A 134,167-nucleotide genomic window follows, 5' to 3' on the forward strand; every position below is an offset into this window, starting at 1 on the left:
AATAACATCCAGAGCAGGCAGTTTCTACTGAAGCAACTGTTGGATGAGAACTACTACAGATTGAAGATAAACAAACAGATATGCTCAAGGAGATTCAGTTGTAGCATCATACAACATTTTTTTTCCTGAAAGATATTTGCTACACACACTTATATATCTGATAAAGTATTCACATCCGGAATGTGTTAAAGAACACTCGAAAATCGCTAAGAAAAAACAGACATTCCAATTTAAACATGGGCAAAAAACTTGAACAGGCACTCCACAATATCCAAATAGTCAATACATATTGAAACACAAATTAAATATTAGTGTTATATAATATTGATATATTTAATATTATTTTATTTTCATATTAAAAACACAACTTCAAACCACAATGAGATGCCTCTGCAACTCTACCCTAATGGCTAAAACACTTAAAACAATTTGCTTCAAAAACTTTGTAGAGCAACTAGGTCTCTGATGTCCTGCTTGTAGAGATGCAGACTGGTGTTGCTACTATAGAAAACTGTTTGATAATATCCACTAAAACTGAACATAACTCAACAAGTTCACTCCTACCTAGCAAAAAATATATAAAGTTACCAAAAGAAATGTACAAGAATGCTTATAGTAGCATTATTTGTCACGGCCCTCAAAATGGAAAACAATACAAATGTCTATTATCAGTAGGATATATTAATAATTTGTGGTATATTCACATATTGATGCAATAGTATATAGCAATAAAAAGAGTGAACTGCTGCTATATGCAACAGGATGGATGAATCTCACAAACACAATATTGACTAAAAGAAGACAGAAACAACAGTGTAATTCTGTGATTCCGTTTGTTTAAATTTCAGAAATGGACAAAAGTCATAAAAATATTTACCTTTGGGGGGCTACTGGAATACTTTCTGTTCTTTATCTTGATCTGGGTGTTGGTCATGCAATTATATTCCCTTTGTAAAAGTTCATTGAATTGTACATCTGTGGTTTGTAAAGTTTTCTATGCTACAATTTAATTAAAATGCTTAGAAAAAATTCAACATCCATTTATAATAAAATCTTTTAGTAAATCAAGAATGAGAGAATATTGTCTTAAAATATTAAAAAGAATAACTATCTCAACCCAGTGTATATTATTATATACAATATTTAAACACTAGAAATGATCCCATTAATGTAAGAAAAAATACACCAGGGGGCTGCCACCCCACCATTAAAAATTATTCTGGAAATGTTAGTCAATGCCAGAAGGTTAAGAAAAATAGAGTACAAATATCAGGGTCGGTAAATTTTTATTGTTTGGAAAAATATGATTGTATACCTGGAAATCAAAGTGAAACATCTGGAAAACTAATTTGAAATTTTCTAATTAAGGTGGCTAGCTAACAGAAATAATATCTAAAAATCAATAGTTTGCCTGCAAACAAATTATAATTAAGATTACATAAAAATGGAAAAATCCCATTTACACTGCAACACAAAAATAAACACCAGTGAATAAATTAATAAGACATATGAAGAAAAATACAGTTGTTGAGAATCAAATGAAAGAAAAGGGACTTCCTTCTGGTTAAGAATGGTTAAGAATCCACCTGCCAATACAGGGGACACAGGTTCAAGCCCTGGTCCGGGACGATCCCACACGCTGCGGAACAACTAAGCCCGTGTGCCACAAATACTGAACCTGCACTCTAGAGCCCACAAGCCACAACTACTGAGCCCGCATGCCTAGAGCCCATGCTCCACAACAAGAGGAGCCACCTCAATGAGAAGCCCATGCACCGCAATGAATGGTAGCCCCCTCTCGCCGCAACTAGAGAAAGCCTGCGCACAGCAACGAAGACCCAACGCAGCCAAAAATTAATTAATTAATTAATTAAAAAAAAAACAAATGAAAGAAGAAAATTGGACAATAAAATTCAATATTGCAAAGTGTAAATTCATCTATATTTTCATGCGATCAACAAAAGCAACACAATTGGGGGGGGATCTGATAAAATAATTCACCATGTATATTTTTAAAAGTTAAGATGGGGCTTCCCTGGTGGCGCAGTGGTTGAGAGTCTGCCTGCCGATGCAGGGGACATGGGTTCGTGCCCCAGTTTGGGAAGATCCCACATGCCGCGAAGCGGCTGGGCCCATGAGCCATGGCCGCTGAGCCTACACGTCTGGAGCCTGTGCTCCGCAACGGGAGGGGCCACAACAGTGAGAGGCCCGCGTAACGCAAAAAAACAAAACAAAACAAAAACAAAAACAAAAAAAAAGTTAAGATGAGGTAAGAGCCAGGAAAATTCTGAGAAAAAAGAATATTAATGAAGGATTCTATACTCACTACTGTAGTAAAAGACTGAATAAAGAGTTGAGAAGCAAATATTTAGGTTAGTGGATTATCTAGTAAATAGTTTTGAGACAACAGCTAGATTTTCTTTTGCAGGAGTGGGAGTATTTTGGGGGAGAGCTAGATATCTAGTTCACTTATTTATTTATTTAAATTAAGACTTTATCTTTTAGAGCACTTTTAAGTTCACAGCAAAACTGAGGGGAAGGTACAGAGATTGCCGATATTCTCCCTGCCCCCCCCACATGCATAGCCTCCCCTATTTTTAACATCCTCCACCAGAGTGGTACATTGGTTACAACTGATGAACCTACAATTGACGAACCTACAATGAACCTACATCATTATCACCCAAGGTCCATAGATTACATTAGGGTTCACTCTTGATGTTGTACATTCTATAGGTTTGGACAAATGTATAGTGATATGTATCCATCACTATGGTATCATGCCCTAAAAAGTCATCTGTGCCCTACCTGCTCATCCTGCCCTATCCCTGAACCCCTGGAAACCTCTGATCTTTATTCTGTCTCCATAGTCTTGCTTTTCCCTGAGTGTCATACAGTAGGAATCACACAGTGTGCAGCCTTTTTAGGTTGGCTTCTCTCACTTAGACACGCATCTAAGGTTCTTGCAGGTCTTTTCATAGCTTGATGGCTCATTTGCTTTTAGTGCTGAATCATATTCCATTGTCTGGTTATGCCACAGGTTATTTATCTATTAAATTGCTAAAAGATGTCTTGGTTGCTTCCAAGTTTGGGCAGTTGTGAATAAAGCTGCTGTAAACATCCATGTGCAGGTTTTTGTGTGGACAAGGTTTCAACTCCTTTGGATAAATACCAAGGAGCACGATTACTGGTTCATGTGGTAAGAGTATGTTTAGTTTTGCAAGGAACCGCCCAACTCTCTTCCAGAGTGGCTGCACCATTTTGCATTCCCGCCAGCAATGGATGAGAGTTCCTATTGCTCCCCATCCGCACCATCATTTGGTGGTGTCAGTGTTCTGGTTTTGGCCATTCTGATAGGTGTGTAGTGGCATCTCATTGTGGTTTTCATTTGCATTTCTCTGATAACATATGATGTGAAGCATCTTTTCATATGCTTATTTGCCATCGGTATATCTTCTTTAGTGAGGTGTCTGTTAAGATCTTTGGCCCATTTTAAAATCAGGTTTTCTTTTTTTTTTTTTTTTTTTGCAGTACACGGGCCTCTCACTGTTGTGGCCTCTCCCGTTGTGGAGCACAGGCTCCGAATGCGCAGGCTCAGCAGCCATGGCTCACGGGCCTAGCCGCTTCATGGCATGTGGGATCTTCCCGGACAGGGGCACGAACCCGTGTCCCCTGCATCGGCAGGCAGACTCTCAACCACTGCGCCACCACAGAAGCCCCCTTGTTTTCTTATTGAATTTAAGAGTTCTCTGTATACTTTGGATAAGAGACCTTTATCATATGTGTTGTTTGCAAATACTTTCTCCCAGTCTGTGGCTTGTCTTATTCTCTTGGCATTGTGTTTCAGAAGTTTTTCATTTTAATGAAGCACAGTTTATCAATTGTTTCTTTCACGTATTATGCCTTTGTTGATGTATCTAAAAAGTCATCACCATACCCAAGATCATCAAGGTTTTCTCCTGTGTTATCTTCTAGGAGTTCTGTAGTTTTACGTTTTATGTAAATGGATCTGTGATCCATTTTGAATTAATTTTTGTGAATTAGTGAAAGGACTGTGTCTAGATTCTTTTTTTTTCTTTCGCATGTGGATGTCCACTTATTCTAGCACAATTTGTTGAAAAGACTATCTTTTCTCCATTATATTGCCTTTGCTACTTTGTCAAATATCAGTTAGCTGTATTTGTGTGAGTCTATTTCTGGGCTGTCTATTCTGTTGCACTGTTGAATTTGTCTGTTCTTTAATCAGCACCACACTGCCCTGATGGAGCTTTATAGCAAGTCATGGAGTCAGGTAGTATCAATCTTCCCACTGTGTTCTTCTTCAATATTGTTGGCTATTCTGGAACTTTTGCCTCTACATGTAAACTTTAGAATCAGTTTGTTGACATCCACAACTTGGTGAGATTTTGCTGGGGATTGCATTGAATCTATACATCAAAGTGGGAAGAACTGACATCTTGACAATATTGAGTCTTTCCAACCATTAACGTGGAACAATGTTTTTAGTTCTTCTTTGATCTTTGATTTTGTTCATCAGAGTTTTGTGGTTTTCCTCATAGAGATCTTGTGCATATTTTGTTAGATTTATACATAAGTATTTAATTTTTAGGAGTGCCCAGCTCAGGTTTAATGCCAAAATAAATGGCCAAGACTTAAACATACAAAAATGAACCAAAAGGACCTGCACGGAAGGGGAGATGCAGCACATCCAAAGGGAAGCTTCCAGAGTATGGGAGTGTGGAGTTCCAGAGTTTGGAGGAAGACACTGGAACTCACCAAAAAGATACCCCACATCCAGAGACAAAGGAGAAGCCACGATGAGATGGTAGGAGGGGCACAATCACAATAAAATCAAATCCCATAAGTGCTGAGTGGGTGACTCACAGACTGGAGAACACTTATACCACAGAAGTCCACCCACTGGAGTGAAGGTTCTGAGCCCCACATCAGGCTTCCCAACCTCAGGGTCTGGCAACGGGAGGAGGAATTCCCAGAGAATCAGACTTTGAAGGCTAGTGGGATTTGAATGAAGGACTGCAATAGGACTGGGGGAAACAGAGACTCCACTTGTGGAGGGCACACACAAAGTAGTGTGTGTGTCGGGACCCAGGGGGAAGGTGCAGTGACCCCATAGGAGACTGAACCAGACCTACCTGTTAGTGTTGGAGGGTCTCCTGCAGAGGCAGGGGGTGGCTGTGGCTCACCATGGGGACAAGGACACTGGCAGCAGAAGTTCTGGGAAGTACTCCTTGGCGTGAGCCCTCCCAGAGTCCGTCATTAGCCCCACCAAAGAGCCTGTAGGCTCCAGTGCTGGGTCACCTCAGGCCAGACAACCAACAGGGAGTGAACTCAGCCCCACCCATTAGTAGACAAGTGAATTAAAGTTTTACTGAGCTCTGCCCAGCAGAGCAACACACAGCTCTACTCACCACCAGTCCCTCCCGTCAGGAAGCTTGCACAAGCCTCTTAAATAGACTCATCCACCAGAGGGCAGATAGCAGAAGCAAAAAGAACTACAATCCTGCAGTCTGTGGAACAGAAACCACATTCAGAGAAAGATAGACAAAATGAAAATGCAGAGGACTATGTACCAGATAAACGAACAAGATAAAACACCAGAAAAACAACTAAATGAAGTAGAGATAGGCAACCTTCCAAAAAAAGAATTCAGAATAATGATGCTGAAGATGGTCCACGACCTCGGTTAAAGAAGGGAGGCAGAGATCAAAAAGATACAAGAAATGTTTAACAGGAAAACAAATACCATATGCAAACATATATATATGGAATCTAAAAAAAAAAATTGGTTCTAATGAACCTAGGGGCAGGAGAAGAATAAAGACACAGACATAGAGAATGGACTTGAGGACATGGGGAGGGGGAAGGGTAAGCTGGGGCAAAGTGAGAGACTAGCACTGACATATATACACTACCAAATGTAAAATAGATAGCTAGTGGGAAGCAGCCACATAGCACAGGGTACTTTGTGACCACCTAGACGGGTGGGATATGGAGGGTGGGAGGAAGGCACAAGAGGGAGGGGATATGGGGATATATGTATACGTATAGCTGATTCACTTTGTTATACAGCAGAAACTAACACAACATTATAAAGCAATTATACTCTAATAAAGATGTTTTTAAAAAAACTACATTTAAAATGTCAAAAAAAAGAAATGTTTAACAAAGACCTAGAAAAATTACAGAACAAACAAACAGATGAACAATACAATAAATAAAATGAAAAATACACTAGAAGGAATGAATAGCAGAGTAACTGAGATAGAACAATGGATAAATGACTGGGAAGACAGAATGGTGGAAATCACTGCCATGGAACAGAATAAAGAAAAAGGAATGAAAAGAAATGAAGACAGCTAAGAGACCTCTGGACAACATTAAACACACCAACATTCGCATTATAGGGGGCCCAGAAGGAGAAGAGAGAGAGAAAGGACCCGAAAAAAAAATTGAAGACATTATAGTTGAAAACTTCTCTAACATGGGAAAGGAAATAGCCATCCAAGTCCAGGAAGTGCAGAGTGCGCCAGGCAGAATAATGCCAAGGAGAAACACACTGAGACACATAGTAATCAAATTGACAAGAATTAAAGACACAGAAAAATTATTAAAAGCAACAAGGGAAAAACAACAAATAACATATAAAGGAACTCCCATATGGTTAATAGCTGATTTCTCAGCAGAAACTCTACAAGCCAGAAGGGAGTAGCACCATATATGTAAAGTGATGAAAGGGAAGAACCTAAAACCAAGATTACTCTACCCGGCAAGGATCTCATTCAGATTCGACAGAGAAATCAAAAGCTTTACAGACAAGCAAAAGCTAAGAGAATCAGTACCACCAAACCAGTTCTACAACAAATGCTAAAGGAAATTCTCTAAGTGGGAAACACAAGAGAAGAAAAAGACCTACAAAAAAACCCCCAAAACAATTAAGAAAAAGGTAATAGGATCATACATATCGACAATTACCTTAAATGTGAATGGATTAAACGCTCCAACCAAAAGACGAAGGCTCACTGAATGGATACAAAAACAAGACCCATATATATGCTGTTTACAAGAGAGCCACTTCAGACCTAAGGACACATACAGACTGAAAGTGAGGGGACGGAAAAAGATGTTCCGTGCAAATGGAAATCAAAGCTGGAGTAGCAATACTCGTATCAGATAAAATAGACTTTAAAATAATGTTACAAGAGACAAGGAAGGACACTACATAATGACCAAGGGATCAATCCAAGAAGAAGATATAACAATTATAAATATATATGCACTCAACATAGGAGGTCCTCAGTACATAAGGCAAATGCTAACAGCTATAACAGAAAATTAATAAGGAAACACAAGCTTTAAATGGCACAATAGGCCAGATAGATTTAATTGATATTTATAGGACACTCCATCCAAAAACAGCAGATTACACTTCCTTCTCAAGTGCACATGGAACATTCTCCAGGATAGATCACATAATGGGTCACAAATCAAGCCTCAGTAAGTTTAAGAAAATTTAAATCATATCAAGCATCTTGACCACCATGCTATGAAATTAGGAATCAATTACAGGGAAAAAAAAACATACAAAACACAAACACATGGAGGCTAAACAATGCGGTACTAAATAACCAAGAGATCATTGATGAAATCAAAGAGGAAATCAAAAAATACCTAGAGACAAATGACAATGAAAACACGATGATCCAAAACCTATGGGATGCAGCCAAAGCAGTTCCATGAGGGAAGTTTATAGCAATGCAACCCTACCTCAAGAAACAAGAAAAATCTGAAATAAACAATCAAAACTTACACCTAAAGGGACTAGAGAAAGAAGAGCAAACAAAACCCAAACTTAGTAGAAGGAAAAAAGTCATAAAGATCAGAGAAGAAATAAATGAAACAGAAACAAAGAAAACAATACCAAAGATCAATGAATTTAAAACTGGTTCGTTGAGAAGATAAACAAAATTGATAAACCTTTAGCGAGACTCATTAAGAAAGGGGGAGAGTAATGAAATCAATAAAATTAGAAATGAAAAAGGAGAAATTACAATGGACACCACAGAAATACAAAGCATCCTAAGAGACTACTACAAGCAACTCTATGCCAATAAAATGGACAACCTGGAAGAAATGGACAAATTCTTAGAAAGGCATAAGCTTCCAAGACTGAACCAGGAAGAAATAGAAACTATAAACAGACCAATCACAAGTAATGAAATTGAAACTGTGATGAAAAATCTTCCAACAAACAAAAGTCCAGGACCAGATGGCTTCACAGATGAATTCTATCCAACATTCAGAGAAGAGCTAACACCTATTCTTCTCAAACTCTTCCAAAAAAAATGCAGAGGGAGGAACAATCCCAAGCTTATTCTATGAGGCCACAATCACCCTGATACCAAAATCAGACAAAGATACTACAAAAAAAGGAAAATTAAAGACCAATATCACTGATGAATATAGATGCAAAATCTTCAACAGAATACTAGCAAACAGAATCCAACAACACATTAAAAGGATCATACACCATGATCAAGTGGGATTTATCCCAGGGATGCAAGGATTCTTCAATATATGCAAATCAATCAATGTGATACACCATATTAACAAATTGAAGAATAGAAACCATATGATCATCTCAATAGATGCAGAAAAAGCTTTTGACAAAATTCAACACCCATTTATGATAAAAACTCCAGAAAGTGGGCATAGACAGAACCTACCTCAACATAATAAAGGCCATATGACAAACCCACAGCCAACATCGTTCTCAATGGTGAAAAACTGAAAGCATTTCCTCTAAGATCAGGGACAAGACAAGGATTTCTACTCTTGCCATTCTTATTCAACATAGTTTTGGAATTCCTAGCCACGGCAATCAGATTAAAAAATAATAATAAAAGGAATCCAAATTGGAAAAGAAGAAGTAAAACTGTGACGGTTTGCAGATGACATGATACTATACATACATAATCCTAAAGTTGCCACCAGAAAACTACTAGAGCTAATCGATGAATTTGGTAAAATTTCAGGATACAAAATTATTGCACAGAAATCTCTTGCAATCCTATACACTAATGATGAAAGATCAGAATGAGAAATTAAGGAAACAATCCCATTCTCCATTGCAACAAAAAGAATAAAATACCTAGGACTAAACCTACCTAAGTAGGTAAAATACCTGTACTCAGAAATCTATAAGACACTGATGAAAGAAATCAAAGATGACACAAACAGATGGAGAGATATACCTTGTTTTTGGATTGGAAGAATCAATATTGTGAAAATGACTATACTACACAAAGCAATCTACAGTTTCAATGCAATCCCTATCAAATTACCAATGGCATTTTTTTTACAGAACTAGAACAAAAAATCTTAAAATTTGTATAGAGACACAAAAGACCCTGCGAAGCCAAAGCAGTCTTGAGGGAAAGAAAACAGAGCTGGAGGAATCAGACTCCAAGACTTCAGACTATACTATGAAGCTACAGTAATCAAGACAATATGGTACTGGCACAAAAACATAAATATAGATCAATGGAACAGGCAGAAAGCCCAGAGATAAACCCACACACCTATGGTCAACTAATCTATGACAAAGCAGACAAGGATACACAATGGAGAAAAGACAGTCTCTTCAATAAGTAGGGCTGGGAAAACTGGGCAGCTACATGTCAAAGAATGAAATTGGAACACCCCCTAATACCATACACAAACATAAACTCAAAATGGATTAAAGACCTAAATGTAAGGCGGGACACTGTAGAACTCTTACAGGAAAACATAGGAAGAACACTCTTTGACATAAATCACAGCAAGATCTTTTTTGACTCACCTCCTAGAGAAATGGAAATAAAAACAAAAATAAACAAATGGGACTACGAAGAGATCACTGAAGAAATCAAAGAGGAAATCGAAAACTACCTAGAAACAAATGACAATGAAAACACGATGACCCAAAACCTATGGGATGTAGCAAAAGCAGGTCCAAGAGGGAAGTTTATAGCAATACAATCCTACCTCAAGAAACAAGAAAAATCTCAAATAAACAACCTAACCTTGCACCTAAAGCAATTAGAGAAAGAAGAACATCAACAAAAAAAACCCCCAATGTTAGCAGAAGGAAAGAAATCATAAAGATTAGATCAGAAATAGATGAAAAAGAAATGAAGGAAATGATAACAAAGATCAATAAAACTAAAACCTGGTTCTTTGAGTAGATAAACAAAATTGACACACCATTAGCCAGACTCATCAAGAATAAAAGAGAGAAGACTCAAATCAATAGAATTAGAAATGAAAAAGGAAAGGTAACAACTGACGCTGCAGAAATATAAAGGATCATGAGATATTGCTACAAGCAACTATAGCCAATAAAATAGACAACCTGGAAGAAATGGACAAATTCTTAGAAAACCACAACCTTCCAAGACTTAACCAGGAAGAAATAGAAAATATAAACAGACCAGTCACAAGCACTGAAATTGAGACTGTGATTAAAAATCTTCCAACAAACAAAAGCCCAGGGCCAGATGGCTTCACAGGCGAACTCTATCAAACATTTAGAGAAGAGCTAACACCTATCCTTCTCAAAGTCTTCCAAAATATAGCAGAGGGAGGAATACTCCCAAACTCATTCTATGAGGCCACCATCACCCTGATACCAAAACCAGACAAAGATATCACAAAGAAAGAAAACTACAAGCCAATATCACTGATGAACATAGATGCAAAAATCCTCAACAAAATACTAGCAAACAGAATCCAACAGCACATTAAAAGAATCATACACCATGATCAAGTGGGGTTTATCCCAGAGGAATGCAAGGGTTCTTCAATATATGTAAATCAATCGATGTGATAAACCATATTAACAAACTGAAGGAGAAAAACCATATGATCTTCTCAATAGATTCAGAAAAAGCTTTTGACAAAATTCAACACCCATTTATGATAAAAACCCTCCAGAAAGTAGGCATAGAGGGAACTTACCTCAACATAATAAAGGCCATATATGACAAACACACTACCAACATCGTTCTCAGTGGTGAAAAACTGAAACCATTTCCACTAAGATCAGAACAAGTCAAGGTTGTCCACTCGCACCACTGTTATTAAAATAGTTTTGGAAGTTTTAGCCACAGCAATCAGAGAAGAAAGAGAAATAAAAGGAATCCAAATCGGAAAAGAAGAAGTAAAGCTGTCACTGTTTGCAGATGACATGATACTATACATAGAGAATTCCAAAGATGCTACCAGAAGACTACTAGAGCTAATCAATGAATTTGGTAAAGTAGCGAGATACAAAATTAATGCACAGAAATCTTTTGCACTCCTATACATTAATAATGAAAAATCTGAAAGAGAAATTAAGGAAGCACTCCCATTTACCATTGCAACAAAAAGAATAAAATACCTAGGAATAAACTTACCTAAGGAGGCAAAAGACCTGTATGCAGAAAACTATAAGACACTGATGAAAGAAATTAAAGATGATACAAACAGATGGAGAGATATACCATGTTCTTGGATTGGAAGAATAAACATTGTGAAAATGACTATACTACCTGAAGCAATCTACAGATTCAATGCAATCCCTATCAAACTACCAAGGGCATTTTTCACAGAACTACAATAAAAAAAATTTCACAATTTGTATGGAGACACAAAAGACACCAAATAGCCAAAGCAATCTTGAGAAAGAAAAACGGAGCTGGAGGAATCAGGCTCCCGGACTTCAGGCTATACTACGAAGCTACAGTAACCAAGAGAATATTGTACGGGCACAAAAACAGAAATATAGATCAATGGAACAGGATAGAAAGCCCAGAGATAAACCCACACACATATGGTCCCCTTATTTTTGATAGACAAGAATATACAATGGAGAAAAGACAGCCTCTTCAATAAGTGGTGCTGGGAAAACTGGACAGCTACATGTAAAAGAATGAAATTAGAACACTCCCTAACACCATACACAAAAACAAACTCCAAATGGATTAAAGACCTAAATGTAAGGCCAGACACTATCAAACTCTTAGAGGAAAACATAGGCAGAACACTCCATGACATAAATCACAGCAAGATCCTTTCTGACCCACCTCCTAGAGAAATGGAAATAAAAACAAAAATAAACAAATGGGACCTCATGAAACTGCAAAGCTTTTGCACAGCAAAGGAAACCATAAACAAGATGAAAAGACAACCCTCAGAATGGGAGAAAATATTTGCAAATGAAGCAACTGACAAAGGATTAATCTCCAAAATTTACAAGCAGCTCATGCAGCTCAATATCAAAAAAACAAACAACCCAATCCACAAATGGGCAGAAGACCTAAATAGACATTTCTCCAAAGAAGATATACAGACGGCCAACAAACACATGAAAGGATGCTCAACATCACTAATCATTAGAGAAATGCAAATCATAACTACAATGAGGTATCACCTCACACCAGTCAGAATGGCCACCATCAAAAAACCTACAAACAATAAATGCTGGAGAGGGTGTGGAGAAAAGGGAACTCTCCTACACTGTTGGTGGGAATGTAAATTGATACAGCCACTATGGAGAACAGTATGGAGGCTCCTCAAAAAACTACAAATAGAACTATCATACAACCCAGCAATCCCACTACTGGGCATATACCCTGAGAAAACCATAATTCAAAAAGAGTCATGTACCACAATGTTCACTGCAGCTCTATTTACAATAGCCAGGTCATGGAAGGAACGTAAATGCTCATCGACAGATAAATGGTTAAAGAAGATGTGGCACATATATACAATGCAATATTACTCAGCCATAGAAAGGAATGAAATTCAGTCATTTGTAGAGATGTGGATGGACCTAGAGACTGTCATACAGAGTGAATTAAGTCAGAAAGAGAAAAGCAAATATCGCATATTAACGAATATATGTGGAACCTAGAAAAATGGTACAGGTGAACCAGTTTGCAGGGCAGAAATAGAGACACAGATGTAGAGAACAAACGTATGGACACCGGTGGGGGAAAGCGGGGCGGGTGGTGGTGGTGGTGGTATGAATTGGGAGATTGGGATTGACATGTATACACTAATATGTATAAACTAGATAACTAATAAAAAAAAAAGAAAAAAGTGAACCAAAAATCTAATAGAAAATTGGGTGAATCTTTTTACAATCTAGGCGCTAACTATGTACCTAACAGGTACTATTGTTGTAAGTGCTCTTGTATATAATAACTAATTTAATCTCACAGCACTAGGAAGTAAGTATTATTATGATTCATATTAAAGATGAGGAAACTGAGGTTAAGTGTCTTGTCTAAGATTGTAGGGCTAGTAAGCAGAAGAGATAGAATTTGAACCTCAGCATTCTGGCTCTAGAGCTACACTGCTTCTGTGATGACCAAATACATGTAGTACCTCTTATACACCCTGTGTATATGCACATGTGATGTTTAAGTTCTGAATTTTAAAAATATAAGGGAAGTAAAAAATATACTAAAAACTGGGAAAATATTTGCAACCTGTATTATAGATAAGGTACTTTAGATTTAGAAGTTTTAGATTTGCAAAGAGCTCATACAAATCACTAACAAATGGAAGAAAGGAAGGAAGGAAGGAAGGGAGGAAGGAAGGAAGGAAGGAAGGAAGGAAGGGAAGGAGGGAGGGAGGAAGGAAGGGAGGGAGGAAGGAAGGGAGGGAGGGAAACCAGACAGACAGATATAAACAGGCAGTTCACTGAATAGAAATACCAAAGACCAATAAGCTTATGCACAATATCACTCATCTTTAAAAAGTATAATGTAAGACAACGCTGAGATATCATTTTTTATTTACCACATTGTCAAGTATTGAAAAGTTTAGTAATATTCAGTGTTTTGACCAATTGGAAGAAAACAGACACTCACACCCTACTGTTAGAAGTGTAAAAAGGTAAAACTTTAAAATGGTAATTTGTCAACATCCTTCAAAATGTTTAACGTACCTATCACTCGACACATTACTTCCACAGACATATAAGTGGCTGAAGACATATACACACAAGAAGTTTCACTGCATCAGTATTTATAACAGTGCTACTGAAACACGGTCTGCACAGCAGTGATAATCTACAGATGGCTTGTTATTGGTCTGCTGGGAGATCAGGGGCCAGGATGTAATTCAGCTACACTTCTAGGAGCACTGTGAGTTCAGGTGACAATCTTTTCTCATAGAAAGAATTTCTTGATTAAGAAAACAGTATATTGATTTGTATTTGGACGAAAGCTCCTTATCTCGATGTGAAACAGCACTTTGAATAGCACTAGTTTGTAATAACTAAAAATTGGAAATAACTCTTAAGTCCATAGGGGTATTTGTTGGATACATTTAATAACCTGAACCAAAATCCTATGCATTCGTTTAAAATAAGGAAAGCTACATGTAGTATATATGTATATATACTGGATATGTATACACACATAGGATGGAGTGTAAAAAATGTTGCAAAGCGGTAGGAATATAGTACCAAGTACAAGATGAAAAAGCACAAGGTTGTATGTACATAGAGTTTCTGGAAGCATACACAAGACGTTGTGAACCATGGTTATCTTTGGGATGTGGGATTGGGATCGTGGAGAGATAGGGCATGGGGCTTTTTATCTGTGTCCCTCTATACTGCTTCAATGTCTCTACAACTAGCACAAGCTACGTTTATAATGTTTAAAAACATGAATTAAAAATTTTTGTTTAGAAGTCATGAATCAGGCTCACTGCAGATCAGGTTTCCAGAAACTGGAAACTTGGGCTGAGATTTGTTTCAGAAGACTTACTGAGACAATCTTTACATGGGATGGATTTCCATGGAGTCATCTGTGTAAAGATGTAACAACACATCAGCTTGTTTTTCCAAACTCAGAGATCTGTTTTTCTCACCTTAAAAAAAAGTTCATTATGGCCAATGCACACACCAACCAAACCAAATTTTTAGTTCGTCTCTAGGATGGGTCTCAAAGCTAGGAAGCGGTGAAGTCAGGACTCTGTCCCTGCAGTGTGACAATCAATGACCTAATTCTGATCATAACTGTTATAAAGAAGCACAGGACCAAAAGACTCTGTACTCAAGAAGGCCCAAAGATGGTGGCACATAACAAGTCTTTTCAAAATCTAGGGGTTCACGGAAACCACAATTTATTCTGCCAAAAATTATGGGATATTAGGCCTTTCCGAGTCATCTGGAACTCATTAATAATCGTTAACGGTTGTACAGTACCACGCAGTTGGCAAAGCACTTTTCTATCCACTGTCTTACTTCATCCTCATAAGAGACCTTTGGAGTAGGTAAATTTCATAGATCAAATTTTATAGATGCAAACACTGGGTACAGAAGCCTTATGCTTATTCCCCAAAGTCACTCAGAAGTGAAGAGGCCAAGCCAGGCTGCGCGGGCCCAAGCTCTACCGCCACCCCGCACTGCCTTCCAAGGCGTGGTCGACCTAAGCGGCCCCAGACGCAAGAGTCTGCGCAGCTTGCTCTTATTTTCTGTGTTTATTTGCACGATGTGATGCCTTTGAGCTGGATGAGTTTAAACGCAGACCACGGCTGTTGCCACTGTTCGCTAAACATTGCTACTTGGAGCAGGCAGAGTACAGACAGCAGCTTGAGTTCTTAGTCATCTTGAACAGGATCAAGCAGGACAAAAAGAGGGGAAAGCAGTTCTTGCTGTTCGGAATGAAGGCATCGCACATGCTGCGTCTTCTACGGGCATGTCTGTTCTTCCCTACCTTTGTTCTACTTTAAGCTTTTCTCCAGGAGTTTCAGACTAATGACAATGAAATGATCTTTCTTGAAGTTCTAATTCTGACGCCAACTTTTACCATTTCACTGCAATCTTTCACATCAGACAGCTTTCCTTTCTCAAGGCTCTTTATTAAACTACCCACATCTCATATTCCATTTATATTTCTACTTTCTTGCACATAAACCCTATATAAGGGAATTAAAATTATGTGATAATACCTTCCATTTATTGGGCACCTATTAAATGCCAAGCACTGTGGTAGGCACTTTATATATTGTATATTATCTCTGAACCCTGCAGCAAAGTCTACAGGGTGTAGCTCATTACTCTCACTTTGCAGGTGAAGAAACTGAAGCTGAGAGCGACTGAGTCTGGACCCTACAGTAGTGAGTGGCAGAGCTGGGACGCAAACGTACATCTGTTTAGCCTCAAAGCCAAGGTTCTCTCCAGTGCACAGCACCCAGTAATAATGCGTATTGTATTAGCTACTGGAAGGTTTTTAATGAAAATGTTCATTCTAAAGTTATGTATTTTAACCGTTAGCATCATACTTTTCCTCGGCTCTTAAAGGGTGGGTTGGTGGTCTAAGGTGATGAAATTCAACCCTAATACAAATGCAGTGCCCCGATATCATATCCCTGACCAACCTAAGGAGAATTATGGCATATAATGGACCCTTGTGTTCTACTGCCCTCTCCACCTGGTCAGCTCTCAAAGGAAAACAAAATTCATATTATCATTGAGGTCTAGAAATTAACTTTTATTTTAAATCTGTCAAGAACTCCTGGCAGTTATTAAATTTATTAAAATGATTACATATGGCAAAACAAAGAATAGAGGTAATTCTATTTCTCTACAACATAAATTATGAGTTAGAGTCTCAGCAGCTGACTCAGCATTGTTGAAGATGCTTTTAAAGGATCAGGGGGACTTTGATTTCCAGAAAATGTGAAAGCAGCAAAAGAAAAAATAAAGTAAAAGTAATTGCAATTGGAGCTATTATGCCAGGATGTGCTAATTATCAAATCGCCTTGATGTGTTTATAGGCCAGACTCCAAGCTTTGGTATTTAAAGAAAATCATGTAAAGAGCTGTCCTATACTGGCTTGTCATCCATGGTTTATAACATAGAACAAATCTGTTGATTCTTTTTGAAAAGATGGTAAAAATGAATTATGACTAATTCAAATAAAAAAACAACCAGCATCCATTCATCTAACTGAAATATGTAAAAACAAAAACAATTTTATTAAAATATTTAATACCAGAATAACTTATAGTAGTATGAAAAAGAGTGAAGTACTTGTCCTTAGTTTTCACTGACATGATCACATTTTTGAAAAATTGTTTTAAAAAGATTCCAAAGTTTTATCATGGATCTGTAACTATTTAAGGATCTTGTAAACCAGAAGAACTCATACTTCATCTGATCATACAGTCATAACTTACATATCTTGCTTTGCACTTACTCTTACTGCAAACAGCAATTTAGAAATCAAAGTAAAAATATATATATGTACAAAATATCTTAATATCAAATTATTTTCATTACACTAAATAAACCCAATCCCCAAATGTTATGTTACATGAAAAAGTGTCCTACAATGTATATCAAGACTGATACTGTCCATATATCAACTAGAGCAGCCTCTGGTTTTAAAAGCATTTTGCAAAATAAAGAAAAATGTCACCACGTGGCTGCACTGTTGGCTGTCATTCACACTCACAAAAACGCTTTCCAGTTTCAAAAAAAATTTATAAAATAGGTTACATACTCAGAAAAAACATCCCACCATAAAAGAGACAAATCCTTTTTACTTCTCTGAGCACAAATATTCTGTTATATTTGGCATCCCTACTGTTTATTCAAATTTCAAGCCTCCCCAAGCTGATTAGAATATTAATGTTTGATTGAAAAAGACCTTTCTTGATATTGATTATTCTCACTCCATGATAGTCTAATTTAGAAACAAAATGTTCTTTCTTTTAATACATGATTTCACCTTAATGTCCTATTTGGCAAAAGTCAGAGACTGTTCAATGTTTTGTTTCCCATATGTTTTAAATTTAAAAATCAATTTTGTGTGTATATGTATATTCACATCGAGATACATTTCTTTTATTACCTTGTTCTCAATGCAATTTAAGTTGTCCATCAGCAACTGTAATTTGAAATGGACCAAATAAGAGGTTTTTAGCTATTCCATATGAAAAACAGTTTCCATTACAAAAAACACTGAACTCTAATGCAAACAGGATTATGTTTTTAAACCTAAACTATAGTTTTAGTTTTATACGGGAACATTTCGAGTTATTTAGATAATAAACTTTTTGAAAACTTCGGCAAAACTTGAGAAAAAGAAAATCCAAATCAATTCTGAAGAGCATTGTGGTGTTTTCCAGCAGTGCTTAAAAACTTCTTTTCTGATCACGTTCATTGCCATTTTTCTTGAATGTACACATTGTGTGATCCCCGAACCTTTTATTTTGGAAGTTTGTAACCAACCAGATATGCAGGCAAGATACGTGCATAAAATTCTCACTGTCCCTCTGCAAAGCACACTGAACAATTTTAAATACTTCAGAATTTTTTTTTTTAAAGGAACATTTCATTTGGGCTGAACAGATTTCCAAGTTTTAACATGTGAATTAGTGAATACATTTCAAGGGCTTTCAGCAATTATGGTTTGAGTCCTGGCGTGGGTAGGTCCATCTGGAATGGCACTCACAGTCTCATGAGCATTGTGGTGTTGTCATTTTGAGGCACAGCTGCTCTACTATGCCCACGTTGCAGCTTATTTTCGGGAAAGCAAGGCACTTACTGTAATAGCAATGCAGACATTTTATGCATACTTGGAGTAACATAAAATAAGTTAATATTTTTGATTAAAGTGAGGTCTTATAATTTATACGTCTTTTATAGAAGCAACTAAATGATATATTTAGGACGATTAAAAATAGGAAGAGGCTTGAAAAGGAGTCATCTTCACTGCTGCTCCAGCCCCTAGGATGAGGGTTTATGAAAAAACACTGATGTGAAGAACAGCCATCGATCTGAAAAGTGACAAACTCTTAAAACTGCTGAACCAGGGGCACTTTGACCGTCTTCACTTCTGCAATGTGGGACGACTTCTGGATAATGCAGCTGGTGGTCCCCTGCAGCTTGTCTTTTCCCTGTGCGAGATTTGTTAAGGCCATGGCTGCATTGATCTCCTTCCAGTACGTGTCGTCCTTGCTTGGTCCCTTTCTATTAGCTGCACTACATTTAAGCAGAACAGAAAGAAAATGATCAAACTCACTGCAGCGCACGTAGAGAAGACCACCACTGAAAAGCGCAAATGGGAAATAAAAACATACCGCTCACCTGTCACCCTTACTGGATCTATTTTCCAGAGTGTCTGTAAAGAAAAGCAAACATTTGATTACTTTTCTTTTCTGCTATCTTTTTGAATCGCAGGCCTTTCATCATTAATTACGAGGACTGAAAGTTCGTCAGGAAACATGTTGAAAATTGATTACACTTTTTTTTTTTTTTTACGAAGAAGATGTGAAAAAAAATCTCTTTGCAAAGAAGCAGGAATAAGATGAGAACAGGTAATAAAGAATAAAAAGTGGCTCTCATAAACATACAAACATCTGAGGTCAGTTTGTTCTGAGACACTGATTGGGCATTTTGGTGAGAAGGGCGATGGCACAGGGAAAGAGTGCTGACTGTTCGGGGGCAGGTTCTGGTCTCACCCCACTACTCGCCGGCCGTGTGCCTTTGGGCAGATTGTGGTGCTGCATGAGGTCTGGGGTACAGTCTCCTGAACTATAAAATAAAGGAGCTCCTAGATGATCTTCAGGGTGCCTGTGGCTCGGCAGTCTATGATTTCATGGAAATCAAACCTTCATCTCAGAGATAGGACTGGCAGGTAGTCAGTCCCCTCTGGCGAGTTAGCCGATGAATAACAGACCCAGTGCTGACAGCAACGCAGGACTCCTGGCGGATTGGAATAAGCAGGCACTGGTCTGTGAGCTCCACACGGACCCTTCATCCCGCAGGACATGAAAGCCAGGCTTGCTGCTTCACTCGGAGCACGAATGTCTATCAAAACCACACCTTATAAAGGAAGACGAAATGGGTTCTTGATCCGGATTAACCCTCTCTGGGGGAGCTCCTCTGGCCAAAAGAGCAAGGTATCAGGAACACAAAAATAGACATGCTGGAGGGAAAGATTCCAGAGGGTAAAGGGGGGCAGCGGCATGGCACGGGAGGTTAGAACACAGAGTGGGGCTGGAGCTCCCAGCAGCCTTAGAGATGCCAGAAATACAGCGGTTAAACCTCCGCCACCAGCACCACCACCACCAGCGACAAACACCATTGAGAACCTACAGAACGAAGCCCTGCACCCCACACAGGAAGCACGGGAACAGGGAGTTTGCTCACAGCGTCTCTGGGCTCCACGGCCTCTGGAAAGCTGGCTTTTCCTGCCCTCAGTTCCCTCCCTTTGTTCTCCTCCCCTAGCTCCCCGGCAGTGCTCAAAGCTAGTTTGCCGCGGTGCAGCCTCATCTCCAGCCCTGGGCTCCCAGAGAGTCGTGGAACTCGGAGAGACCTGGGGGGGAGATCAGGAACACGATCATGATATAGTCCCAGCAGGGCGACATTTCCCAGGGACGTGACCGTGTCGACAAGGCAGCTAAACCTTGATGCCCTCGATGGATGAAAAGAGTCAGGGAAAGCTGTTAACACATCCTGAGTCAGGCCAGGCAGTGTAGACCGGGAGACAGTAACGGTCACCGTGAGCTCTTTGCACAGCCTTTCACTCAGGGCCACCCTACCTACCCTGCCGAAAAAGAAGACAAGCAAACACAACAAAAGCGCGTAGTGAATAAACGGCAAGGTTGTCACGAAAAGTAAGTGAGATGAAGTGTGTCTGGCCCCAAATGGAACAATAAACGTTAGTCCCTTTGGTCTCCTTTCGTTTTAGGGTCTTTGGAAAAATAACTGGATTCCTGCGTAGTTGGTCCCCCTCTGGAGCCCTGCTAGCCTCTGGATCTTTCGGCCCCTACGAGGTAGGCCTGGATGGTTAGCTACACCTCTGCTGTTGATAATTTTGGAATTATAATATTGAAGAAAAAGAATGACAACTTTGGATTCACAGAACCCTCATAATCCTCGTTTACAGATCACGTCCTACATGTGGGCACAACTCCAAGCCCTTTGTGTCTTAGCTTATTCGGCATCAGTGTCTCTGCTGTCTGTCAAGTCTTTCTCTGTTTGGTGCTATTAACTGCAAATCTCTGCTCAATAATGACAGATACAAGGCACTACCAGAACAGAGAATAAGTCAGTGCCTTTGTTTAGGACAAGAAAAGCTAACAACATTGGACATTTTACAGAGAGGAAAAAAAACGAGTTAGGCCTTTGCTCAATTCTGCCCACAAATTGCAACAATTCTGTTGCCAAAGTGAAGCAATAGGTTATGGAGATATTTATCCAATGGAAAGACTTGGCAAAAGCAGAATAAGTTCCATGAAGGTTAAATAACATTAGGGAAATAACAAAACATAATTCAGAAAAGACCATGTAACTGATGCTCTGGCTTACGAACGAAGCTGTCTCGCATGTACACAGGGGACCAGCATCCGATTCCCCACCTGGATGGGCAACAGAGTGCAGACAACAGGAAGGAAGCCCGTGGCTGCCGACTCTGTAGGTGGAAGGAAGACATGTAGGTCCCTGGGAAGGTCCACGAGAGCTTGTTTAAGGTGAAGTGTGAACTAGGGTGTTCTGCATCCCTGCGGCCAGCCAGACGCCACAAGCACCAGCCCCCATGGCTGCCTGCCAGAATCCTGCCACCAAGAAACAAGTTTACTACGGCCAACCGTGAAATTATAAAACTCTGCTTACTCTTGGGGTGTATGTGTTTTACAGTTTGGTGCCTATGAAAATACCTTTGAAGTGTAAACACAGAGACCCCGATCCCCGTTTGGGTATTCTTAATTAGTTTCACGAATTTCAACAATGTCCTCGCAGCAAAGATGAATCCTGTAATTTATTTCTAAGGCAGAGAGGGCACTCAGTTCAATGTCATTTGGTATGGATTCAGGTTCCTTTCCCAGCAACAGAAGAAAAGGCTTCATAAAAAGGAATGAAGAGAAGACACACTTTGCTTCTCTATCAGTAGTAAATGTTCAAACAGCATGTAACGAAGTTCGATGTCAAAGATTTCAAACCAACAAGCAAAAGCTGACTGCTGGGGGGTCAAAAGCTGCTTTGGGGGCATCTCTGTGCCGAGGGTAGTTTTGGTGCAAAACTTCAGTTGGTGCTGGAAGGGCGTGCTTCTGCTGCTGCTGGCGAGCTGCCCACGTGGCCGGGGTTCCGTGCGTCCGAGAGCCACCTCCTGCAGAGCAGCGGTTCCCAGAAGCACCAGCAGAAGGGAGACAGCAGACAGGGGCCCTTGTACTCTGAAACATTTGTACTTTTGTAGGAAAGCAAAGGAGTATAAGCATCTGGCAATCTGGGGAGACTGTTTTCTATTCCTGATGCTGAGATGAAACCTGGGGAGACGCCCCAGCGGCTTCAGAGAATGGAGGTCGTTTGAGGGGGACTCAGACAATTTACAATCCGCTCATTCTATTAAATGTGGAATGTTCTTTTTCATGTGCTCTTTTCCTTTGAAGTATAAACTCACCGGCACTTATCTGGTTCAAGTATTTTGTGTCTCTTCGGCCAGTGGTCAGTATTTAAGCAGCGGTGAGTTTCTGGGCCACCACTCGACGCCACTTCAGCAGACAGGAGGTCTCTCACCAGCCCCCTCCAGAAGCGGCGCCCAGTAGCTCAAGAGAGGACGTGACAGGAGCAGGAAGGGGTCTGAGCAGACGCCCGCCCGCCGTCACTGCCCAGGCACAGACCCGGGTCCGAGGCCAGCTCAGCTGCCTCTCTCACTCTGCAAGTAGCTTGGCTCTGCCGGTCCCACGTCTGAGCTAAAATGCCTTTTTAGATCCCAAGGTTCCAAAAATCAGCTACGCTGTCAATTATCATAAAAGCAACTGGTTGGCAGGAACAACTTACTGAACCAGCCAAAAGAGCGTGTTTTAAGACCAAAAAAGAAAAGGAATGAAAAAAAGAGATGCGTCGTTAGGAAAATCTTGGATGCTGTAAAACCCAAACCATGTTGAAACTTAAAATGGGGCTATCCTCAGTTTGGACATGTGTTTCCTTATAAAGTTAAGTAGAGAAACAATTATAAAGAAAATTCAGTTCTACTGCAACTCGAGATGTGCAAGCACAAAGCCCTGTGGGCAAAGTGTCCATTCAAGTTTGAGAAATGCAGTTTAGAAATATTCATTCTGATATATATTCCTGAGGTAATAATTCTAGTCGTAAAAAGAGAAAAAAATATGGCCAAGTCTTTTGCACTGAGATTTTTTTTCAAATTTAATCAGTAAGTCCTGTTTTAAAATGCTCCACAAAATACTACTCACACCACTGAAAGGTAAATAAAATTAAGAATAAGAAAACCAGTATTTTTAATTACATAATCTAAAAATCATGTATTATATGTTTCCCTAAATTAAAATGGAAAGAGAGCTCCAGACGCTTGACAAATGTGCCTTCTCACACTTGATCGGTTTGGGAGCCGCTGCTGGAGACAGCAGATGTGGACAGCCAGGCTTTAGTGTTTCTGGTCTCAGGGGTCCCAAGAGACCCTGGAGCACGAGACCAGTTTCTGGAGCTATTTACATACTTGGAACAACTGAGATAAAGCACGAGACTCTGGTGACTCGGGTAGATATAAAGCCTCACTGAATATTCTGAAATACCGATCACTCCAGATTTGCAGGAACTCACACCAGACAGCATCGACCCCGTCTCTCTCTACTTCCCCACACACTGGATCTGGGCGGGGCTCACACACCCCTACAGACTGGTTCCACCGCGGCTGGACATTTCTTTACTTTTAAAAATAGCATTTGTTGTTGTTCTCTAATAAGAAAGGCATGCAGGTTCGCTGCAGAAAATCCAGGAAAAAGTGTAAAAGAGAAAATAGAGGGCACTGACGGATAACTCAAATTAATATTTGGATGTATTGACTCCCAAAGCAAGTTTATATACATTTTTTAAAAAGGAGTCATTTTGTACGTGTTTTATTTTAAGATTTTTTTGATGTGGACCATTTTTTTGTGTGTGTGTGGTACGCGGGCCTCTCACTGTGGTGGCCTCTCCCGTTGCGGAGCACAGGCTCCGGACGCGCAGGCTCAGTGGCCATGGCTCACGGGCCCAGCCGCTCCGCGGCATGTGGGATCTTCCTGGACCGGGGCACGAACCCGTGTCCCCTGCATCGGCAGGAGGACCCTCAACCACTGCGCCACCAGGGAAGCCCTTGATGTGGGCCATTTTTAAAGTCTTTATTGAATTTGTTACAATATTGCTTCTGTTTTATGTTTTGGTGTTTTTGGCCGCAAGGCCTGTGGGATCTTAGCTCCGCCACCAGGGATCGAACCCGCATCCCCTGCATTGCAAGGCCAAGTCTTAACCACTGGACCACCAGGGAAGTCTCTGTATGCGTTTTAGAACTTGCTTTTTCACTGAACTTCTACTTCTTCCTTACCCTTTTGTTAACAAACAAGATAATAATCTATCGTTTGGCTTCCCCTGATGTGGCAATGTTTTTTGTTTTGTTTTGTTTTTTTGTTTCTTGTATTTTCGCCTGTGAAAAAGAAACGGCTTGAAAGAATTCAAAATCCAGCTTCGCCCGGTTTAAACTTGAATTTTGAGAGTCTCGAATGTTACAAGAAGGGGTTATCTTTAAAACAACAATTACTAGCATTTCATCATTTAAGTAATCTCAGTTGATAAAGCCACCTTCAAAGACCATGGCAAGGCCTAATGCATTATTTACATAGAAAGCCCATTAAAAACCTATTAAACACCTTTTCTATACCTTTTGCTAGTATTCTAGACCATAGAGATACAAAAAAATGACTTTTTTTCCTCCTTATTATTTAATCTGTAACATCAAAAAATCAGTCCAAATCACAGAATAGGAAATCTAAAGCTCCGTTGAGCTCATCCTCAGACTTTAAATTAGAGAGACATTTTAATAGGTGTGATACCCCTAAAATCACTCTTGCATCACCAGGACTGAACTACTGCTAAGTAACTGCTAGACAGCTGTTGCTGCATTACTTTAGGGGAAATGTCTGTGGTTATCCTCTCTTTGGGGTAGTTAGAGCTTTTGAATAAGTAAAGATAAATCACCCCAAGTGATTTTGCTCAAAAAGGAGGGGAAAAAACCTACCCAACAACCTGTAACACTTGTCTGTTGATGATTAAACTGCTATTTCCAGTGCCATGGACTGAAGGTGAATTACACGTTAAAGCTTCAGCATGACAGGAAGAGACTGCACCAAAACTTGGTGAATATCAAGGCTATCGCTCATGGAAGGATTAGTGGAGCCTTTCAGAATAGTGAAAATTATAAAATGAAACCCGCCTCATCTTCATGGATGGAGCTGGTATTTCTTTTCCCTTTGCAATATACTAGTTAAATTATTTATCCTGAGGCCTTAAAGAATGAGTGGCTTCCAAAATTATTTCAGAGTTTAAAGAAAATCTTTTCCAAAAATTAAGCCAGTGTTTCCTCCAGCCATGACTTCCACCATCTGGAGAAAGATTCTTTTCCTTCCTGCCACCTCTCACGTGGGCTGGCCTCTCACTATAGCTAATAGTGCCCAGATGTCCTGGATCCGCAGGGTCCCCACCGTCAGCTGCCTTTCTGTCAATGCGTCCTCCTCTCGATCTCCTCCCAGAAAATAAAAAATTAGAAACCACACCCCTCTCTTCTGGACCAATAGTGAAGACTGGGGTAGCTGACACCTCAAAGCTTTCAGGATAGGTTATAGTTCCATTAACAACAGCAGAACGTCTTTATTGTTCCAGGAGCACCCATGACCGTGGCTAATCTAAGTGTCGATGGGCTCCCTATCATTTAGGGAGCTACATAGCTGTCCTACGGCTTTTCTGATTATGCGGAGGAAGAAAACTTGAGGCTGGTGGCTCCTTATTAGTTCCCAGCTGAACCTTTGTTCTGGTAAAACGCACAGTTATTCTGACCTCATCAGTCTGGACTGGAGGACTAAAGGCACAGGAGGTGGGATCTGTAATTTGAATGTAACTTTTCAAATAAGCGGAGTACCACCCAATTAGAATGTCTCAACTCCACTTTCCATCTTCTCCACTAAAGATATTAAAGGTCCTCAATGCTAAGTTACTCTGTGCTCCGACTTTCACACCTGGAAAGCAGGGCTAATCGCACTAGACTCAGGTTATGAGGATTTCATGTTTTCCAGAACACTTAGAAGAAAGCTTAAGCATGTATACCAAGAACTATATAAATCCTTGTAAACATTTCTAAAAATTAACCTCTCCTCTCACTGTATTTTTTACATCTAGAATATGGGGCTGAATGTTAGTTCATCAGAAAAAATAGTGTTGTTCAGAGATTTAATATGAAAACCATTATGTAAGGGTGAAATATTTTAACTCTGGCCAAAGCCCATGAGCGCAGATTAATGCATTAATTGTGCAGAATCTATCATCTTCAAAGACAAAATGGCTTTTCTGATGCTATTTTGTGCCAGAGTACATAACATGCCAAGACAAAGAACACTGGAGCCACATTAAAGAATATCTACTAACTTTAAGTGTCTAATGGATTTTGTTACTTCATTTTCTCAAGGGGAATATTGGAGATGTCACCCCAGATGTTTCATCCATGAAAGCTAGGTTTCTAGCCAAAGTCTCAGAAAATGACTTCCTAACTATACCCGAGTAACTTCCGTGTGTGCCCGTGCGCTGCAAGGGGCGTGAGTTGGTTATAAAAGTGTTCCCTTCCACATGCAAGTTGGGCTACTAGTTCTGAAAACAGGGTGGTCTTACTCTGATTCTCAGCTGAACTTTAATTTTGTCCCAATGTCCCAACACTGACATTCATCCTCTAAGTTCTGCAACAGCACAAGGGCTACATAATAGCTGCCACACCACAGTTCTAGGAGGTTAATGTTTAATAAATATGTAGCTGAATAGTGTTAGGTTACAACGTACTAATACGACTTTCTTCAGCAAAACAAGGCCTTTTAAATGGAAAAATGTGCATTTGCTATCATCTAGAAACTGGCTGGAACGTCTGGCTCCATCCATGTATTTTCAAGCTCTTCAGTATCTCTGAAAAATCATCAAAAAGTACTTTTGCTTTGATATATGAACTGAAGTGTATCTTTGAGTTGGCTCACATTATGGCCATGCTTTTCAAATTCCTTAAATTACCAGAAATGACACTTCAGACTAGGAGATCTTGCTGTTAAACCTGTCTGAATGCATTAACACCAGAAATGACACAACAAGAGAGGTGACGTTCGCCAACCCCTTGGATCTTCCAGAAGAGGTGCAAGTGACAGTTCTCTACTCACAGTTCGTCTGCTGTACTTATTAATAGAAAAGAAGCATATTTTAGACATAAGATGAACAGTATTACCAGTCTTTCTCCTACATTTCAGATACATTTTGATGCTCCTAATACACTTAAAATGTTAAAATTATACTTGGCATGTCAGTATTCTATGTTCACACATTTCTACATTTAAAGGTTCTGTGATTTTCTGCTTTTAATTTCAGAAACAGTCATTTAAAGTCTAAACTAGGGTGGGGAAGGACTTTCAAATGAAAATTGGGAAGATTTTTGTTGATGGTGTTGAAGGTGGGAGAAGCTGAAAAGCAGGGAGAGGCGTAAAGATGAGGAAGAAGGCCTTGCGGGCCTGGGCTGTGGCTATGGGTCCGAGTGTCCCTAGTCTAGAGGTCTTCTGATGACCCGATCTGACCAGAGAAGACCAGATAATCACTAGGAATCGACAGCCCAAACCATTCATTAAATTCCAGTGGCATATAGATCCTATTTCCCTGCTATCACCTAAATGTAGGCTACAAGAAATTTCTAGAAGAGAGTAGGGGATAAGTTGCTTTCATCTAACGAGTTGATCTATTTGGGGAGCAAACAAAAACATTTCATAGATCAAACCCACCTTTTTGTACAATAATTTCTCTAAGGCACAGGATGTATCTTAGGACCATAAGAAAATAGCTGCGGTTTCACTAGGAACAGGGCGTCGGGTGAGTCATTTATGTGCACCACATCTCAGGTTCACCTATAAACTGGGGATAAGAGTAACCCCTCCTTCCCGGGCTTGCAGTGAGGATTAAATGAGGTGCCCAGTGTAAAGCTTGTGGAACAGAGCCTGGTGCACGGGAAGGGCTTTGGCGTCACGACTCCCTGAGGGAAGTGAAGCTGTCAGTCGACCTTTACCCGCTGAGGGGGCCACCCCAGGTCCCTTGGGGGTTCCGAGGGTCCTATGGCTCAGTAGGATCCGTCGGGGCTGCGTTTAATGAACCAAGTTCCTGATTCTACCTTCGTATCAGTAGCAGATATAACATTTGTATTAGGAAAATGCCGTTCAGAAATGGGTGACTCTAGGTTCAAAATGCTTTTGTCTATTTTTGCTTAAACATGAATATAATACCACTTAAAATATGCCTTTTTTGGGGGGGGATAGTGTAATAAAAGTCTACTTGCATTACTTCCCCCAGGTATTACAGTTTTTGCTATGCTGTGATGTATATAGTTCAGGGAGAGTCATTACAAATACAAACTTGAGGATAAAGATAAAGGAAAATCTTGAGGACCCAAGATTTTCATTGTAATATATTACACAATACTTCAGAATAATCAAATCACCATCATTCTCTTCTAACTGGAACAGCTATGGTAATAACAGACTGTTATAAGATCTGTGTTTTCTGTTTTGAAAATAAACACGTAGGCCCAGCTCTATATTGCTGTCATGGTGGGGACTTTTATTTTGGGGAGTCTTATATTTTTTTAAATTTTCCTTTGGGAAATAGTAATCCAGATGGGGGTCATCAAAAAGTAATTATTCAACCTAATGTGGATTTTTTTTTTCTTCCTAGGGTAGGATAAAAAGCTTTTATAAACTCAAGTAAACTTAGTTTCTGCTGCCCTTAGAAGAATACTTTGTTCAGGCCTGCCTCAAAAAGAACAGAGCATGGTGTTATTATACATTGTGATGAGGTTTATAAACCGTTTTTGGTTATTTTTAATCTGTTATTTTTAAAGCAGCCCTGAGAGGTACCTGGAGCTATATGATCTCTAAAGAGGAACAGGGATAGGGGAACAGAACCACCATGCAAACAACGTGGTCACCCCCAGGACCAAAATCACTACAGTAGAGCTCAGTGGTCAGCATGCTGAACTGAGCAGTGACAGGGTCCTGTCTAGGCCTGCTGGTGGCTTTGCTTTTGAACAAGAGCAGAAATGGCAGAGCATCTGGGACCAAAGGGCTGAAGAGGATCAAAGTGCTAGTGACCATCACCTGGAAGCCACCCAGAGGCCCAGGGACAGGCTGAGAACTAGGGACGACCCTCGCCGTGTCTGCTGGAGGGTGAGCTGAGCCCCTTCTTCCTGCAGAGCACGTGGGTCCCTCCTGTGCTGGGACCACCACCCGCCACCGATGACCCAAATTAGACACATAGGCTCCACGCTACAGCCTTAAGCAATGCAATCTTCAGGAGGGGTGTCTCTATCACAAGATAGTAAAAATACAGTGCTTAAACGTGAAGCAAAGAAACTGTAAAGAAAGAGCGCAAACACTCTTAGGGTCTTAGATAAAAAGAAAAAATACCAGAGCCTGATGACTACCAGAAAGAAGCATGAGTACAGCACACAGAAAAGTTCTTGTAAAGCCATTTCATGGAAATTTAAATGCAGAGGAATGGCATGTTCACATGACTTAAATATATTTAAATGCCAAGCAGCTGCCATACGTAATGCCCTGTAAATGTCATAGCCTGTTTTAAAAGTAAATAAGACACCTCAAAAATAAAAGAGAAAACATATTTGTTTTAATCATTAAAAATGACTGATTTAGAGAAACGGACAATGAACCCAATATTATTTTTGGACTAAAAGCAATCCTCTGTAATTCCTGGTATCTTCTACCCTTTCACATACTTTCTGATGACTATAGAGAGAAATATATTTTAACAATCAGTTGTGTAAACTAATTTTAAAATAAACAAAAGAGAGACAGGGAAAAGCAGAAAGCTGTGGAAAAACAGAGAAAAGAATCAAAAATTACATTTGTAGGACCAACCAGATCCACTTAGTCACACTTTTGGGTTTGGTGATGGGATACACTATATATACTCACAAGCGATTTAAATATTAAATTCTCTCTAGAGAACCAGAACTAGGTGATGAATACGCACTGTGCAGAAGATCATAGTCATTGCTTTGAATCAAAGGACTACACAAAAGAGCCTGGCTCTCACACTCCAGGGTAAACAAACTACATACTTTCATCATGAAAGCACAAAAAATTGCCCCTTCTTTGGGTAATGACAGCCAGGAAAATCGTAATTCCTTGCAAGATTCCCAAGCTCTCGCAGGCATGTGGTTTCTCCCCTCCCTAGTGGTGACTCTCCACACTCAGAAGGGGAACGCAAAAGGGGCAGAACAGTTACTCACAAAAACTAAAGAACTAGGAAGGCTCCTGAAACTACAGATGTTCCACGGCGATGCTCACCGTATCCTCTGTTGTTTTAGAGGTCTGTCCTGTTAGACGCACACCCAGTTAAAGCCAGCAGGAGTGAGCCACTCATTACGCATACGGTTTGCACATGGGTCCAAAGCCAGGGGAGCTAAAAGCATCTATTGAACAAGGGAGGAGAAACCATCCTTCCCAGGCCACCACAATGGGAGCTGAACACAGGATGTTACAAACACGCAGGAAGAAGTGAGCCATTGTTCCATTCAGGCCTCGGGCGGCATTAATCACACAGCCCTCAGCACAAGATGGGAATAAGAGTTAGTCGGTCGGGCTTTTTAGGAAATATATTTCTCTTATTTTCCAAACTCTAAGTAACTGGATATATTATCCCACTGATTTTCAGCCTACTTCAGGAGACAAATACTGAATGATATCACTTATATGTGGAATCTACAAAATAAAACAAACAAATGTGTACAGCAAGACAGAAGCTGACTCACAGACAGAGAGAACAAACTAGTGGCTACCAGTGGGGAGAGGGAGGGGCAGGGGAAACTGCTGTGTATAAAATAGATGAGCAACAAGGGTCTATTGTACCGCTCAGGGGATGTGGCCATTATCTTGTAATAACTTTTAACGGAGTGCAATCTGTACAAATACTGATTCGCTATGCTGTGCACCTGAAACTAACATAAATACTGTAAATCAACTATACTTCAATTTTAAACACTGAATGATCTTCTTAGAAAAAATAATAAAATCATGAGATTAATTTTAAAAAATTAAAAAATAAGTTATTTTATTAGATAGCTTATTGGATAATAGATAATAGATTCTTACTTGGACAAAAGGATGCACAAAAATCCTTTCTTTCAAAGTGAAAGGCAAAGGAATCTGTATTTGTGCTGATTTATAGGACCCCCTGGAGAAGCATAAAGAAATGAAGGATGTGTAATGATGAAAATGCACTGAATTAATTATTCACGAGTAATCGTCATCATCATAAAAATAATTAGCAGGGCTAGGAAAAGCAGAAAGTGGGCCCAGAAATGAAAGAAAGATGATTATTTTTATACTGGAGGAAAAAAAGGAGGTAATGGGAGCTGTGCGGGGCAAGTGTTGAAAGCATCTGTCAAAAGGCTGCTTGAGAGATGGGATCCCAGTTTATGATTAATTGAAAAATTATTCAAATGGAAATTCCATGCTAATGTTAGCAGTCTTTAAGACAGAGAAAGAGAATAACCCAATTAGTTACTCAAATTCCTACAGCTGCTTTTCATGGGATTAGTGCCTTATTTTGGTTTATCTTGAATTGAGAAATTGAGTGCACCTGTTCACTGCTAATCAGTGTGAACTGGGAAGGGTGAAGTTCACTTAATCACACTTTCCCCCTCCCACAGTAACTTGCAATGGAAGAGAGCAGATCTGGAACCAGAGAGCTCGGGGTCTGAATCCCAGCACTGCTGCTTATTAGCATGTGGTCTGGGGAAAGTCGGTTAATATCTCTGCGTCTCATTTTTTTTCTCATCTGTAAAATAGACACAAAATACGGAACGATGAAGACTGTTGCAGAAATTAGTAATAATCACTGCAAACCACCAGGCAGCCAGGCATCCTCAATAAAGAGCAGCTATAATTATTCCACAATTGCAAACTTTGTAGTGGCAGCAAACTAGGAGACAATGTTGAAGATTTACCCTGAAATGGAACAGATAATGAATAACACAACAATTCAAAATAGTTTTTTCATTTCAATTGTCTCCCCTGGGTCACGGACAGGCATGTTATGTCTCTGACACTCTAGTGTGGAAAATTCTCCAAAGGGCAAGACTGCATATTATGGAGACTTCAGTTTTGCAACGGCTTGGAGAAGGTCACTTAAGTTGCTTAGTAGCCATAATACGCAAAACATCAGAATGGAGTCTTCGATGAGAGTAAGAATGAGCATACACCACGGCAAATTCCAGGATTAGGTCAGCAACTGGTCTTTTGCTGCTCATTTTTGGGGTTGGCGCACGTAGCTGTTCTTGGCCTGGCAGCTTGCATGTGTTATCCACGCAATCATATACGTATGCTAGCGTGTTTACTCTTAATTGCTCGGAGAAAGTTTTGAATTGTGAAGATCTTTACTCAAGATAGAATATGGCATTTGCATCTGGGGGAACAGCTTTGGAAATGCCCAGTTCTTAAAAGACAGGTCTCTAATCTTTGTTATTAAAAAAGCTCTATGAAGAGCTCACTGACTGATACAAATCCACAAAGAAAAAAATAACTACTTAAAACATACATTACCTAAAAGACCTTAATTGTATTACTGCTTTATCCTAAACAGCTGTACTTGGTATCCTTAAATTGGAGTAAGAATATATGGGTTATTTCAGTACTCCCAACATCTTACAAAGAGACCAACATTTATTAAAAAGTTCTTCCCACTGCACAGCAGAATGCGAGAGATACTCAATTTCCCTTGGAATTTTTGTGCCATCTTTGGATGCCTGGTGCTTTCATAGAGAATGGGTAACAACACTACAATGAAGCTGAACTTATCCAAGTAAAAACCAAATTTTTTTGAGTATCAAGTGGAAAATTACACTTTGTACACAGCATTTTACCCTCCCCCCCCTTTTGGGGGCATAATTAAGGTCCAGGTCAACTTATCACAATTCACAGTGGTGACAACAGTATTTATCAAGCATTTCGCAAGTCATAAATGTGCATTAATCTCATTTCCTTTTTGTGCACACTTATATCATTTTCCCCATTTTACAACCGAGACTCAGAAAAGCTGACTGACAGGTCCAAGGCTAAACTTAGTAAACAATAGGGCTAGTACTAGAAGCCCAATCTTTTAATCTTAAGTGCAATAGAATGGGCTCTTCTCCATGGTGTCTTCATTTACCGCTCTACAGGTTCATTGGTTGGTTCAGCAAACATTTACTGAATGCACTCTAAATGTCAGGCACTGTGACCTTAGAAATACAGTAAGTCCCCTACCTACAAAAAAGTTCTGTTCCGAGAGCACGTTTGTTAAGTCCAACGAAGTTAGCCTAGGTACCCAACTAACACAGGCAGCTCTACAGTACTGTGCTGTAATAGGTCTATAATACTTTTCACACAAATAACACATAAAAATCAAACAAATAAAACATTTTTTATCTTACAGTACAGTCCCTTGTAAAGGACAGTAGTCCAGTACAACAGCTGGCATGCAGGGGCTGGCATCGAGTGAACAGGACAGAAGACTTACCGACTGGAGGAGGGAGAGCAGGTGGGAGATGGTGGAGCTGAAGCAGATCGTCAGCAACAAGAGACGCCAGCTACATCGCCACCGCTACACCTTAGCAGTACCGGCTACATCGCCGCCGCTACACCTTAGCAGTACCGGCTACATCGCCGCCGCTACATCTTAGCAGTACCGGCTACATCTTAGCAGTACCGGCTACATCACCGCTGCTTTTACACTTGCTTCCAGCCAACCTGGGCTTGAAATAAAGATACTGCACTACTGTGGTCTACACAGTCCTGTAAGTGAATTACACAAAAGCACGACCACGTGCAGAGGATGCACGCACGTGACAACTAACTCACGTGACCGGACACATGAACACATGTTCGCATCTTTGAAAGCTCGCGACTTGAAGGTTCGTATGCAGGGGACATACTGTACGAATTACAGATGGGTCTCACCCCAAGCAACTCACTGAGTAAATGACAAGAGCTCCGTGTGACTAGTGCTCTGGGGGCCCTGAGTGGGGCTCTGAGTGAGATGGCACCCTCTGGGGCGGCAGAGAAGAGGCCATGGGCAAGTGCGTCCAGCAAGCACCCTCCTCCATTCACGCCTGCGCCCAGCCAGCGCCATCACCATCTGAGCACCAGGACACAGTAAAGACGGGAAAGCGACCGGCCAAGGTAAAGATGAGCAGCGGCCACTGAGGCAAAGGTGGGGAGCGGTGTTCCAGGTGAAGGGGCAGCTGTATGAAAGGGCAGGGCGATGCCGGCACCTGACCCCTGTGTCTAATCTTTCTGTGCAGCTGAAACGAATGAGGCGTGCGAAGGGGCTGGTGAGAGATCAGCAAAGGCCGGGTGCTGAGGGGTTCCTGGGTTTGTGTGCCAGGAGGAGGAAGGTGAACTCCATCCTGAAAGGATGTGTAACAGTGACATGATTGGACCTGGATTCAGAACGATCCCCCTTGCCTTAGTGTAAGGTGAGATCGCGGCAGGAACTCAGACAGGTGAGGAGTGGGGGTGGAGGACGCAGCAGTGGGGACGCTCGCTCGGGGGCAGCCTTGCTGAAGGGTAGGTGGGGTCTGGGAGCACGAGGCAGGAGCCTCTACTGCCTCTGGGGCTGCCTCCCCTGACTGGGTGGGTGGGGATTCTCTGAGTCCGGAAGGACGGAGGGAGAGCACGTTTCAGCTTGGAGGGCACGGGCCGTCGGGAGTCTGACGGTGACATGCTGAGAGTAGGAAGTGCTTTGAGGGCCTTCGAATGTGGACGCTGATGTGCTCAGGGATGCAGGACGCCGCCCTGAACAAGAAGAGGACGCAGCGTGGCCGCATTACGTAGCAACATATTTAGAAACATTGTGATATTATCTCCTCAAAGTAGTCATCGTAACATGGAAATCGATCGGCATATAGGTAAAAGAGGTATACAAATAAATAAATATGGATGGGTCTCACATGAATAATGTTTTAGCACATAGATCTAAATATCTTCCCATATGCTGGCTAATATTATCCAGCGTGTGATTAAAAAAAGTGTCAAATACCAAAGTCTTGAAAGATGAATTATTTTAAAAACTTTATTAGTCACACCCTTTATCCATACTGCATTTGCTCTCAGAAGGAAATGTACACCCGAAGGGTGAAAAGGAAAGAAATAGTTTCCTTAAGCGAAGGAACAGAGAGAGCAGAGAATGTAGCTGGCTCCCTGCCTGTCAGAGAACACTGAAAAGCTAGAAGTTTCAAGGCAAATCTCCACTAATCCACCTTTTACCAAAGTTCGCACTTAAAGTCCACCTTTTGACATGAAACATTTAATAGGAACTTTATTTTAACCACAAAGTGCCCTTAAAAAAATGTAACATCGGATTCCATACTAGGCTAAAAGAAGAACATATTAGGTAAGTGAAAAGAAACATGTATTTTTTTAAAAAAAAAAGAAAGAAGAAAAAAAGGACTTGTGAAAAGCATAACGCAGTTAATGAGGATTTCCACTGAAGACCGAACGTTAATGACAATGCAAAGTTTCTTTCCTATTGAGGACACATGCTTCTTAAAGAATGGGTAAGTCAGTAAAGTCCATTTTCTAGTGGCATATTTGGAGCCACAATTTTAATCTGTTGAAATGGCACAGAGACAAAAACCAAAATACAAATAAACAACAACAAAGAAACGTTTTCTTTTAGAAAGAAACTCCATTTAATTGGCTTCCACTCTCGCGGTTTAAATTCAGCTCCTTAAGGGGGAATAACTCCCTCAGGAAGGCAGCTTTTTGTTGGGTATGTGCATGATGTTCATTTGTCTTGCATCTAAAAATTAGAACATAACAAGCTTCTAATCATCACTTGTTAATTTGAAACAAAAAGAATTCTTCTTTTCCATTGAAAGCAGACTGTACTAAAAAAAAAAAAAAAGCAGCATTCTCCAAGGTCATATGCTGTTGGCAAAGCTCAAAAAACCCTTATAGTCCAACTTGCTTATGTTCAGCTGTGTTTACTTAGACTAAACTTGACAAAGCCTGCGTCTGATTATCCTGAGCAGTCATCTGCCCACAGATAAATAGATATTACACAAACTTCTGGAGGGAATGACATTTGGCCTCCATAATTTTGGAATAATTTACTACGTACCCTCAACTTAAAACACCAAAACGATCCGCAATATGTTTGGGGGATCGGAACATAAATATTTCATTTCACAGAGGGAGCAGTCTCCATGACCTTCATGGATTTTAGGTGATTTACTAACGAAGTGGGGAACTGCTCTGGGAGGTGTGGAGCTGTTCTGTAACAGGCAATTTCGAGGCAACATTTATTTCAGACTTTTCAATAACATCAAGATTTCAAGGCATTTCTGTAAACAAACTGTCACTTAGAGAAAAAACTTTCCATCAGTATTTCTGCATCAAGTCTCCAGAACAGAACATGCGTATAAAAATAAGAGTTAACTAAATTATTTCCAGAGACTATATGTTAGAGTAATGTTTACACTATTGGTAGAAAGCAAAAGCTTGGTGTTTTACCACTATTTCTTACACTGAATGCAAAATTTTGCTTTTGGAGTAAAATGTAAACCATCCCCATGGCAGAGTCTGTTCCCGATTACCTAAGAATTGATTCCGGCCCATCTTATTTACTTTGCTTGCTGTTATATTTACATAACAAAAGATAGACATACTTTCCTCTCCAAACTAAGGCTGTTTCAAAGGTGGAAGTACTCATTATATCCCCCAGCGATCAATCAATGAACCAATCAATCAACAGATCTTTACTGCATTTTGCTAACAGCTGGTAATACAGTAGTGAACAAGGAGGAGGTGCTTTCTGTCCTCTGAAGTTTGTCTACTGAGAAAAATGATACATTGAACACATACTGTCATTTTCTAGGTTGTTCATTTTACTTTATACAATTAGGAAGCATGCTCCCCCACTAAAACTAACACATTTTTCCCCTGACTCCTGTCTTATTATTGAATTAACCTAGGGATGGGGTCCTTCATTTGGAATCGGTGCGTGTGTTAAGGGAGCCTCAGATATGCTCAGCTCCCTCTAGCAGTTCTGGCTCTGTTTGTAATGGGGTTAGTTTCTGAGTGATTCATTTAATGCTCTCTACTTTGGCTTTTATTCTAATGTACTAAATTTGCTTTGATAAGCAGTTTGTGAAGTGAAATAATGTAAACGACAGCACTGCTGCTATTGGAGCAGCTGCCACTCACGCCTAATAAGCTAGGGTTTCCAAACTTCCCTGAAAGGACTGAATCCACTGATGGACCTTATGGCACATTCTCCCACTGTCTTCTCTCATGATGCGTTTGCTTTGTCGGTTCACAAAAGATGATTTTGCATATATAAATAAAGAAGGACTATGTTTGCAAATATGCATGCCTTTAAAGATCATCTAACAAATCCAGAACGTGTGCTGGAGACGGGAGTGTCTTTAGTATTTGTGAGAGAATACATTAAGGCCTCATTAGCTTTTAATGCAAAACTGCATCCACAATCATTCTAGAAAGGGCAGGTTCCTCAAATTCAACATGTAGTCAGAGAAGGGAATCCAGGAAAATGAGGGAGTACGAAGCTCTCTTCTGAAGCCCAGCCACGTGACAAAGCCAGAGGCATCTCCAAAGCCACAGATGTACCAGCAAACCAGGTGAAGAAGGCTGCTGCAGGTTGAAAAAGTAACTTTACCACCTTAATACCTAGGTCCTCTGAGAGCTGTCTAAAAGAGGAAGGTAAGTGGTGTTAGGAAACAAAAGGGACATTCAAATGACCACACATTTTACTTTTCAAGCATGGAGGGAAGGAGCAGTTGATACACTTCAAGGAACAAAAACCCTCTGAGGAAGGGAGCTACTTGTGGGTGGCTTCTTACAAAGGAAAAGTACATTTGCAAATCTTATCAGATTGGACCAAGACACAACTCTGCACAGAAACTAATACGGAAGCTCATTTTAAAAGGATACGAAACTCCTCCACATGCCAGTTACTGTACACGTGGGCAAGGCTATCGGGAGACCGTGTTACGTCTGACAAAGGAGCGCAGCCGCCAGTATCTCTGGACGCTGAGTTCATTCTCTAAAACGCAGACTTCCACACAGAAGCAACATTTATAGTTACGGATCACTGGCCGCAATCAGTTTGCAGAAGAGCTGCAGTTGAATCAAATTTATACGGCCCTCTCAATGTTAACCAAAGTAGACAAAAAAGTAAAGCTTTCACAACCAAAAATCTTGAAAAATCTCCTATATTTTTTGGTTTCATTTCTCCCAGAACTGAAACACCACAAAATAACACCACCTCAGTGCACTCACTCCAGCTCAGTCAGGAAGGGCTGAGGTACATAAACATTTTTTATTTCACTTTTTTACAAGACGGTGACCAACATTTTCTTAGCCTTCCAAAAAGCTTCAGGTTTGGAATACATTTTGGTTAAATGTCAGCAAAGGAATTTGCTCATCATTCAAACAGCACTATTTCTTTCCAACCTTGGAGTATATGTAGGAACTGTGTTGTGAATGGAATTACAAAACAGCTCAGAGCCACAAAGGGAAATCCAGTTCTACAATTCTCTAGCGTTCTGTAGGGAAGCATTCTGTACAGGAGAAAACAGGAATTACAAGGGACATTTATCCCCACAATTTATCAAGTGCTTTCACAATTATTATCAATAGCTGTGTGAGGTAGGGATTTTTTCTTTCCCTCATTTTATAGATACTGATATAAATCAGAAAAGTTAGATGATTTACCTGATGTTTCTTAGTTACTGGGAGAGAAGAAAATCTGAACCCAGACCTTTAAAGCCTAAAACCATAATCTGAAGGTACTATAACTGAAGCCCAAAAGCCAGCATCACAAGTAATGGGAAAACACTAGAAGTATTGCCAGGAAGGTCAGAAACAAGACAAGAATGTGTACCACCATTACTTGTGATATACAACTCAAGCAATAAGCCAGAGAAAAAATGCATGGCAAAAATTTCAGAAAGCAGGTAGAATCATTACTCTTTGAAAATAATATAATTGTATTACTGGAAAACACAAGAAAGTCAACTGAAAAAACTACCAAAAATGATAAACAAATTCATGGTGGTAGCAGAGTACAATATTAACATACAGAAAGGAATGGCTTTCTCATGTAAAAACAACAGTTAAAAGAAGTGATGGAAGAAAGGACCCCAATTAGGGTCTAGGACTAAACAAGAAATGTTCAAGGACCTATTTGGAACATTTTAAACATGATTAATGGCCACAAAAGGAGACACGAACAGACATACCAAGCTTCTGCAAAAGATGATTCTATATCTCAAAAAAAATCAAATTTTCTATAATTAATTCATAAATGTAACACAATCCCAATAAAAATAACAAAACTTTTTTTGAGGAGACAAGTTGATCCTAAAGTTAACAGTGGAAAACAAACAAGAAACAATAGCTAGAAAAACTATGAAAAAAGAAGACAGAGGAAGAATAAGCATAGCCAGATTTTAAACATATTCTAAAGCCTCAATAGTTAAAACACTGTGGGATTGTAGCAGGAGGAGAAACAAAAATCGAGACCAGCAAGATAACAGAGACTCAACTTAAAATGTAGTATTTCCAACCAGGAAAGGAGGAGAAAGACAAATCAATAAAAAGTGTTAGAATAACTGGGTAGCTCTATGGAAAAAAATAAAATTGGACATTTTCTTCACACTATATTATACCATTTCTCAAGCTAAGATACATTCCAAAGAAATAAAATATTTAAGGTACAAATTGAGACTCACAGAGATACCAGAAGAAAACCTGGGATACTCCCTTTAGGGTTTTTAAGTGAGGAAGTTCTATCACTTAAAATCTAGCAGCCAAAGAAATATCAGTAAATGTAATTACATTTTTTTCAGAGGCTACATGGGGAAAAATCAAAAGGAGAATCAGTTTTTCCACATCCTCACCAACACTTGTTAATTTCTGTTTTTTGACAACAGCCATCTTAATTGGTGGGAAGTGGCATCTCTTCTTGGGTTTGTTTCTTTTAATTGAAGTCTAGTGTATTTATAATGTTGTGTTAGTTTCTGATGTACAGCAAAGAGATTCAGTTATACACATAGATTTTTTTCATATTATTTTCCATTATGGTGTATTACAGGATATTGAATATAGTTCAATGGGCTATACAGTAGGACCTTGTTGTTTATCTATTTTGTATACAGTAGTTTGCATCTGCTAATCCCAAATTCCTCATTTATCCCTCCCCCCCCTTCCCACTGGTAGCCGTAAGTTTGTTTTCTGTGTCTGTGAGTCTGCTTTTGTTTCATAAATAAGTTCATCTGTGTCATATTTTAGATTCCACATATAAGTGATATATTTGTCTTTCTCTTTCTGATGTACTTCACTTAGTATCATAATCTCTAGGTCCATCCACGTGCTGCAAATGGCATGACTGCCTTCTTTTTTATGGCTGAGTAAAATTACACATTGTGTATATATAAACACCTCATCTTCTTTATCTATTCATCTGTCAATGGACATTTAGGTTGTTTCCATGTCTTGGCTATTGTAAATAGTGCTGCTATGAACACAGGGGTGCATGTATCTTTTCGAATTAGAGTTTTCTCCAGATATAATCCCAGGAGTGGGATTGCCAGGATCATATGCCAACACTATTTTTAGATTTTTAAGGAACCTCCATACCATTCTCCATAGTGGTTGCAACAACTTACATTCCCACCAACAGTGTAGGAAGGTTCCCTTTTCTCCACACCCTTTCCAGCATTTGTTATTTGTAGACTTTTTAATAATAGGATTCTGACTGGTTTGAGGTGGTACCTCAACGTAGTTTTGATTTGCATTTCTCTAATAATTAGTGATGTTGAGCATCTTTTCATGTTCTTATTGGCCATTTGTATATCTTCTTTGGAGAAATGTCTAATTAATAAGTCTTTTTTCCATTTTTAAAAACATTTTTTTTTTATTTTTTAAATTTTTATACAATTTTCAAAGGTTACTTATTAACAGTTATTACAAAATATTGGCTCTATTCCCTGTGTTGTACAATATACACTTGAGCCTATCTTACACTTAATAGTTTGCCTGCCCCCCTCTAATGCCCCTCCCCCCTCCCTTCTCCCCACTGGTAACAACTAGTTTGTTCTCTATATCTGTGACTCTGCTTCTCTTCTGTTACATTCATCAGTGTGTTGTATTTTTTAGATTTCACATATAAGTGATATCATACAGTATCTGTGTTTCTCTGTCTAGCTTATTTACATCGCATAATACCCCCCAAGTCCATCCATGTGCTACAAATGCCAATTCCATTCTTTTTTATGGCTGAGTAATATTCCATTGTATACATGTACCACATCTTCTTTGTCCATTCATCTGTTGATGGACACTTGCTTCCATATCTTGGCAATTGTAAATAATGCTGCTGTGAACATTGGGGTGCATGTATCTTTTCCAATTAGTGTTTTTGGTTTTTTGGGGCTATGTACCCAGGAATGGAATTGTTGGGTTATATGGTAGTTCTAGTTTTAGTTTTTTTGAGGAACCTCCATACTGTTTTCCACAGTGGCTGCACCAATTTACACTCCCACCAACACTGTCAAAGGGCTCCCTTTTCCCCACATCCTCTCCGACATGTTTTATTTGTGTTCTTCCTGATGAATAAAATCATATGATCATCTCAGTAGATGCAGAAAAAGCTTTTGATAAAATTCAACATCCATTTATGATAAAAACTCTCCAGAAAGTGGGCACAGAAGGAACTACCTCAACATAATAAAGGCCACATATGACAAACCCGCAGCTCACATCATACCTAACGGTGAAAAGCTGAAAGCGTTTCCTCTAAGGTCAGGAACAAAACAAGGATGTCCACTCTCACCACTATTATTCAACATAGTTTTGGAAGTCCTAGCCACAGCTATCAGAGAGGAAAAGAAATAAAAAGAATCCAAATTGGAAAGGAAGAAGTAAAACTGTCACTGTTTGCAGACAGCATAATACTATACATAAAAAATCCTAAAGATACCTTTTTCCATTTTTTAATTGAGTTTGTTTTTTGTTGTTGAGTTGAATAGTCTATATTTTATATAAAAATTGGGGAAAGAAAGAATTTACATTCATATTTGTTCTTAAATATATAAAGATTCTCTGTAAGGATACATTAAAAAAATACTTTAACAATGTACTTGGACACAATCCCTCTGTTATATATTATATGGTATCCTGTATTTCTTCATAGCCTCTGGCACACTTCTTTGTTCAATACTTGCCTTCCACAATATGCTGTCTGTGATGTTCACTGTTTCACTCCAATATGTAGCAGAAAGGGTTCTCAATGATTTTTTGCGAACAGACTGACTAACTGATGGAGAGAGAGGACTGTATCACATCAGAATACATCAGGTTATTAGGATGCTAAACTGTCAGAACATCATAGCAGTCCCACTGGAAAGCAGGAAGGAAGATCCTGGTGAGTTAAGGGGTGGGCTCAAGGCTGCGTTATGACTTGTGGGCTCTAGGGACTTCTGCCTTTGTGGACTCCTCCCTCCCTAAAAAACCGATCATACGTTCACTGTTATTATACTCATTTTTCTTTTGATTTTAAAGAAATGAAAATGGAAGCATTAAATTAAAGTGGGCTGCGCTACTGTGTGCAGTGTGCAGCTGACCCTGGATGAAGAAAGAGCAGAGGAGTGGGAGGGATTCCTCGAAGAAAGCAGGCCTAGGATGCCCAAGGCTGAAGATGCAGGAGCCCAGCACGTGTGACCCAGCCGTCTGAAGCTCACCTCCCCGCTTCCGCACCACGTTTCTCTGCCCTCTGACAATTACGCCACCGCAACCGGCGACCACTGCATTAAATATGGGCTAGACCTGCAAAACGAACTTAGGTTTTGAATTTCAAAAAAAAAAGAAAACAGAACTTTCTTCCCGTCCTACCCCTAAATGTTCCTCTAGTTAATCCACTTGTTTTTCAAGGGAAATTAATTTTTTAAAGAACCATGTTTTTCTAAATGAAAGCTTATATCCTATTTTTAAAAAATTCGTTTGAAAGCACAGTGACTCATGTCATATGTGTACAGATTAAATTAAACTGGCCTCTGCATCATTCTATCAGAAATGAGCAGGTTAGACCATTGGCAACTTTGTGCCCTTAAAAAAATGGGAAAGTGGATGATGCCAGCCTTTATAAAATTTTTAAATAATGTTTTCCTACATTCTTTCCCTGAGGTGGGAAACTATTACCTCTCTTCATTGATTTAAAGAAAAACTTTTTAAAAGCTTAAGAAATACTCCCAACCAGAGAATATTGAAGAATTCAACAGCTGGTATGGCATGTACACCAACCAATTCGAAGACATGTTGGCTGTAAAGACGGGGACACTGGGGCACACTGTCAAATACTTAACACCTGCTGTAGGAAAAGCTTTGCTCCCAACTTCACATGCTTCCTCCCCTGATTCAGTTCACTGACCTTCACAAGGTCTTTGATTATCTACCTGAACCTATAGGACCCATATTTTTCTTGTGCACCATTCAGCAGCTATGCATTTCTGTACTTCTTTAACACACACATGAAACCAACTCTACACCTGGTATGTTGGGAGCTGGAGATGAATGAGATATATTGTAGGGAAGTCAGAATCTAAGGAGAGTAGCAAACTACTTCTGTTCTTCACACTGATTTCTGAGGTCTGGTAACAATAATAAAACAAAGGTGAGCAGGCACATGAATATGGCTCTAGGCCACATGCATGAAGGACCCTGAGGACAGCAGGGTTTCCTGAAGGTCAACTCCACACCTTCGAGCTGTAATGAGGAGGCCTTTCACCCACTTGCCTCCTGCCACCACTAAGGCACTGTTTTCCAACAGGATTATACTGCACGCCACACATGCAAACCGCATGAGCAATGTTAAACTGTCTAGCAGACACGCGTGAAAAAGTAAAAGGAAAAAGAAAACACAGATTTAATAATAAAATATCTTAACTCAGTACAGCCAAAATATTATCATTTCAGCATGGAAACAATATAAAAATTACCAATGAGATATTTCCCATGCTTTTCCCGCCATACGTGTTAACACATCTTACTTTGGACTAGTCACATTTCAAGGGCTCTGTCACCTCACGTGGCCAGTGGCTGTCTTATCGGATAGCACAGTTCTAAGCGACTGTACATAGAATGGACACCTGAGCTATTCCCTAAATCTCATAGTGATAGAGTGAATTCTGAGGAATCTTCAAAAATACAGAAATGTCCACAGTTTCCTATAGAATTCCTGTGAAAGCAGAGATTCCTAGAATCGTCCTACAATGAAAACGTTGAAGATAAGGTAGGGCTTGATTTGTGACCATGTATTTTGCTTCCTATTCTTAAACTCTGGCTTAAAGGAACCTCTTATTCTGGATTCACTACTAATTGGTCACAAAGACCAGATTAGATTCCCCTCTTGCCAGTTTACCCTAGTCTCTGTATTAGCATGAGAAGGGACTACTTCTTGATGCTGCTGGCTCAACACACTTCAATACATTCTTCTTCCCTTAAAGGCCCATCTTGTTCATGGGCCCCTGGGAGAAGACTGGACAAACTTATAAAAGTCTTAAACTAAATCCCACAGTAATCAATAAGTAAAGAATACTAGTTGAAAGACTCAACCAGCACTACTCAACATGGGATCCACAAATCCCTTCAAGAGCCCATTCAGCCTAACTGGTCAATAACCCCTGGCGTCTGACAACCCTTTGACCCTTAGTAGGCAGACCCTGATCCAGAAATAAGAGTCATTGCCCTGCCACTCTCCGAGTCTCCCCTCTTCCCCCAGCTCTCTCCTTTTCAATTCCATCAACTTTCAAAGGTCCTTTTCCCCACAGCACTATGACGTTTTCTTAGATCTTTCTCCTCTCGATTTTCTTTGCTATTGTTCATTGTTTCTTTTATCTTTCTGTCTCTGACATCATTATTTCTTATACCTTGCATGTAATCATATTTATACTTAATATCATTGTTCTGGATTATTCTTTTTCAAAATCAGATTCTCTAACTCTTTATCAAAATATATTTATCTGATACATAGTCAAATATTAAGATAGCCCTTCCTTCCCAGGAAAGAAACTGATATATAAATTGTCCCAAATTTAAATGGTCTGTGGTTAAAATAAAGCGATGAACCCAGTGCCTTTTAACCCTGGCTGGGTCTTTTTATGAAGGCAGGAAGGGCTTGCAGAGGCTAGTCGAATCGTGATAAGCTGGTTAGACAAGACAAAATGTGTCTGAAGCTGCTTCTTTGGTTTAACACTCTGATACTGCTTCCTCCCAGGCTTCCTCTAATTGATCAGGGAGTGGACTGAGGCATCAGGGACCACAGGCGGTGCCCACTGCTGGAAGGAAGCATGGCCAGGGCGCCATGTCGAGTTTTAGGGTTTCTGCCTCTGCAACGCAACTTCAGAACTGCAGTGGGTACAACATCTCTAGTCTCTCCCCAGCTCCAGGTCTCTTGTCAATTTCTTAACATTTGTGTTCACCAGTGATATTTCCAAGTCATATCACGGTACTGAAGAGGGAGTTTCCTTCAGAAATATGATAAATTCTAGCCCAATCATATCACTGCTTTCAAGTAGGATGAAAATCGTTGGGACTGCTCAATCACAACTAAGAACAAGACCATACAGGCCAGAATACCCTGAAATAGAGGGAGACCTCAAGCAGCGGGACTCTGAAATCACAGACCAAGGAGGGGAGCTCCATCACTAGGGAAAGAATTCATCTCCCAGAACAACACAGTTTCAAATTTAAATCAAATGAAAGAAATGATCTAAAAGACTCCTTTCCTGAAATCACTATGTACTTTATTATACAATTTTATGCCATTTTCTATTCATATACCACGTTTCTCACTTTTCCTGGGAGGGCTCCACACCATCTCCCCAACTAGATACGACCCTGCAGCGGTCGTGAGAGGTCTCTGTGCGTAATCACTCCCTCTGCCCCAGAGAGCAAGCCCAACTAAGTCCTCAACTCACACAGCCCCAAGAAGCCCAGAAACCCCAGAGCTACCTCCAAATAGGGGGGTTTTAGGAAATCTTTGAAACCCCTAAAGTAACAGGTATAACTGAAGAAAGTAAGTTGCCATTTAACATCACAAATGTCTTCTAAAGTGAAGGTTATGAACTACAAGGCCCTTCTGATCTGCTCAGTACCTCGGGAGAGGGTTGAGCGCACAAAGCAGGCCTGGGACAGAGGTTTGTAGCTGATGCAGGAGAGAGCTGGATTACACAACACTATGTGGGAAGAACCTGGAGATTTTGGAGCAACTGGGGAATTAGGTGGTAAGCAGCAGAGGATGGAAGGGGGAAGGCCTGGAGCTGGGAGATTCTGTGCTGCTGTGGGGACCACGTGGGACAGAGCAGGCAGGGAAGAGTCCCACGCGAAATGGCCAAGGAACGCTTAAGAACGAGGAAACGCAGTGCTCTGTGGGAAGCTGTGTGAACTGCTGGGATGCAGAGCCCTCCTTCATCCCCTCCAAATTCTCCATACAGCCCAGTGCATGCACACACCTTCTGAGAGTGGGGGGATCTTCTGGCATTCGAGGAAGGAGCACGTTGCACCTCTGAATCAACGTGATACAGAACAGGGACCACACGTGTGGGATGGCAGTGGGACCACAAAGTGAACGCACTTTGGAAAGTAAACGTTCCCGACATGCTTCAAAGACAGAACTCTTAGGTATCATCAGAAATCTTCAGAAGGGCCTGAGCTTCCACAGCAGGAACCGTGTCCAGGGGAATCCTATTTAGATCCAAAGGATCAGAGTTACCCCTGCTGCCATCCCAGCTGCAGAGCACTGTGCGGTGGGGAAGTGCTTGTTTCTTTGGAGCAGGATCCAAGGCTTTTTATCCAATTGTCAAAGTGGAGGAACAGCTCCAAATAAGTGAAGAGTCACTGTTTTGGAGAGGCCACGACTCCACAAATGATTATTTTTTAAAAAATCTGAGTACACTTAATGAGGATGGAAAACACCGTACACTCGAGTGGAAAGAGTCTGAACAAGAAGCTGAGAGACTCAGCTTCTCTTTCTGGCTCTGCCATTAGGAAGCTGTGCACCAGTGGGTCCCTCCCTCCTATCCTGCGAGAAAGCCGAGATCATCATCCTTATTTGTACCTCACAGTGTTGTAGTGAGGACCCAGTAAAATGACAGATGCCCGTGCACTTGCTACAGTACATAGAGTAACACACTATATTATTAGATCTAATCTGGCATTAGATTTGCTAACCAAATACCAGAATAGCAAGTACAAAAATGACCTTAGTGAAAATATTTTTACAGTTCCATCATGGATATTATCCCCTTTTCTTGCCATAATAAATAATGGCATTCAGCTTTAAAGGATACTTTTATCATTGACCCAACTTTGGGAGTTTCACCGTGTTCTAGCCTCACTTTCCAACTTGTTTCGTGACTCTTCCTTCCTCCTGCCAGCTCCCTCTGCAGGTGCTCGCTGAACTTGTGCAGTCACAAAGGAAGCTTTCCTGGTTTCTTCTGTGCATGGCAACACGCATGACATTTGATCTTACATAGGGATTAAGTCATTCATGAGCAGAGCCCAAAGGAAGGAACAGCTCCAAAATAACAACCAGCCTTGCTGGTACTACAACATCCAGAAATTCATAGTCACTTCTGCTACAGTTATAATTTGCAGTCTGTCTGGCACTGAGAAATTTAACTGCAGTCTCTGTGGTTTAAATAAAATGTATCTACAGTAACTTGGAGCCATGTTTTAAAACGTTCCATGTTATTTTAGTTCAAGGACAAGCTTTTAAAATTAAAAGAAAACTTTGGCTTTAATTATAGATTAAAAGTGAAAGGTTGTTTTGTTTTTTTTTTTAAGGAATGCTATTGAGTCCCAATTCTGGAAAAAGCATTTGAAATAAAAAAAATTAGTTCTCCTAAAGTAACAATCTTTATTAATACAGGAAGATCAAAACCTGAGAGCATTACACTCACACATAAAGACAACATTTTTGTGGTTTTTAAACTATGACAGTCACAGTTCATCTACTCAGTATTATATTTTCCAGTGATTTCAGTTGTATTTTATGACCAGGATGCAATATTTTAACAGGCACTACTGCTGAGACAATGACAGACCTAATAAAGGGCAGTTCACAGTGCTGTTTACCCTTAAATGTTAGAAAAGCCTAATGGAATCTAAATTTATGAAACACAGAAGTTGAGTTCCATTGTTCATACAACAAAAGGATTCATTGCAGGGTTGTTTTAAAATACCAAGTGTCTGTGCTACCCTTAAAACTTGATTCAATTTAAATCTAATATTTTTAGAATGTATCTATTTAAAAATTCAACGCACAAGTTTATTATGTTCTGTGGATTTATACAGAGTGGCCTAAAATAGAAACTTTAAGTTAAGTGCACCAGCAAGGGCAGTCAGCACAGGCTTAGACCCCAGACTCCAGGCAAGGGCTGCCGCGCACGCCCTCGGTGCTCTGGGACCACTCAGGATGCTGCAGGAGGGAATCTGACTGCAGTCTGCTTGTTTGCTCAACAGACTTGCTGGCCCTTCCAAAGTAACAGCTCTCCCTACCCCATCAACCTTGTCCTGTGTGATTGTTTTATCTCGTTTCACCACATTTTTGGACTCCACAGCTCTCAGGAGGGTTGCTTCAGGCAGACGCTTGTCTCCCTCTGGCCACTTTTATGTCCCTGGATCCCCTCTCCTCTCTACAGAGATGGTCTATGCTCCTTCCTGGGATTCTAAGGCCAGAATGGCATCGCCTGCCCTACAGAGATGGCTCCATCCTAATGGCACCATCCACAGCCTCAAATGCCCATAGTGGGACTCGGAAAGAAAGAATGTGCAGTAAGACAAAGGAAGAGGTGAAATAAATTCTGGACTGAAAGTTGTAACCAAAGATGACGGAGCCCCATGGCTGATCCTACTCTTTGGAGTGAAGAAAGCATGACAGTGGCCCAGAGTAGCCAAGGAGGCTCCCTTAAAACTCTCTCACACATTCAATCACTTGGTGATTTACAAGTTCTGCATATAAAATACCCTGTGGGAAATGGGAATAATAATGGTATCTGCATCACCAGGCGGTTATGAGGATCGAGGGCTCAGGGCAGGGCCTTAGTGCTAAGTGCTCAGTAATCACCAGCTATGGTTACTATTATTATTATTATTGTCTTTATTGTGCCCTGGTGTAAGCTATTTTGACCATGCTCTTTTCATAGCGTCACAGGTATCAGCTGTCCTGAGATGAAGGCCTGCAGTGTTTGATGGAGACACAGATACCCACTAACTCTGGAAGACTGAAGGGGCAGCAGAGTACCTATATGATGGGCTGGGGCTTGAGCACAGCAAAAGGACACAGGCTCCTTTGGAGAGAGGTGAAAAGGAGCCAGGAGGTAAAAGAGTGAGAAACAGAGGTGGAAGACCTCTCAAAGGTAAACCCCCATCTGTGTAACTTTCCCCAGGTTTGGGAAAAGGAAAAAGACGGTGGTCAAGAGCAAAGTTTTAGAGTCAAACAGATCTGAGTCCGAATCCGGGCTCTGCAACACAGGTGGGCAAATTCTGCTATTTAAGTGTGTTCTCTCATCTCAAACACATATACCACGGAATCACTGCAGGGAATAAATAAATAACACATGTAGGTAGAGGACAATCCAAGCACATAGTGAGCGCTCAGTAAACAGCAGCTGTTGTTAGTAAGTGCAGTAAACACCTATCAGACCACTGCCTAGCCAGCTACCTTAGAAACAGTCAGCCGCCTGATGCCTGCCTGCGTGTTACAGATAAAAGGTACGTACACTTCAGAGAAGCAGGAGTAAGCAAATGTGTAAAGAGAATAATGTGGGGGGGTTTCTTGTGTGTGCTCACATGTAGATAATTATTTACATTTCAACTAATTTACTTAGACAAGATTTGATTACTCAGTTTACAGATTATCCATACCCAAAGCATTTACAGCAGTATCTTTCTTATACTTCATAACTGACAGATCACACTAACGACCACGCTTATCGTCTAAACATTTGAGGTTGAACGGGCAAAACCTCATCCAAATCCTCCTGCTGTGTGATCTCTGCTGGGATAAGCAGAATTTTGCCCCCATAACTTCCCCCCTAGTGTCACATCTGTGAATGTGTTACGTTACATGTTAAAAGGGACTTTGCAGATGGAACTAAGATTACCCATCAGTTGACCTTAAATGAAGGGTGGGCTCAATGTCATCACGTGAGCCCCTTAAACACAGAGCTTTTTCCTGGCTGGGGCCATAGGGGGAAGGCAGAGAAGTTCAAGCCTAGGAGGACTGAACATGCTGTTGCTGGACCGGAGAGAAGGAACGGGTCAGCTACCAGAAGCTGAGACGTAAGGGGAGGGGGACCTCAGTCCTACGACCACAAGGAAATGAATTCTGCCAACAGCCTAAATCCCAGTACCACCAGGTAAGAACCCAGTGTGACCAGCACCTTGATGTCAGCCTAGTGAGGCTCTGAGCACAGTGTGTGGCTGTGCAGTGTCAGTGCAGTGCAGTTACCATTGTTTTAAGTTGCTAAGTTTGTGCTGATTTGTTATGCAGCAATAGAAAACCAAAATATAAGCATAAAACCAGTCTTTGATTTATAACCAGAGTCACCACTTTTGAACCTGTCATGGTTAATTAATTAAAAAACAGCATATACTCCATTCCTGACTGTGACATACAAGCTGCCGCTCCTGGCAGTGGATGTGCCATGAGCTCAAGCTAGTCTTCTGGCCTCTGTCTGTCTCAGTTTCAGGGGCTTCACTTAATATTGTCTTAAAATAAGTGCTTAGAGCTGTTGCTGCTCATTTAGCGTCTCTAACAGGGTGTGCAGGATCACTGAAGAGAAAACCCCTCACATCCCTATATTCCAGGAGAAGCCCTGTGAAGGGATATGATGTCATGCCCGGCTGAGAACTGTGTTTGGGTACTTCCTGCCTCTGCAGCTGCCTGATGGCGAGATCAACTAGCGATACTACGTGAAGCTCTTGACCTCATCCACATCAGAAGGATTCTAGTGCCTCAGAGGATGTGCCAAAGCATCAGCTACAGGATCCAGGGAAAGAACCCCTCCTCCCCAGATTAACAGATACTGATATCTGTTATAGATATCAGATAAAGTCGCTGTAAGTAGAGGACTCTGGGAATTTTAGGTGCTCCAGCAAGAGAGGGTGCTGCTCTAGGAATGATAATAGGAACAGTAGCCCATTTTAAATTCATTAATGTTTAATCAGCAGTGTCCACATGCTGACAGCTAGACAATCAAGCATATCCCTGAGGGAAGAAAGAAAACTCACAGAAGAGTATTCTGTGGTCAGTCTACCACTGCCCAGAGACAGAAATATGGTGAAATATCAGTCAAATGAGCCACAGTCAAACAAACCCAGAAAGAATCTGGACAGCAGAGCCCTGAACAAAGACAAGGGGCTTTATTGTTAAGAGACAGAAAAAGGGAAGGAGGGAGAGAGGGAGGATGGAAGGAAGGAAGGAGAGAAGAAAGAGAGAGAGAGAAAGAAGGAAGAAAGATATTGGGGGAAGACAAGATATTTTGACATTTTCAAAATCACTTGAATATCCAAATTTTAATATGTACTTTATTAATGTATTTTTGAAACGTAGTAACCCTTTCCTTCCCATGTCATTATTTTATTTTGATGCATAACTTTAATTAAATACATCTGTAGCACTAGCTAAAAGTTATTAAAATAATCCAGGTATGAAAGGGTAAGAATACAATATGAAGCAAATGATCATTTAATGCTCCGTTAATTGATAATTTTGCTAGAAGGAAAGACTGGCAAAAAGGAATGGAATTCTTAGCTTCTTGTTTTTACTTAAAATTCCCAACAGTACTCACTCAAACAAAGAAGTTCAGTTTTCCACTGGAAAGACAAAAAGAAAAGTCAGTGCTAGCGTGTCCTGCCACATGCCTCACTGCAGAGTAAAACCCACTTGGATTCTAATCACATTTCAAAAGTGTTGTATTTATTAGGTGCATGGCTGCCAAGTACCACCATAACATAGTGGTACAATTAGAGGCATTTTTTATTTAACTAAATTATATTTAGCTCTCTATTTCAAGCACTACTGTTTGGAAAGTCTTACCCATCATAACGTGTCATGTTTATGTACATGACACCCATCAGAAATTTTCCAGGAGTTCCCACATCCCACTCTGTACACAACAGCTCTATTTTTATTATTCCTTTGATACTCAGAATCTATGCCTAATTCTGAATGTGTGCAAGTTCCCAGTGAAAATGGCCAGAAACAAAGGAAACATCTTTTATGATAAAATCATTTGCTGAAAGTCTGTACTAGAGAGTACCCTTTAAGATGGTATACTGACTAAGCTTTATTTACTTCTCTCTCAAAATACCATTAAAATCACAGACTGTAAATTAAAAACAAATAAATGCCTAGCAGTCCTCGAAAACAATAAAGGGTACCATCACCAAATCAGAAGAGTTGAGGAATTCATGGAAGATGAAATGCACATAGCATCAAGTTGGTGGGGAAATCCAAACAGAGAACCACACTCAAAACAGGAGGAGGTAGGGAGGGTGGGAAGGAGGGAGACGCAAAAGGGAAGAGATATGGGAACATATGTATATGTATAACTGATTCAATTTGTTATAAAGCAGAAACTAACACACCAAAAAAAAAAACAAAAAACAGGAGGAGGGCAAGGCCACGGCACAGGGCGAGCTGCCGCTCCCAACAGGAACAGAAGATACTCCAGCTGGAGAACAAGTGGGCCAGCAAGGGACTCCTGAGGGTTGCCCATCAAGGGACAGACATCGGGAGAGCGAGGCCACGCTTCCTTCCTGGGTCAGTGGGGGAGAGCGAGGCCACGCTTCCTTCCTGGGTCAGTAGGGGAGAGCGAGGCCACGCTTCCTTCCTGGGTCAGTGGGGGAGAGCGAGGCCACGCTTCCGTCCTGGGTCAGTGGGGGAGAGCGAGGCCACGCTTCCTTCCTGGGTCAGTGGGGGAGAGCGAGGCCACGCTTCCTTCCTGGGTCAGTGGGGGAGAGCGAGGTCACGCTTCCTTCCTGGGTCAGTGGGGGAGAGCGAGGCCACGCTTCCTTCCTGGGTCAGTGGGGGAGAGCGAGGCCACGCTTCCTTCCTGGGTCAGTGGGGGAGAGCGAGGCCACGCTTCCGTCCTGGGTCAGTGGGGGAGAGCGAGGTCACGCTTCCTTCCTGGGTCAGTGGGGGAGAGCGAGGCCACGCTTCCGTCCTGGGTCAGTGGGGGAGAGCGAGGCCACGCTTCTGTCCTGGGTCAGTGGGGGAGAGCGAGGCCACGCTTCCGTCCTGGGTCAGTGGGGGAGAGCGAGGCCACGCTTCCACCCTGGGTCAGTGGGGTGTCTCTGGGTCATCTGGCCCCCAGACACAGCTTCTGCAAATGTTCTTTAAACAACCTAGGAAACCTCTCTAAAGAGGGCCCCTAGCATGAAGGCCATGAAGACGTGCAGAGCGGAGATTCAGGTAACTTCTCATCTCCACAGGCATCATGGCTGCTATGAAAAAGGAGCAGTAAGAAAAAGAGATGTTCTTGGAAAATAAAAACAAGACACCACAATTAAAACTGCAATAGAAAGGCTGATTAACAGAACGGGAGTGGCACAGCTGAAGACTAAGTTGGTGACCCGGGAGAAGAAGTTGAGGAAACCGTTCATAAAATAAAGAAGAAAGATGAAAAATGTAAGAGGAAAAGGAGAGGACCAGGGAACCCCAGGCCAAGATCACTTTACATGCGAATCCTTTCAAACCTTCAGGTATCAGGAAGAGCTGATCCATACTTCATTTAAACTCTTCTAGAGTAGAAAAAGACGAAGTGCTTTCCAGCTCATTCCACAAGACCAGTATAACTTTAACATCAAAACTGTGCAAGCAGAGCATGAGAAAAAAAAAAAAATCTCACTTAAGAATTTTGATATACAATTACTAAATAAAATGCCAATAAACTGAATCCAGAAATTTCTTAAAAAGCATGACATATCATGATGGAATAGAACTTTTCCCAAGAATTCAAGGCCAGGTGAACACTAAGAAATTTACTCTAGAGAGATTAAAAGAGGACTAGATGATGCTCTTAAAAACTGTGGAAACAGCATCTGATAAATGCAATAACTCTATTTAGTTATGTGTGTTTGGGGGTGGAGGGACCGCTTATTAAATAATCTAGGAATGGAAAGAGAATCCCTTAACTCGACAAAGCGTTTATACCAGAAGCTTTCCGTGAAAATTATACTTGATGGTAAAATATAAGGAAAATTCCCTTTAATGTCTGTCATCACTGCTATCACTCAACACTGTTTTGGAGAACTCGGTCAGTGCAGTGCAATAGCTGGAAACAAAGAGGGAGGGAAAGAGAGAGGAGAATAAATGCCTAAAACAGTTACTATTTGAAGTTAATATGCTTGTGCATCCTTTGACAATCCAACTGGATATAAGGAAAATATATAAAACCCAACAGATTTCTATACATTAGTGATGGCTAGTACAAAATGTAGTAGACAAGTCATCCACAATAGAAACAATAAGAACAAGAGAATAAAAGATGTAATTAACTTATGAGAAATATGCAGACCCTATGTAAAGAAAAACTACAAAAATGTGCTGAGTATCATGAGAGGTGATCATAATGGAGAAATAAACACTGTTCCTGAGTGGGAAGATCTGATATAAAAAGGATATTAAACTCAGTGCTATCCTAAATTAATTTCCAATGGAATTTTTAAAATAGAATTTGTCAAACTTATTCCAAAGTCCAGCTAGAGAAGTACACTCAATTGTCTAGATGTGAACATTTTGAAAAGAGTGAAAATAAAGTAGACATTGCCTGCCAGATGTCAACATGCACAACAAAGCTACAGTCCTGAAAACAGCGTGCTGCTGACAGAGGAGTATCTTTTAAGTTGGATGGTATACAGTACAGTCTAGAAACAGACACACACACATGAAGGGAAGCATTTCAAATCAGTAAGGAAAGGTGGAAGCACTCAGGACGTTGTGTAAGGACAGCTGGCTACCAATCTGGAAAAAAAATCAGATCACTACCTCGTACCATTTATAGAAACATTTCAGGTAGATTCTGAGCATGTAAGTGCACAATTAAAATAATAAGAACAGTAGAAGAAAATGCAGAAGCATGACACAGGACAGAAAGACCCCGTGCAGATTTAACCCAAGGTCCCCTCCCTTTCTGGCCTTCTTCCCCATCTCAGGGCCCAGCGCCCCAGGCAGGCCCTCTACCTACCGCCAGGGGCTCCTAACACTCCTGAGAGCTGTTTCTCCTGTTGCTCAGAGCCCAAGTTCTGCTTCTAACAGAGATAACACGGTCTGTATTTAACTCTGACGTTCAGTACGCTGTGGGCTTCCTTCTCTCCCTAGAAATTTCACAGAATCTCAGATTATCTGAGGTAATAAGGTACTTATGGACCATCTTATCACAGCCCTCATGTGATGGCTAATGGAACCAAGGCCCTGGTTAATAAAGGCACCGGCCTTAGAACACATACCCAATTGCTAGCAGTTCTGGCTGAATACAGAGCTCCTGACTTATAAGGCAATGCTCTCTGCTCTTTCCATGGTATAACGTCCTGCGGCTTAATCTACAAGCGGGTAATTTCAGGTCAGGTAAGAGGGAGGATAGAGAGGAAATCTGGATACAGAAAGTCCTTTTCCAAACCACAGATGGTTTAACACAGCAGGTATTTAACTATAGTAAAGTATACACTAAACCGGTCATGCTTCCACTGGGCCTCCACCCAGACCGTTATACTATCATTTTAATTAAAGCACCTGAGAGAATGAGGTCAAATATAGATCATTCACTTTTCTGGGTCTTCTCTGAGCTTCCTATTAGCATCTCAGCGAGCGTGTGTAAGGGGGCAGGGATTACGAACAGTATTTGGGGGGTGGTAATATGTCATGAAATCGTAAAGTTGAGCTTTTTAATATTTTCCTAATGAGAGGAAAGTTACTGTAACTATAAACTAAAATTTTACTGCTTCAATCATAGCAACCGTGAAATAGTCCTCAAACACCTTTCAAGATAGTGGAGAATTACTCTTCCAGATGATTTATGTTTATACTTTTTAAAGGACATTTTAAGAACAAAATATAAATTAAAAAAAAAATCTTCTGGAAGAAAAAAGTACACAGGTTAGATAAACGGGAGGCCCCATGGGTTGGGAGTAAATCTGAACTGGTACCATGATTTCTGAATAGGTCTAAAGTAAAGGAACCCAGGAGACACAGTAAAAACTAAAGACCAACTGCACTACTGACAACGTTGTAAAAATACTCCTTGATCCATCTGGATAGAGTTAGCAGCCCAGAAGAGGAGTAAAGAAGGAAAAAATACAGCGAGACTAAATGCAATCCAAGACGATAAAAGAAAATGCAAAACAATGATAACACTCAGCCTGGGCTGCAAACTAGAGAAGGCTTGTAGATTCTCAAGCAGCCCTTTAGCTCTGTGCTGGGCGAAGACATCACAGCAAAGGCACTTGGCACCAAGCAACTTCTGGTCAGGGATTTTGCGTTTAGAAATGTAAGACCCAGTCACATTTACGGGTTCTTGTTCTTGCCAGATACCCATCCTCTTGCCCCGAAGCCATGTGACAAGTGATCCTGAATACCACTCTGCCTTTTACACATCTGCTGTCTAAATCAGTGCAGAAACTGGAAGCAGCGACTCTGAATTCTGGCCTCAGCAAAAGGGTACGTTTTAGTGTCGTAATGACAGTCCTGGCAGAACAGGGTATGCTTACTTCAAGTGTCTCTGCCATACTGAGAGCTCTGCCCATCGTAACCTGATCGATCAGGTTATCAACGGGCTCGATCAACGGGCTATCAGTTCTAAATTTTAAATACAGGGGCAACTATGTGGAAGCTTAAACAGCAACTGTTTCTTGGAAATCCCACTTTGTGAATGGTTGTCTCTGACTACTTTTCAGCACTTTAAAAGGTTTCCTTTTCACTTGCATTGTTTTTCCATTTTAATTTCATCTCACCAAACTGGTCCTCTCAAAGCCACTATTCTAAAAAAACGTTCTTCTCTTCATTTAAATGAAGCCTGATCAAAGGCAAAATTGCTTTATATAATGATACCAAAAAGGGAACACAGGCTTTCCGTCAAAGATGTCCATCTTGGTCACTATATCAAAGCACTGAGTCAGTGGGCAAGAGGCTGTTTCTAACCCCATCCGCAGTCGGGTGACTGTGGAAGACACCACACAAACCCACAGTGCCATCTGGCCACACAGCAAGGTGCTGCCCAACCTGTGGCACGGTGACGTCTACAGAGCAATTTACTTTTCCTACGTGAAATTTAGTGAAGTGTCTGATCTGAGGAAATGCTACAGGTGAATCTGACCCTGAAGCACCTCAGTGTTATCTTGCACTGCAGCACCTTACTGGCCTGAGAAAAAGACTCAACACTGTGAGAAGCTGATGAGTGATGTCGGTGCTTAAAGCTGAGTCCAACCTATGTTCCCCAAACCACTTTCCAATTGGGTTGTTAGTATCACTCACATTTTTTCAGACCACTTTCAGGTAATGACTCAAGGTCTCCAGGGTAGACCCACGGCAGGGGGAAGATACCACTGGTCATTTTCAAAAGCCACTTTCTTTTCCCAACTATGTTCAATTCTACTACTACTACTGCTACACACAGACACACACACACACACACACACACACACACACTAAGAGACTTTTGCCCAGCAGCAGTTAACTGTTAGAGATCTTCTACAAACCATTCCTCTTTCCCTTAGTAACACAGTTAAGACCAGATGTCTATTACAATCTATAATCTACCAACATGTGTGAAGCCTTTTCCACTGCAGCCATTAAAATAGATTAGTTTTTTTAAAAAATGCACACACTCACCTATCCTAAATTCTAAGAAGTTCAACACTAATGACAAGCTTTTTAAAATAAAAGTCAATTAAGTACCCGAAATTGCCAAAAGCCGTAGACTTACTGTACCAATGATCAGGATTGCATTTCCAAGCACCCCAGTAAACTTGCATACAAAAACCCAACAATTTCAATGCCTAGAGCCCAAAGCAATTTCCTAATCTGCAAATTAAGGGATTGAACTGGAAGATCCTTTAATGTTTAATGCTGAATTTATAAAAATCCTTGCCTGTTTTCCTCTTTACTACAATGAAAATAAGATAAATTAGGCAACACAGAGAGGAAAGGTTCATTATGCAGCCGCTATTTAAACATGCCATCCTTCATTTAAACTGAAAACCATGAAAAAATTCAAATGTGAAAAAAAACAAAGTGAAAATTATTATTATTTTTCTTCCTCAAAACTCACAATTATAAATGATATAATTTCTAATAGAAAACAAGAGCACAAGCTTCCAAAATTTAAAAGTACCAAACTTCAGGACTAGAAGAAAACACATATTTATTCTGAGTAAAAATTCTGTTACATCAACAAGACGAATTTTGACATAGAAAAATACCTGTTTAATTTTAGAAACAAAGTTGGGAGGCAGAAGGGAAAAACTAACTGTGACGCACCAAAAAAGAAAGAAAGAAAAGAAAGCACTTCTACGCTCATTAAATAGAATGTCTTGTTATTTTCACAGACAGTAACAACTTTTTGACATTCATTTCAGGCCCAGGCTGGAGAGGTGTCAACAGGTCTTATTTGGTCTTGTCAGTGTGTAAAGAGTTTACAAACCTGACTGAAGTTAGAATTAGTGGGAGTTAGGCACTTATATTCCTTATACACAGGAGAAGGGGGAAAAAGGTCCTTTTATTCCAGCTTTGAGTTTGGCTTGAGTTTTTATGACTTACTTAGAAGCCCTAGGGAATGAAAAAAAGTCTCTTAATGGAAATACTGACACAGTCTTCAATACAGTGACATGAACCAGCATTTCTACGAAACTGCACCAGGTGTGACTGACCACTCCAGCCAGTCGAAATGCAGTGTCGGAAAATCAGTTACAACAGACTGAATGCCAGGAGACAGTCCTGCCAAAATATAGGGGATACCCCTGCAGAATCAAAATGTCATGTTGATAAACTTGTTTTTAACAGAAAAACAGGTAAAATGTATGGGATCTTTACTCTTACATGTGGAGAAGAGAGAAAATGTAAAATTTCTGCATCAATGTTCTCCAATTCTATCATAGGATTAAAAATAGTCATTCTTAAAAAGCCAAAGTAGTCATGTCAACCCCGAGAGTGAATGGGGCAGAAGAGTTTAAATCATTGGATCTAAATCTGTGCTTTGTTTCTTAAATCTCACCCACAAGGCAGTGACGTAGATAAGTAGACAATAGGTATCATTACTTAGTGAAGTCAAGTTCATAAAAGTCCCCTTTCTTTTTATTTGCCTGTCTGCTATACTTTTTATTCTTCAGTGGATTTTCTTTAAACCAACTAAACTTTTCCATTTATCATCCTTGCATTTTCCTGAAAGTCACTCTTTTAACTTGAAAATTGGTTTCGTTTCATTTTATACTTTCTAAGTTTTTATTTCAACTCTCTTAAACATCTCAGTTTTAAGCTTCATTCTGTTTACTTTTTTCTACTGGTTTTAACTTTTTTTGCATTTGCCTTTTTTTTTTCCACCCATTTCGACTCATTCAGGACCATTTCCTTTCCCTTGTCATGTTTGCAGACACAGATCAACATATACATATGTACATTAAAATGTCTTGCATGATTTAAGAGGCAGACTAAATCACGAAAACACTAACTCGTTGACTTGAGAAACAGTTCCGGAGCAAATACGTGAAAGACACTATTAGGTGCTAGGAGGACTATAAAAATGAATAAAATACCATTTCAGGGCCTCGGAGAGCTTTTAATACACACAAGGCAGTGAGTATCTGCCTGAAAGAAGAGATAGGATGCAGCTGCATTTCGGACACAATCTGTCTATATTCACACAAATTTGAAATGTGTTGCTGTCATTCTAAAGCATCACATGGAGGGAACACAATATAAAGGGACAAAAAACTCAGGATCAAACACAGCCCTAAAAATGCATACTTTTTCTAAGCTAGGCTGCCATATATTTTTGATCTGTTTGTAAGCCAGGTTGTTGAATGGCGCTGTTAAGTCTCAGCTTCTACATATAGACTTTCTCAGGCTCTCACATGATACCAAATAACAAACAAAGAAAAGTGAATGAAAAACTAACCCCTGAAGGAGCCAGCAAACTGCTTATGCCAACATGTGTTCTCTTTTTCTATTTCTGTCTGCCGTGAATCTCTCAGTTTTTAACAGTAGGTGGAACACTTACACAGTTTCATTTAAATTTTCCAAGTGAATCCATAAAGAAAATTTACTTTCAAAGATCAAGCTAATGTGCATTTCAGAAATAATCCATGTGAATGTGTTCTGCCATCATCATCACTGATAAACATTTAATAATCTATAGTGTTCAGAATATCATGCTTATTAAGTTTTTATAATTCTACCCCAAGCCTCCCCAAAGCTCAGAATTTCTATAAGTCTCATTTCGAAGGTTACTGCTTTGGAAGAAGTAATTAGGAAAGATCCCTTTTTAAAAGGCTATCAGAAAGACATCGTTCTTTATTCAAAGGCATCAGGAGAGCAAGTTTACAGTTGTGGTTAATCCTAAAATTACTGATTTGAAGGGTGGAAACATAAAAAGCAACAGGAGCAGGGAGTTTAGAGAAGAGAGAGGATGATGCTGAGGCACACCTCACATGCTGTGTTTCATACTATAAATCTAGGAGAGCAGAAAATTCTATCTTTTTAAAATCGGTCCTTAAATTTCTATCTGGAAATTTCACTTAGGTGGAAAACCTCATTTCCAGATGGTATCTGATAGGTGAGGTATTATTGCAGTAAAGACACAGGACAAAAAATTGGATAACCTTTCAAGTATCCTTTAAATGTCACAAACTGGGCTGGTGATACAGGGTTTTATTATTCTCTGCTGGAGTACATCAACAGTCATTTGCATGCCAGGAAAAGAATGTCTGGAATCATCCAACAGGGCTAAGCTTAATCTTTCACTAAAAACAAGGAAGTGACAAGCACAAAAAGGGAAATAAAAGAAGATGAAAGTATCCAAAGTCGACTTACTGGTCAACAAAATTCCAAAGAGAAACTAGCATGTACACAGAAACCCATGCTATCCTTAACAGCTGGCTCTTGACAAAGCCTTCTGTCAACTACCATGAAGCTTTCTTTAAGCTACCCACAAACACCTAAAATTGATGAAACAAATTAGGAATGATTATTCACTGTTCAAAAGGATCTGACAAGGCAGTTCTTTAAATCTTTCCTCTGCTTCACTTAAACTACGATTTCTTTGATGAGTAAGGCCCAGGGCTCCAGCGAGCCTAGAACGTTTTTGTTTGCGGTATGAAGGCATGAAAGGGCACCTCGTACATGAAGGACTTGTGCCCCAGTTTACTGTGAAGTCAGCAGTTTAGAATGGAGAGGGCCATTTCGCCAAAGAAACTGTGCTATAAATTAGGGTTAAATCCCAGGCTAGTCCAATGGTTTGCTGGACTCATGAGCATCCCTGGCTTTTACTACTGATAGTACCAGTTTAAATTCTAAAGTACACAAGTGTGCAGGAAGAGAACGAAAAAAGGCCATCTCCACCACCCACCGGGGTCATCATTAGCCAAGAAAAAACATTTGGAAATGGCATTTAGCTTTTTGTCATTCTCCCAGATTTACTTTCTACTGCCTTGTTTGTCTTTCCCCAGTAACCAAAATCCCTAGTTCCCTCATTTTGCCCCATTTTGCAGGCCACTCAAATGGACTCCACCTCCCAACGAGTCCTGTGCACCAAATAAATGACTTTTTTCTGTCCATCAAAATCTCCATTTCTGGGGCTTCCCTGGTGGCTCAGTGGTTGAGAGTCCGCCTGCCAATGCAGGGGACATGGGTTTGTGTCCCGGTCCGGGAAGATCCCACGTGCCGCAGAGCGGCTGGGCCCATGAGCCATGGCCGCTAAGCCTGTGTGTCCGGAGCCTGTGCTCCGCAACGGGAGAGGCCACAACAGTGAGAGGCCGCGTACTGCAAAAAAAAAAAAAAAAAAATCTCCATTTCTTCAGGGATATTCACCTCAGTCAAGTGGAGGGGAAGCTAATCTGATTAATTCACACTAACATAGAAAAGAGTTCTATCTGCCAATATGGTTTTCCTATACCAGATGTGTATAATTAACAGGGATTTTAGGCAGTTTAACAAGATGAAGTTGAAACATTCAGCCTCGTGGGAGCAGAGTAAATTTATGAATTATATAAATTCATAAAGCAGTGGGGAAGCAGTGGGGCTCAGAGAGTAACAATTAGAGTGTACTAGCCATTTATAAGTTGGTCATTTGTGAGCTGCGAAAAGAAAGAACAGAATAGGAACTTGTCCTCGTGCCAGCAACAGAGCAGGGAAGTTCACACTTCCTGTTTCAAGACTTGCCTGACAGTCCCCTCACCAAGTATACTTCTTAGAAATGTCTCCTTTCTCCCTCACTGAAGAAGGAAATTTAATAGGCTTGGTTTAGGGTAAATTAAACTCAAATCCAAGTTAGGAAAGCCTCTAGTGAGGACTCACTCTGGAAGATGCTACAGATGGCGGCTGGCTCCTTTACAGATGGCCCCATCTAGGGAACTTGAACACTGAGTCAACAGGAGTGGAGGCATGTATGATGCTAGGGTCCTCATCCTGACGCCTCAGGGAGCAGACCCCCTCCATCGAATATCTGAAAATTACCATCCGTTAACCTAACATGACGAAGAGGATTGTAATTTTAATTTAGGTGACTTCATTCAACAGATGACACTCTGTGACTAGATTTTCTTGTGTATTACTTAACTGTATTTAGAAGCAATAACCTTAATAATTCTGATCAATTCTAATGTTATAATTGCTGCTGTCAGAATGCTTACTGAGAGTCTACCATGCCCCTGAAAAAAGAACATCTTTTCTTTTTTTCCTGCATGTTGTGGGAGACTGCAGATTAGAGAGAAATATTTAATGTCTACATAAAATCAATAAAAACATGTTTGTACCTACTTGGATGGTGTCTAATAATATCTTCAATTAGGATTACTGCTTTATAATCTACCAGACTTCTCCCTGCTAGAGTTTAACAAGTGAAATGAAATTCAGTGACACATTACCCTTCCAAACACCAACTCTTTCTTTCACTTGGCTTTTTGACTCCCTATATTTAGGGAAATGCATCATGTGATAGCAGTTGTCTTACAAAAATGGACGGAAAAACGGATACGATTTCTCAGCACAGATAAACCAATAACTTGTACTTAAAGGTGATCTCTTCTGAAAAAAAAAAAAATTTTAAAGCCGAAATCTTTGTACTACTATAGAACTAGGGTGGTGGAGGGGATGGTGTTTGAGAGCAGACTTAGAAGGTTGCTGTTTGGATGAGGAAGATAAGATACAACCAGAAGGAACTGAAGGGATTCAGAATAGCCTGTATGCCAGAGAAAACCAAAGCAGTTGTTCAGAAAGTATTTACTGAAATTCTCTGTTCCACCACTTATGCATGACTGCTAACCCAGATACAACTGCAGCAGCATTGTCACTCAATTCCCACAGAAGACAGCCATTTACTGTCTTCGTCTGAAATTTAGTAGACCAGTTTGAGACCAACCAGTCTTTCCTCATTCTCCATCCACAAACCCCAAAATTGTATTCTGTTCTTTTTAAGCTTATACATATGCACGCAAATCCAGAAGTTTACGTGTCTAGGCTGCCGTCTCATTGCTTGCATAACTAAAAGATAGGTTTGATTTAAAACTAGAATTTGGCAAGTGAATAGTCCATGACACGGACCACGTGCATTTGGAATGCTTTAATAAAAATACATGGCCAAGCTTCTTCACTTCGAAAAGCATCAACTATACAGGCATGCTAGTCCCTCTTTGACTTTACATTTTGTCACCTTGGAAAAGAGCATGGATTTTCAGAAGACCCAACACACTGGGGAAATTTCATAGGCACGTGACCTTGTTTTTACTGGGCAACATAAATTTACAAGAAAAAAAATTTTAAACAACGGTCCTTCAATTACACCCCCTCATCAAATTGTAATTTTCATTGTTTTTATCTTTCTTGTTTTTGTCCATACACACTTGTCATAATTATACTCAGTGTATCCACAATTAAAATTTTTTCACTTAACCTTACAATATTTCCCATGTTGTTTCATAGTCAGTATCAGTAGTACAAATAAAAATTTTGAGTTTTATGCTATCTTAATCTGGTTTGGGATTAGGATAACATTTACATTTTTAAAAGTTGGGATACTTCCCATGCTTTTATATGTTCCAGAAAAATGTATAAAGCATAGGAATTAATTATTTCTTCAAAGTTTGACAAAAAATCCAATGGATCTACCAAGTTATCAAGTGTTTTGGGAACTGAGTTTACTAAAAACCTTAATTTTTCCTGCATTAGCGGTCATTTAAACCTTTTCTTATTATGAATTAATAATTTAATTTGTGTGGATAATAGCAATTCACTTCATCCATACATTTGCATACAGTATACTGTCAAACAATTGTGCATAGTACTTTATCATAATTTTTAAAAATATTTTTTGTTTAATAACTATATAATGATTGCTATATCCTTTCTTATTTCCAACTTCAATTTGTGTCCATTTTTGCTTGAGGTTTTTTTTTGCGATACGCGGGCCTCTCACGTTGCAGAGCACAGGCTCCGGACGCGCAGGCTCAGCGGCCATGGCTCACGGGCCCAGCCGCTCCGCGGCACGCAGGATCTTCCCGGACCGGGGCACGAACCCACGTCCCCTGCATCGGCAGGCGGACTCCCAACCACTGCGCCACCAGGGAAGCCCCTGCTTGAGTGTTTTTACTACTGACTTCAAAGAGCCAACTCTTGATTTTTATCTATTTTTCAGCTTCCATTTTACTACTTTTTGTTTTCTGTTTATTCTTTTTCAATTATCTCTACTTCAATGACTTGGTTTATTTTCCTTTTTCTCAAACATTCTGAATTACTTACAAGTTCTGTCAGTTAGGTATTAGTAGATAGTTTTAAATTTTTCATAATTGGCTAAATTATCTTTTATTGCATCTTTTACTTCTTTCTAGACCCAATTTATTATTTACAAGGCTATGTATTTCTGAGTGTTTGGAGTTGTTTTCATTGTTGGAGTTGGAGATACAAACAGAAAATGAGATGAAGTCCAAAATGTATTGAGATTTCCTCTGAATCCTCACAGATCTTGTACATATTTGTAGACACTTAAAAATCAAATATCTGGCTAAATAACCTTAAGGATATATTAAACAGACCAACTTTAAATTTCTTTATAAAGCTCTACTGTTCACATATCAAGCTCCTTGATGTTATACGGACTAAATGTAGTAGTACTTGTGTAGTATTGCGTAGAACCTAGCATATCACAACTATTCAATAAATGACTGGTGGCAATATGTGTAACAGTAGCGGTAATAGTCGTCTAGCAGTAGTTAGGCTCCTCCAACCTCTTGTGCAGGCTCAGCTACACCACCGATCTGGAGAAGAGTAACTCGCTGCGTCTCCTTGGTCGGGGCTTTCTTATCTGTGACATAATGTGGCTGAGCTGCATGCCCCCTGAAGTTACTAATTCCAGGGGTAACATTTCTAAATCTCACTGCCTGGCATTTTCAGGACCCGGAGTCTACCTACACCAGATGTAGGGCACACAATCCTTTGTAACAAAGCACTGAAGTCAAGACAGAAAATTTTACCAAACTTGCCACTCCATCTGAAAGTTGTGGACACGTAGAAATTGATTCACTCTTTCCGGACTAAAAGCAAAACTTTCAAAGCTACTTACAGCCCTACTTGTGCGTTTCAGGAATAAAAGTAAAATTTCCAAAGCAATTTAAGCCACGTTTCCTTCACAAACGTCTTGGCACCCATGCTACTTTGTGTTCATTTTCCATCACTATAAGCAATCAAAGAACTTAAGAGAAAAGATGGAGCACAGAGTATTCGCATGGCTGGTTATAATCTGGGATATTCCTCCATTATACTTTATTCATAAAGCCAATACATATCTCCTGTAAGAATGTTTATCACTAAGATCAAAAATTTTTAAGGATGAAAACTTCCCAGTAAACCATCATCTACTAACAAGTGTATCTCCTAATTAAGAACAAAATGAAAGCTTTCAAACTGAATTATAGGCCATATGTACATAATCTGATGCACAAGCAATAAAAATTATGCCTTTACACCTGTCAAAAGAAAGCCCTCTGCTGCAGCTTTAATTGTTTCAAACAGGTATCACGAAAAGCACAGACTTACCTGTGCGATACACGAAATTGCCTTCGGTTTCTGACGATGAGGGAGATACCAATTCCTCCTCAAATTCATTGGAACTAAAAGATCCTGAATGGTTTCTCTGCCTTGTCTTTCCCATCATGGCAGCATTTGTGACCATGACGTGTCTCAAAGAGTCGTTAAGGTAACGATTCAACAAGCTGCTCTTGTATTTTGGGGGCGATACGTAGTCCTCATTGGCCCGTGACTCTGGCCTCACTCCAGCTTTTATGACTGAGCTCTCACTTTTAATCACAGGATGGTGAACTGGATTATTATAGCCTTCTTCATTCATGTGGTTTCGTGGAGGATTTTCTCCATCTAAGGGGGAAAAATATCACCAGGTAGTACTTACACATACTTCTCCCCAGCCACCCAACTGTTACATTTAGTGATTTAAAATATATATAGGAAGAATATTTAAAGTGTATAAAATTATCTTTGATAGTTAAGATTAATTTTTAGGCAAAGGAAAGCAGGAATCTATATAATCTCTCCCTTTGGTATGTTAATTTTAATGAACTTCCAAAAAATGTTATTCTGACACATGATAAATCTATGAACAAGAGGAAGCAGCCATAATTTGGCTGGTCATTTACAGTATTGTAAAAGTAAAGCTACCTCATGCAATAAAAAAGAACCATTATGGCACCATCATGTTTTGTGGGATCAACCTTAAAAACAGCAATTGAAGTGAATGTCCCCTTACAAAGGCAGAGCAAAGAAAGCAAGATAAAAATACTAACAAACCTTCAGAACATGAGTCATCACTGCTTACACTCAGCCGCTCAGCGTTTCCTTGAACATACTTATTGTACAACTTTATTCTTAAGGCCCAGCTTAAATCTGGCTGTCGAACAGTATTCTTAAGCCGACGTCTTGCATTAGCAAACCAATTTGACACCTAAAAAAGTTTTATTTCTCAATTAACACACCATAAAAAAATTACCCATCCTACAATTACTTTCCCAGAAAGGACCTAAGCCTCTCTCATAATCTCTGATCATTACGTATCTTCATGACATAACAGTATTGGACATTTATATCCATTCATTCATTCATTCATTCATTCAACAAATGTGCTGAGCACTTACTACACAGAATGAGCACTAACTGTATTCTGGGAATAAAAAAAATATTGAAGGGCTTTGCCATAAAATTTTCAGTCTAGTAAGAACGGTAGGAGAGTACACAAATAACTCTAGTATCTATTCACAACAGCCAAGACATAAAAGTAACCTAAATGTCAATCAACAGATGAATAGATAAAGAAGATGTGGTACATATATACAATGGAATATTACTCAGCCATAAAAAAGAATGAAATAATGCCATTTGCATCAACATGATGGACCTAGAGATTATCATACTAAGTGAAGTACGTCAGAAAAAGAAAGACAAATACCATATGATATCATTTATATGTGGAATCCAAAATATGACACAAATGAACCGAACTATGAAACAGAAACAGAATCACAGACATGGGGAACAGAATGGTGGTTGCCAAGGGGCAGGGGTTTGGGGGAGGGATGGACTGGGAGTTTGGGATGAGCCGATGTGAGTTTTTATATACAGGATGGATAAACAACAAGGTCCTACTGTAGAGCACAGAGAAGTATATGCAATATCCTGTGATAAACCGTAATGGAAAAGAATATAACAAAAAAGAATATATATGTGTGTGTGTGTGTGTGTATGTGTGTGTGTGTATATATATATATATATGTATAACTGAATCACTTTGCTGTACAGCAGTAATTAACACATTGTAAACCAACTTACTTCAATAAAAAAACAAATAATATAGGAAAGAATGTGATAAATGGCTTAAGACGCATTAAAATATAATGTTACAGGAGTGCAACGGAAGGAGGGGTTACTTTGATGTGACTCAAGACTTCATGAAGAATTTAAGCTAGATTTTGAAGGAACAGGTCAGGGATAATGGGTAGGGAAGTGTGTTTCCAACAAAGAAGACACGGGAACAAATATAAGTCAAATTCCCGAGACACTGTGGTAGGTAACTAAGAAGGAAGAAAGAGATGCCCCTGAGTTATCAAACTTGTGTAAGAAGAGAAGATAGTGCCAATTTGAGAAAGTAGAATTGTTTGAGGGTGAAATGATGCGTTTGGTTTGGGAATGTTTAGTTTGAGATACTAGAAAAGCATACAGGTGAAATGTGCAGCAAGAAAATAAAAATGGCATCTGAGATCTAAGGGCAAGGAAGATCAGATTTGGGTCAAATGCACAGAGGTGAGAGCTGAAGCTGTGAGAGCAGACAGAATGCAAAGAGGGTCAAGGACCAAACCCTGGAAACCTCCGGCAATTAAGGAGGTAGGAGCTGGCAAAACAGTCAGAGACAGAGCAATCAGACTAGCAGAGAGAGAGAAAAAAGCCAAATAATACCCAGCTTTAAGCTAAAAATCTAGTGCTTCCAAATAGGTGATGGCAAAGAAATGAACACTGCAAAACAAGGTTAGTTCCATTGTTTTTGTTTAAGGTGCTACTGGATTTCTAGAGGCTAAAATGTCACTTGACATTTCTTTTTAAACATCAAGCTATCATCAGAATATATATATTAAAAACATGAAAGGCCAATACTTGCCTTGAAAAGGATGAAAAGTGGAAAGAGGGTTATGTTTTTCTACCAATTTCTTCCGTAACATGACTCCACAGTATATTAATGGTTTGTGTGGTGATGCTTGCACTGGAATTTTTTTTTCTTTTTTAAATTTATACTATAAATACACAACTTTTGCACATTACTCAAGCCTTAATTATTGAATGAACCTGTGGTGAATCCTACATTAAAAAAAACCAAAACTATAATTTTTTTCTTTTTTTCCCCATGGGTAAAACATGGTAGTCTTCCCCAGTTTATATATGCACAAACCATATCATATATAATATATATTCAGTGTTACCTCCCTTTGTGTCTTAAGCAATGATAACTGTCCTCAAATTTATGTGCAGTGGTGTAATATCTCACCACGGCATTTCAGAAGCCTTCGACTCCACCAACCCCTCTTCCTGCCAAGCTGTGCTATTATTACTAGGGTTTAGTCTGACTTTGAATTCTCTGTCTCCTCCAACCTCTACAAACAGACAACTTCTGGGACTGTTCATTCAACAAACACATACTGAGTAGCTCCTGTGCTTTAGCCATGATATTAAGTGCTAGGAATGAATAAACTTTGTGCCCTGCACACACAGAAGGACTAACAGTGAAGAGCTACACGTAATTAACTATGATACATGGGTGAACCTGCACTATGGAAGCATGAAATGCCTGGCCCATTTCCTCTCAAACCTCCCTCTATTCTCCAAGGCATGGCCAAAATGTTCGCCCATGTCCTCATGAGTACCAACTGGGAATTTTAGAACAGTATTTTTTCGAACTTCCCTATCTTCCATTCTATCCACTTGAATGGATCTTAACAACCATCGTCAAATTCAAGTGTTGATGCACCGTTATGATTTAATTACTTACTTAACGTCTTCACATCTTCATGCATGTCCTGTCATCCTCTAACTGTGGTATAATGGAAAGAGACCTGGTTTCCTGTTCTGACTTAGCCAAAAACAGGCTGTGTGAGTTTAGATAACTCATTCATCTTTTCAGAACTTCATGGTTCCTGACATCCTTGCCAACTCTGAAAATTAAGATCTGTGAATGTCATCCATGCTCCCCTAAAAAGTGTTCATTCATCTCCTTTATGGTTGGTACCAACCTATCTTCTCCTGACCACTACTCCCTTCAGCAATCAGAGGTGTTTTATGTCCTTCTCTGTTCCTTTTGCACACAGAGGACAGCCTGCAACTTCCCCCATGCCTATGTCACTTATATTTATTAGAATCCAACTCCCAAACTTATTTTGTTACTTTCTTTACTAAACATCATGTAATTCAGAGGCTAATCTTAAATCTTAACTGACCTTAACACTTTTTTTTAAAGTCTTTATTGAATTTGTTACAATATTGCTTCTGTTTTATGTTTCGGTTTTGTGGCCGCAAGGCCTGTGGGATCTTAGCTCCGCCACCAGGTATCGAACCCGCACCCCCTGCATTGGAAGGCGAAGTCTTAACCACTGGATCGCCAGGGAAGTCCCTGACCTTAACTCTTAATACAAGCAACACACAGTACCACATAGTGTAAAATCCAATTCTTATGAAACTCTTCATATTTTTATTAAAACGCGATGGACTTCAAATTTTAAAAACAATCAATATACTTATAATTCTAACATACAAAAATAGGGACCTTTAAATGTCATGGTGGCATTAACTAGCTTTTCATATATAGGAGTCGTACCATTTTTTACGTTTTGTATACTCATAGTTCTTAACAGAGTTTATTAATTATATATCAGAAGATTTTCCATAAAGGTTTGATGGTGTCTGACAGGCTATTTCTAAACTGATTTCGTAAGTTTGACCGGCACCCAACCTACTAATACATTTACTTTGCCAGTGTTTTATTATCAGCAATTTACAGTACAACCTAAGGGCTGGATATAGTCAGGGGTGTTGAATATCTTCTTGTGTTAAGTCATGCAAACAGCAGACAATAGTTGGTGAACAAATCTGCACGAGTATCAGCTCACAAGTTTTTTCCTGATGAAGTGATGCAAACGCCATCCGTTTCACTGAAGGTAAAAAAGCACCAGCTCAAATTCTCTACCTTTAACTTACTATGGATTCCTTCAGGTTATCATTCAAATTCTTTTGAAATTCTATTTTACATGAAACAGGCCTCCTTACCAAGGATAGGTTCTGCAACAGCATTTTAACGTCAAACTCAGAGCTTTAAAAACACTGCATTTTATAGCGAAAGCTTAGAGAACAAAATATCTAGAAGCTGGAAGAGAAAGCCCAGTAGCTTTCATCCTACGCAGCCGTGTTTACATTCATCACACTGGCAGAGCAATCATTATAGTAAACCCAAGGGGTACTCTGGCATCTGTCCACCTTTGAACACACAGAATTAACAACGCAGATTCAGTCATTCAACTGAAATATCGAACACCTCACTTCTACACCATGTAGTTTGACGCTGGGAATAACGTAGAAGGACCAATCTGAGATTTTGTTGAATATTTAACAGTAGCCATAATTCTTGCAGTTGATAAGTACACACATATCTCAGCAGAAGCACTCCATACCAAGCAAAAGCTATGTCAACACAGGGGCAAAATCTTGCAACACACCAGATTTAACCAAATGGTACATGGCTGTATCACAGGAACTGGAAACTTCTACTGTAAGAAAAGGGAGCATTAACATACAATCACTAAAATGTAGTCTCAAACTCCACTTGCATTGCACTCTGTAATGTGATCATAAAAAAAATCATTTCACTATTATAATCCAGAAAAAAACAAATATATTTTAAATATATACACATAAACAATGGGAAATATTGAAACCAGGTACAGCCCCCATCTGCCCTTCTTTTAAAAAACTTCTTCAGGGGCAATTATTCCCTGAGTAAGCTCCATATCCTACAGTAATACAAAGCCCCAATCGCATATCTGTTATTCCACAATGAAGTTGGTTATATTTTGAGAGTAGAGAGTATATTTTTATAATGTTTGAACAACGGTCAGTCATAGGAACCAAGCAAAATGGAGTATTTCGGTTAAAGTGAAAACACACACACACACACAAATCATCTTCCTGTTAATTTTATAAAAATGCTTATATCTTAGTAGGAAGATGGCAGATTAACAACGCAGACAGTTATAGTAAATTAAGACAAGTTGCTAAGTCTAGTGAGTAGAAAAAAAAAGAAAGCTGCATAAATACCTCTCTCTGCCTCATCTTTCAGGAATGAACAAAATGTAGTGTTGATTAATGTCCTTAGAGCTTCTGTTTATCAGAAAAAGTTACTTCTGTGGTCCTAAAAAAATTCCCTCATTAAAGTTTCAGCATTCTGTTTCCAGGCTTAATGGAGATTCCTGACCAAGTTTTACACCCTTCAGAGTAGCAAAATAAGGCAAAAGTACTGCTTATGAAAGGTTTGATAGCTTGACACACAACCAAAAGGGAAATATGAAGGGTAAAAGAAATGTTCAAAAATAAAAGACACTCTTGTAGTTAAGGAATAAAATAATTATGCTGACAACTTATTAATATAAATTATGAGAAGCAGAGACAAGAGGTATTATAATAAACAAGAAATAGAGACTGGAGCTAGAAATATGGGAAACCCTCCATATTTGTCTATTGACATAAAATATGACATACTTCCAGATATACTAAAAATAATAAGGTGAGTTATATGCTTGTTCTGTAGAACATGTACCATTAAAGTTAACGAGCTGCCCTCTGTGTGCTCCCTACAGTGAGATGGATTTTAAACTAGAATATCTTAGTCTGATTTCAAGACATTCTCCAGTTTTCCACAATATGTTTGGGGAAGTCACATGGTGATTACAGTAGTATTCCCCAGTGAGAACCTATTCAGTCTGCAAACATGTATGAAGAGTTTACTATATGGAAAGTACTGGGCTGGGGTGAAATGGGAGGATGAAGATGAATAAGACATGATCACTCTTCTCAAGAAGGCTGACTCCACAGGAGAAATTTATTCACTGATTCATGAAACAGGGGTCTAATTTGCAGGGCTCAAAAGCTTTATTCAGATCACAGCTCGATATTTTTTCCCCAGAAGTGAAATGTATTGACATAATTTATTTGTTTTCCACAGCGTCAGAATTTGCTTTGGATGTTTAGTAAATGTCTGACTTATACAAACCCCTTATATTCATAAATATATATATTTTTTCTTACACAGACATTCCGTTGTGCCTAATGGAAAGAGGTGGACCCAACCTGAATGGTATATAAGGGTCCCTTGGTTATTCTATACGTTTGATTTTTTCCATTTATCACTTTAAAGTTCCAGGAACCAACTTCATTTATTATAAAACTTGGAAATCATTAAATAGGTATCAATTATAATTATAAATAATTACCTTTCTTTGCCCCATTTAAAAATCACATATTTGCATGCATTTTTATTTGAAGACTAGTGTGAGAGAAAATATAATGGGAAAGATTTTCATTACATGAACAAAAACTTCATGTAAATTAGAAAAATGCAATAGTCTTACCAAGATCTTAACGCAAAAAGAATTATTTGTATTTGAACTATCATTACAGGTAGAGAATAATTTGATTCTGTATTAGAATGACAGCTACTTGTATTGCAACTCAGAAAAACTACCACAGGTGAAAATTTAAATGTCTCTGCTAATGCCAAATAATACTTTTCGTAGCTAAAAATGTCCTAAATATGCCATAAACATTTGTTGCTTTCTGTCTGAAAGAATGGCAAGTATTAAACATGGAACTATGTAATCAATAAGTTAATATTTTACTGTTGACATCAAAGTGAACTATTTAAATAGCTCTATAAATTAGTGTATTTTGAAAATAAATAGCATACCAGTTTAAAGTCAAATTTGAATGTATGCATTTATTTTCTTAAGTTTTTCTGAATGGATTTATTTAAAAACTACTTGTGAAAATCACTGAAAGTTCATAGTTTTGTGTTAAACAGATATTAAGCCAAGAACACTAAATTAATTTTCCCCTCCAGTGCTGCAGCAAATCACTATTAATACTATTGCCTGGTAATATAAAGCAGAAGAGATGTTTGTTTTTCTCTACAACTGTATTCTGAAAACAAGCAGAAAAATGCTTATTACAGTTTTAATAAGTCTGAGTACAAGTCAATTTTCATGCTTCATCCAACTTTCTAGTAATTCCTAAAATGATAATCTTAAATACTCTGGAAAGCAATTTTTATGTTATCTAGTAGTTAAACGTTCCCTGTTACTTTGGGGTTCTCACTTACTATACCCGTCATGGAACGACCAAAGTTTCACAAATGCAGTGATGCAGTGCTACTGCAAGGGACGCGACTTCTCAGCTCAGGTAGCACCTCCTCTCCTCTTTCTGAGTGAATCTGCTCTGCCTGCACGCATGAAAGTTCACGTCACTGCATTTATGAAAGGAAACTGGTGTGCCGGCCAGAGCACGTGGTATGGACCCGCGGCGTTTCCAGGCCCACCTCTACCCCTCAACACAGCCTTCTCCTGCCTTAGTTACATCACCTACGAAAGGCTGACAACACGTGCTCTACCTCACCGGGTTTTGCGAGCATCAGATGCCGCCACGGAGGGAAACCTGTGCACAGCAGTACTGCTCGCTAGAAATGGAGCAAGCTTAGGCCGCCCCTATGCACTTGACCAGGTACCCGCCATCTGAGATCTGCCTCTTAACCCAAGGACAAAGATAATGCCAGCAAAGCCGCGTGGAGTCTAGCTAAGGCCCAGGGTGCCTCTTAAAAAAGAAAAACCTCCCAAACCCGCTTCTGGCCTTTCCAGCCCACCTACTAGCTCTGTCAGGAGCGGTCAACTTGAAAGGTACCCTGTAACTTGACCTTTAACATGGGGCCCCAATGTGGGGTGCCCTTCTGCCTGGTTTTCAAAGTGTGGTGCGGCCAGCAGCTTACGCATCACCCCAAGAACGTGTTAGAAATACAAAGCACCGTCCCCGGCCAGGACCTCCTGCGAACTCCGGGCTGGGTGGGGGGCGGCGGCAGCGTGTGTTTTAACGAGCCCTCGGGCGACCCCCACGCAAATCACTGCGGGGTAGTGCCCGCTGGAGCCACCGCCGCGTGCATGGCCCGCACACCTCAGACCTCCGCGCTCGCCTTTGCCCTGCCCTCCTTAGCAAGCGCCACACGACCCCTGCTGCGCCAAGCCTCCGGAAGACGGTCGGAGACGCAGCAACTCCCCAGACCACCGCTCCGGCCCTGGGCCCGCCCCGCACCAGCCTCAGGCAGAGCGGCGGCAGCGGCCGGACGGCCGGTCTCGGCCCACCCGTGCCCAGCGGCGGGAGGCGCAGAGCCGCCGCTCAGCCTCGCCGAGGGAGGGTCGGGGCTCGTGGGCCCCGATTACCTGCACTAGCGTCATCTGCGAGCCGAGCGCCAGGAGAATCTTCTCCGTCTTGGTGGGGTACGGATTGTCGCGGTGCTTGTACAGCCACTGCTTGAGGGGCCGCGCCATGTCCTGCAGGGCCTGCCGCTTGTGCCTCACCTTCCCGCCATTCTGCCGGGCCCTGGGACACCGGGAGAGGAGGGGTTCCCGGTGAGCCGCGCCGGCCGAGCGCCGCCCGCCGGGCCCCCGGGTCCGCACGCGCTTCAGCCCGGTCGAACCCGGCCCCGCGCGCCCGGACGCGGAGGCCAGGCAGGGGTGGGAGGCGCACAGGGTCAGGGCGCGCGGGGCCGGCCCGGATGGCACAGGACGGGCGTGGGGCAGCGAAGGCCGCCAGGTTTATATGGAAAAGGGGGAAATCCTGAAGCCAGAAGTTAGAGGTTTAGGTGATCTGAGGGAAGCTCTTTTGTTATTCAAGCCACAGACCTGCGCAGCAGGGCCGGCACCGTCCCTCACCCGCCTGCACCGCGCCCTCCAGGGGCCCTGGCCTCAGGGGATGAGTAGTGGCTGCGGCCGGCTCTCGAATGTTCTTTCAAGGACTCATGCCCGCCGCTCGGGGCTTCCCGTCGCCCACTGGACGTTGGGAACAAAGCAAGGGGTGATGGCCGCCCCGCTGCCCTGGTTCTCTTCAAGCTCTCCCCTGTACCCTTTGATCCTCGTGTAAAGGGGAAGCTTTCCAAGAAGGGGTTTGTGGAGGAAAAATACAGAACCGAAAACAAAAACACACACGAAAAAGCGGAAAGAAAAAACCCAAAACACTGTAGGGAGCTTTTCAAGACAAAAGGGCGAGCTTAAAAGTATGGAAGGTCTGTCCCACGGGGTAACGTAAAAAGACCCCGGGAAAAGCATATTCCAAGGAGGAAGGGCGGGAAGCAGCCGGGAGCCGGGCCTCGGCGCTGCGCTCCCCAGCGGCTCCGCGAGGTGTCGCCGCGCCGCCGCCCGCGCGCCCAGCCACTCCGCTAGGCTTGCGCGCCTGCGCCGCAGCCTCCGAGACTTCTGCCTCTTTAAACACTTTGAAATGCAATTCCATCCGTGAGGACTGGTAGTAACATTTTGACGAAACCTAATCTTTATTTCCCTAACCAGCAACAACAAGCAGCTGATGCAATCTTCCAGGTGGACCGGCCAGGACGGCCGCCCCTCCCCCCGCGGGGCGCTCCCGGAGCCGCGGGACGTGGCGGGGCTACAGACGGCCCTCCTCCGCAGCCGGAGCCGCTGGTGGCCCGCGACCTCTCGCCCCCGCCCACCCCACCCCCGCAGCCCCTCAGGCCGCTAAACCGAAACCCGGCCCGGCAGGCCCGCGGCCCCCCCCCCTCCGGGCTCGCGGCGGGCCCCGCCGAGACGCGCGCGCGTCCGGGGCATCTTGCGGAGGGCCGACCTTCCCAACACCTTGGCCGATGCAAGGCCCTGTCGTGACACAAGGGGGGAAGCCTGACCTGAGGGGGCGGGGGGGGGAGCCCCGGGGGAAGCCCCGACTGCTTGGCCCTGCTCTGCGCCCGTGCATCCCGCTCAGCCCTTTCTGCCTCCCCAGAGGCCGCGCGTCAGCACCCGCGGTCGGGAGAGAGGCACGTAACCCCCGCCCCCAGGTCCGGGCATCTGAGGACTGAGGCGGTTTCAGGTGTCCTCAGTTTCCAACGAGCCTCTTTGGAGCCCTTCTGACGAATCGACCCCCCACACTTTGAGCAACTACTCCCTTAAAATGTGAATGCGCGAACCCAGGAGGCGGAGACCGCTCCTCCCGGAAAAGTCGGGGGCCCTAAGGCGCAGGCCCCGGTTGTCACCAGCACGCCCAAGCCTCTCGCCGCCCCCACCTCTCGCGGAGCGGGCGGGGGCCCCGGGAGGGTGCGCATACCCGGTCCTCCGGTGTCTCAGGCCCAGGTTGTCCTTGAGGGGCGCGCCGTCCGTAATGCCCACCTCGGGGCGAGCGTGCGTACTGTCCAGGACGCCGCCGTAGGGCCTGCCGCCCCGCTCCCGCTCCGGAGCCCCGCGGTCCTCAAAAATCACGGCGCCGCTGAGCTTGTTGAAGACGATAGTGTTCATGGCGCGCGCAGGCAGGGCCGCGCGGCGCGGCCGCAGCGCCTTGGGGCCGGGCCGCCGGGAGCTCCGCAGGGCTCGGGTTCTAGAAGATCAAGATGCAGCACATTACTCGCCGAGAGCGCTCACCCTCCTGAGCGTCCCGAGCCCCGAACCTGAACGCGGCGCGGGGCTGCGGAGCCCAGGGGAGGAGCGGCGCCGCCGCACCTGAACGCGGGAACCCCCGCCTCCCCCCTGGCTGGTTACACCGCTCCGCCGCAACGCCCATCACCCGCCCCCGAACGCTCCCGGGGCAGGTACCCACCCTCCTCTTAGCCCCGGCCACCCAGCCCCCAAAGAATCTCAGCCGGCAACAGTTAACCCGCGGGGGCGAAGCAAAGTGACTCCTCAAGGAGCCTTGCCTGAGTTGGTTTTAATCTGGATGAAGCCCGCTCCGGAAAGCGGAGGGCAGGCGCGGGGCCGCGCGGTGTTCTTCAGTCAAAACGGAAGACTAAAGCCTCTCAGAGCTCCCACTCGGGGTCGTAAGGAGGGGTTGGAAGAAAGGAAAAATTGGGGGGAACATGAACAACCGCTTTCGCAAGCCCCAGTCAATGAGTCCCAGGCCGCACTGGGATTTAGGGGATTTGCATGTTTTCTAGGTCCTGGCTGGTTTGGCTGAAACCCCTGCGTCCCTTTTCCGGCTACAGCCCCTGGCGTGGGGGTGAGGGCAGGAAAGTTAGCAGATTCCAGAGCTAGAAAGTGAAGTGGGCTCAGGGACAAATGCACCATGCCCTCCCCTCCCTCCGACTCTCCTACCACCCCACAGCCCGCTCCGGACGCGCTGGGTCCGGCACCCCGCCCGCTCCCCCCACCCCGAGCCAGTGGCCAGTGCTGTCCTCTTCCGCAGCGCGGGTGCGAGCCGCGAGCTCGGAGTCCTTCCACACCCACCCCTCTCTGGGGTCTCCGGGAAGTTGATAAGGGGTTAAAGAGCGGGAAGAGGCGCCGCGGTCCGCGCACCGCCGGGCCTGCGGCTGCCCCCGTCGGAAAAGCCGCCAGCTCACCTCCCGGGTCGCGGCGGCCCGGAGCCTCTGCCCGCCGCGCGTGAGCGTCGGGGGCCGGTCCGCGCCGCCGCGGAGCAGCCGGGTGACCGGCCGGAGGCGTGCAGCAGCCCCAGCCAGCCCTACCTCCCCGCCTCGCGCCTGGGGGCAGCTCGCTTTGCTTCCGAGCTGCCCCCGCCTCACAGCTGGCGCCCCTTCACCGCGCCCCGCCCCGGCGAGGGCCGCCACGCCCCCACACCCACGCCGCGTGCCCACGCTCGCCAAGACCCCCCAGCCCCGCCCTCCGGCCATCGCAGCAGTGGCCACGCGCGACGTGTAGTGCTGTGACCGCAGAGATTAAACGACAGCCCCCGTCAGTGCTCGCGGGGAAGTGAAGTCAGACCTCTGCTAGCTGCCCCCCGCAGACAGGTACGTGTCTGGGCCGTCCGTGCAGCCTCCGCGGCCAGTGTGAGAGCAAAGGTCCGTGCTCGCAGCCCTCGTTCGAGGCGTCAGGAGGCGCCTCGTTTTTCCTTTTAAATCCGTGCGCTCGGTGATTTGCGCTCAGGCTGTTCTATTTGTGAAGCAACCCGTTCCCAGCCCCGCTGTCTGTCCCCACCTCAGCCCTGTCCTCCTGTCGGCCACGGCGTGTTTTCCCGGCCATTGCGCCGCGAAGCTTGCCACGCGGACCTCCCCGCTATCCCAAGCCCACGCCGAGGTCGCAACCACAGACCCCGGCGCGGCTGCATCTGCAGGCGGCAGGCGCGGCCAAGGGCCGGGAGCTGGGTCCCCGCGCGGTCCCCAACGCCGCCTCTCGGCTCCCGTGCTCCCCACTTACCCGGATTCACTCCACACTGTGGGTTGGGGAGCTCCCTCCCTGCGGAACCGCCCCGCCCCACGCCCGCGAACCAGGTGGGCTCCCCGGCTCCTCGCAGACCCTCGGGCCAGCCTCGGCCGCCGCCCCCACCCCCCCCTTGGGCGCGTCCCCAAGGGCCTCGGAGGGAGGTGGGGGAAGGGCGGGGAGAGCCCAGGCGCGCGGAGCAGGGGGAAGGAACGGCTCGGGAGCCGTAGCGCGCCTCTCTTCCCGCGGCCCCGCGCCGGGACGCGGCGACCGCGAGCTGTACCGGTGGCGGGGGGGCCCGCGGCCGGCGGCAGGGCGGCTGGCTCTCCCGCGTCGAGGCTAGGCGCGCTCCCATCCCCGCCGCATGTTCTCCGCGCGGGCTCCAGCGCGCTCACCGCGGCCACCGCCGGCGTCGCGGCTTTATTTACCCAGACGGGCGCGCGCGGCCCGGGAACAGGAGTAGCGAGGCCTTCTCATGTTTCCTGACTGCCCGGCCCAGCCGGCGAACATCCTGCGGTCGCGGTATCCACGTTCCCGGGCCGGTGAGAGGAAGCCTCCGCGGGGACCACTGTTAACCCTCGCGGAGGAGCCGCCGGCGCCGGCGCCTCCGGGCAGCCCCCGGCCCGTCCCCGGGCAGCCTCTGGCCCGCCGAGTGCTCCGCAGCCGGGCGCGGCTCCCAGAGCTGCCGGCCTCGCAGGCGCGCAGTGAAAGGGGCGATGGCCTTCGCACTTCGGGGAGCGACTGGAGGAGCCGCAGCAGCGCCCGGCGCGGGCTCTGGGAGCTGAGCGGCTGCGGTGCAGATCCCGTGTCTTGGCCGCACCGAGCGCCGGAAATTTCACCACGCGTGGCTAGGCTGGAGGGGGCACTGACACGCGCGCCCTTTTTCCCCTTCGCGGTTAGCTGGAGGGAGGTTAGTTAGAGCTCGGTTTATGCCCGTAACGCGTGAGAACGGGTTGCAGAAGGTGCTTGCGCCCCATTTCTCGTGTCACTGGGCTTCTGCGGTCCTGGGTGTCTCCAAGCCAGGCACGCAGTCACCTTCCAGAGCCAGCGCTGGAGAGGGAGGCAAGACGGGGTCGAGGTGGGCCCAGGTACTCAACCCACGGCGACCCAGGTGTGGGAGAGACGGCGAGTGCAGGCAGGGTCAGGATCTGCATGGAGCAAAGGGGAGGGAACTTGGAAGAATCCCGAACCTGGACACAGTGCAAGGGGAGAGAATCCTATCAGATTCTCTTAGAGGTGATACTTGCCTTCCCACTATCACCCCAAATGTGACAGTAGCGAAAGCTGTGGTTTAGGTGTCACTGGAAGCTCGGAGCTTCTCGCAGCCTAGGTGATTCTCGCAGCGCCGAGCGCACCAAGCCGCCCGCGTTCTCGCCGCAGGCCTCACTGCGGCAGCGACACCTTTCATCTCTTTTTAAAGAGCAAAAGTAGATTTCCCCCAAACCTGAAAGTTATGACATCATTTGTTCTTTTCTCCCCTAAGGGTGGCTGGCCATCCTGGCGCGGTGGCCCACCTAAGCCGCTTCCTTTTATTTGGCCTGGAAGTGGTTAAAATGTACAGTAAATCTGTTATTTCCAACATTAATCGCCCCCGAATTTTCCATTATGTTATACCCCAAAAACGTGACTGCACACCGGGCAGGGGCACAATCTAAAGCAGAAAGAGGCGTGGGTTTAAATTTTTGCGCATCTGGCAGATAAATATTGTCGTTTGATCCTGTTTCCAGATGTCCTTGGTTCTATTCTATCGTACGGTTTGCGGTTGTGGCGCTGCCGCATCTTGCCCTTGGCGCTGCACTTGACTTCTGCAGGGTGGGTTCAGTGCAGACGTGTGTCTGCAGACGTCGCCGTGGGGACTTAAAGTCAGGGATACATCATAAAATTTCAGCCACCGACTTGCAGCGAGTAAGTTTCACAACAAAAGCAGATTTAATTTATAATTCAGAGGAGGAGAGAGATTGGTTCTCTACTAAAGACTGTGACTGGTGGTGGTCACCAGACGTTATAATGAAACCAACTGTAACACGCCCCTCTGACATTTATTTTGCTCAGCTGTGCTGGATAAAGCACTAGGCATGTATGCCGTTGCTAGCAATTTCACAGCATTCTACTGGCTTACCTAGCTGTTTGCTGTAGTATATAGGCCAGTAGAGGACAAGTGAATTTTGTGGTTTTAGTCTTAAGTGTATTTACTCAACTTTAAAATGCATTTTGAGCACTTTGATTTAAGGTATTTTTGCATATAATATCATTACAAACCTGATATATACAGCAAAAAGTCTTTCTGCAAAATATTTTAAATTTGTTATAGGAATAACATACACCTTAGTTTCAAATTAAGTCACTGAAAAATTAATACATTTTAATTCATTTAGACTATAGTTTAATAATTAGAGTCCATTTAAAAAAATCTAAGAACAATGGAGGGTCCATTTTAAAATGAAATAGTGTGGAGAATCCCTCTCTCATATACAAATGAGCATCTATTGTGTGATAGACCAGAATTTTATTTTTGCAAGTGTCACCCTCTATGCAAGAGAGAAATTCCTTCTTCCTTTTAATGCACAATACAGATCCATTTATCATTATCTTAAATTTCATCTTTTCCTAAAATGAATTTTACTCAGCTTCTTCTGCTATATTCCAATCTCAGTATGTGAAATCCTGTATTATAAGCCTCAGAAGTAAAGCTTTCAGTTTTAGAAAGCACTATCAGAAGATTTAAGGAAGTGTATGTAGTTTGTGGGCATCGGCCATATATGGGGGAAAAAACCCAAAACTTAGGCTACAAGTCACAAGACTTGAGCCCTACTCTTAATTCTGATTAATTTGATGTTGGTTTAGGCTGAATCTACTGAAGTGTAAAATGAAGATATTTAGTTTTCCACAAACTTGCCTTACGCTACTAAGATATTTTTTTTCAATGTGAAAGTAAAAATTGCTATTGCTAAAACTCGAAAAATGTTAAGTAAGAGCATTTGGCAGAAATCTTAATCCAGTCTATTGGACTTTGAGTGTAGTTATAAATGTAAGTAATGTTAACTTTCTAATAAAGAAAAAAATAAGAAGCCTACATTTTAAGCCTTTTGATATTTTACCAAGGAACCTGACATTTCAGAACAAATATTGGTCAAAGTTTTTGAAAATAATGATTGCTTTTAAACTCTCTTTTCCAGTTATTACTTATAAGCAATGAAATGAATTACAAAGCCAGGGAATGAGTGTTGCTTCCCCTCCAAATGGTATAAAGTAGTAAATTTATGAACAAATAGCCGTTCCACCTCACACTCAGCCAGTTTGCCTTGTAAAGCTACACACTGGAGTGTGTAAGTGGCCAACAGAACAAGCAGTGAGAGACTCCGCTGCAGAAACATCCTGAGTGAGCTAGGAGGATGGATGGCGCCGAAGTATCTCACTTTTGCTTTGTTTATAATTTAACTTTAATTACATACATAGTACAGAATAAATTCTCTCAGCGAGGGCCTTCTCCATAAATGCGCCCTCAAACGTCAAAGAACAGAGTACAAGTGAGAGTTCCTGTCCCGCCGGTTGCCACTCCTGAGAGGCAACAACCAGGAGGTGGGCATCCTTTCAACTCTTTTCCACACTGTCACGGACATGAATACAAACAGATCATTATCGTTTTGTTGTGTGAGTTTTTTAAATCAGTGAGACCGTACTTTACATACGTGTACACACACACCCAATATTAAACTGAAACTTGCTTTTTCACTCCCTGATTTCATAGAGCAGTTTCATATTGGTCCATATAAATGGAACTCCATCTTTTTAACTGGTACATAATGCTCCATAATCTGTTTATCCATCCTCCTATGAACGTTTCTGTCTTTTCAGTTTTCACTATTATAAACGTTAAATACTCTTGTATATGATTCTTTCTGTACGTGTGTAAGTATTTCTCAAGGCATAACTACATAGAAGTAGAATTGCTCAACTGAAGGAAACAGGATTTTAAAATTTGGATAGGTCCTTACAAACTTCCCCCCAACCTCCAGCCCCACAGAGTCCCCGTTTCCTCACATGCTGCATAGCATTTCATGTGTTTGGTCTTCATTATGTTTCCCTATATGATAAGTAAAGTAATGTCTCATTGTTTGAGAAACTTTTCATTTATTTATAAGCATTTGCATTTCTTAATTGAAGAAATTTGCTTATATCCTTTGCTTATATCCTTATTAGATGCCTTATTCATTTATAAAAGTTCCTTTAAAAAACACTTTTCCATGAAATATATACTTTATGTATTGACAATATGCATTGAGAAGACTGCCTTTTACCTAGTTTGTCTTTTGCCTTACTGAAGGTTTAAATGTGAATAAAGGTCAATAGATATGTCTTTTTCTGTATGGAGTCTGGGTTTTGTGCCTTCCTCACAAAGACTTTTTCTATATTTTCTTCTAATAGTTTAAAAAATTGTTTTCACTCAGCTCCTTAATCCTTTTGGAATGAATTTGTGTATGTTGTAAGGGAGAAGTCGTATTTGATTTTTTTCTTCTCCAACTGAATGGTCAATTATTCCTATGGAATTTATTAAAGAGTTTCCCCCATCAATTTGAAATAACTTTCCTCATATATGTGGTGAATTCCTTTCCATATGTAGGTTGGTCTAATAAGGCTTTGAGAGATGTTGCACCCAATAGACTGTAATAAATTTAATCTTCACATTTTTAAAACCATCTTGCACTCCAAAGACTTCCAATATTATTCTGTTTCTAATTTCAGAACATGTCAAGTATCGGAATAGTAATGTGCGTGGCCTGGTTATGTTTCCAATTTAGAAGGCTAATTCAATCTGTTCTAGGATGAAGGTACCGTTTTTTCTGTCGTGGTCCTGCTCAGAAACAGGAGAGTAGTTCCAGGCAGCCATGTTCTCCAGAATAGAGTACACTGATTAGAGCTCTTCAAACACACCATGTAACCAAGTGACAACCAACCACCGGTAACATAGGTTATTTGTAGAAGTGATGATGCCCTGCCATCCGTGATTTGAAAAGGGAAATTCATCTTTCTTCTTGCTCAATTCCTTATGGAATGTGAATTAATTTTTTTTCACAAAGCAGCCAGTCGAGATGAGAACCTTCGATATGATTGTAAATTAGGCAAACTCACTCTGGACAAAAATGCAAAAACTTAATCAGCGAAATTTCTAGAAAACATTAGCTACGTATAAGTGCAGAAAATACAGGTAATAAGCAGTCAGCAGAGCTGAGATCCAGGTGGGTTAATGTCTTTTTCTACTTCATAGAGCTTGAGACAGGGCCTGAAGTAACCCTGCCGCCCTAACTAAGACTCCATCTTTTCTATTGATTCCAAAATATCTTCAGTAACTGCCAGTGAATGCTGCGTCTTCACTACGTGGGTCCGGAGGGGAACCTGGACAACATTTTGTCCTCAGCATGTGCATTGAAATACAAGAATTTCTTGCAGAAGTTTATTCTAGCTTGAAAATCAATTTGTCTTCACATCAGAAAGTGGCCATTTTAGTAAATATAGTGAAGACTTTTCATCATAGGCTAGCATGACTCTGTATTTGGAACCCAATGGACTTAAGGTACTCAGTAGATTTTTGAGATTTAGTTACTGTATGTACTCCATGCTGTATCAGGCTTTGGGTTGAACCTCACCTCCTCCTCTCTCCATCCTCCCTGCTTTCATTTTCAGCCTCATTGCCTTCATCTCTGTGTAAGATTTTTTTTAAAATTTTTATTGGAGTATAGTTGATTTACAATGCTGCGTTAGTTTCTGCTGTACAGCAAACCGTGTAAGACATTTGAATAAGTTCACCAAAAGAATGCATGTGAACAAAAGTGCTGTGTGCAACTTCTGCTTACCATACTTAAAAAGCAATTGCTTGCCCGCCTTTGTAGCCGCTCCCTGTTACCCTGTTACAGAGGGCTGGAACATGGATATGGGAGTGACCCAAATCTGCCAATCAGACAGCAACCTGCCAATCAGACAGCGACCTGGATGGAGACCAGCAGAGCCAGCGCAGGATGGAAAGCACCTGGGGCCTTGGATGGACCACTCGAGTGAGATCTCCTTGGCCTGGGCTCAGCAGATTATTTCTGTAAAGCGCCAGGTAGTAAATGCTTTAGGCTTTGCACGTCATAAAGTCTCTGTTCAGCTTTGCCATTTGTGGTGAAAAGTAGCTGTAGATAATACTTGACTATGAGTTGTGGGTAGGTTCCAGTAAAATTTTATTTAAGGGACACTGAAGATTGAATTTTATGAAGTTTTCATGTGGCACAGAATATGCTACCTTCGATCTTTTCTCAGCCATTTAAAGATGTAGAAACTACTCTTACCTTAGAAACAGGCAGCAAGCTAGATTTGACCCCAGGCTGTGTTGTCTTCTCCTACCCACAGCCCCTGCACCGTAATACTCTAATGGGAGACAAGTAAAGTTCCTTTTCTTTAAGTCACTGTATTTTGGCGTTTCTGGCTAAAAGAACTTAGCTGGTACCCTGTGTAATACACACCTGTGCAAAGATGGTCTCAGTCACCATGGGTGGACTTGGATAAGTGCCTTTTACATGGCTCGAGGCTGCCATAAACAAGAACTGGAAGGAGATGGAGTGACAAACTGCCTCCCTCCCTTCTTCTTCGAGCATGCTGCGTGTGTTTAGAGAATCAGTCTGACTATTTTCACAATAGTTTACGTCAGGTACTTTTCACATTTTAACCACTTGTTTTTAAGGTATTGATATGCCTTTAGACCCAGTATTGATATTTGGGTTTGGATACCTGCATTTTTTGTAGTCATGGAAAATAGTGATTACTTGATAAGAATTGCTATTTTCTGACTTAGCCTCCCCCCCCAAAAAAAAAACCCCACGAAATTTGAACCATTTTTTCATTGTTTTCCTTTTTAATAGTCAACAATAAATATTTATGGGGCAACTGCATGCAAAATCCTGCCAAGAACTGCATCAAATTTGATTTAAAAGACATGATCCTTGCCTAGTTTACAGACTGGTTAAGAAAACACAGGGAAACAAGTATACCTCATCTAAAAAGTTTTAGGGTGTCTGATGTAAAGATTGCTTGAATCCAGTAACCTGCAAATCATCTGTAGACACGCACGAGGACCTTGAAAGTGATAGAAGGGCTATTTGGTGTGTCTGCTAAAAATTTTGTAACCGTATTACAGACAGTCCTTCCCCGAAACATGCAAAACGAGATCATTATTTCAGAAATTTGAGCCTGCTCGAAAAACAGCATCTTCACTTCTTACATCAGACTTTTTCCAGTTTTATGCCCAAAACCTCTGGGTTTCAAGAGAGATTTTTAGAGCTTCTGTTGGAAAAAAATACAGTAAGAGTAAATAAATATCCTGAGGTTAGTGCACCATCTTTCTTTCTTCCCTTGTCCAGGCCTCCTCGAACCTTTCTCCACCTTTACACTTTTCGGAAAAGTGTTGAAAGGAGAGAGGGCTGGAGGGGAGAAGTTGTGGGTAACTCTGTTGTGGGTAACCCGTGTATCTGGGCTACAGAGCCACGGGCAGGCAGCTGCACCTTGGACTGCATTGTGATCCTAAGTAATTCACCTCCTCTTTGTTTTGGTATTCATTGAACTTTGTGAAGTGGGCTTCGGTGTTGTAGGCTACCACAAATATTGTTTAGAGGGGAGCTTGGACCATGAGAATGGGAGAAGGAGAAAGGTGCTATGCCACTTAATTGTTCCAGTTAAATGGCCCAGAGTCTAGGGTAAGGGGAGCCATACAATAGCCAAGTAGCACAAATTCTTTTTCCCTGGACCTGCAGTAGTGGTCAGCTCAAAACATACGACCTCATTTTTCAACAACATGGATGGACTTGGAGGGCATTATGCTGAGTGAAATGAGTCACACAGAGAAAGACCAGTACTGTATGTTTTCACGTATATGTGGACTCTAAAAAATAAAATGAATGAATGAAAATAACAAAACAGAAATAGACTCACAGATATAGAGAACAAACGAGTGGTTACCATGGAGAGAGGGGCAAGACAGGGGTAAGGCCTTAAAAGAGGGACAAACTACCATGTATAAAATAAGACACAGGGATGTAATGTACAGCACAGGGAATATAACTTTATATAATAACTTTAGATGGAGTATAGTCTATAAAAATATCAAATCACTGTGTTGTACACCTGAACCTAATATAATATTGTAAATCAACTATACTTTAAAAAAAGACATATGTCCTAATAGTACTCTTGCAGACTCTTATAAATGGGGGCATAATTAAGGATACTTTTATTTGCATAGTACACATGTAGCAGTTACTACAGGCCCACACACTATTCTAGGAACTTAGCCCATATGATCCTCGCACCCACCCTTTGGGGTAAGTACCCCTTAAAAACCATTCTGTAGAAGAGGACACCTAGGCATAGAATTGCCCCAAGTCACAGGTTGGTAACTGGAGTCAGGATCTAAATGGAATCAGGGAGATGCCAGAGCTTGTTTGCTCAGTTGCCTGACTAACTGCCTCTTTGCAGGTGCGTAGGAAGGACAGAGAGAGAGAACTTTTTTTTTTTTTTTACATCTTTACTGGAGTATAATTGCTTTACAATGGTGTGTTAGTTTCTGCTTTATAACAAAGTGAATCAGTTATACATATACATATGTTCCCATATCTCTTCCCTCTGCGTCTCCTTCCCTTCCACCCTCCCTATCCCACCTCTCCAGGCAGTCACAAAGCACCGAGCTGATCTCCCTGTGCTATGCGGCTGCTTCCCACTAGCTATCTATTTTACATTTGGTGGTGTATATATGTCCATGCCTCTCTCTCGCTTTGTCACAGCTTACCCTTCCCCCTCCCTGTGTCCTCAAGTCCATTCTCTAGTAGGTCTGTGTCATTATTCCTGTCTTACCCCTAGGTTCTTCATGACATTTTTTCCCTTAAATTCCATATATATGTGTTAGCATACGGTATTTGTCTTTCTCTTTCTGACTTCACTCTGTATGACAGACTCTGAGTCTATCCACCTCATTACAAATAGCTCAATTTCGTTTCTTTTTATGGCTCAGTAATATTCCATTGTATATATGTGCCACATCTTCTTTATCCATTCATCTGATGATAGACACTTAGGTTGTTTCCATCTTCGGGCTATTGTAAGTAGAGGTGCAATGAACATTTTGGTACATGACTCTTTTTGAATTATGGTTTTCTCAGGGTATATGCCCAGTAGTGGGATTGCTGGGTCATATGGCAGTTCTATTCGTAGTTTTTTAAGGAACCTCCATACTGTTCTCCATAGTGGCTGTACCAATTCACATTCCCACCAGCAGTGCAAGAGGGTTCCCTTTTCTCCACACCCTCTCCAGCATTTATTATTTCTAGATTTTTTGATGATGGCCATTCTGACCAGTGTGAGATGATATCTCATCGTAGTTTTGATTTGCATTTCTCTAATGATTAATGATGTTGAGCATTCTTTCATGTGTTTGTTGGCAGTCTGTATATCTTCTTCGGATAAATGTCTATTTAGGTATTCTGCGCATTTTTGGATTGGGTTGTTTTTGTTTTTGTTATTGAGCTGCATGAGCTGCTTATAAATTTTTGAGATTAATCCTTTGTCAGTTGCTTCATTTGCAAATATTTTCTCCCATTCTGAGGGTTGTCTTTTGGCCTTGTTTATGGTTTCCTTTGCTGTGCAAAAGCTTTGCAGTTTCATGAGGTCCCATTTGTTTATTTTTGTTTTTATTTCCATTTCTCTAGGTGGTGGGTCAAAAAGGATCTTGCTGTGATTTATGTCCTAGAGTGTTCTGCCTATGTTTTCCTCTAAGAGTTTGATAGTTTCTGGCCTTACATTTAGGTCTTTAATCCATTTTGAGCTTATTTTTGTGTATGGTGTTAGGGAGTGATCTAATCTCATACTTCTACATGTACCTGTCCAGTTTTCCCAGCACCACTTATTGAAGAGGCTGTCCTTTCTCCACTGTACATTCTTGCCTCCTTTATCAAATACATAAGGCAAATACTAACAGCCATAAAAGGGGAATTGACAGTAACACATTCATAGTAGGGGACTTTAACACCCCACTTTCACCAATGGACAAATCATCCAAAATGAAAATAAATAAGGAAACACAAGCTGTAAATGATACATTAAACAAGATGGAGTTAATTGATATTTATAGGACATTCTATCCAAAAACAACAGAATACACATTTTTCTCAAGTGCTCATGGAACATTCTCTAGGGTAGATCGTATCTTGGGTCACAAATCAAGCCTTCGTAAATTTAAGAAAATTGAAATTGTATCAAGTATCTTTTCTGACCACAACGCTATGAGACTAGATATCAATTACAGGAAAAGATCTGTAAAAAATACAAACACATGGAGGCTAAACAATAAACTACTTAATAACGAAGTGATCACTGAAGAAATCAAAGAGGAAATAAAAAAATACCTAGAAACAAATGACAATGGAGACACGACGACCCAAAACCTATGGGATGCAGCAAAAGCAGTTCTAAGAGGGAAGTTTATAGCAATACAATCCTATCTTAAGAAACAGGAAACATCTCGAATAAACAACCTAATCTTACACCTAAAGCAACTAGAGAAAGAAGAACAAAAGAACCCCAAAGTTAGCAGAAGGAAAGAAATCATAAAGATCAGATCAGAAATAAGTGAAAAAGAAATGAAGGAAACGATAGCAAAGATCAATAAAACTAAAAGCTGGTTCTTTGAGAAGATAAACAAAATTGATAAACCATTAGCCAGACTCATCAAGAAAAAAAGGGAGAAGACTCAAATCAAGAGAGAGAGAACTTTAAACGTGTGCCGGCATAATTGTGGGCACAGCTGACTGTGTAGCTGCACCTTTTGGCTTCTCACTTAAGAGCAGGGCATTCAGTGCCAGTGTGTTCATTTCCCTTCCGTACGTGCCCTTCATCCTGGGTGGGGAGAAAGTGGACTCTTAGGGTCACCTGGAAAATGACGTCCCTTGGCTCTGACATCGTGGTGAAAAGGCTGTACTTCACGTGGACCTTCCTGTGTGAGCTCACACTCAAAAGCCAGTGACTTCTGAATCTTCTGCGGGTTCTCTAAATCTGGAGAGCATCCTTCCCACTGGGAATGAAGTGGTTCAGCAACGAAAAACAGCAGGCTGTAGAACAGCCAAGGCAGCTGAAATAGTTGCTCTGTTGCAGGAGTGGACACAGCATGGTTTAAGCAGTGTATCTTGAGTGCAGTAAAAAGCAGCAGCTTTGATTAAGATGCCAGTGGTCTCTACAGCTTCCTAACCCTGTCTTGCAGCTTTGTCTCTGTTATGTTTTGTTTCCTCTTGTTTTCCTTTGTCAGGCCTGCCTCTTACATTTGCATAGCCCAAGGCAAGAGTGCAAGTGAACGCCCACCTACCATATGTCTAAATATTTAAAAGTTATAAAATCAGCTAGAACACAGTTAAATAAAATATGTTCCATCCTTCTACCTTGACAAATATACCATCAGAAGGAAGAATGGAAAACTATGTAAAGTTATGGGGTTTGGTGGGAAAATATCAAAGAGAAATCAGTGTAATTTTTATTGCATGTCCCAGTGTTTTGTCCTTGGACTGGAAATGTTTAGAAGAGTAATAAAATGAAAGACATAAGTCATAATTTACTATATATTCCATTAAATTGACATTTTTGTCTTCATTTCAGCAGAAATCACTAATGTGTCATTATAATCAATATTCCATCATAATTTGTGTTCTGAAGGATTACAAATAAAATGTAATTCTACTAAAAGGGTCCAAAATTTGAATATATTTTATCAATAATGTACATTAATATAAATATAGAACAATTTAACATTAAATTTATTTAATACATATTATTTATAAAATGCTATTTTTATTCTAAAATACTCAAAGTTACACATACAAATAGAAAAGAAAAATTATAAGTAATGAATATAAGATTTTAAATAAGGCTGAAATTTAATTTTTTGGAAAATAAATTTGAAATATTTTATGCAAATAAAAGTATTTGCTAATGCAGCTGGTTTTCAAGGTGAAGTATTAGTGTTAGATTCATAAATTATTTGTGTAGATCTATAGACTTACCAACCTAGGAGTGTTATGAATTGTTTAATATTGCAAAATGTCCCTCTGCTGCCAGGTGCAGCTGTTGCAAAGAGTCGCTAAATATTCAATACCTGCAGAGCCAAGCACTGGAGAAGCAAGAAAACAATGCCAGGCCTCCTGGGAAATGATAGTGCATGAGGAAAGGCTGCATTGCATTCGCGTGATCTGCCAGGTTGATTAATGGTCTTTTCTGCCTGCTCTTGGAAGCTGTGTTCTTATCAGCACAGCGCGAGCCTTTATGCCATTTGGGTGTGATCACCTTTGAGTTTGAGGACATATAGCAAGTGATGTGTGGAAGCATTTCCGTGGGTCCTCAGTGGTGCTGGTCACAAGAGCAGACGTTTGAGTTTAAAGTTGCGCTGTATGCTGTTGAGCCCTAAATCCCAAATGACAGAGACATCATATGTTCTTGAAGTTCCGTGTGTGTGCGTGCGCACGCGTGTGTGATGTAAGGCCTTTAAAAGAAGGGCTCAGGGCAGTGGCCCTTTGCCTTGGTCTGAGTGGTACTGGTTTGGGGAATGCTTTAAAATAAGTATTATTTATTGACATACTTTTTACTTATTTTTATTTAAAGTATTAAACTTGGACCCTGTGATGCAACAAAATGAAATCACTCTTACAGGAGCCTTTCCATGAGTTTTTCCTCTGATGATCCTGCAGTCGTTAATACAAACCACAACTTCTGAAGCTGCAGAAAGCAGAGCTATTTTTAAAGCCCTTCTGGGGGCGACATATATTTTTAACAGGGGCAATTGTTTAAGAATCATCCTTTAGGAAATAATGTCTTCACTGAGGGTCAGACGTTTATACACTTGGGAGAGGTCAGTTTTGCAAAGTCTTCCCTTCGACTTTCAACAGGACGAACAAGGAGACAGCTGGTCGTGGGCACTGCCTGTGGCACATGGCTACTACTTAACCACCTTGCTCACAGGCACTGTGGTCCCCATAGAAGGCTTTTTATTTCCTTCAGGGCCATTTTTTTCAGCATGCAGCCTATGAACCACCTTAAGTAGGAGTGCTTGTTAAAAATACATGTTCCAGATCTCAACTATACATGCTCCAAGTGAGGTGTTCTGAGCTTAGGCCCTATAGCGATACTTACACAGATGCTTCTCAAACCAGGATTTGAGAAAAATTAGTCTAAATCAATGACCCTTAAGCTTTTTTTTATTATACTCCCTTATCATTAAAATAATTTGGGCAGGCGGATCTAATATATAGTCATTTATGTATAAACAGTATACATGTACTATTATGCTAATATATCATGTAAATAGTAAAACAAAACAAAGTTTTCTAAAAGGCAAAAATGAAATAAACAATATTTTTAAATACTTTTGTTTTATCTGTCAATGATACAAAATATTTTTTGCTCCCACCAAACTGTCACTGTTAATGAATAAATAATTAATAATATGGTCAACAGGCTATTAGTGAAAGCAATGTAATTTGAATTGCTTTATACTTTAAAAAATCTTGATTTAATAATGATATAAAGATTGGGATTCAAGTTCAGGTGAATTAGAGACTTGTTTTTAATGTCATCTTTAAAAGAGATGCTTCAGGACAAGCCAGGTTCACACAGCAGAGGTGGATTTCTGACTGTATTTGTACCTGTTTTCAGTCTTACCTACAAAATTATATAAATGGTTTGTCTTTATAAGTCTTCCTTGAGATCCATCAGTTCTTATAAATTTTTCACAATTACATTTTTACTTTCAAAAATTGACTTTAATAATTTGCTGAAACTCCTTGAGAGATTTTAAAATAGATTTGAAAATTCTGTTTCCAAGTTTTTAAAATGTGGTGAGTTTCAATAGGCAATACAGTCATTTTCAGGAACAAAATCACACGGTGATGGGTACATTTTTAATCATGTGTGTTTTGGAAAGCAGTAACTTTCTCATTGTTAAATGTCATCTTTACCTGAAGGGGGCAGATAAAGAGTGTTTTATGGTTTTTGTTTTTAAATAAAGTAGATGCTCAAAGAAAGTCACATTTCCAAGAAGATGAACAAATTACTGTGGTTTACGGCTGAAGTTGAGGAGATATTAAGGAAATAGTGAAAATCATGAGACTGCCAAGAAATGGGCAAAGGCTAGATAATGTGAGGCCTGTATTTTATGCCCACGACTTTCATTTCTATCCTAGAAAAATGGAGCAATCATAAATGCCAGTCATGGACACCCCATTTACTGTGGGAGGGGAACAGGGCCTGTGGGATGTTTCTCAGCCCTAAGTGGGTAGATGGTGGAATCCTCGCTGTGAGAGAGAATAGTAACAGTGACCAGAGCTAATCGTAACGGGGCCCTTAGGGGCAGGCACGGTTCTAGGGCTTTCACGTGTTGCAGCACTTCATTCAATACTCACACCAATGTATCAGCCTTTTTATGGGTGAGGACTCTGAGCTCAAGGTCACCCAGCTGCTGAGTAATGGATTCAGGAGCCCGGCAGGTCTGGGGATGACAGCCGTGGGTAATGAGGAATTACTGTGCTGTCTGGCCTTGGACCTACTCATCACGATTCAACTCTGTCTTCCCAGTCAGATGGAAGGGGTACTCGAGGGTACCTGGGGGCTGAATGCTACACACTCAGGAAGCAGACCTCCCTCTCACTGAAGGTGCCCTCTGCGGTCTTCAGTCTGCAAACAGAGCAGAGGCTGGAGTATCTGAAACCATCAGCTGAGCTTGTGGGGCATGGATTTCCTGAGGTCTGGAAACTTCTCGGCAAGAATTCTCTGTCTGGTTGTTTTGGATATCATTTGCTTCAGAATGTGTTTCTTTAATTTCTGTGACATATATAGAGATGTAATATTAGTGACGGGGGCATTTTCTTTGATTGTTATAAATATTCGTTTGTGTTTTCTTGGACCGCTTCCTCCAAATGAGTCAATGTATAAGCATCCGTTCTGTTCCAGGCGTTGTGTTGAGTCTTGAGATGCAGCGGTTTCAAAGATCTTTCCCTTACTCTCAGGAAAATTGCAATCTAGAGAGAAACAGGTTACGTGGGTATGGAGTTCATATAGCATGTTGAGATTGTTTATAGGGACAAATGGCTGTGCACAGACTTGGGAAGACAGAGAAGGCTTCCAGAAGGAATGGTTTGCGGTCGGCTGGGTGGAGTGGTGGCCTTCTTTCATTTGTTTATCACAGTACCTGAAAATGGATATCAAGTGCTCTCTCTTTCACTTTCCACGTTCCCTCACCATTTCCTCTTCGCAAATTTCCTCCTATCCACAATTCTGTTTATTTTTTTTTCTTCCTTTCAGTAAGACAGAATTCCTTTCTTATCATCAGAAGATGTATTATTAGCAGGAAACAGGATGGGAGGAGCAGATATTCACCGACAGTCCTTACCTAGGGTGAAAAGTTCTCTGTTTGAATCCCTCCACATTTACTACAGTAATCAGTGCCAGGTAACAGAAAGGTCTAAAACTTTAAGGTCATTGAATCAAGGCACTCCTACCCTCAGCACACAATGTTTTTGTTCTTTGTTTTTTTTAATAAAGAAATATGTGTTATTGTTACAAAAGCTGTATATGTGCCTTGAGAAAGCTAGAAAATAAGATAAAAATAAGAAAATAAAAGCACTGGATTCCTACCACTGGAGATTATCTTTAATATCTTTTTGATTACATTTTCAGGTACCACATATATGTGTGTGTGTATGTATTTATTAAGATGAAATAATACTTTGCAAGTTGTTTTATATCCTGATTTTATAGGTTAATGATCTTTACTTCTATAATTCAAAATTTTTGTTTGTCTAATAGTCTATCCATATTTAAATTTCCTCAATTAACCCCAAAATACCCTTTAGAGCTAGTTTGCCCAAATTTGAGTCTAATTCAGGCCCACATATTGAACCTAGTTGTATGTCCCTCCGTTTTCTTCTAATGTAGAATCATCCCTAATTTCTCTTCCCGCTACACACTTGACTTGGTGGATAGACCAGACCAAGGATCCCAAAGGGTGATTCGCCATCTTCATTTGTCTGGGTACCTCTGGTGCTGTCATTGAACTTTCCCTATCCCCTCTGTTTTCTTATGGTGAAAATTAAGTCTAAACGCTTGCTGGACTCATGTTAAACATTTGGACTAGACATGCCACAGCCGATGGTTTGTACTTTATTGGGTAGCACAACGGGGGGCACAGCAGCTGATGGTTCCACCATTCACGGGGCCAGATTTGACCACTGCGTTAGGATGATGAAAGTCTGATCCCTCCAGGAACTGGCACTTAGGTTCTACTCCTGTGGCTAGAAGGAAATCTTTGTGGGGTTACTTTGGCACTCCGGGAATGTCAGATTCCCCATAAACCATGCACTTAATGCTTTTTTTTTTTTTTTTTAAGAAGATGTTGCGGGTAGGAGTTTGTTAATTATTTATTTTTGCTGTGTTGCATCTTCATTTCTGTGCGACGGCTTCCTCTAGTTGTGGCAAGCGGGGGCCGCTCTTCATTGCTGTGCGCGGGCCTCTCACTATCGCGGCCTCTCTTGTTGCGGAGCACAGGCTCCAGACGCGCAGGCTCAGTAGTTGTGGCGCATGGGCTTAGTCGCTCCGCGGCATGTGGGATCCTCCCAGACCAGGGCTCGCACCCGTGTCCCCTGCATTAGCAGGCAGATTCTCAACCACTGCGCCACCAGGGAAGCCCCACTTAATGCTTTTAACACTAGTTGACTACCCTTGCCTGGGTCAGTAATTTCATTAGGGATTGACAATGATTAAACTCTAATTTAATCCTTCCTTTTCTCTTAATAGGTGGCATACTTCTGTAAAATAAAGCTTTCTCTCATTACGTGAAGTTTTTCTTTTTTTTTTTTTTTTAGTTACTATGAAATATAGTCTTATGGGAAACATAGGATAAATGTTTAATTTTTCCCACTAGATACATGTTATCAAAGGAAGGAGGTGACCTAATAACTGCTTCAAATGATGACATATAAGTTGGAGGCTGCTTTCTTTTTTTTGAGTATCATTATCTATTCATGGATTTTCAGTGATTCAGTCAATGCCCCTACATCCCTGTAACATTTTTGGTCTAAGAAGTTGTGAGTTGAATAATTCAGTATCAGTTGTTTTACTCTTTAGTGTTATTCAGATACCGCCTAATCTACAATTTTATGAACATTTTGAAAAAATGAGATTGACCCAAACAGTGAAAATAGCTTTCATTACACATGACGGGTCACTCAGCCCAGAAAATGCCCTCCACCAACCAGGTGTGGTGTCTAATGCTCAATCTGTCAGCCTCAAGTGATTAAAATGAATTTACTCTTGGAAAATGGGTTCACTGAGACTTAAAGAGAAACACCATTTCAAGAATTGTTCACCTGTACCACAGTCCAGACAAGAAGTTTCTGTTTGGGGAATTTTTTAAAAATTTAACACTGTGGCTATTGAACTTTATACTTTTTTCCTTCCTTTTTTAAAAAATGAGTTGCTCAATAGCCAACTGTTGGCTTAATTGCACAGTTCATTACAGAGCACATCCATTGAAAAGAGCTTTATATTTGGCTATCATTCTGCTCTCTAAAGTGATGTTAAACCCAGAAGAAAATGATAATGATAAACGTGTGAGTATGCACACAGACACAGACAGGCACACACGCGCATTGAGAGGTGTATTACTAAATTATAGAGTGACCAGTTGTCTCGGTTTTAGTGCTGAAAGTCACGTGTCGCCGTAAACCCTCCAGTCCCAGGCAAAATGGGCTGGTTGGTCACCCTAAAGTTGTCAGGATGAGAAACAGCTTGGCATTCAAGCAACGGATCTCTGATGGATCTTCCTGGTCTTAACTCAAATGTTTAATGAAGTCTTTAATTCAAAAACAAATTGATATGTCAAACTGGCAGGGAAATTACCTTTTAAGTACATATGAATTGTTAGAAATATCAGGAATGCACTAAAAGTGTCTAAAACTGCCAGTATAAAAGGGTCCAAGTATCTAACTACTTTAGAAGAGGTAATATAGTTACCAATATTTTGAATATTTCAGCCAAAGCTTAGAAAATGGAATGGTGTGAGGTAAAATGTGCTTGAGTTGATTTTCACTATGGAATTTTATTTATAGTAAGTACTATTCTGTAGAGACTATTCATTGAATGTTAGATTGAAAGGGACCTTGAGAAGTTATAGAGTCTGTTTTCCATATCTAGTCAAGGCCACAATTAGACCATGATGGGATTCTACCCAATATAATTTTAAAATACCCTCAAAGAAGAGAATATTCTATTTTTAATTTTATATCTTGCCTCAAATTCTCATGCTTCACAGGAGACTAATCTTCTTCTCTGGTTGCTGCTAGTAATTGTGAACAGTAGGGCATCATTCTTTAACAAAAGTTTAGAGATTATTTTTCAATTCTCTTTCAGTATTTTAATTCTAGAAGGTTTTAATTTTTTTTCAAAGTGTATTTTCAAACCCTTATTTACACTTGTGGCTCTCCTCTAAATTCCTGAAGCATAGATATGGGTGTATTAACCAAGCAGGGCTGCAAGCAGAGGTTTTTCTTTGGGAGAAAACAATTTCTACTTTGTAATACAAGTTTTTATATTTGAATTATGGCACTCATGAAACTGACATATTTATAATGAACAGAGTATTATATAATAGCCTATTGTTGAAAACCCTTAATAAATTCATGTCTCAAGGAATAAAACTATTAGTTTAACTTATCAGAGTTTAATAGATTTTGCGGGATCTCCAAATGGTTCTACAGGTAGGACATCTGATTCTTAGGATTTATCACTAAAATCCCATTCTTCATCTCAGGACCAGAGAGGAACCCAATCCTGGATGCTTTCTAGTAAAAAAAAAATTTTTTTAAGTGCTTTGAGTCCATAAAAGGGAAAGAATGTGATGCTATGAGACATACGTTTTAATTTTAGTCCCTTTTCTGGTTTCCAGATCTTTGACCGGAGTTATTGCATTTCGCGGGTAGTTTAGGGATCAGAAGTATTTTATTTAGGTGGTTAGTATTTTTGAGATTGAAAGCGCTAACTGAAGTTAAAGGGTATTTGCCACTTGATGTTAGTGTAGAAGAATTGAAAAACAGCTTTCCCAAACTTTAACATGCATGCAAACTCACCTGGAGGATCTTATTAAAATCCAATTCTGGTGCAAGGTTGCCCAAGCTCTGTATCCCTACCAAACTCCTAGGTGGTGCTGATGGCCCAAGGACTACACTTTGAATAGCAAGATTGTAAAGAATTTACCTACAGCCTAATTCAGCCTTTCTTTTCTTAACCTAGAAAAACAAATAGCATACAATGAGAAACTATCATTATAGAGAGAGGTGTGGACATGGGTAGGGATGAGAAAAAACACCTTTATAGTACTATTGGTATAGTGGAATATTTGAATTTCTAATTAAAACTAATTAATAAGGCTACTGGTAAACTAATGAACAAAACTTGTAAAACTAATTAAGAAAGCTCTTTCTGTAGCACAGTGACTAGAATGTGGATATAAATCTGAACACTGTCTATAATGGCAGCTTAGCCCATAATTGCTTAGTGTTTTAGTTTGAATTTTTAATCCACACTTTATAAGTAGAGTTAGACTTGTTTTATTCCCCTTTAAGGAAATGTATTTTTCTCTATTTTCTATCATGAAAATACCAAATCACTTTCTACAGAGAAACTTCACATACAGAAATTTGGTATTGTAAATACTGTAAACCAAATAAAATTATATATTTTATACCCAAAGTTGGCATTTAGATCTTTTGAGCCAAGCCCCAATAGCCTTATTTCATGTAGTGCTTACTTCAATTCATGGTCATTTATTAATCCAGCGGAACTTACTTACTGAGCAGCTCTTTATTCATTTATTATACTTTGGGAATTTTTTCCTGATCTGTTAGGATTGTTTGGTTGTAAGTGACAGAAAAAAAAACAAATCAAAATAGTTTAAACAAGATAGTAGTTTACGTCTTCCTTATATCCAGGAGTCCACCTGGTATTATTCCAAGATGTCAAGGGTGTAGTAACCTTCTGCCTTGTTGCTTCCCAATGCATGGCTTTCGGTCCTGAGATTATTATCTGGTCCAGAATGGCTGCTGGGGTCTCACCCATTACCACCACATCCCAGCCAGAGGGCAGGGAGAACAGGAGATAAAAATGCCTGCTTCCTCCACTCCCACACTACCTTTCTTTGGCTCCCATAGATGGTGTATAATCCCATGGCCATACTGAGCTGAGGAAGGCTGGGAGCTGTAGTCTTTATTCCAGACGGCCATGTGCCCATCTACAAAATGAGGAGGACGAGGGATCCAGGGATCCGCGGGCTGAATCTTGTGAATAACGTTTGATTAGGACATTACCAAGCCCATTCATTTACATAATGTCCACTGTTGAGCTCTCTGTGCAGTGGTGGAGCTGAGCAGTTGAGAAAGAGACTATATGGGCCACAAAGTCTAAATCTTTTCTGTCTGGCCCTTTACAGGAAATGTTTGCTGATTCCTGCTGTGAGAGAAAAGGAGGGATAACTTGTAGCCCCTGTTACATTTCTTAGGCGATTGCCCTCTCTTCTCTCATCTTTAGCCAAGTTTAGCTCATTTATAAAATCCAGCAACCTTTACAAAGTGCTAAGAAGTAGGGTCTGAGTTGCACTTGCCATGGTACCAGATGTTAGGAGTAAGGTACCAAGATGTTCCCCCATATTACTGTCTTTTTATTTTATCAAGGTAAGATTTATAATTGTTCGACATTTGGGTCTTGTATCAGTCTGGCCAAAATTGATGCAAACAGAACCCGCTTTAGCTAGGATAAACAGGAAGGAATTTATTACAGGACACTAAGCAACACACAGAATCACTGAGAGCTTAAGGTGGCGAGGAGGGAGGGGCCAAACAAGTAAACTCTAGGTAGATTTTTCAGAAATGACTCTAAGTACACCACAGAGCAGGACCAACAGAAGGGCTTCTCTCTTGTCCCTGACCCACCACCACTTCTGCGGCACCGTCAGGAAACGTCATGATTACAAGCCACCACTTCTGGGGGCACCAGAACTAAGACTCACACAAGGAGCATCAGTGGCCTGCTCGGTGCCTCTGACACACGTGGACCTTGTGTGTGGGCCTTGGAACATCTGCTGACGCTGGCACAAAAAACCTCAGATGTCTCTGGGAGGAGGTCTGCAGGAAGAAACAGCAAAACTGCACAGGCAGGGCCTCTACCTTACTTCCAAATGCCAAATCTCACACAGGATGCATCTAATTTGTCAAATCTAAATTGCATTTAGAGAACTCAAGCTGCAAGGCCTGGGAAATGTAGATCTTAGTTTTCGAGTTTCTGTAGCATGTGAAGGCCGACTAGAGAAAGGGTGGAGTGGATGTTGGGCACCAATACCTCATGCTTGTTCTGGAACTAGAACGGAAACTCAACATTTATATGGGACAGTGTCCTTTTTTCTTGATTCTGACAAGTCAGTATGTTAATCTATCAACAATCTCCCTCAACTTGATCAAACCATGAAAGTTTTATATTTTCAGAAGTATACCAAAATCAGGTGATCTTAGATTTGACATAATCATTTTTATCATTGAATTGGTGCCTCCATACATTTTTTTTTTTTTTTAGCCAGAGAACTTTCTTCATATAAAATACCCCTTGGAAACATTGTATACACGTAAATAAATAAATAGCTACTCTCATTGAGGCAGCCACAGGGCCTTGTGGCAGAAGTATTTTGTGTTCCTGGTATATTCCAGATGCTTGCTTATGTCTCCCAGATTTCCTTGCAGTTAGATTGGGACCATGTGACTGCACTGGTTGTTTGTGGGATGAGAAGTAAATGTCTGTGGTATGACGCCGCTGAGACCCTGTGTTGTCACAACAGAGCCTGTCTCTCTTGACACAGTGGGCCTGGGGTCCTACAGTCACCGCCTGTCTCTGCTGCTTCTCTCCCTGGTCCTACCCAACTCCTAAGGCAACTCCACCCAGCTGTTTCTGGGAAGCACAGTTTGTAAACCATAGGCTTTTTTTTTTTTAATAAATTTATTTTATTTTTTATTTATTTATTTTTGGCTGCCTTGGGTCTTTGTTGCTGCGTTCTCTAGTTGCAGCGAGCGAGGGCTACTCTTCGTTGCAGTGTGCAGGCTTCTCATTGCGGTGGCTTCTCGTTGCGGAGCACAGGCTGTAGAGCGCAGGCTCAGTAGTTGTGCCTTGCGGGCTCTAGAGTGCAGGCTCAGTAGTTGTGGCTCGCGGGCTCTAGAGCACAGGCTCAGTAGTTATGGCACACGGGCTTAGTTGCTCCACGGCATGTGGGATCTTCCCGGACCAGGGCTCGAACCCGTGTCCCTTGCCTTGGCAGGTGGATTCTTTTTTTTTTTTTTTTGCGGTATGCAGGCCTCTCACTGTTGTGGCCTCTCCCGTTGCAGAGCACAGGCTCCAGACGCGCAGGCTCAGCGGCCATGGTTCACGGGCCCAGCCGCTCCGTGGCGTGTGGGATCCTCCCGGACCGGAGCACGAACCCGTGTCCCCTGCATCGGCAGGTGGATTCTTAACCACTGCGCCACCAGGGAAGTCCCAACCATAGGCTTTTAACATGCCCTCTCCTCTGGTTTTGGGATGTAAAAAGCTATACAAAATGAATATTACAAGTAGAGATAAATCCTGGAACAACAGAAGGCGGGTGGGGAGGGCAGGTTCTGATTCCCTATTGCACTTCGTAGAGAATTTATGTTTTACATATGGAACTTCCACTGCTCAGAAAGAGTGTAAAATCCATTGTTTTCAGATTTTTAATGTATTATATATGGAATCCAGTTTCCTCTTCTGGAGAGAACATTGTTTGTCAAAGTGATATAATTTGCTCTCATTTGAGTCTGACTTTTCCATAGAAATAATGTTAATATAGAGACTCAGGTTGCTGAGTAAAAGCCCAATTTCTGAAATAAAAATTACTACGGGTACAATGTGTAACCAGATAGAAACAGTATAATTGATTAGCATATCAAAATAAAGTCATATTATTCAAATAAATGGGAAGATGTATTAGCCAAATCACAGCACATTTTATTTAATAAGGAACATGATTCTGGAACTAACCCATCAGCCCATGAGAAACAATCTCAACAAATAGGTTGCAAAAGTCAGAAGGGCTTCTCTGAAAGACTGACAGACCTTTGGATTGGAAGCTTAGGTCACAGACGCACTACATGACTCATCCGGGGATCTGATGACTTTCTTCTTCTCATCAAACATAACCCTGTAATAACCTTAGGCATCAGAGATCAAGCAGTTGATCTTCCTGATGCATCAGAGGTCGGACTGTGTCTCTGTCCACTTCTTGGGGACTCGTGGTGGTCTCGCATGCCTGGAGGGTCAGGAGCAAAAGTGTGAGTGGACCGAGTGCAGCTGTCTCTGCTGTAACGGTGAGAGCTTCTGATGCATTCAAGCCTCAGCTCAGAGAGATCCTCCCTGACCACCTGAGCCGAAACGGTCTGCACTTCTCCCCAGCACTTCCCAGGCCCCACTGTACCTTATTTTCTTCATATTGCTTTTACCACGGACTGAAATTAGGTTGTCTTTGTCCTACTTTTCCGGGAGCATGTGAGCTCCAGGACGGAGAGCTTTCACTTAACATAAGTATGTCTCCAACAGAGACATGGCCTGGTACCTAGTAAGGCACTCGGTATTGTTTAGGTTTCCCTGGAGACTCGTTCTCAAGTATCATCTGAGACACACAGTTCTCTCGGTTGTATTCCTCAGCTGTCTCACAGGGGCCCTACTGATGGGCGGGGAGGTGTGGAGGGAGGGAAGCATCCTTGACCTCCTTGGATCAGGTCTCAGTCTTCAGTAGCCTGTGACCCTGGGCTGTGACCTCTGCATGTGAGGCTGTGACCACGTCTCCCTGCCTTAGGTCGGACAGGATTTCTAGAATGGAAGAGAGTTGGGTGTTTCCCTTCCTCTAGGTCAGTCAGGCTTCGGTATAACCTCTGTAGATAAGGCTCTTGAAAAGTAGTTTCTCTTGAGGGCAGGACAGGTGCGCTGGGCATATTTAGAATGGCTGTTCTCTTCTCCCCCTGCCAGAAACAGGAGGGGAACTCCCTCTGGTATTTATTGTGAGAACCTGTAGGTAAAACCCAAGGCCCAACCCCCCAAGGCAGGACCCCGCCCCCTTCGCCCCCTAACCCGCAGAGTTTTTAATTTCCAAACTTGTCCACATGGAGCCTCCAGCAATTTGTCACTTACAGTTTAGGTTTCCTGCCATTGCACTGGTTCCCAAGGACATTTCCCCTGGTGGGATCCACCCATCTGTCTGCAATTTTGGAGGTTTGCCCCCTGACCTCAGTTCTCTGATAGGTTCTGTTTGTTCAGCTTTTTTCTTTTGAGTCGATGGGAGAAATGACTTCCAAGCTCCTTACATGCTGGGCTGGAAACTGGAAATCCTTCGATACTTTTTTTGCAAATGAGTTGAATAAATGCTGTAGGAATGGACAGCTATTGGTTGCTTCACTACACTTTGCTCTAGTTTTGCAAATCTGAACTGTATTTTAATCAATCACAACGTAATTGTACAGGAAGAGATGCACTTTCATACCAGCGAAAGGTGCTTCTTAAATATGATGAGGATCCCCTATGATTGACTATTTCACTACACCAGATTGTTTGCATAATACAGAAAGCAGCATGTGTAAGTTATATTACCCATTTTAGTCAATAACTCCCTAAACTAAGAGCGACATATTCTACACGTATTGATCATGGTATGGCTAAGCTACAGTAACAAATACTTCTTACATATTAGAGGTATACTCCGCTCTCACGGGAACAGTTTGGGAGGAGGAACTTGACCAGTACGGATGGCAAAAGAGCCTGCAGAGACCTGGGTTCCTCCTGTGTTTGGCTGCTGCAGTGCTGTTCTGTCCAAGTGCTTGAAATGGGCTCAGCTCCTTCACACTTCAGCCTCAAGAAAGAGAAAATCTAGAGAACAGGCAATCTTCTTGTAAGTGATGCAGAACTTGCACAGTCACCTCTGCTCACCTCCACTGACGCACACTTAGTCCAGTGGCCAACTAACTGTGAGGGAGGCTGGGAAGTGTAGTCTCTAGCTGTGTGGCTAGATATCAGGAGGATGGACTGAGGATCAATTAGCGATCTTCTCTAGCACTGCGTGACTCTGTGCCTGGGGAGAACATAGCCTTGCTTAGAAGTTTTAAAATGCATTTTGAAGTCCAACAAAAGTGCCTGTGTTTATAGGTGATATCAATATTAGTAACTTTCTCTTCTTAAAAGTAGGTTCAAATGAAAATCTTCCACTAAATACACAGGAGACACTCTGGAAAATGCACTTTAGTGATTTTGTGGAGTTTCAAAGACTAATCAGTATGTAAGGTGGATGCTTGCTGTTTGGTTAGGAAATACTGCATGTGATCAAAATGTGAAGTGTGTGTGTCTGTGTTGGGGCATGGTTTCAGATGAATCAGGTTGTTGTTGTTGTTTAAAGAAGATGTTGGGGGTAGGAGTTTATTAATTAATTTATTTATTTTTGCTGTGTTGGGTCTTCGTTTCTGTGCGAGGGCTTTCTCAAGTTGTGGCGAGCGGGGGCCACTCTTCATCACGGTGCGCGGGCCTCTCACTATCGCGGCCTCTCTTGTTGCGGAGCACAGGCTCCAGACACGCAGGCTTAGTAGTTGTGACTCACGGGCCTAGTTGCTCCGCGGCATGTGGGATCCTCCCAGACCAGGGTTCGAACCCGTGTCCCCTGCATTAGCAGGCAGATTCTCAACCACTGCGCCACCAGGGAAGCCCCAGATGAATCAGTTTTAACATAGTGTTCCATCTGAAGAAATATATACTGCAGTGGCCCAAAGTAACTTAAAAAGAATTTTAATATTTTATGTGCATTTCTAAAGAAATGTTAAGTAGATCTGTGTTATAACCCACACAATTATTTTTAAGATATTATCTGTCTTCCACACTTCTTTCATTCTCTGCATGTTCCCAACGTCCACCTTTTATGGCTTCTGTCTTCTACCTCCTGCCCGCACATCTGGCTCCTTCTTATTTAGATCAGTTTAGAATTGAGCTTCTTTTCATAGTTTCATTTCTGCTTTGCTCATCACCTGGACTGTCCTCAAGAAAGCACCCAGGGCTGACCCAGGAAGCAAAACGCCCTCCCTATTCTTCATGCATCTCCCTGTCTCCTAATTTTGCATCACAGAAATACGAAGAACTAGACTGGCACAGAAAGGGTGCCTGTGATGGGGAGTGGGGGGAAGTCTGCACAGACGGAAGGAGCAGGCTGTGAACGCTTCTGCATTAAAAGCCTTGTTTCCACCACACGTATGTTATTAAGAGCTCTCGTGAGGATAATGTGGACTGCTCTAACTCCGAAACAGATGGAAAGTCTCTCAGTTTAAAAATAGTCTCAAAGCTGGGTTTATACAGGTGTCCCACCTGAAGGCAGAGCTGAACAAATTAATGCTCACAGTGGACTGCGAAACTCTAATCTGTAAGGTACAAAGAGAAGGGAAGGGAAGAGAACTAAAAATTATTGAGCACTTACTCAAGTATTCTGTTAAGCTCTTTAAACAACGTCATGTCATTTACAACCCCCATTAACCCTTTAAACAATGTCATGTCATTTAAACCCCCCATTAACCCTTCGGATCAATGTTCTTAGCTTGGAGATCTACAGACCATATTCTTGCTAGTCCGTGAGTGGTGAGATTTTAAAATGCTTGTGTGTTCACATCAAAAATAATATTAAAATGTTTAACACGATGTAGTGCAAATGCCTGACAATAAGCTCTTTGAACGTAAGTGCCTGACATTAAGCTTTTGATCACAGAAGCGTCCATTTCAAAGACGTCATCTCCTTAAATAGATTGCCAGCTGTGTGCCACGGTTAGTAGCTGAACAGCTAGATAAGGAACTAGGCTGACCCCCTTCCCATGAAGTTACCCTTTAGAAAGTCCTGGGTAATCTCGATAACTGACTGCTGGAGTGATCCCACTTTTCCCTCCTGCACCCTAATCCCCACCTCATGTTTTAAATTTGCCAATAAAGAGTGAACCCATAAAACCCTAGGCACCCACCCTGAGACCCCAGTAAAGGCAGAGCCCCAGGTGCATGCTGCCTCTCTCTGTCTCTACCCGTGACCTTGCTGTGTGGTTCCATACCCACCAGAATCTGTGAGTAATAAACCTTGTTTTTTCCAGTGCCCTGATGCTTGTTGCTGAGGTACATCTTGCAGTCATAATAAGAATGACAAGGGCTGGTCCAGTCACTACATTGGCTCTCATTGGTAAATGTCTGGGGACCTTGCCATAGGTAATATGGGCCCTGGTGAATGCCCTCTGGCATTCCTGGGGATAGCATCACTGTCAATAGGATGAGACCAACACAAAACCCATGAGCATATTCTGGATCATCAGGAGTATTTATTTTATCATCAAATACTTGTAGCCAAAGAGTCACACAGTATCTCAGTGTGCGACTTTAATTGAGGAAGACTGATGAGAAAGGCATAAAGGCAGACTTAATAAATGACACAAGTATGCCAAGTAGAGGCCAAAAGATCTCATATTGTGTGAAACGAATGATGGCTTTGCAGGAGTTTAGATTCAGAATAGGGCTAAGAGATTTGAGTCATCACCTGGCCTGTGGGAGCAAAGTCATATTCTAAAGGACATGCATCATGGCAGTATCATGTTAATAACTGGGTATAAGCAAGACAATGTCATCACACTGTTAATGCTGTTTCTTTGAGTTTTGTTGTTTTTATGAGTATTGTAACAAATTTACAAATTTGTGTTGATTTATATCAGTGTGGTAAATTGGATGATTCTTCCCAACTTTTCAGTCCTTCTCTATTATCTTATTATACAGCCAAGCTTATGTCCTGTGCCTTTGCAGTACCTTCCACCAGAGAAGACAGAATGTTATAGGAGGCTGGGAAAAAAGCAACCTGTATTATGTGGCAGTGAAACATTGGCAAAACTGTCACTTTTTTTTTTTTTAGGTATTTTTTTAAAATGAGATCTTTTATTCATAGTTTTTATTTATATAGTTTAATGCTATATAGTAGGGCATAAGAGTTTATAACTGTTATATCTTTTTTTGTGGGGGGGCTGGGTTGGGTCTCTGTTGCTGCATGTGGCTTTCTCTAGTTGCGGCGAGCGGAGGCTACTCTTCCTTGTGGTGTGCGGGCTTCTCATTGCGATGGCTTCTCTTGTTGCAGAGCACGGGCTCTAGGCGCACAGGTTCAGTAGTTCTGGCACATGGGCTTCAGTAGTTGTGGCTCGCAGGCTCTAGAGCGCAGGCTCAGTAGTTGTGGCACACGGGCTTAGTTGCTCCGGAGCATATGGGATCTTCCCGGACCAGGGCTTGAACTCGTGTCCCCTGCATTGGCAGGCGGATTCTTAACCACTGTGCCACCAGGGAAGCTCCAAAACTGTCCCTTTCAATAACGTAAAGGCCAAAAAAACCATGTACCTAATGAACTTATAGCACTGGACAAGCAGGTTCTGAATCAGAATGTGGACCATCTGGGCGGGCTGCAATTCACCGCATTTGGTAAGGTACAACAAGAAAGTGATGAGCTCAGAAAAGAACTGGCCAGTTTGTAAGCAAAATTGAGAGGGAATGTAGGGAGGCTAGAAGTTCCAGCAGCTGTAGGGTTGATAATAAAATTGTTCCTTGTTTCCAATCAGTAGAAGATAAAATTTTTAAATGCCTTGTATTTGAATGACCTACTAAAATAGCCTCAGGGAAATGACAAAATCCAGGTATAACCCCATTAAGACAAACCTCAGGGCAGTGTCCGACAGTAGATACTTTTACCTGCACAAAACAACTTTGAGAAAAGTGGCTAAGTGCTCTTGATCAATATCTGGATTAAGAAGAGCCACATCTGGCCCCAATGTAGAGCACAGATTCTGAACTTGGAGCCTGACACCGTGATTGGATGAGGCTTATGGCATGTTTTGAGAGGTGGGGAAGAGTGCACTGCATAAGGGTGCAAAGTGAGTAATTACCGTGAGCGAGACTGTGGGACCATGCAGTGCCTCTGAGAGAGTACACAGAGTGTATTCCACTGCCCCATGGAAGCTGAACTTGGGTGGAATGTTAATGAACATGACACAAGATGAGGCTTTAAATATGTATGCATGATTTGCTTTGGTCTTTGCAGTCCCATGATACATCATTAAAAGAAACACTCAAAGCCAAACCAACCAAACAAACCCTAAAACCCGTGCCCCGTGTTGCCTGTGGTCTCAGAATGAAGACGTGGGTGTGGGGAGCAGAATCCTTATCCAGTCCAGCTGAGATGAGCCCAACCCTACTGTGAATTGAAAACAAACTCATTCATCAGTTGCTGAGACTTGGGGGTTGTCAGCTCTGCTGCACTGTTACAGTCGACCAACACAAATGGCATAAGAAGCATAAAAAACTTCATACCTAGTTTTATATTTATACATAACTCAGTAGCATTAAGTTAGAAAACATTTTGAATCAACACTAAGGGTCTATTTTCTAAAAGGTCTCCATATATTAATTAAGTCTTAGAAACCCTGCCTTGGAGAGTCCTGTCTAACCCCATTTTATGGATGAGGAAACTGAGGCAACTCAAAGAGGTCACAGGGTCTGAACAGGCCCTGCCTGACTTCATCATGAAGATTTTTCTTTCTTTTTTTTTTATTTTTATAAATTTATTTCTTTATTTTTGGCTGCGTTGGCTCTTTGTTGCTGTGCACGGGCTTTCTCTAGTTGTGGCAAGCGGGGGCTACTCTTCGTTGTGGTGCACGGGCTTCTCATTGTGGTGGCTTCTCTTGTTGGGGAGCACGGGCTCTAGGTGCGCGGGCTTCAGTAGTGTGGCTCACAGGCTTCAGTAGTTGTGGCTCGCAGGCTCAGTAGTTGTGGCTCGTGGGCTCTAGAGCGCAGGCTCAGTAGCTGTGGTGCACGAACTTAGCTGCTCCGTGGCATGTGGGATCTTCCCGGACCAGGGCTCGAACCCATGTCCCCTGCATTAGCAGGCGGATTTTTAACCACTGCACAACCAGGGAAGTCCCAAAGATTTTTCTACTATACGCCTTACTGCTGCTTTTTATTAGCTTTAAGTAACTTCCCTTTTGTTTAGGTGATTATTAAATTAACATTTGACATAAGAGCATACAGAGATCAAAGGGAAGACAAAAAAATGTTTTCCAAAAGGAAAGATAGAAAGGACAAAGATAAACTGCCTGATTCACATGATGAGGCCTGGCAGAAGAGCTGTAAGCAAGACCTAGAGTTACCCAAACCCTGTCAGGTCTGTTCACCGTCAGAGGACTGTGTCTCATGTGGCTCTACTCTTAGCAGCTAAGAACTGCTTTCAAAATACTTCAAAACCTGTGACCGTTCACCAGTTTCGACGCTAACATCACCGTGTGCGGCCTGAGGAGGGCCACGCTGCAGGCAGTGTGGAGTGAGGCCTGGAAACCAAAGGGCAGGCTCCAAAGCAAGCAGGTTCTTTTAACGTTCAAGAGAGATTTTCTTGTTTAAGTTTTCCTCATAGGAGCATAATTTGAGTAGTTTCAGATGTGAATCGCATCAGGAAGTGGGGGAAACCCCTCTAGAGTATTATTTTTTCACATGGCTTGGTGTTAACAGGCCCTTTTAAACGTGGAAGAAACTCATAAGCTCCTTGGGATAGTTTTTCAGACACTGTCTGTTTGGAACCCTGTCGTCAGTCAGGCCGTGGTGAGAGTGTTTGCTTCCTTAAATCATTGCCTCTTTGGGTGAGGAGAGACCCTAAACGCCACATGTGTCAGCAGCCCCAGGTCTCCCCTGTCCGTCTTGGGGGACCTGTGGTGTGTACACAGAGGTGAGCTGATAACAAGAATGTGTTGTTGATGAGCATTGCTTCCTCAAGGAAAGCTGGAGGAGTGCTCAGTGGTGAAAAGAAGAAATGGGAAAACTCATAAGAAAAGGGGGAGGTTAAATCTCTCCTCCAAGCACTGATACCCAATCTCCATCACTTTAGAAAACTCCTTTATTTCTGAAACATCTCAAAAGACACGCCAAGACACACATTAATCAAAATAACAAAAATTAAATACAAAGAAAAAATATTAAAAAGCAGCAAGGGAAAAGCAACAAATAACATACAAGGGAATCCCCATAAGGTTATCAGCTGATTTTTCAGCAGAAACACTGCAGGTCAGAAGGGAGTGACAGGATATATTTAAAGTGACAAAAGGGAAAAACCTACAACCAAGATTACTCTACCCAGCAAGGATATCATTCAGATTTGATAGAGAAATCAAAAGCTTTACAGACAAGCAAAAGTTAAGAGGATTCAGCACCAACCAAACCAGATTTTTAACAAATGCTAAAGGAACTTTTCTAGGCCAGAAACACAAGAGAAGAAAAAGACCTGCAAAAAACAAACCCAAAACAATAAAGAAAATGGTAATAGGAACGCACATATCAATAATTACCTTAAATGTAAATGGATTAAATGCTCCAACCAAGACACAGACTGACTGAATGGATACAAAAACAAGACCCATATATATGCTGTCTACAAGAGACCCACTTAAGACCTAGGGACACATTCAGACTGAAAGTGAGGGGATGGAAAAAGATATTCCATACAAATGGAAGTCAAAAGAAAGCTGGAGTAACAATACTCATATTAGACAAAATAGACTTTAAAATAAAGACTATTACAAGAGACAAGGAAGGACACTACATAATGATCAAGGGATCAATCCATGAAGAAGATAAAACAATTGTAAATATTTATGCACCCAACATGCAACTACCTCAATACATAAGGCAAATGCTAACAGCTATAAAAGGGGAAATCGACAGTAACACAATATTAGTAGGGGACTTTAACACCCCACTTACACCAATGGACAGATCATCCAGACAGAAAATAAGGAAACAGAAACCTTAGATTACACATTAGACCACATAGATTTAATTGATATTTATAGGACATTCCATCTGAAAGCAGCAAATACACTTTCTTCTCAAGTGTACATGGAACATCCCCCAGGCTACATCCCATCTTGGGTCCCAAATCAAGCCTTGCTAAATTTAAGAAAATTGAAATTGTATCAAGCATCTTTTCCAACCACAATGCTATAAGATTAGAAATCAATTACAGGGGAAAAAACTGTGAAAAACACAAACACATGGAGGCTAAACAAAATGCTACCAAATAACTAATGGATCACTGAAGAAATCAAAGAGGAAATCAAAAAATACCTAGAAACAAATGACAATGAAAACATGACAACCCAAAGGCTATGGGATTCAGCAAAAGCAGTTCTAAGAGTTTGAATTTATAGCAATTTAAACTCACCTCAAGAAATAAGAAAAATCTTAAATAAACAACCTAATCTTACATCTAAAACAACTAGAGAAAGAAGAGCAAGTAAAACCCAAAGTTAGTAGAAGAAAAGAAATCATAAAGATCACAGCAGAAATAAATGAAATAGAAATGAAGAAAACAATAACAAAGATCAATGAAACTAAAAGCTGGTTCTTTGAGAAGATAAACAAAATTGATAAATCTTTAACCACACTATCAAGTAAAAAAGGGAGAGGGCTCAAATCAATAAAATTAGAAATGAAAAAGGAGAAGTTACAAATGACACCGCAGAAATAGAAAGGATCATAAGAGACTACTAGAAGCAACTATATGCCAATAAAATCGGCAACCTGGAAGAAATGGGCAAATTCTTAGAAAGGTACAAGCTTCCAAGACTGAACCAGGAAGAAATAGAAAATATGAGAAGACCAATCACAAGTAATGAATTTGAAACTGTGATTAAAAATCTTCCAACAAACAAAAGTCCAGGACCAGATGGCTTCACAGGTGAATTCTATCAAACGTTTAGAGAAGAGCTAACACCTATTCTTCTCAAACTCTTCCAAAAAAATGTGGAGGGAGGAACACTCCCAAGCTCATTCTACGAGGCCACCATCACCCTGATACCAAAACGAGACAGAGATATCACAAAAAAGGAAAATTACAGGCCAATATCACTGATGAACACAGACGCAAAAACCCTCAACAAAATACTAGCAAACTGAATCTGACAGCACATTAAAAGGATGATACACCATGAACAAGTAGGATTTATGCCAGGGATGCAAGGATTCTTCAATATATGCAAATCAATCCATGTGATACACCATATTAACAAATGGAAGAATAAAAAGCATATGATCGTCTCCATAGATGCAGAAAAAGCTTTTGACAAAATTCAACACCCAGTTATGGTAAAAACTCTCCAGAAAGTGGGCACAGAGGGAAGCTACCTCAACATAGTAAAGGCCATATATGACAAACCTATGACAAACATTATTCTCAGTGGTGAAAAACTGAAAAGATTTCCTCTAAGATTAGAAACAAGACAAGGATGTCCACTCTTGCCACTTTCATTCAACATAGTTTTGGAAGTCCTAGCCACCATGGTCAGCGAAGAAAAAGAAATAAAAGGAATCCAAATGGGAAAAGAAGAAGTAAAACTGTCACTGTTTGCAGATGACATGATACTATACACAGAAAATCCTAAAGATGCCACCAGAAAACTACTAGAAGTAATTGGTGAATTCAGCAAAGTTGCAGGATACAAAATGAATGCACAGAAATCTTTTGCATTCCTATACACTAAAAACAAAAAAATCAGAAAGAGAATTAACTAAACAATCCCATTTACCATTGCAACAAAAAGAATAAAATATCTAGGAATAAACCTACCTAAGGAGGCAAACGACCTGTATTCAGAAAACTATAAGATACTGATGAAGGAAATCAATGACTATACAAACAGATGGAGAGATATACCATGTTCTTGGACTGGAAGAATCAATATGGTGAAAATGACTGCACTACCCAAAGGAATCCCTGTCAAATTACCAACGGCATTTTTCACAGAATTAGAACAAAACATTTTACAATTTGTATGGAAACACAAAATACCCCAAATAGCCAAAGCAATCTTGAGAAAGAAAAACGGAGGTGGAGGCATCAGACTCCCTGACTTCAGACTATACTACAAAACTACAGTAATCAAGACAGTATGGTACTGGCACAAGAACAGAAATATAGATCAATGGAGCAGGATAGAAAGCCCAGAGATAACCCCAGACACCTATGGTCACCTAATCTATGACAAAGGAAGCAAGAGTATACAGTTGAGAAAAGATAGTCTCTTCAATAAGTCGTGCTGGGAAAACTGGACAGCTCCATGTAAAAGAATGAAATTAGAACACTCCCTAACACCATACACAAAATTAAACTCAAAATGGATTAAAGACATAAATGTAAGGCTGGACACTATAAAACTCTTAGAGGAAAACATAGGCAGAACAATTTTTGTCATAAATTGCAGCAAGATCTTTTGTTACCCACCTTCTAAAGTAATGAAAATAAAAACACAAATAAACAAATGGGACCTAATGAAACTTAAAAGCTTTTGCACAGAAAAGGAAACCATAAGCAAGATGAAAAGGCAACTGTCAGAATGGGAGAAAATGTTTGCAAATGAAGCAACTGACAGGGGATTAATCTCCAAAATATATAAACAGCTCATGCAGCTCAATATCTAAAAAACAAACAATGCAATCAGAAAATAGGCAGAAGACTTAAATAGACATTTATCCAAAGAAGACATACAGATGGCCAAAAAGCACAAGAAAAGATGCTCAACATCACTAATTACTAGAGAAATGCAAATCAAAACTACAATGAGGTATCACCTCACACTAGTCAGAATGGCCATCATCAAAATATCTACAAACAATAAATGCTGGAAAGGGTGTGGAGAAAAGGAAACCCTCTCACACTGTTGGTGGGAATGTAAATTGGTGCAACCAGTATGGAGAACAGTATGGAACTTGCTTAAAAAACTAAAAATAGAACTACCACATGACCCAGCAATCCCACTCCTGGGCATATAACTGGAGGAAACCATAATTTTAAAAGATACATGCACCCCAGTGTTCACTGCAGCACTATTCACAATAGCCAGGACATGGAAACCACCTAAATGTCCATCAACAGAGGAGTGGATAAAGAAGATGTGGTACATATATGCAATGGAATATTACTGAGCCATTTAAAGGAATGAAATTGTGTCATTTGCAGAGATGTGGATGGACCTAGAGACCATGATACAGAGTGAAGTAAGTCAAAGGAAAAAACAAAATCATATAATATCACTTATATGTGGAATCTAGAAAAATGATACAGCTGAACTTATTTGCAAAGCAGAAACAGACACAGACATATGGATAGCAAGGAGGGAAGTGGGGGGATGAACTGGGAGATTGAGATTGCCATATATACACTACTATGTATAAAATAGATAACTAATGAGAACCTACTGTATAGCACATGGAACTCTACTCAATGCTCTGTGGTGACCTAAACAGGAAGGAAATCCAAAAAAGATGGGATATATTTATATGTAGAGCTGTTTCACTTTGCTGTACAGCAGAAACTAATACAACATTGTAAAGCAACTAGACTCCAACAACAATTAATTTAAAACAAATCTTTCTCATTGAAAAATTTCAAATAACTCAGAGGTGCATACGAAATACTCAGATCTTCCTGGTAACTGTTTAACACTTTGGTGTATAGTTTTACAGGTGCATTTGTACACACATGGATCTTTAACAAGCTTTTCTCCCCTACTTTTCACTGGTACATAAAATTGACTTCATTTTTCCAAACAGTTACATAGTATTGTACCTACTAAAATTTATTAAGCTGTCTTCTATCAGTTGGGTGTTTAGGTTATTTCCAGTTAATTTTCTATTGCAAACAATGTTAAAACAAACAAGTGTGTATGTATACATTTTTACACACCTTGAGAAATTTTTGCAGGAAAGAGTCCTAGAATCAAGTGATATACTAGATTAGATGTTATGCATTTAAAATTTTAGTAGATGTTTTCTAATTATTCTCCAAAACAATGTTACCAGTTTACAATTACATCAAAGATAGATTTAAAAATTTTCTGAAATACCTTCGGACGTCTGTACAATCATAGCCATTTATCATAAAAAGGACACTTTTAACACTTTCTTTCCAAGTCATATACTTTTTTTTCTCCTTCCATTTACTAGGACTTCCAAGTGCATGTTCAGTGAAAGTGGTGATATCAAGTATCCTTGTCTCGATCTTATTTTTAGTGGGACTGTTTCTATAGTTTTACCAGCAAATGTAATATTTACTGTGGGTTTTGATAGATATCCTTTGTCAGATTAAAAGAGTCATATGGACTCAATTGCTTGTGTCCCCCCGAATTTCATATGTTGAAGCCCTAAGCCCCAGTGAGCTGATGTTTGGACGTGGGGCCTTTGGGAGGTCATTGGGTTTACATGAGCTCATAGGGCGAGGCACCCATGATGGGATTAGTGTCCTCATAAGAAGAAGGGGTCTTGCCATGTGGGGACACGTGAGACAATGGCCATCTGCAAGCCAGGAGGTGGGTCCTCACCAGAACCAGAGCATGCTGGCACCTTGATCCCAGACTTTTACCCTCAGGAATGCTGAGAAACAGATTTCTGTTGCTTAAGTCACCCAGTCAGTAGTGTTCTGCTACGGCAGCCCGTGCTGACTAATACGAGAGGTTTCTTTTGGCTCAGTCGGGGTGCTGTCAGCTGCAAGTAACCAGAAAGCCTAGTTAAAACGGGCTGAACCTCTAAAGGCATCTGTTCCCTCCCTTAAGAACGTCAGCGTTTCCAGGAATTCAGGGCTGGGTTCCTGTCTCCTTTCGCTCTCCAGCTCTCAGCCTGTTTTGTTCCCATTTAGGTACTCCTGCCTTTCCTCATGGTCTAGACACTGCCGCCACTGTTCCATGTGTCTGACTCAGATAGCAACTTTTGAGGCAGAAGTGGGAGTATTTGTGACTCTTTCAGAGTGAGGAAGCCTTTCCAACCCTCTGAAGCATACTTGCGCTAATGTGTCACCATCCAAAATTGAGTCATAAACCAAAGGCCACCATGATTAGCTTGCTTCAGTGAAGGCCTGCCCTTGGGTCTGGGGGATTCTAGCCTTCCTGGAAGATTGATTGCATTAGTTACTTATTGCTGCCTAACAAATTACTCGCCGAATTTAGCAGGTTAAAACAGCAACCCTTCATCATTTCACACAGTCTGTGACAGTTGGACTCTGGGGTGCTTAGCTGGTGGTTACGGCTGAGGGGTCTTCAGTGAGGTTACATAAGGCTGTCAGATGGAGGCTCTCTTCCAGAACAGCTCACCACCGTGGCCTCTGGGGGCCTCCGTTCGTGCCGTGGAGCCTCTCCATAGGGCTGCTCAGACGAGGCAAGCCCCACGGAGACAGCAGGGAAGAAGCTGCACTTCTTTATGACATAATCTCTCAAGCCAGTCGCACTTCAGTCACTAGGTAGGCTCCACTTCTGAGAGAGAACAATCAAAGCTCTTGTGGACATATCTGAACACCACCACGACTGCCATGAGGGGACAGTGAGTAAAGGTGGCAGTTCTTTTAGGAGGGAAGAAGTGCAGGTGACTGATGGCATAACTAATTATTTTTTCTACCTTCCAGTCCTAGTTTGCTAGGGTTTTATCTTTTTTAATGATGCAACTCGAATTTTATCAAACATTTTTTCAATTATGGAAATAACTGTCAGTTTTTTCTACTTTAATCTTTTGATTTGTTAGATTATGTTATTTGATTTTATTAAACTTGAAACACCTTGTTGCTAATAGGGTACAATCTTTAATGTCATTCTGTATTATTATTTTTTGTACACTGCTGAGTTGATTTTGCATCTGTATCCAAGGTGAGATCAATTTCTTCTTTATGCCTCTATGGTCCTTATCTAGTTCTGGTGTCAAGGATATACTAGCCTCATAAAATAATTTGGGTTGTTTTTTTTTTTTCTGCTTTTTCTGCTCTTTGAGAAACTGGCTACGTCTAGCCGTCTGTCTTGCTCTTTGTTATCTTTGCTCAGCCCATTTTGCCTTGGGGATATCTTTGAATCTGAAAATTTGTCTTTCATAAGTGTATGGAGCTTCTTTCACTGCTTTTCTTTTTCTTTTTTTTTTTTTGCGGTACGCGGGCCTCTCACTGCTGTGGCCTCTCCCGTTGCGGAGCACAGGCTCTGGACGCGCAGGATCAGCGGCCATGGCTCACGGGCCCAGCCGCTCCGCGGCATGAGGGATCTTCCCGGACCGGGGCACGAACCCGTGTCCCCTGCATCGGCAGGCGGACTCTCAACCACTGTGCCACCAGGGAAGCCCTACTTTTCTTCTTTTAATAGCCAAATTTAGCCTCTGGCTCCATAAGGGTCCCACAGTTATAGTTTCCCTGCTTTATTTAGAGAACAGTTTTTCAGGCTCTATTCCGGTGAAAATGCCACACTTTCTGTGGGGTCCTAGCTCAGTACTTCTGCAAAATTTTGAGTACCTTTCTAAAAGTGCATGGCTCACTTTAACCTTTCACTGAGGTTGCTGAGAGTATTCTTTTTTTTTTTTAACATCTTTATTGGAGTATAATTGTTTTACAATGGTGTGTTAGTTTCTGCTTTATTGCAAAATGAATCAGTTATATGTATACATATGTTCCCATGTCTCTTCCCTCTTGTGTCTCCCTCCCTCCCACCATCCCTATCCCACCCCTCCAGGCGATCACAAAGCACCGAGCTGATCTCCCTGTGCTATGCAGCTGCTTCCCACTAGCTATCTACCTTACGTTTGGTAGTGTATATATGTCCATGCCTCTCTCTCGCTTTGTCACAGCTTACCCTTCCCCTCCCCATATCCTCAAGTCCATTCTCTAGTAGTTCTCTGTCTTTATTCCTGTCTTACCCCTAGGCTCTTCATGAAATTTTTTTTTCTTAAATTCCATTTATATGTGTTAGCATACGGTATTTGTTTTTCTCTTTCTGACTTACTTCACTCTGTATGACAGACTCTAGGTCTATCCACCTCATTACAAATAGTTCAATTTCGTTTCCTTTTATGGCTGAGTAATATTCCATTGTATATATGTGCCACATTTTCTTTATCCATTCATCCAATGATGGACACTTAGGTTGTTTCCATCTCTGGGCGATTGTAAATAGAGCTGCAATGAACATTTTGGTACATGACCCTTTTGAATTATGGTTTTCTCAGGGTATATGCCCAGTAGTGGGATTGCTGGGTCATATGGCAGTACTATTTGTAGTTTTCTAAGGAACCTCCATACTGTTCTCCACAGTGGCTGTATCAATTTACATTCCCACCAACAGTGCAAGAGGGTTCCCTTTTCTCCACACCCTCTCCAGCATTTATTGTTTCTAGATTTTTTTGATGACGGCCATTCTGATTGGTGTGAGATGATATCTCATTGTAGTTTTGATTTGCATTTCTCTAATGATTAGTGATGTTGAGCATTCTTTCATGTGTTTGTTGGCAGTCTGTATATCTTCTTTAGAGAAATGTCTATTTAGGTTTTCTGCCCATTTTTGGACTGGGTTTTTTGTTTTCTTGTTATTAAGCTGCATGAGCTGCTTATAAATTTTGGAGATTAATCCTTTGTCAGTTGCTTCATTTGCAAATATTTTCTCCCATTCTGAGGATTGTCCTTTGGTCTTGTTTATGGTTTCCTTTGCTGTGCAAAAGCTTTGCAGTTTCATGAGGTCCCATTTGTTTATTTTTGTTTTTGTTTCCATTTCTCTAGGAGGTGGGTCAAAAAGGATCTTGCTGTGATTTATGTCCTAGAGTGTTCTGCCTATGTTTTCCTCTAAGAGTTTGATAGTGTCTGGCCTTACATTTAGGTCTTTAATCCATTTTGAGCTTATTTTTGTGTATGGTGTTAGGGAGTGATCTAATTTCATACTTTTACATGTACCTGTCCAGTTTACCCAGCACCACTTATTGAAGAGGCTGTGCTTTCTCCACTGTACATTCCTGCCTACTTTATCAAAGATAAGGTGACCATATGTGCGTGGGTTTATCTCGGCTTCCTATCCTGTTCCATTGATCTATATTTCTGTTTTTGTGCCAGTACCATACTGTCTTCATTACTGTAGCTTTGTAGTATAGTCTGAAGTCAGGGAGCCTGATTCCTCCAGCTCCGTTTTTCGTTCTCAAGATTGCTTTGGCTATTCGGGGTCTTTTGTGTTTCCATACAAATTGTGAAATTCTTTGTTCTAGTTCTGTGAAAAATGCCAGTGGTAGTTTGATAGGGATGGCACTGAATCTGTAGATTGCTTTGGGTAGTAGAGTCATTTTCACAATGTTGATTCTTCCAATCCAAGAACATGGTATATCTCTCCATCTATTTGTATCATCTTTAATTTCTTTCATCAGTGTCTTATAATTTTTTGCATACAGGTGTTTTGTCTCCTTAGGTAGGTTTATTCCTACATATTTTATTTTTTTTGTTGCAATGGTAAATGGGAGTGTTTTCTTGATTTCACTTCCAGATTTTTCATCATTAGTGTATAGGAATGCCAGAGATTTCTGTGCATTAATTTTGTATCCTGCTACTTTACCAAATTCATTGATTAGCTCTAGTAGTTTTCTGGTAGCATCTTTAGGATTCTCTATGTATAGTATCATGTCATCTGCAAACAGTGACAGCTTTACTTCTTCTTTTCCGATTTGGATTCCTTTTATTTCCTTTTCTTCTCTGATTGCTGTGGCTAAAACTTGCAAAACTATGTTGAATAAGAGTGGTGAGAGTGGGCAACCTTGTCTTGTTCCTGATCTTAGTGGAAATGCTTTCAGTTTTTCACCATTGAGAACGATGTTGGCTGTGGGTTTGTCATATATGGCCTTTATTATGTTGAGGAAAGTTCCCTCTATGCCTACTTTCTGCAGGGTTTTTATCATAAATGGGTGTTGAATTTTGTCGAAAGCTTTTTCGGCACCTATTGAGATGATCATATGGTTTTTCTCCTTCAATTTGTTAATATGGTATATCACACTGATTGATTTGTGTATGTTGAAGAATCCTTGCATTCCTGGAATAAACCCCACTTGATCATGGTGTATGATCCGTTTAATGTGCTGTTGGATTCTGTTTTGTTGAGGATTTTTGCATCTATGTTCATCAGTGATATTGGCCTGTAGTTTTCTTTCTTTGTGACATCCTTGTCTGGTTTTGGTATCAGGGTGATGGTGGCCTCGTAGAATGAGTTTGGGAGTGTTCCTCTCTCTGCTATATTTTGGAAGAGTTTGAGAAGGATAGGTGTTAGCTCTTCTCTAAATGTTTGATAGAAATCACCTGTAAAGCCATCTGGTCCTGGGCTTTTGTTCGTTGGAAGATTTTTAATCACAGTTTCAATTTCAGTGCTTTTGATTGGTCTGTTCATATTTTCTATTTCTTCCTGATTCAGTCTTGGCAGGTTGTGCATTTCTAAGAATTTGTCCATTTTTTCCAGGTTGTCCATTTTATTGGCATAGAGTTGCTTGTAGTAATCTCTCATGATCTTTTGTATTTCTGCAGTGTCAGTTGTTACTTCTCCTTTTTCATTTCTAATTCTATTGATTTGAGTTTTCTCCCTTTTTTTCTTGATGAGTCTGGCTAATGGTTTATCAATTTTGTTTATCTTCTCAAAGAACCAGCTTCTAGTTTTATTGATCTTTGCTATCATTTCCTTCATTTCTTTTTCATTTATTTCTGATCTGATCTTTATGATTTCTTTCCTTCTGCTAGCTTTGGGGTTTTTTTGTTCTTCTTTCTCTAATTGCTTTAGGTGTAAGGTTAGGTTGTTTATTCGAGATGTTTCCTGTTTCTTAAGGTAGGATTGTATTGCTATAAACTTCCCTCTTAGAACTGCTTTTGCTGCACCCCATAGATTTTGGGTCGTCGTGTCTCCATTGTCATTTGTTTCTAGGTATTTTTTTATTTCCTCTTTGATTTCTTCAGTGATCACTTCGTTATTAAGTAGTGTATTGTTTAGCCTCCATGTGTTTGTATTTTTTACAGATCTTTTCCTGTAATTGATATCTAGTCTCATAGTGTTGTGGTTGGAAAAGATACTTGATACAATTTCAATTTTCTTAAATTCACCAAGGCTTGATTTGTGACCCAAGATATGATCTATCCTGGAGAATTTCCATGAGCATTTGAGAAAATTGTGTATTCTGTTGTTTTTGGATGGAATGTCCTATAAATATCAATTAACTCCATCTTGTTTAATGTATCATTTACAGCTTGTGTTTCCTTATTTATTTTCATTTTGGATGATCTGTCCATTGGTGAAAGTGGGGTGTTAAAGTCCCCTACTATGAATGTGTTACTGTCGATTTCCCCTTTTATGGCTGTTAGTATTTTCCTTATGTATTGAGGTGCTCCTTTGTTGGGTGCATAAATATTTACAATTGTTATATCTTCTTCTTGGATCAATCCCTTGATCATTATGTAGTGTCCTTCTTTGTTTCTTCTAATAGTCTTTATTTTAAAGTCTATTTTGTCTGATATGAGAATTGCTACTCCAGCTTTCTTTTGGTTTCCATTTGCATGAAATATCTTTTTCCATCCCCTTATTTTCAGTCTGTATGTGTCTCTAGGTCTGAAGTGGGTCTCTTGTAGACAGCAAATATATGGGTCTTGTTTTTGTATCCATTTAGCCAATCTGCGTCTTTTGGTGGGAGCATTTATTCCATTTACATTTAAGGTAATTATCGATATGTATGTTCCTATTCCCATTTTCTTAATTGTTTGGGTTCGTTATTGTAGGTATTTTCCTTCTCTTGTGTTTCTTGCCTAGAGAAGTTCCTTTAGCAGTTGTTGTAGAGCTGGTTTGATGGTGCTGAACTCTCTCAGCTTTTGCTTGTCTGTAAAGGTTTTAATTTCTCCATGAAATCTGAAAGAGATCCTTGCTGGGTCGAGTAATCTTGGTTGCAGGTTTTTCTCCTTCATCACTTTCAGTATGTCCTGCTCGTCCCTTCTGGCTTGCAGAGTTTCTGCTGAGAGATCAGCTGTTAACCTTATGGGGATTCCCTTGTGTGTTATTTGTTGTTTTTCCCTTGCTGCTTTTAATATGCTTTCTTTGTATTTAGTTTTTGACAGTTTGATTAATACGTGTCTTGGCGTATTTCTCCTTGGATTTATCCTGTATGGGACTCTCTGTGCTTCCTGGACTTGATGAATTATTTCCTTTCCCATATTAGGGAAGTTTTCAACTATAATCTCTTCAAATATTTTCTCAGTCCCTTTCTTTTTCTCTTCTTTTTCTGGAACCCCTATAATTCGAATGTTGGTGTGTTTAATGTTGTCCCAGAGGTCTCTGAGACTGTCCTCAGTTCTTTTCATTCTTTTTTCTTTATTCTGCTCTGCAGTAGTTATTTCCACTATTTTATCTTCCAGGTCACTTATCCGTTCTTCTGCCTCAGTTATTCTGTGATTGATCCCTTCTAGAGAATTTTCTATTTCATTTATTGTGTTGTTCATCGTTGGTTCTTTCATCCTTAGTTCTTCTAGGTCCTTGTTAAATGTTTCTTGCATTTTGTCTATTCTATTTCCAAGATTTTGGATCATCTTTACTATCATTATTCTGAATTCTTTTTCAGGTAGACTGCCTATTTCCTCTTCATTTGTTAGGTCTGATGGGTTTCTATCTTGCTCCTTCATCTGCTGTGTGTTTTTCTGTCTTCTCATTTTGCTTATCTTACTGTGTGTGGGGTCTCCTTTTCACAGGCTGCAGGTTCGTAGATTCCATTGTTTTTGGTGTCTGTCCCCAGTGGCTAAGGTTGGTTCAGTGGGTTGTGTAGGCTTCCTGGTGGAGGGGACTAGTGCCTGTGTTCTGGTGGATGAGGCTGGATCTTGTCTTTCTGGTGGGCAGGTCCACGTCTGGTGGTGTGTTTTGGGGTGTCTGTGGATTTATTACGACTTTAGGCAGCCTCTCTGCTAATGGGTGGGGTTGTGTTCCTGTCTTGCTACTTGTTTGGCATAGGATGTCCAGCACTGTAGCTTGCTGGTCGTTGAGTGAAGCTGGGTGCTGGTGTTGAGATGGAGGTCTCTGGGAGATTTTTGCCTTTTGATATTATGTGGAGCTGGGAGGTCTCTTGTGGACCAGTGTCCTGAAGTTGGCTCTCCCACCTCAGAGGCACAGCACTGACTCCTGGCTGTAGCACCAAGAGCCTTTCATCCACATGGCTCCTTAATTTGGGGTGATTTGTTGTCTATTCCGGTATTCCACAGATGCAGGGTACAGCACGTTGATTGTGGAGATTTAATCCGCTGCTCCTGGGGCTGCTGGGAGAGATTTCCCTTTCTCTTCTTTGTTCTCACAGCTCCCAGGGGCTCAGCTTTGGATTTGGCCCCGCCTCTGCGTGTAGGTCACCGGAGGGCGTCTGTTCTTTGCTCAGACAGGATGGGGTTAAAGGAGCCGCTGATTCGGGGGCTCTGGGTCACTCAGGCCGGGGGTAGGGAGGGGCACGGCGTGCGGGGTGGGCCTGCAGCGGCAGAGGCCGGTGTGACGTTGCACCAGCCTGAGGCACACTGTGCATTCTCCTGGGGGAGTTGTCCCTGGATCCCGGGACCCTGGCAGTGGCGGGCTGCACAGGCTCCCCGGAAGAGGGGTGTGGATAGTGACCTGTGCTCGCACACAGGCTTCTTGGTGGCGGCAGCAGCAGCCTTAGCGTCTCCCGCCCGTCTCTGGGGTCCGCGCTTTTAGGCGCGGCTCGCACCCGTCTCTGGAGCTCCTTTAAGCGGCGCTCTTAATCCCCTCTCCTCACACACCAGGAAACAAAGAGGGAAGAAAAAGCCTCTTGCCTCTTCGTCAGGTCCAGACTTTTCCCCGGACTCCCTCCCGGCCAGCCGTGGTGCACTAACCCCCTAAAGGGTGTGTTCACGCCACCAACCCCAGTCCTCTCCCGGCGCTCCGACCGAAGCCCGAGCCTCAGCTCGCAGCCTCGCCCGCCCCGGCTGGTGAGCAGACAAGCCTCTCGGCCTGGTGAGTGCCAGTCGGCGCCAATCCTCTGTGCGGGAATCTCCCCGCTTTGCCCTCCGCACCCGTTGCTGCGCTGTCCTCCGCAGCTCCGAAGCTTCCCCCCCTCCGCCACCCGCAGTCTCCGCCCACGAAGGGGCTCCTAGTGTGTGGAAACCTTTCCTCCTTCACGGCTCCCTCGCACTGGTGCAGGTCCCTTCCCTATCGTTTTGTCTCTGTTTATTCTTTTTTCTTTTGCCCTACCCAGGTACGTGGGGGGTTTCTTGCCTTTTGGGAGGTTCGAGGTCTTCTGCCAGTGTTCAGTAGGTGTTCTGTAGGAGTTGTTCCACATGTAGATGTATTTCTGGTGTATCTGTGGGGAGGAAAGTGATCTCTGCGTCTTACTCTTCCGCTATCTTCCAGTTTCTGAGAGTGTTCTTGATGGGAAGATGGTAACTTGCTCTCCGACAGTCCTCACCTACACGTGCTTGGGGTTATGGACACTTACCTGTGGTTTCTTCTTAAATCCAATTTCATTTGCTTTTTGTCCTACAGAAATTCTTCAGCATATGTGGTTTGATGATAATACTTGTCCTTGGTTTCTAGCACTGTTATGGACTCATTCCTTTTAGTGTTTATTCCCTTTGAAATTTCCATGAGATATGGGGAGGAAAAACTACATAAACCTTCACGTAGTTTTAGTCAGTCTGCCATTAAATTGTGAGTCTGTTGCTGCCACACAGTGTTCACATAGCACTTGTGTGAACAAGCATGTCCTCCGACGTGCCACTTAGAAACCAGTATCTTTTTTTTTTTTTTTTTTTAGAAACCAGTATCTTTTAAGATATGTGGTATAAAAGTAATATATGCATGTTAGAGAAAACTTGGAAAATGCAAAAGCATGAAAGGAAGGAAAAAAGATCCAATCACTTCAAAACAGTGACTTTTAACAGGATTGGGAATTTTCTTGTAATCCTATTAAATAAATATTTGTAATCATAATATGTGTATGTATATATATACATATTTGTATCTTTTAAATTTAGCCTTATACCAGAAGTGTCTTTTACTGTAATTGCTTGTTTTGTAATGATTGTATTATTTTTTAAACCACAATTTCCATGGTTCTAAAGTCTTATTTTAAAAATTTATGTCTTTTCATGTTCTTTAGAACATGTTGTTTTATTATTTTACATGGAATTTTCTTTTAGTCCTTGGGTGGTGTTTCCTATGACCAAGGATGGCTCACCTTTTATCTTTCTGTGATGCTCTCCATTATTTTCTTTGCTGTTAACATGTTATTTCTTTTCCGTAGGCAGCTCTACCAAGGTGTTCTCTTTCATCTGTTAGTGAGTCATCTCGGTTCCCTTCTGACTTTGCCGAAATCTCAGAATGTCGGGGTGGGGTGTTGTTCTGGCTGCTTTCTGGAAGCCTGAGGGTCTGGATAAAGAGGGAAAGTGCCGTGAATACCCAATCAATCATATTTAGTGAATGAGTTTGGGTCTCTCTTCTACAATTTGACATAAAGCCCTGTAATGGATTAATTCCATCCAGGCAGTGGCATTGCCTAGGCTCTTAGACAGGATGCAGCCCTTCAGCTAAGTCACTCCCTTCACTCCCACCAGCTTGCCCCAGGAGCTGTCCGTCCTCTTCTTTGGCTTCTTCTATAAAATAATAGTTTTATTAAAATATAATTCACACGCCATAAAATCCATTCTTTTAAAGTGTACAGCTCAGTGTTTTTGGTATATTCACAGAGTTGTACAACCATCACCACTAATTTTAGAACAGTTTCATTATCTCCAAAAGAAACCCTCCCCCGTTAGCAGTCCCTCCCCATTGCCCCTTCTTCCCCCACCTGCACCCTACTTTCCTGGGAATCACTCATCTACTTTCTATGGATTTGCACTTTCAGGACGTTGTATATAGATGGGCTCATGCAGTATATGACCTTTTGTGATTGGCTTCTTTCACTTGGCATGATGTCTTCAAGGTTCACCCATGTTTTCTGTTGCTGCTGTTTTTAACTGTGACAGGAACTCTTAATGTGAGAGCTCTCCTCTTAGCAGATTTCTACGTGTGTACTGTGGTACTGTTGTCTGCAGGCGCAGTGTGGTACAGCAGCTCTCTAGAACTTACTCGTCTTGCATAACTGAAATTTATACACGCCGATGAGCGGCTCTGCAGTTCTCCCACCCCAACCCCTGGGGCCCACTGTTCTATTATTTGCTTTTATGGATTTGACTATTTTAGACTCCTCATGTAAGTGGAATCATGTAGTATTTGTCCTTTTGTGACTGGTTTATTTAACTTGGCATGATGTCCTCAAGGTCCATCCGTGTTGTCACATATGGCAGGATTTCCTTCATTTTAAGGCTGAATAATATTCCATTGTATGTATATACCACCTTTTCTTTATCCACATTGTAGCATGTAGCATGTGGATGTACTTCATCTCTTTTTTTAAAAGATTTATTTATTTGTTTATTTATGGCTGCGTTGGGTCTTCATTGCTGCGTGCGGGCTTTCTCTAGTTGTGGCAAGCAATGGCTACTCTTTGTTGCAGTGCACAGGCTTCTTATTGCAGTGGCTTCTCTTGTTGCAGAGCATGGGCTCTAGATGCATGGGCTGCAGCAGTTGTGGCTTGCTGGCTCAGTAGTTGTGGCTTGAAGGCTCTAGAGCACAGGCTCAGTAGTTATGGTGCACGGGCTTAGTTGCTCCGCGGCATGTGGGAACTTCCCGGACCAGGGCTCGAACCCATGTCCTCTGCACTGGCAGGCAGATTCTTAACTACTGTACCACCAGGGAAGTTCCATCTTTTTTTATTTCCAAATACTATTCTGTTCTATAGCTATAGCACATTTTGTTATTCAACATCAGTTAATGGGCATTTGGGTTGTTTCCACTTTTCACCTTTTTCTAATAATGCTGGGATGTCTCAGGGGTTTTAAGAGGGGAAAATCCCAAGGATTTTGGTCCAGGAATTCTTAGACGGGGCTGTAGGAGGTTCCCCTGGGTCTCTCCACTCCATCTTCCCACTCCTGCAAGTGGACTTGCCTTGTTCTCCATTCTCCTTTGCTTTCTGTCCTGGTAAATCGTCGTTTACTGCTCTCTGCACCTCATGCTGACTGCTTGCAGTGGCTGCCATGTCTTCTTCTGGTCAAGAAAATCAAGAACAGAGAGCCAAACACTTTCCCCTGTCAGTGGCGAGATGCTGACAAAAGGCTGTTGCTTCTGCAAGAGTTTGCTGCTTTTCTTGTCCACACTGCCTCTCCTCTATCCCAAATGAGCCTCTCCCCAAACTGAGTAGGATTCACAAGAATGTTTAGGATGCCATCAGCTCTCCTTTTTCGCTTCCCCACTGTCTGGAGAGCTCGGAACTCATCCAAATGACATAATGTATTGGTCTCTCTCTTGCCCTGACTACCACTTTTCAAGTATTATTATAAGAAGCTGACCTTCTGAGTGCTGGCTTTCTCCTTCCATTTTTACCTATTTTTGCTCATTTCATTAGTTTTAAGGGGAAGGACATTTTGCAAGTTGGCTTCACTTTTTCTGGGAAAGTCTTCAGGTGATTCTCCCAAAAAATTACAAATTATTTAATTGCTAGGTAATAGTCCAGTGAGTGAATGTAACATGATTTATTAAAGAACTCCCCCTATTTTTGGACCTTAAATTTGTTTCCATTTTTGGCTATTGTAAATAATGCTCGGAGGAGCAGTCTTTGCAAAAATCTTTCTGTTTTGAGATCATTTTCTTTGGCTAAACTGCCAAATGTGTAATTATCTGACCAAAAACTAGGATAGTTTTTAAAATCCTTGGAACATCTATGCCAGATTGTGTCCCAAAAAGATTATTCTAATTTGCACTCCCACCAGCATGGGTTAAGCATGCCTCTCCGATCGAATCCTTGCTTTTACTAAAACAAAGCAAATCAACAAAATGCACAGCTAACTTTTGTTAGAATTTATAATGTTATGGGGGCTTAGAAGGAGCAGAGGTCATTGCAATTGCCTTAAAAGGCATGAAAGTGTGACAGTGCTGTTGTTATTGTTGTTTATATGTGTAATTTTAAGTTATTTATTTCAACCAAAAAAGTAGAAAGTCGTTTGTTGGATCGGTGTGAGCTAGCAAGTTTGAGTAGATTTTTCTATAATTAAGTAGATTTTTTAGAATCTTGACTTCATCCGGGCCACTTTTTAACAACTTTATTGAGGTAGACATATATACTGAAACATAACATATTGCATATTTTAAAGTGTACAATTTGATGAATTTTGACATGTATACACTCGTGAAAGCATCACCACAGACAATAATGAACATTTCCATCACCCTCATTTTGGTTTATTTTTAATTTTTATTTATTTAATTTATTTATTTTTGGCTGCGTTGGGTCTTTGTTGCTGCACGCAGGCCTTCTCTAGTTGCGAAGAGCGGGGGCTACTCTTCGTTCTTTCACCGCGGTGGCGCGCGGGCTTTGTTGCTCCGCGGCATGTGGGATCCTCCCAGACCAGGACTCGAACCCGTGTCCCCTGCATCGGCAGGCGGACTCTCAACCACTGCGCCACCAGGGAAGCCCCACCCTCGGGTTTTCTTTTGGCCCTTTGTATTCTTTCCAGATCCTTTCTGCCCTCCCATTACCCCACTGGCTTTTTGTCACTAAAGATCAGTTGGAATTTTAGAACGTTTTAAGTACATGGAATCATAGATCATCTACTCTTTTTTGTCTGGCTTTTTTTCAATCAGCATAATTATTCTGAGAGTCATCTATGTCCTGTTTCCAGTAGAGCTATTCCAGAAAAGTTGCTGTGAGCATTTGTGCTATGCAGCTTGTGTAGGACATGTGCTTTCTCTTCTCTTGGGTAAATAGCTAGGGTGGAAAGAGTCGGCCGCAGGTGGGTGTATGCTTAACTTTTAAAGGAGCTGCCAAGCTGCTGTCCAGAACGGCTGCACTGCGTCACATCCCACCAGCAAAGTATGAGTCCCCTGTCCCCTACACCCTTACCAGCACTTGGTGCAGTCAGTCTTTTGAGTCTAGAAATTCTAATTCTAATGGGTGTGTAGTGGATCTCACTGTGGTTTTAGCTTGCCAACTGGGTTACTTTGATGCTGTAATGAAGCAGAGTTATATAAGGGCTGTTCTGTCCCTTTGTAGTTTGGTGACATTGGGTAAATTATTTAATATCTCTGTGCCTTGGTTTAGGTCATCTAAAAAATAAAGATGATGGAAACTGTACTGCATACTTTAACAGAGTTATTAAAATTAGTGGACGTAGTGAATGTAAAATGCTTTGTAGACTACATAAGTATTAGATATTATGATGATGGTTAAATTGCTGCATGATTTTAGGCAAATCACTTCAACTTATTTGACAATTACTTTCCAGCCCTATAAATTGAGGGGCTAAATAGGGTGACCTCTAAGTTTCCTTCAAGTACAAAAATGTTCTTGTCTAAAAAGTATACTGATGTTCTAATACCACATGTATGTAACACATTTATGGAAAGTACTCTTTAATGTGGAAAAAATGATAGCTAAACATTAAAAAACCATGTGTACTTTGTAATTTCTTATTATCTTAACTATGCCAGATTTTAAAATTCTACCACAGATTTCCATTCTTCTGTGTCCTATGTGGGGATAGTTAGTAATGTTGTTCCTTTATTTCTGTAATTAATCTGATCCAAACAGAAAGCAATTTTAGCGTTTATGCAGAAACTCATCTTTTGTATTCCAAATCTTCAAAATAATGTAATAATTTCACTAAAAATCATGCAGTCAGTTCAAAGTATTTTTGAAAAGTTTAAAAAACTGTATCTGTTTATTCAGATCAAGAGCCAGGCCAAATTTGGGGATGATAAAAGGTCTAAGAACCACATTTATTTGGATTTGTATATAAATGAAATCATTTAAAGAAATACCTAACTGAAATTGAGAAGACCAAATGAACTGTAGTCTAAGCTATTAGGAAGATGCCAGGCTCCTTATTTTAATAATATCCTCCAAGCATCTGTGTTATTACTTAAAGTCAGGTAAACAAATAATATGAAATTTGATAGAATAGCAACTCAAACTTGACTGTCAAATTATTAAGAGATTTAAGAATATAGTGTCTTGTACCTAATTCATGTTTGTCTTAATAGTTGACTCAAATACATGTTTATTCCCTGATAATTTCAGTGTCTTCACTGATATATTATGATATATTAATTGTGTGCTTGGAAATATACTCACAGTATCATTTTTTCTTCACATTTCCTTGAATGCATTATAATTTTTCCATATTTCATAGGGTTTAACAGTCATATTTAGACAGATGATGGATAGTAGAAAGAAGGAGCCGAGTCCTTCCTTCCTATTCTCTGGTATTTAACAAAATTACAACCATTGTTCTCTATTTCTGTTTAAAAATTCTATCTTTCCAACATTTTTTTTCATTTTTATTTGTTTACTTATTTATTTTTGGCCGCATTGGGTCTTGTTGCTGTGTGCGGGCTTTCTCTACCTGCTGTGAGCGAGGGCTACTCTTTGTTGCGGTGCACGGGCTTCTCATTGCGGTGGCTTCTCTTGTTGCTGAGCACAGGCTCTAGGAATGCGGGCTTCAGTAGTTGTGGCACGTGGGCTTCAGTAGTTGTGGCTCGTGAGCTCCAGAACGCAGGCTCAGTAGTTGTGGCACACGGGCTTAGTTGCTCCGTGGCATGTGGGATCTTCCCAGACCAGGGCTCGAACCCGTGTCCCCTGCATTGATTGGCAGGCGGATTCTTAACCGCTGCGCCACCAGGGAAGTCCCCAACATTTTTCAATTGAATATGTTTGACATATAACATTGTGTACATTTAAGGTGTACAATTTGTTGCTTTGATACATTTGTATAATGTAATATGATTGCCATTGTAGTGGTATTTATCACATTACATAATTATAATACAATATTGTTGTCTATATTTATTATACTGTACGTAGATCTCTGTGGCTTATTTACTGCTCATTGCAGGTTCGTACCCTTAAACAATATCAATCTTATCCCCCCGCCCCCATCCCCTGGTAACTGCCATTTTACTCTCTGATTTTTACGAGTTTGACATTTTTAGATTCTGTGTATAAGATTAATCATACAGTACTTGTCTTTCTCTGTCTGACTTATCTCACTTAGCATAATGTACTTAAAGTCCACCTGTGTTGTCACTAATGGCAGGGTATCTTCTTTCCTCATGGCTGAATAAAATCCCACTGTTCATATATACCAGATCTTTTTTTAATTTATTCATCTGCTGATGGGCAGTTAGGTTATTTCCATATCTTGGGTATTGTTTATAATGCTGCAGTAAACATGGGAGTGCATATATCTCTTTAAAATAGTTTTCATTTCCTTTGGGTATATACCCAGTAGCGGAATTGCTGGATCATACAGTAGATATATTTTTAATTTTTTGAGGAACCTCCACATTTTTTCCATGGTGATTGGACCAATTTACATTCCCACCAACAGTGTATAATTGTTCCCTTTTCACCACCCTCATCAGCATCTGTTGTCTGTTGTTTTCTTGATCGTGGCCATTATAACAGGTGTGAGGTGATAGCTCATGGTGGGTTCAACTTGAATTTCTCTGATGATTAGGGACGTTGAGCATCTTTTCATATGCCTGTTGGCCATTTTGATATCCTCTTTGGAAAAATGTCTATTTAGTTCTTCTGCCTATTCTTTAATTGGATTGTTTGGGTTTTTGTTATTAAGTTATATGAGTTCTTTATATATTTTGAATATTAACCCCTTATCTGATATATGGTTTGAAAAATTTTTCTCCTATTCCTTTTATTTTGTTAATTGTTTCTTTTGCTATGTGGGAGCTTTTGAGTTTGATTGTAGTTCAGTTTATTGATTTTTGTTCGTATTGTTTGAGCTTTTGGTGTCATTTCCAAAAAAAATCATTGTCAAGACCAATACTGAGGACTTTTCCCCTACATTTTCTTCTAGGAGTTTTATGATATCGGGTCTGTGTTTAAGTCTTTGCTCCATTTTGAGTTCATCTTTGTGACTGGTGTTGAGATTGGGGTCAAATTCCATTGTTCTGCATGTGTCTCTCCAGTGTTCCCAGCCTATTTATTGAAGAGACTATCCTTTCCCCATTGGGTGTTCTTGACTCCCTTGTTTAATATTAGTTAATCGTGTGTGCTGAGATTTAATTCTGGGCTCTCTATTCTGTTCCATTGGTCTATGTATCTATTTTTGTGCCAATATCATACTGTTTTTACTACTACAGCTTTGTGGTGTCATTTGAAATCAGGAAATTTTGTCCTTTTTTCTCAGGATTGCTTTGGCTATTCAGTTCCATGAAAATTTTAGGATTGTTTCTTCTATTTCTGTAAAGAATGCCTTTGGTATTTTTTTGGGGGGGGGGCGGGGGGGCGTGTTGAATTTGTAGATGGCTTTGAGTAGTATGGACGTTTTAACGGTATTATTTCTTCTGATCCATGAGTGTGAGATGTCTTTCCATTTGTTTGTCTTCTTCAGTTTCTTTCAGTAAAGTCTTGTACTCTCCATTGTACAGAGCTTTCACTTCCTACTTTTATTCCTAAGTATTTTATCGTTTTTGATGCTATTGTTAATGGGATAGTTCTCTTTATTTCTTTTTCAGATGTTTCATCATTCATGTAAAGGAATACAACTAAGCAACTCATTTCTGTATGTTGATTTTATATCCTGCAACTTTACTGAAATTGTTGATTAGTTCCAGCAGTTTTTTGGTTCACTCCTTGGGGCTTTCTATATATAAAATTATATCATCAGCAAATAGCAACAGTTTTACTTCTTCCTTTCTGATCTTGATGTCTTTTATTTCTTTGTCTTGCTAATTGCCCTAGTTAGGACTAGCAAACATATTGGATAGGAGTGTTGAGAGAGGGCATCTTTTTCTTGTTCCTTGATCTCAGAGGAAAAGTTTTCAGTTTTCCTCCACTGAGTATAATGTTATCTGTGGGTTTATCATATATAGCCTTTATTGTGTTGAGGTATTTCCCACACTGTATTTCACCATATCATCATCTTTTCCTGGTCCCTGTCCTCCATCGCAGGGCTTGATGTTATTGGATTTGTTTTTTTCCAACAGTTGTAGAATTACAATGATGGCTCCAATTCTTTCTCCCTCCCTGTATTCACACCTTTTGCCCTCTCATTGCGAGTGGGCGGAGTGACTGCCTGCCCCTTAGGGCAGGTGAATGGGCTCAGGTGAATGCTTTGGCCAATGGGTGTTAGCTGACTTGACACAAGCCAAGTCTTGAAAAGGGATTGCATCTGTGGCTTCCTCTTAGCACCTCTGCCATCACCATGAGAATATCTTTAGGCTGACCTGCTGGAGGATGTGAGAAATGTGAGCACAGCCAAGTCACCCCGGTCGTGTCCAGTCAGCTGGATCAGCCACTGGCCAGGTGACCCTCAGCTGTGTGAACTAGTCCAGCCAAGATCAGCAGGACCACTGAGCTAATCCTTAAGTCACCCCGGATGCATGAACAGTGAACATTTCATGTTTTCTGCCAGTGAGGATTTGTGGCTGTTTTTTACTGCAGTAGATAAGAACACATTAACTTAAGTCCCATTTCTAAGCAACTTCCCTTCATATACATAAAAAAATTTTTTTTTAACTAAGCAGAATATGAAAGGGTAATAATCTAGAACAAAAAATATATAGGTATCTTCTGGTGAAAATTTGCACCTATGTCAGCAATCTCCTGCACCACTGATAGTGAACGAGAAAAAGTTTCAGACTCATGTCGTTTGACAGGATGGATTTACTAATACCATCAGATCTTTTATCAGGTAGTATAAAAGCTAGAGTCAGAGTCTGATGCTTTTCTGACT

The 134,167-nt window shown here is 41.2% G+C and overlaps 1 protein-coding gene across 1 annotated transcript; it reads right to left on the reverse strand.

The window, feature by feature from the left end:
• Positions 1–16,554: 16,554 nt before the first annotated feature.
• MKX (mohawk homeobox) lies at positions 16,555–77,558 on the reverse strand. The gene is made up of 6 exons (XM_022580699.3): positions 77,324–77,558; positions 75,436–75,595; positions 67,214–67,367; positions 66,449–66,784; positions 19,154–19,187; positions 16,555–19,048 (listed from the first exon to the last, which is right to left on the reverse strand). Exons 1-6 carry the CDS (start codon positions 77,509–77,511, stop codon positions 18,862–18,864), a joined length of 1,059 nt encoding a protein of 352 aa, XP_022436407.1. The 5' UTR covers positions 77,512–77,558; the 3' UTR covers positions 16,555–18,861.
• Between the last annotated feature and the right edge of the window lie 56,609 nt (positions 77,559–134,167).

Source organism: Delphinapterus leucas, chromosome 2 (genome assembly GCF_059928025.1).
Source record: "Delphinapterus leucas isolate spDelLeu-1000000601 "Yukka" chromosome 2, BTC_Dleu_Yukka2, whole genome shotgun sequence".
In the NCBI taxonomy this organism is placed as follows: domain Eukaryota; kingdom Metazoa; phylum Chordata; class Mammalia; order Artiodactyla; family Monodontidae; genus Delphinapterus; species Delphinapterus leucas.

Coding starts and splice junctions, on each gene's coding strand:
- MKX (XM_022580699.3), bottom strand. CDS start 77,511: ATGAACACTATCGTCTTCAACAAGCTCAGCGGCGCCGTGATTTTTGAG. Junction 75,596..77,323: donor CTGAGACACCGGAGGACCGG/GTATGCGCACCC, acceptor CCGGTGTCCCAG/GGCCCGGCAGAATGGCGGGA. Junction 19,188..66,448: donor CAATTTCGTGTATCGCACAG/GTAAGTCTGTGC, acceptor TTTTCTTTACAG/ACACTCTGGAAAATAGATCC.